At 51.2% G+C, this 144,179-nt stretch overlaps 2 protein-coding genes across 3 annotated transcripts in view; one reads left to right on the top strand and one right to left on the bottom strand.

Annotated features, from left to right (window-relative positions):
- Positions 1 to 51,511, bottom strand: part of bet1l (Bet1 golgi vesicular membrane trafficking protein-like) — a 68,176-nt gene extending 16,665 nt beyond the window's left edge. For both annotated transcript variants that reach the window (XM_072466111.1, XM_072466112.1), the window contains exon 1: positions 51,407 to 51,511. In XM_072466111.1, coding sequence (XP_072322212.1) covers positions 51,407 to 51,458 — 52 coding nt within the window. In that variant the 5' untranslated portion in view covers positions 51,459 to 51,511. The remainder of the gene's footprint in view (positions 1 to 51,406) is intronic.
- Positions 51,512 to 78,333: 26,822 nt separating this feature from the next.
- ric8a (RIC8 guanine nucleotide exchange factor A) lies at positions 78,334 to 143,928 on the top strand. Its single transcript, XM_072466110.1, has 10 exons — positions 78,334 to 78,485; positions 88,801 to 88,848; positions 105,286 to 105,891; positions 120,089 to 120,183; positions 130,190 to 130,340; positions 134,371 to 134,466; positions 135,075 to 135,219; positions 136,529 to 136,673; positions 140,470 to 140,589; positions 142,196 to 143,928. Exons 1-10 carry the CDS (start codon positions 78,402 to 78,404, stop codon positions 142,314 to 142,316), a joined length of 1,611 nt encoding a protein of 536 aa, XP_072322211.1. The 5' UTR covers positions 78,334 to 78,401; the 3' UTR covers positions 142,317 to 143,928.
- The last annotated feature ends 251 nt before the right edge of the window (positions 143,929 to 144,179 follow it).

The following is a 144,179-nucleotide window of genomic DNA, read 5'->3' as shown; positions in this document are numbered from 1 at the left end:
CTACCCAAAGTTTTTATTCCCAATTCTGAAGTGATGCAGATGGGATTTGCAGTCCAGCCTCAAACAACAAGAAGTGGAGACATGTGCATGAAATGTGCAGAGACTTTAATGGGCTTGTTAGATAGGACAGGGAATCAGAAAGTGCTAAACTGCATGATGGAAAATGGAGGCTGGAACCAAATGATGGATCTCCAAAAATGTCACATGGGGGTTGTCCAGTTGGCCAAAGCAATGGGCAGTTCCGCTGGTGCCAGTCTGACTGGGATTGTAGATGAGCTCACAGAACTCGTTCCCACCCTACAAGAATGTCAGAAAATCACAGTGGCTGCATTCTTTGGAGAGCTTTTAAGATCACCACTGGTTTCACAGCTGGAACTCACAGATGTCCTGATGAGCAATTTGCTTCAATGCCTGATCAATTCTTCTCCTGTCCTTCAGTTATTGTGCATCAGGGGACTGGACAACGTCACAACTGGAGCTCCTCACTGCATCGAAAAATATTCTCGCCAAGTGCTCGGTTCGCTCATTTGTATGATGGGATCCAAGGAGCACGACAATGAGATATTAATGTTTGAGGTACTCTCCTGCCTTGGTAAACACTTGAATCTGTTGAAAGCGAGTACTATCAAACCCTTTCTCATCAAAATCCTCACTGGGATACAACCATTCTTTGAATTTACCTGTGATAAAGTAAGAGCTGAGGCATTTATTGTATTTGGAAGCTTAGCCAAGTGTGGAACCAGAGATCCCAAATCATACATGTGCCGACAAACCCATTCCAACCTAGTTCGATTGTTACTACAGCTGGATGGAAATAGTGAGGATGTTTCTAAGTCTTGCAACCTGGCACTGCATTTGGTTGTCCCCCTCATTATCTCACCCAAGGCTGCTTCACTACTTACAAAATATTTAGGGGAGCCCACATTGAACTATATGGAGTTCCTGAGGGCTATTTCACAGCAACTTATCAAAGACTTTCCTGACAGGATCCATCCTTACATTATGGACTGTCTGTCCTTCTTCAACAGCCCAGAGGATCAGCTCAGAGCAAATGCAGTCACCCTGTCAGGTTTATTTTTCCAACGTCCAGAGAAACATTTGAAATCTGTCCAGAGATTCACCTGATGGATGAAATTCTGCAACTGATATTAGACTGAAGCCAACAAAAGGTCCTGATCCTCAGCCTCCACTTCAACCCCAGCCCCTATCCTCAGCCCCCCTCTTCAACGCGGTCCCCGATCCTCAGCCTCCACTTCAACACGGTCCCCGAACCTCAGCCTCCACTTCAACACGATCCCCGATCCTCAGCCTCCAATTCAACACGATCCCCGATCCTCAGCCTCCACTTCAACACAAGCCCCTATCATCAGCCCCCTCTTCAACACGGTCCCCGATCCTCAGCCTCCACTTCAACACAAGCCCCTATCCTCAGCCCCCTCCTTCAACACGGTCCCCGATCCTCAGCCTCCACTTCAACACAAGCCCCTATCCTCAGCCCCCTCCTTCAACACGGTCCCCGATCCTCAGCCTCCACTTCAACACGGTCCCCGAACCTCAGCTTCCTCTTTAACATGGTCCCCGATCCTCAGCTTCCTCTTCAACATGGTCCCTGATCCTCAGCTTTCTCTTCAACACAAGCCCCTATCCTCAACCCCCTCTTCAACACGGGTTCCGATCCTCAGCTTCCTCTTCAATACAGGCCCCAATCCTCAGCCTTCTCTTCAACAACAGCCCTTATCCTCAGCTTCTTCTTCAACACGGACTCCGATCCTCAGCCTCCTCTTCAACACCGGCCTCTATCCCCAGTCTACTGTTCAACACCGGCCCCGATCCTCAGCCTCCTCTTCAACACCGGCCTCTATCCCCAGTCTACTGTTCAACACCGGCCCCGATCCTCAGCCTCCTCTTCAACACCGGCCTCTATCCCCAGTCTACTGTTCAACACCGGCCCTGATCCTCAGCCTCCTCTTCAACACCGGCTTCTATCCTCAGCCTCCTCTTCAACACCAGCCTCTATCCTCAGCCTCCTCTTCAATACCAGCTTCTATCCTCAGCCTCCTCTTCAACACTGGCCTCTATCCTCAGCATCCTCTTCAACTCTGGCCTCTGATCCTCAGACTCCTCTTCAACAATGGCCCCTATCCTCAGCCTCCTCTTCAATACGGGCTCCTATCCTCAGCCCACTCTTCAACATGGGGCCTTTATTTTCAGCCTGGACTTCAATATGGGTCCCAATCCTCAGCTTCCTCTTCAACACCGCCCCTATCCTCAGCCACCTCTTCAATATGGGCCCCTATCTTCAGCACCCTCTTCAACACCTGCCCCTATCCTCAGCTTCCTCTTCAATACGGGCCCCTATCTTCAGCATCCTCTTCAACACCGGCCCCTATAGTCAGCCTTCTCTTCAACACAGGCCACTATCCTCAGCCTCCTCTTCAACACCGGCCCCTATCCTCAGCTTCCTCTTCATACGGGCCCCTATCCTCAGCTTCCTCTTCATACAGGCCCCTATCTTCAGCATGCTCTTCAACACCAGCCCCTGTCCTCAGCATCCTCTTCAATACTGGCCCGTCCTCAGCCTCCTCTTTAAAAAAAATATTTTATCAAGGCAGATATAATTTTAACAAGTTTCAAGAGGAAAAATAACAAAGTAAATAACACCCACCCAACCAACAATCAAACCCAGCCACCATGGCTTACATACACAATTCCCCAATCCCCCATACCTACTGTTTTCCACATCAACCAACCCCACATGCCTCCCTCTTTCCTTTTACACCCCTCCTCCCGCTCTTCTGGCAGCTTAATTTTCCCCAAAGAAGTCGATAAACGACTGCCACTTCAACACTGATCCCCTCAGGATGAATTTGATCTTCTCAAGCCTGAGAAACCCAGCTATGTCACTGACCCATACCCCCGATTTTGGGGGTTCAGAGTCCCTACACGCCAATAAGATCTGTCTCTGGGCTACCAGGGAAGCAAAGGCCAAAACATCAGTCTCTCTCGCCCCCTGAACCCCCGGGTTTTCCGACACACCAAAAATCACCACCTCTGGATTTGGAACCACCCGTACCTTCAGTGCCTTTGACATGACATTGGCAAATACCTGCCAAAATCCCCAAAGCCTCGGACATGCCTAAAACGTATGGTCATGATTTGCAGGCCCACCCGCAAACATCTGTCCTCCAACCCTTCAAAGAACCTGCTCATTCGGGCCACAGTCACATGTGCCCTGTGGATGACCTTAAATTATATCAGGCTAAGCCTGGCACACGACGAGGATGTGTTGACACTACTCAGGGCATCCTCCCACAACCCCGCCTTTAGGCTTCCTCTTCAATTGGGCCTCTATCCTCAGCCTCTTCTTCAATACGGGCCCCTATCCTCAGCCTCCTCTTCAATATCAGCCCCTATTCTCAGTCTCCTCTTCAATATGGGCCCATAGCCTCAGTCTCCTCTTCAACACCGGCCCCTATCCCCAGCCTCTTCAATACCGGCCCCTATCATCAGCCTTCTCTTCAATACCGGCCCATATCCTCAGCCTTTTCTTCAATACAGGCCCATATCCTCAGCCTCCTCTTCAACAACGGCCCCTATCCTCAGCTTCCTCTTCAGCACTGTCCCATATCCTTAATCTCCTCTTCAATACGGGCCCCGATCCTCAGCCCCCTCTTTAATATGGGCCCTTATCTCCAGCCCCCTCTTCATACTGGCCCATATCCTCCGGCTCCCCTTCAATGCAGGCCCCTATCCTCAGCCCCCTCTTTAATACGGGCCCCTATCCTCCACACATGCTTCAACACGGGCCCCTAATAGCACAGTGGGCTAAGACAGCTGGCTTGTAATACAGAACAAGACCAGCAGCATGGGTTCAATTCCCGGTCCAGCCTCCGAACAGATGCCGGAATGTGGCAACTAGGGGCTTTTCACAGTAACTTCATTGATGCCTACTTGTGACAATAAGTTATTATCCTCAGTCTCCTCTTCAACACCGGCCCCTATCCTGAGCCTCCTCTTCAACATGGGCCCCTATCCTTAGCTCCCTCTTCAACACGGGCCCCGATTCTCAGTCTCCTCTTCAATACCGGCCCCTATCCTGAGCCTCCTCTTCAACACGGGCCCATATCCTCAGCCTCCTCTTCAATACCGGCCCATATCCTGAGCCTCCTCTTCAACATGGGCCCATATCCTCAGCCTCCTCTTCAACACGGGCCCCGATCCTCAGTCTCCTCTTCAATACCGACCCCTATCCTGAGCCTCCTCTTCAACATGGGATCCTATCCTCAGCCTCCTCTTCAATACCGGCCCCTATCCTCAGCCTCCTCTTCAACGCGGGCCCCGATCCTGAACCCCCCTCTTCAAGCCTCTTCCTCAATTGACTGCATGAAAGGGTAGTTGGGGAAAATCCCTCAACTGATTTACAGGTGTCTGGACTTGCTTCTCAAGTACAGTAACATGCAGGGCTACACACCAAAATGTTGGAATGTGGGATAGGCTGGATGGCTCGTTTTTGACCATTGCAGGCACAATGGGTCATGTGGCCTCTTTTTGTGCCATAAACATCCTATGATTCCAAGATCTTCGGCCTCTTCTTCAACATAGGCCCCAATCTTCAACCCAGATCCCAACCTTCTCTTCAAAACAGGTCCCAATGCTCAGGTCCCATTCAATACAGGCCCCAACCCTCAGCCTTCCCTTCAATACAAGCCCCATTAAACTTGTTTTTGCCTGCTAATTGTTTCAGAATGATGTTTTGTCATTTTCCTGATTGTAAATCAATAGCAATCCTGTTGCAATCTTCAATCAGTACTGGCTGTGATCATGGTGAAATCTCCCTGTGTGCACCTACAATTGTGACATTTCTTGCCCCTCAGTCTATGGAACTCCTTGCTGTATCATGATGCTACAGATGCGTCCTTGAAGGAGGCAAGAGCACCAGCATCAAGGCCAAGATCATCCGAAACCAACTCCGCTGGACTGGCCAAGTGCTTAGGATGTCCTGACATCTTCGCCCAGCTCAAGGAAGGCTCCCGAACAAGAGGAGGACAAAGGAAGCGCTTCATAGACATCCTGAAGGCTTACCTCAAGAAATGCAACACAGACTTAAGTTTTGTTCAGAAGAATAAGAAATGTTACAACACCAGGTTAAAGTCCAACAGGTTTGTTTCAAACACAAGCTTATATATATATATATATATATATATATATATAGACAAAGTCAAAGATGCAAGACAATGCTTTGAATGCGAGCATTTGCAGGAAATTAAGTCTTTACAAATCCAGAGATAGGGGTAACCCCAGGTTAAAGAGGTGTGAATTGTCTTAAGCCAGGACAGTTGGTAGGATTTCACAAGCCCAAGCCAGATGGTGGGGGGTGAATGTAATGCGACATGAATCCAAGGTCCCGGTTGAGGCCGCACTCATGTGTGCGGAACTTGGCTATAAGTTTCTGCTCAGCGATTTTGCGTTGTCGCGCGTCCTGAAGGCTGCCTTGGAAAACGCTTACCTGGAGATCAGAGGCTGAATGCCCTAGACTGCTGAAGTGATCCCCGACTGGAAGGGAACATTCCTGCCTGGCGATTGTCGCACGATGTCCGTTCATCCATTGTCGCAGCGTCTGCATGGTCTCACCAATGTACCACGCTTGGGTACATCCTTTCCTGCAGCGCATGAGGTAGACAACGTTGGCCGAGTCTCAACACCGACAACTGCCAATCTCCAGACGCAATTCTGCAACTCATCCGCTTCATTCTGGATCACAACGTCTTCACCTGCGACAACACGGGCCCTTGGGGCAGCACGGTAGCATTGTGGATAGCACAATTGCTTCACAGCTCCAGGGTCCCAGGTTCGATTCCGGCTTGGGTCACTGTCTGTGCGGAGTCTGCACATCCTCCCAGTGTGTGCGTGGGTTTCCTCCGGGTGCTCCGGTTTCCTCCCACAGTCCAAAGATGTGCAGGTTAGGTGGATTGGCCATGATAAATTGCCCTTAGTGTTTGGTGGGGTTACTGGGTTATGGGGATAGGGTGGAGGTGTTGACCTTGGATAGGGTGCTCTTTCCAAGAGCCGGTGTAGACTCGATGGGCCGAATGGCCTCCTTCTGCACTGTAAATACTATGATAATCTATGAAACAAGTTCTTCATCCAGACGCACGGAACAGCCATGGGGACCAAATTCACACCTCAATATGCCAACATCTTTATGCACAAGTTTGAACTAGACCTCCTCACCGCACAGGACCTTCAACCGACATTATACACCAGATACATCGATTACATTTTTTTCCTTTGGACCCATGGCAAGAATCACTGAAACGACTAAACAATGACATCAATAAGTTCTATCCCACCATCAGACTCATGGACTGCTCTCCAAAATCGGTTGCATTCTTGGACACACTCATCTCCATCAAGGATGGTCACCCTAGCACTTCACCTTACCGCAAGCCCATGGATAACCTCACGATGCTCCACTTCTCCAGCTTCCACCCAAAACACATGAAAGAAGCCATCCCCTATGGACAAGCCCTCCATACACACAGGATCTGCTCAGACGAGAAGGAGCGTAACAGACATCTACAGACGCTGAAAGATGCCCTCGTACGAACGGTATATTTCGCTCGACTCATCGATCGACAGTTCCAACGTGCCACAGCAAAAAAACGAACCAACCTCCTCAGAAGACAAACACGGGACACAACCGACAGAGTACCCTCCGTCGTCCAGTATTTCCCCGGAGCGGAGAAACTACGACATCTTCTTCGCAGCCTTCAACACGTCATCGATGAAGATGATCATCTTGCCAAGGTCATCCCCACACCCCCACTACTTGCCTTCAAACAACCACGCAACCTCAAACAAACCATTGTTTGCAGCAAACTACCCAGCCTTCAGAACAGCGATCACAACACCAGACAACCCTGCCATGGAAATCTCTGTAAGACGTGCCAGATCATCGACATGGGTACCACCATTACACGCGAGAACACCACCCACCAGGTACGCGGTACATACTCGTGCGACTTGACCAACGTTGTCTACCTCATACGCTGCAGGAAAGGATGTCCCGAAGCGTGGTACATTGGCGAGACCATGCAGACGCCGCGACAACGGATGAACGGACATCGCGCGACAATCGCCAGGCAGGAATGTTCCCTTCCAGTCGGGGAACACTTCAGCAGTCAAGCGCATTCAGCCTCTGATCTCCGGGTAAGCATTCTCCAAGGCGGCCTTCAGGACGCGCGACAACGCAAAATCGCCGAGCAGAAACTTATAACCAAGTTCCGCACACATGAGCACGGCCTCAACCGGGACCTTGGATTCATGTCGCATTACATTCATCCCCCACCATCTAGCCTGGGCTTGTGAAATCCTACCAACTGTCCTGGCTTGAGACAATTCACACCTCTTTAACCTGGGGTTACCCCTATCTCTGGATCTGTAAAGACTTAATTACCTGCAAATGCTCACAATTAAAGCATGGTCTTGCATCTTTGACTTTGTCTATACATATGTTTCTGGAACATACCTCTTCATTCACTTGAGGAAGGAGCAGTGCTCCAAAAGCTTGTGTTTGAAACAAACCTGTTGGGACTTTAACCTGGTGTTGTAACATTTCTCACTGTGCTTACCCCAGTCCAACACCGGCATCTCCATATCTTGTTCAGAAGAGACCGACTTGGAGGGATCTCCTGATTGAAGGAACACAATTCTTCTGGACACCCAACAGCAAGAGGAGACCCAGAAAAAGAGCCCGAAAAGGAATAACAGTATTCTCGAGTCTAAGGGCCGATTCCGCCTCCTGGAAAAACCTGCCAAGTGCACGGTCAAAGATGCAGCTCTAGAATTGGCCTCGCAAGGACCCACAGAACCCATGACCAGTAACACAGGTGGATAATCATGTTTTTTAGCGAGTGATTGCCTAAGAAAAAATCCAGTGACTGGGCAAGGCCTGGCCCTATCTGGTGACTAGAACAACAACATTCTTCGAAATGGTAAGACAGAGGCCAGCTTTCCTGATCAATCTCTGTTCTAGTGAGGCATTTGTGCACACAGAGATGCACCATTAATGTGACCAGGTTGCACCATTAATGTGACAGGTTGCGTGTTTCACTGCAAGGAATTTGCAGATCATTTATGAGTCAAAGAATCATGAAGCACCAGTCAGGACCACAGACTGGGAGATAAGTCAAAGACTAGGAGAAGGCCGTTCTGTTCTGTATTCAATTAGATCACGGTTAATTTGTGCCTCAACTACATTTGCCCATTTTACTCCATAACCCTTAATACCCTCTGCAATAAAAATATAAAGTTTAAAGCCATCAAAATTTCAACTGACCCAATTACAAGTATAGCAAATTCTGAAAGGTGAGAAATAAATTGACTACAGCAAGCTGAGTTGACCTGTTAATGAGCGAACCTGTAAAATTTGGCACATATTTAAGGAGCAATTATTTGGTCCAATTCGAAACCAGTACATGCCTCTCAAAGGTAGAAGCTTAACTCATGTAGTTAGGCAACCATGGTATACACACAACGTAAAAGACAGTATTAAAGATAAAGAAAAGACTTCCAAAAGTAGAAATGCACGATCACTAGAAAAGACAATGGAGGGATACAAAGAAAATAATGAGGGGCAAGGAAGGACAAGCTTGCAAGTGATATCAAGGCTAACAGGACAAGTTTTTATAATTATAGCATCTTCCATTCATATAGCACCTTTACATTAGTAAAACATTCCAAGTCACTTCACAGGAGCATTACCAAACAAAGTTTGATATCCAGCCAAATAACCAAAGGATTAGTCAAAGAGGTAGGTTTTAATGATCATTTTAAAGAAGGGGAGAGACAAGGTTGGGTTTAGGGCAGAGGGGTTTGAGGTAATTCCAGAGCCTAGGACCTAGAAAGCAGAAGGCATAGCCTCCAAAGTGGAGCAATTAAAATCGGGAGCACTGGGCGAAATTAGAGATAGGGAGAGGGCAAGGCCATGGAGGGGTTTGAAAGCAAATCGAGGCGTTGCCAGATCAAGAGACAATGCAGGTCAATGAGCACGGGTATGATCTTTGTACAGGACTCGGTCTGAGTTAGGCCACAGGCAGCAGAGTGTTGGTTAAATTCAGTGTTATGGAGGGTGGAGGCTGGGCAAGAGTGTGGTCGAATAGTCAAGTCTGGAGATAACCAAAGAATGGCTGAGAAAGTTAATAGACAATATGGACTTGTTAAATGAGTGCTTTGTATCTGTTTTAACAGAGGAAGAGGAAGCATAAAAATAAGTCAAGAGGTGGACCCTAGTGATTCAGCCAAGTAAAAAGAGTAACAAATAAAGTACTGTAATGGTACTTTAGATAAATCTGCTGGAAGTGACATTTCCACTTTACTGTATTAAAAGAAACAGGTGGGTATATCATTCCATTATTTAAGTGAGGGAGGAAGCCATACACAGTGGGGCTCCTGAACCACACCATACAAGGTTTAACATAGAGTTGGCCACCAAGGCGCAAACATTCATCTCACATCTTTCAGGAATGAAGAGAGGCTGGTTAGGCTGAGGTTGTTCTCCTTAGAATAAAGAAAGCTGATTGAGGTGTACAAAATTATGAAGGACATTGGTAGGGTAGATGGGAAGAAACATTTCCGCTTAGTTGAGGGGTCAATGACCAGGGGATATAGATTTAAGGTAATGGGCAGGAGATTTAGAGGGGATCTGAGGAAAATCTTTTCCACCCAGGATGATGGGAATCTGGAACTTACTGCCTGCAAGGGTGGTAGAGGCTGGAACGCTCATAACATTTAAGAAGCATTTAGATTAGCACTTGAAATGCCATAGCATACAAGGCGACACACCAAATTCTGGAAAATGAAATTAAAATAGATAGATGCTTGAAGGCCGGTGTAAACACAATGGGCCAAAGGGCCCCTCCCTCTCTGTGCTGTAAAACTCTATGACTATGACAAGAGAAAGGCTGCCAAAAAAAGAGGGAGAAACCAGGAAATGACAGTCCTGTGGCTGCTAGAATCTGGAGTAAATGAGCATTTAAACAATGACAAACGATCAGTGTGTCAGCATGAATTTATATCAGGCTGGTCACGTCTGATTAATTACGTTGATGTTTTTCCACTAACGTGGTGGATAACGGTGTTGTCTATAGGGACTTCCAGAAGGAATGTGATGAACGACAAAGGGTCATTAACAATAATCTCATTATTGGTTGCTTTTTTGAGAGTGCGAATTGGCAGAACTTGACAAATGACTTCTCAGACCTATACGGAAGCCTCAATTTTTCACTTTCAATAGATTGGATGAAGGGAGAGTTATACATCTAGGTTTATACATGATACTAATTTAGGAGGAACATTAAGTTGTGTAGGTGAGAAGGAAGTTACAATTGGACAGAAGATAAAATTAATTGAGTCGTAAAAATTATGGTAGATTGTGGGAAAGAGTGTGATCCTCCACTTGAGGTCTGAGGAAGACATGGGAATATTTTCCGAATGACAATAGACTAGGAGCTGTGGAACAGCAAAGTGATTTGGGCTTCCAGGTACACAAATCACTAAATGTTCATGCACTGATACAAAGGTAATTAAAATGATTGGTGGTATTTATTTATTTCAAGGGGGTTGAAATATCAACTGGCAGAAGTGGTGCTTTAGTTGTACAGAGACCTCATCTGGAGTACTGTATGCAGTTTGAGAGAACCACATCTCAGGAAAGATAAAAGCAGAAAATACGGGTAACACAGAGGTCTGTGTTCATATAATCCTCGCTCTCTTCACTGGTATCTGTACAAAACGGGGTTGTGTCAAACAGACAGAGTTCAATTAGCATAGTTGCTTCACAGCTCCAGGGTCCCAGGTTCGATCCCTGGCTTGGGTCACTGTCTGTGCGGAGTCTGCACATTCTCCTTGTGTGCTCCGGTTTCCCCCCACAGTCCAAAGATGTGTAGGTTAGGTGGATTGGCCATGCTAAATTGCCCTTAGTGTCCAAAAAGGTTAGGTGGGGTTACTGGGAAATGGTAGAGGTGTGGGTTTAAGTAGGGTGCTCTTTCCAACGGCCGGTGCAGACTCGATGGGCCAAATGGCCTCCTGCTGCACTGTAAATTCTATGATTCAATGATAAGAGTGGAGTTCAGCTGCAAGATGGACCGAGATCGTTCAAACAGATTCCATGTTCAAGGTGAAATGGAACAACTGTTCACCCAACTATTCTTTGTCAGAGAGACTAATTATACTGAATTTGCTACTGCGTGATTAACAGAAGAATGTTGGAGACAAAGTGAGCGACAATAAGCAAGTGATTGACCAACAATGGAATGTTTTCTCTGAGCTGGAGAGGGCAGAATCACAGTGATCTAGTCAGTTTTTTCACCTTTGCCAGGAGTAATTATTTTGAGTGACATTAATTGAGGGATAAACATTGTCCAGAACACCAGGTGAACTTTATTGTTTTCCTTTGAAATAGTGCAATGGGATCTTTTACATCCAAGGTGAGTGCAGTGTGGGAGCTGAGATAATGAGGTTTAATTCGCTGTACTATTATAACTTGGGTCTGACATTTATTACAGTTGTTGGAGACAGGCAGGCAAGAAGCTAGTGCCCTCTGCGGGAGATCACGAATATTGCTCTGGTTCATGATTCCTAATTATCAGAGATTGTTTTCTCTCATTCATTAATAGAGAAATCCCAACAATCAAGAATGATAGGTCCGAGAGACAGAGTAACCAACTCCTCCTCCGATTTCTTATGCTCTCATTCCTCTCTGAAGTGTATTTCTGCTGCTGTGCTGACTGTCCTATATTTACAATTTTACTCCCCAGTCTTACTCCATTCTCAGTCATTCCATGATGGCTTTTCCTGCACTAATCCATCCTGAATAATCCACGCAGCCTTGCTTTCACTCAGTCTACCAGTTCTTTCTAAATAGGCACAACAGGCAGTTTCATGGTTTTTGTCTGTCTCCCTGACCTGGACTTTGACAGGCATGCTGCTAGATAAGCCTGTTAGCCAGCGTCCTGGGAAATGAGGAAAGGTCTGTTGCGAAATTGGCAGCCTGAGTGCTCGCACTGCCACAAGCTGCCTTGCAGGAATGGAATAGAGCATGGAGTGCCGCTGCCTGACACACACGATACTGTGCACCAGGGAAAGAAACAAATAAGAGTAATCTTCCATCAGATCACAACTAAATGAGACACCGCCAATGCTCTTGGGCACCATCTGCAGCACTCCCATCATTCATACCAGGATATTGAGTTTAATTATCACTGTCTCCTCGCTAAATTATGCAAGCAGGACAATGGAGAGAATTACCTTGTGTGCAATTACATTTACTCCATGGTCACGGAGCAACATAAACTACTCTCTGTGCAATAATTGTGGGTGTTCCAAATTGATCTGTGAAGACTGTAAAGCAAAGACTATAGTTGCATGACAAATGCACTAACAGATCAACTCCACCTCATCTGTTACAACCTACGTATAGATAATAAAAAACACAAATCCCAGAACAATGATGACAACGCTACAGTCACTACCAACTCGCAATTAAAATGCATCAGTTGCTTTTGGGGAATATATAAATAATGAGGTGGTGTAATATGATGCGATCGCACAGTGTCCTCGCAACTCTGGAAGTTTGGTGCAGTCAAGAAATTTGACAAGTTTAAAGTCTCCACATTCTACTTGGGGCAGTCGTGGTGCTAAATTCTGTATACCCACAGCACAAATCAATACAAAGCTGCAAATGCTTACTGAAGCCAGGAGAACACTTGTTGCCGACAAAGGTATTTCATTCTCCAACACCATCATCTTTTTAGCTCCAGATCAATTCTACGTTAGAAGGTAACTAGTGGTGTAAAATCTCCACGGCAGTAACCAAAGTCACCAAATTTAAGAATCAGTGATGATAAAAGCTTTTATTTAAATGTAGAGTGTAGTTAGAATATGGAACTTTCTGCCACAAATTTGCTAAAGAAAGATCTATAAATTGTCAAAGGAAATTAGATTGCCATTTGGAAGAGGACCATTAATGTGTACTAGTTTACCCAAAAAGGCTGCAGGCAGCAATCAGGATTTAAGAAGCTATATCTGTTTGTTTTCTATGCATCTTCAGCAAATTATTGCTCAGGTTGTTGAGTTAATTTGCATGGTTAGCTGGTAACTTTGAATGCTGATCAAAGGATTAATGCTCCAGATCTCTCCATAAGCTCTTAAGTGAACTTTTAATCAGCCCTGTTTAGGGCCAATAGGCCTACTTCCCTGCTCTTCCCTACATTCTTGCAATTATTTTCCTTCAAGAATTTGTCAATTCCCCTTTGAAAATTATTTTAAATCTACTTTTATTGTTCCTTCAGGCAGAGTATTCCAGATAGTGGCAACCTGCTGTATGAAAGAAATTCCTACCTTTTCCCTGGTTCTTCTGGCTTCCACACCCGCAATGTCTCACTATGTCCCAACTCCTAGGACTCAAATACTGAGTGGATGCCCATGCCAATTTTACAGGTACCCACCCACCTGTGAACATAGTGGACTCACAGCCACACCTCTGCCTCTCTGTCAGTGAGCAACTCACAGATAAGTATGGCCGAAGGCTTCTCATACGCTTCTCTCCCATTCCTTTCATAGGTTATTCATTTGGAAATTGCTCTCTGAATGCACTATACAAAGTGCATAAGTGATCATGTGCACCTGCTTCACGCCAACACGCTCACTGCAGGCTGTGCAAGTGGTGCCTGGCAGGATCTCGGTGGAAGCCCAGGAATGTCACCACACATCCCCTACAATGTGAAATCAGAGCCTGGAGGGAATGGGAAACAAGATAGATGTGGAACTACTGGGATCCTTTGTTGAAAAACATGAGAACTAACAAAGGTTTGCAGCAATGCATCTTTCAGTGGAGGCAGAATTGAAGCAAGCAGGCAAATCCATTCTATGTGCGCTAAATACAATGGTGCTGTACTTTCAAAACAATGGCCACTCTTTTTTCTATCCTAAAAATGAGATGTCAACCTGGTGAAGCTACAAGACAGGACTACTTGTGTGCCAAACAGCATAAGCAGCAAGTAATAGAGCTAACATAGGTACCAACGACATAGGTAGGAAAAGGGATAGGGATGTAAGGCAGGAATTCAGGGAGCTAGGGTGGAAACTTAGATCTAGGACAGAGTTATTATCTCTGGGTTGTTACCCATGCCACGTGCTAGCGAGACGAGGAATAGGGAGAGAGAGGAGTTGAACACGTGGTTACAGGGATGATGCAGGAGGGAGGGTGTCAGATTTTTGGATAATTGGGGCTCATTCTGGGGTTGGTGGGACCTCTACAAACGGGACGGTCTACACCTGGACCAGAGGGGTACCAATATCCTGGGGGGGAAATTTGCTAATGCTCTTCGGGAGGGTTTAAACTAGTTCAGCAGGGGCTTGGGAACCTGAACTGTAGCTCCAGTATACAGGAGGTTGAGAGTAGTGAGGTCATGAGTAAGGTTTCAAAGTTGCAGGAGTGTACCGGCAGGCAGGAGGTGGTTTAAAGTGTGTCTTCTTCAATGCCAGGAGTATCCGGAATAAGGTGGGTGAACTTGCGGCATGGGTTGGTACATGGGACTTCGATGTTGTGGCCATTTCGGAGACATGGATAGAGCAGGGACAGGAATGGTTGTTGCAGGTGCCAGGGTTTAGATATTTCAGTCAGCTCAGGGAAGGTGGTAAAAGAGGGGGAGGGGTGGCATTGTTAGTCAAGGACAGTATTACGGTGGCAGAAAGGACGTTTGATGAAGACTCGTCTACTGAGGTAGTATGGGCTGAGGTTAAAAACAGGAAAGGAGAGGTCACCATGTTAGGGGTTTTCTATAGGCCTCCGAAAAGTTCCAGAGATGTAGAGGAAAGGATTGCAAAGATGCTTCTGGATAGGAACGAAAGCAACAGGGTTGTTATGGGGGAGTTTAACTTTCCAAATATTGACTGGAAACGCTATAATTCGAGTACTTTAGATGGGTCCGTTTTTGTCCAATGTGTGCAGGAGGGTTTCCTGACACAGTATGCAGATAGGCCAACGAGAGGCGAGACCATTTTGGATTTGGTACTGGGTAATGAATCAGGACAGGTGTTAGATTTGGAGGTAGGTGAGCACTTTGGTGATAGTGACCTTCTCAAACGCTTTACTGAAATCCATATACACCACACCAACTGCTTTACCCTCATCCACCTGTTTGGTCACCTTCTCAAAGAACTCAATAAGGTTTGTGAGGCACGACCTACCCTTCACAAAACCGTGTTGACTATCTCTAATCAAATTATTCCTTTCCAGATGATTATACATCCCATCTCTTATAAACCTTTCCAAGATTTTGCCCACAACCGAAGTAAGGCTCACTGGTCTATAGTTACCGGGGTTGTCTCTACTTCCCTTCTTGAACAAGGGGACAACATTTGCTATCCTCCAGTCTTCTGGCACTATTCCTGTAGACAAAGATGACTTAAAGATCAAACCCCTAACATGGTGACCTCTCCTTTCCTGTTTTTAACCTCAGCCCATACTACCTCAGTAGACGAGTCTTCATCAAACGTCCTTTCTGCCACCGTAATACTGTCCTTGACTAACAATGCCACCCCTCCCCCTCTTTTACCACCTTCCCTGAGCTGACTGAAATATCTAAACCCTGGCACCTGCAACAACCATACTGCAGAAAATACGGAGGCATGGGATTCAGGGTGATTTAGCAGTTTGGATCAGAAGTTGGCTAGCTGGAAGAAGACAAAGGGTGGTGGTTGATGGGAAATGTTCAGACTGGAGTCCAGTTACTATTGGTGTACCACAAGGATCTGTTTTTAAAAAATATATATTTTATTCAAGATTTTTTGGCCAAACATAACAGTACACAGTTTTTATTTTTAATAACAATAAAACAATATAAATAACAGTGGCCAGTTTTAAACAAATAAATAAATAATATATAAACAAAAACTAAATGGCAACTCCCTTATCAAAAATAGTTACTCTCCAAAAGTACAATCTAACAGTCCAATATACATTACCTAAAACAAATGCCTATAAATATACAATGACATCCCAGAGAGCCCACCCGGGTCCTCCCCACCTCCCCCCCCCCCCCCCCCCACCACCCCCCTCCCCCACCACCCCCCTCCCCCCTGGGTTGCTGCTGTTGCCTTCTTTCTTTTCCATTCCCTCTATCGTTCTGTGAGGTAGTCGACGAACGGTTGCCACCGCCTGGTGAACCCCGGAGCCGAACCCCTTAATACGAACTTGATCCGTTCTAGCTTTATAAACCCTGCCATGTCATTTATCCAGGTCTCCACGCCCGGGGGTTTGGCTTCCTTCCACATAAGCAATATCCTGCGCCGGGCTACCAGGGACGCAAAGGCCAAAACATCAGCCTCTCTCGCCTCCTGTACTCCCGGCTCTTCTGCGACCCCGAATATAGCCAACCCCCAGCTTGGCTCGACCCGGACCCCCACCACCTTCGAAAGCACCTTCGCCACCCCCACCCAGAACCCCTGTAAGCGCCGGACATGACCAGAACACGTGGGTGTGATTCGCTGGGCTTCTCGAGCATCTCCCACACCTATCCTCTACCCCGAAAAATTTACTGAGCCGTGCTCCAGTCATATGCGCCCTGTGTAAAACCTTAAATTTTATCAAGCTAAGCCTGGCACACGAGGACGACGAGTTTACCCTACGTAGGGCATCAGCCCATAGCCCCTCTTCGATCTCTTCCCCCAACTCTTCCTCCCATTTCCCTTTCAGCTCATCTATCATGATCTCCCCCTCGTCCCTCATTTCCCTATATATATCCGACACCCTACCATCCCCCACCCGTCTCTGAGATCACTCTATCTTGCACCTCCTGCGTCGGAAGCTGCGGTAATTTCCTCACCTGTTGCCTCGCAAACACCCTCAGTTGCATATACCTAAACGCATTCCCTTGGGGCAACCCATACTTTTCCGACAGCGCTCCCATACTTGCAAACGTCCCATCCAGGAACAGATCTCTCAGTTGTACTACCCCAGCTCTTTGCCATACTCCAAATCCCCCATCCATTCTCCCCGGAACAAACCTATGGTTATTTCTTATCGGGGACCGCACCGAGGCTCCCGTCCTTCCCCTATGCCATCTCCACTGCCCCCAAATTTTTTAGTGTTGCCACCACCACTGGGCTTGTGGTGTATTTCTTCGGTGAGAACGGCAACGGTGCCGTCACCATTGCTTGTAGGCTGGTCCCCTTGCAGGACGCCCTCTCCAATCTCTTCCACGCCGCTCCCTCCCCTTCTCCCATCCACATACACACCATTGAGATATTGGCGGCCCAGTAATAATTGTTTAGGCTCGGTAGTGCCAGCCCCCCCCTATCTCTACTACACTGCAAGAACCCCCTCCTCACTCTCGGGGTCTTCCCGGCCCACACAAAACTCATAATACTTTTCTCAATTCTCTTAAAAAAAGCCTTCGTGACCATCACCGGGAGGCACTGAAACACAAAGAGGAATCTCGGGAGAACCACCATTTTAACCGCCTGCACCCTCCCTGCCAGGGATACCATATCCCATCTCTTGAAATCCTCCTCCATCTGTTCCACCAATCGTGTTAAATTAAGCCGGTGTAAGGTTCCCCAATTCTTGGCTATCTGAATCCCTAAGTACCGGAAGTCTCTTGTTACCTTCCTCAGCGGTAAATCCTCTATTTCCCTGCTCTGCTCCCCCGGATGCACCACAAACAACTCACTTTTCCCCATGTTCAATTTGTACCCCGAAAAATCCCCAAACTCCCCAAGTATCCGCATTATCTCTGGCATCCCCTCCACCGGGTCCGCAACATACAACAACAAATCATCCGCATACAAAGATACCCGGTGTTCTTCTCCTCCCCGAAACACTCCCCTCCACTTCCTGGAACCCCTCCGTGCTATGGCCAGGGGCTCAATCGCCAATGCAAACAATAACGGAGACAGGGGACACCCCTGCCTCGTCCCTCTGTGAAGCCGGAAATAATCAGACCTCCGTCCATTCGTGACCACACTCGCCCTCGGGGCCCTATACAGCAACTGTACCCATCCGATATACCCATCTCCAAAGCCAAATCTCCTCAGCACCTCCCACAGATAATCCCACTCCACTCTGTCGAATGCTTTCTCGGCATCCATCGCCACCACTATCTCCGCTTCCCCCTCTGGCGGGGGCATCATCATTACCCCTAGCAACCTCCGTATGTTCGTGTTCAGCTGTCTCCCCTTCACAAACCCGGTTTGGTCCTCATGGACCACCCCCGGGACACAGTCCTCTATCCTCGTCGCTATCACCTTGGCCAGAATCTTAGCATCCACGTTTAAAAGGGAAATGGGCCTATAGGACCCGCACTGCAGCGGGTCTTTTTCCTTCTTTAAGAGGAGCGATATCATTGCCTCGGACATAGTCGGAGGCAGCTGCCCCCTTTCCCTAGCCTCATTAAAGGTTCTCGTCAAAAGCGGGGCCAGCAAGTCCATATACTTCCTATAAAATTCCACCGGGAATCCGTCTGGTCCCGGGGCCTTCCCCGCCTGCATGGTCCCAATCCCTTTCACTACCTCCTCCATCTCAATCTGTGCTCCCAGTCCCGCCCTCTCCTGTTCCTCCACCTTCAATGATAATCTATGATTAATCTAGGACAAAGGTTCGGCACAACATCGTGGGCCGAAGGGCCTGTTCTGTGCTGTATTTTCTATGTTCTATGTTCTATGTTCTTAGGGAATTCCAGCTGATCCAGAAAGCACATCATTCTCTCCTTCCCTTCCGGGGGCTGAGCTTTATATAAACTTTCGTAGAATGCCTTGAACACCCCATTCACTCTCTCCGCTCCCCGCTCCATCTCTCCCTCCTCATCTCTCACCCCCCCTATCTCCCTCGCTGCTCCCCTCTTCCTCAGTTGGTGGGCCAGCAACCGGCTCGCCTTCTCTCCATATTCGTACTGTACACCCTGTGCCCTCCTCCATTGTGCCTCTGCATTACCCGTAGTCAACAAGTCAAATTCTACATGTAGCCTTTGTCTTTCCCTGGACAGTCCCTCCTCCGGTGCCTCCGCATATTGTCTGTCCACCCTCAAAAGTTCTTTCAGCAACCGCTCCCTTTCCCTACCCTCCTGCTTTCCTTTATGTGCCCTGATAGATATCAGCTCCCCTCTAACCACTGCCTTCAACGCCTCCCAGACCACTCCCACCTGAACCTCCCCATTGTCATTAAGCTCCAAGTACCTTTCAATACACCCCCTCACCCTTAAACATACCCCTCATCCGCCAATAATCCCATGTCCATTCTCCAGGTTGGGTGCTGTCCTTTTTCCTCTCCTATCTCCAGGTCCACCCAATGTGGAGCGTGGTCCGAGATAGCTATGGCCGTGTATTCCGTCCCTGTCACCTTCGGGATCAATGCCCTTCCCAAAACAAAAAAGTCTATCCGTGAATATACTTTATGAACATAAAGGAGAAAAATGAGAACTTACTCCTAGGCCTGCTAAATCTTCAGGGGTCTACTCCTCCCATCTGCTCCATGAAGTCCTTGAGCACCCTAGCTGCAACCGGCCTCCTCCCAGTTCTGGACCTCGATCTGTCCAGCCCTGGGTCCAGCACCGTATTGAAGTCTCCCCCATTACCAACTTTCCCGCCTCTAGGTCCGGGATACGTCCCAACATACGCCTCATAAAATTTGCATCATCCCAGTTCGGGGCATATACGTTCACTAGAACCACCACCTCCCCTTGCAATCTACCACTCACCATCACGTATCTACCCCCACTATCTGCCACTATGGTCTTTGCCTCAAACAGTACCCGTTTCCCCACTAATATAGCCACCCCCCTGTTCTTTGCATCTAACCCCGAATGAAACACCTGCCCCACCCATCATTTGCGTAGTCTGACCTGGTCTATCAGTTTCAAATGCGTCTCCTGCAGCATAACCACATCTGCCTTTAATTTCTTCAGGTGTGCGAGTGCCCGTGCCCTTTTAATCGGCCCGTTCAGCCCTCTCACATTCCACGTGATCAGCCGGGTTGGGGGGCTCTTTACCCCCCCCCGCTTGTCGACTAGCCATCCCCTTTTTTAATCCAGCTCCTCACCCGGTTCCCACGTACCCGTATGTCCCCCCGACGGCACCCTCCCGCCTCGACCACCCCACCCCGTACCAGTTCTCCCTTCTCCCCAGCAGCAGCAACCCAGTTAACCACCCCCCCGCCCCCGCTAGATCCCTTTCTAGCGTAGTTGCACCCCCCATGTTACTCCCAGAAGTCAGCGAACTCTGGCTGACCTCGGCTTCCCCCGTGACCTCGGCCTCCACTGTGCGAAGCCCCCTCCTTCCTGCTTCCCTGTTCCCGCCATGATTACCATAGCGCAGGAACAAAGCCCGCGTTTCCCACTTGGCCCCGCCCCTAATGACCGGCGCCCAGTTCCTCATCCTCCCTCCCCCCCCTCCCCCACAACATGGGGAAGAGAGAGAAGTTACAGGGTCGCAAGATTAACAAATTGAAAAATCATCCCCTCCCCCTTTTTCCCCCCCTTCACCCCACGTAATCACCCCACCACTTTGTCCCAAACGCTCTTTTTCTTGCCCGCCTATTCCAGCTTCTCGTCCACAATAAATGTCCACGCCTCTTCTGCTGTCTCAAAGTAGTGGTGCTTCCCTTGGTGTGTGACCCACAATCTTGCCGGCTGCAACATTCCGAATTTGACCTTCCTTTTGTGAAGCACCGCCTTAGCCCGATTAAAACTTGCCCTCCTTCTCGCCACCTCCGCACTCCAATCTTGATATACGCGGATCACCGCGTTCTCCCACCTACTGCTCCGAGTTTTCTTCGCCCATCTGAGGACCATCTCTCTGTCCTTGTATCGGAGAAATCTCACCACTATTGCTCGAGGAATTTCTCCAGCCCTCGGTCTTCGTGCCATAACTCGATAAGCTCCCTCCACCTCCAACGGGCCCGTCGGGGCCTCCGATCCCATTAACGAGTTAAGCATCGTGCTCACATATGCCCCGACGTCCGCCCCTTCTGCGCCTTCGGGAAGACCAAGAATCCTTAAATTCTTCCTCCTCGCATTATTCTCCAGCACCTCCAGCCTTTCCACACACCTTTTGTGTTGTGCCTCGTGCATCTCTGTCTTCAACACCAGGCCCTGTATTTCGTCTTCATTTTCAGCGGCCTTTGCCTTCACGACCCGAAGCTCCTGCTCCTGGGTCTTTTGTTCCTCCTTTAGCCCTTCAATCGCCTGTAATATCGGGGCCAGCAGCTCCTTCTTCATCTCCTTTTTTAGTTCTTCCACACAGCGCCGCAGAAACTCTTGTTGGTCTGGGCCCCATACCAAACGGTCACCTTCCGCGCCATCTTGCTTTGTGCTTGCCTTCCTTGCCGCTGCTCTAGAGGATCCTCCGCAATCCGGCCGCTTTCCTCTCCTTTTTCCATCCGTATCCAGGGGGGATTCCCTTCTGGTTTACCACACAGTGTTTTTAGCAGTTAAAATTGCCGTTGGGGCTCCTATTAAGAGCCCAAAGGTCCGTTCCACCGGGAGCTGCCGAAACGTGCGACTTAGCTGGTCATCGCCGCACCCGGAAATCCCCACAAGGATCTGTTTTGGGGCCACTGCCGTTTGTCATTTTTATAAATAACCTGGAGGAGGGGGTAGAAGGATGGGTGAGTAAATTTGCAGATGACACTAAAGTTGGTGGAGTTGTGGACAGTGCGGAAGGATGTTACAAGTTACAGAGGGACATAGATAAGCTGCAGCACTGGGCTGAGAGGTGGCAAATGGAGTTTGATGCAGAAAAGTGTGAGGTGATTCATTTTGGAAGGAATAACAGGGAGAGTATTGGGCTAATGGTAAGATTCTTGGCAGTGTGGATGAGCAGAGAGATCTCGGTGTCCATGTACATAGATCCCTGAAAGTTGCCACCCAGGTTGAGAGAGTTGTTAAGAAGGCGTATGGTGTGTTAGCTTTTATTGGTAGAGGGATTGAGTTTCGGAGCCATGAGGTCATGTTGTAGCTGTACAAAACTCTGGTGCAGCCGCATTTGGAGTATTGCGTGCAGTTCTGGTCGCCACATTATAGGAAGGATGTGGAAGCTTTGGAAAGGGTGCAGAGGAGATTTACCAGAACGTTGCCTGGTATGGAGGGAAGATCTTATCAGGAAAGGCTGAGGGACTTGAGGCTGTTTTCATTAGAGAGAAGAAGATTAAGAGGTGACTTAATTGAGGCATACAAGATGATCAGAGGATTGGATAGGGTGGACAGTGAGAGCCTTTTTCCTTGGATGGTGATGTCTAGCACGAGGGGACATAGCTTTAAATTGAGGGGAGATAGATATAAGACAGATGTCAGAGGTAGGTTCTTTACTCAGAGAGTAGTAAGGGCGTGGAATGCCCTGCCTGCAACAGTAGTGGACTCACCAACACTAAGGGCATTCAAATGGTCATTGGACAGACATATGGACGATAAGGGAATAGTGTAGATGGGCTTTAGAGTGGTTTCACAGGTCGGCGCAACATCGAGGGCCGAAGGGCCTGTAACGTGCTGTAATGTTCTATGTTCTATTCCACAACAAACGCATCAGATCGAAGTCCTGCCACATCCAGCCGTGAATGGTGATGGACAATTGGAGGAGAAGGCTCTACAAATGTCTCCATCCTCAATGATGGAGAAGCCCAGCACATTTGTGCAAAAGACAAGGCTGAGGCATTCGCAACAATCTTCAGCCAGAAGTGCCAAGTGATTGATTCAGCTCAGTCTTTTTCAGAGGTCCCCAGCATCACAGATGTCAGTCTTCAGCCAATACGATTCACTCCATGTGATATCAAGAAACGGCTCAAGGCACTGGATACTGCAAAGGCTATGGGCCTTGGCGATATCTGGCAATAGTACTGAAGACTTGCGCTCCAGTGCTTGCAGCACCCCTAGCCAAGCTGTTCCAGTACAGCTACAACACTGGCATCTACCCGGCAATGTGGATAGGAGAGTGGCATGAAAGCCAGAGTCAGATTAGCCATGATTTTATTGAATGGCAGAGCAGGCTCGAGGGACCGAATGGCTTATTCTGCTCCTAATTCGTATGTTTATATCTTCCTTGTACAAGTCTCTGAACATCAATATTCACCTTCAGTATGAAAATAGAAAAGCAGATTTTTTTTTAAAAAGCAAATAACTTCACATTACCTGACATTTATACCCCTTCCACCACCATTTTCCCATTCACTTAACTCTTTGTGGTCTCCGAACAACTTGCATTGTCACCTAGCTTTGTACTGTATTGTCAGCAAACTTAAATACATTATTCTTGGTCTCTTTGTCTGCTCTGCCTGAAGGCAGGTCCTTGGCTCATTATCTGCCGATGCTTCATCCTGAGTTTCCTTGGCAGTTTTTGTCAGTGGCAGTTGACCATACATAGCTTTCTGCTCTTAGGGACAGGGCAAAGAAGGTGGTTCTGGGTCTACCTCAGCCAGAACGGGAATCAAACCCACGCTGTTGCCATTTTTTAGAACCATGTAACCAACTCTCATGTAATTAATATAGATTATAAATAGTTGAGGCCCCAGCACTGATCCTTACGGCACTCCATTAACCTGCCAACTTGAAAATGCCCCGTTTCTCTCAACTCTTTGCTTCCCACCTGTGATTCAATCACATATCCATGCTAATACATTATACCAAACTCCATGAGCCCTTATCTTGCATATTAACCTTTTCTATGGCACATTATAAAGATCTATTGGAAATCCAAGTACACTACATTTACTGATTTCCCTTTGTGGAACCTACTAGTTACATCCTCAGAAAACTCTAAATGTGTGAAATACAATTTCCCTTTGTAAAACCATGTTGACTTTGTCTGATCTTACTATGATTTTCTCAATGTATTGTTAAGACTTCCTTAATAATAGATTCCAGCATTTTCCCAATGACCGATGTCAAGTTAACTGGTCTGTAGTTCTCGGTTTTCTCTTTCTTGAACAGTGGTTACATTAGTTAACTTCTGATCTACTAAAATTCTAAAATTGAGGGAATTTTGGAAAATCATAAACAATATATCTCCTATGTCTGCAATTATTTCTTTTGGAACCCTAGAATGGAGATCACCGGGTCCTGAGGGTTTGTTGGATTTTAGCCCCTAACCTTTTTCTAGTTCTTTTTCTCTGTGAATATTTTTTTTTTTTTTTTTTAAGCATTTTTTTAAATGTTTTATTGAAAATATTTTCCCAAACAACAATTTTTCCCCTCTTACAAAGCAAACGCAACAATAATACAGAAATTTTTAACAATACACAAGTAACAAAACCCCTTTATCTTTGACCTAAACTAACCCCCCCCCCCCCCCCCTCCCCCTACCCCCCCCCCCCCCTTCCCCCTGGGTTGCTGCTGCTGGTCATCTGTCTTCCCTCTAAGTAGTTCCCCTAGGTAGTCGAGAAATGGCTGCCACCGCCTGGTGAACCCTTGAGCCGATCCTCTCAGGGCAAACTTTATCTGCTCCAGTTTAATGAACCCCGCCATATCATTTACCCAGGCCTCCAGTCCGGGGGGTTTCGCCTCCTTCCACATGAGTAGGATCCTGCGCCGGGCTACTAGGGACGCAAAGGCCACAACGTCGGCCTCTTTCGCTCCTGCACTCCCGGCTCTTCCGCAACTCCAAATAGAGCTAACCCCCAGCCTGGTTTGACCCGGGCCTTCACCACCCGCGAAATCACTCCCGTCACTCCCTTCCAATACCCTTCCAGTGCCGGGCACGCCCAAAACATATGTGCGTGGTTTGCCGGGCTCCCGCCACACCTCCCACATTTGTCCTCCACTCCAAAGAACCTGCTCAATCTTGCTCCCGTTATGTGTGCTCTATGTAGCACCTTAAATTGAATCAGGCTAAGCCTGGCGCATGAGGAAGAGGAATTTACCCTGCTTAGGGCATCAGCCCACATACCCTCCTCTATCTCCTCCCCTAATTCTTCTTCCCACTTTCTTTATAGTTCGCCCACCGACTCATCCCCCTCTTCCCTCATCTCTCGGTAAATCTCTGACACCTTGCCCTCTCCAACCCACACCCCTGAAAGCACCCTGTCCTGTATCCCCTGTGTCGGAGCAACGGAAATTCCCTCACCTGTTGTCTAGTAAATGCCCTCACCTGCATATATCTCAAGAAATTTCCCCGGGGCAACTTATACTTTTCCTTCAATGCTCCCAAGCTCGCAAAAGTCCCATCTATAAATAAATCTCCCACCCTCCTAATTCCCAACTGGTACCAGCTCTGAAATCCTCCATCCATTCTTCCTGGGGCGAACCTATGTTTGTTCCTGATTGGGGACCCTACCAGGGCTCCCCGCACCCCTCTCTGTCGCCTCCACTGTCCCCAGATATTCAATGTTGCCGCCACCACCGGGTTCGTGGTGAACTTTTTAGGTGAGATCGGTAGCGGCGCCGTCACCAGCGCCTCTAAACTCGTCCCTTTACAGGACTTTCTCTCCAGTCTTTCCCACGCCGCTCCCTCACCCTCCATCATCCATTTACCTATCATTGCCACATTGGCGGCCCAATAGTAATCGCCCAAGTTCGGTAGTGCCAATCCTCCTCTGTCCCTACTACGCTGAAGGAACCCCCTCCTTACTCTCGGAACTTTCCCTGCCCACACGAAGCTCATGATGCTCCTGTCTATTTTATTAAAAAAGGTCTTGGTGATTAGTGTAGGGAGACATTGAAATACAAATAAGAACCTCGGGAGGACCATCATCTTAATTGCTTGCACCCTGCCCGCCAGCGATAGAGGCTGCATGTCCCACCTCTTGAAGTCCTCCTCCATTTGTTCTACCAACCGTGTCAGATTAAGTCTGTGCAAGGTTCCCCAGCTCCAGCGATCTGAATCCCCAGGTATCGGAAGTTTCTTTCCACTTTCCTTAGAGGCAAGCCTTCTATCTATCTACTCTGGTCCCCTGGATGTATCACAAATAATTCACTCTTCCCCATGTTTAGCCTATACCCCGAGAAATCCCCGAACCCCCTCAAAATTCGCATAACCTCTTATCATCCCCCCGCTGGGTCCGACACGTATAACAATAGGTCATCCGCATATAACGAGACTCGGTGTTCTTCTCCCCCTCTAATCACCCCTCTCCATTTCCTGGAGTCTCTCAACGCCATGGCCAGAGGTTCAATTGCCAACGCGAACAACGGAGACAGCGGGCATCCCTGTCTTGTTCCCCTATATAGTCGGAAATACTCCGATCTATGTCGACCTGTAACTACGCTTGCCGTTGGAGCCCCATAAAGAAGTCTAACCCAGCTAATAAACCCGTTCCCAAACCCAAACCTCCTTAACACTTCCCAAAAATACTCCCACTCCACCCTATCAAATGCCTTCTCTGCGTCCATTGCCGCCACTATCTCTGCCTCCCCCTCCACTGGGGGCATCATTATCACTCTCTGTGAATATTAATTACCTTTGGTTTCCTCACTCTTAATACCCCCGAGGTTACTTTCAATTTCTGCTTGCAAATTTTGCCTTCTACCATGAACACAGACACTCAATATTTGTTCAATGTCTGCCATTTCCTCATGACCGATCATAATAAGTTCTCCTGTCTCTGAGGGACCAATGTTTATTTTGACAACTCTTCTTTTTACTGTACTTGTAAAAGCCTCTACAATCTGTTTCATATTCATGACTAGTTTACTCTCATATATATTTCCCCTTATCAACATTTTGGTGACCCTTTACTGGTTTCAAAAATATTCCCAAATCCTTAGACTTACGATGATTCTTTTTTCTTCAATTTAGAGCACCCAATTCATTTTTTCCAATTAAGGGGCAATTTACCGTGGCCAATTGACCTACCCTGCATATCTTTGGGTTGTGGGGGTGAAACCCATGCAGACACGGGAGAATGTGCAAACTCCACATGGACAGTGACCCAGAGCCAGGATCGAACCTGGGACCTCGGCGCCGTGAGGCAGCAATGCTAACCACTGTGCCACTGAGCTTCCCCGACTCACGATGATTCTTTTCAACATAATAAGCTTTTAATATTGATTTGTTACTATTCTTAACCCCCTTCGCAAGCCAAAGATGGATATTTCTTGGCTGAGTTTTTTTTCAATTAAAAACTTTGGTGAAGACTTTTAATTGTTTCTTTTAATATTTCAGTTTATTTACCACCAAAATGTTTCAGTCTACTGGCCTAATCTACCAAAGCCAGCTCTCCACCCCCCCCCCCCCCCCCCCACCCCAATACCTCTGTAATAGCTCTTAGATTGTTTTGTGAATGGTGTATGCCACTTTTACACACTATGGAATTCAATTGTTTAATGATCACTATTTCCCAGAAGATCTTTTACTACGAGTTTACTAATTAACGCTGCCTCATTGCACAATACGAGATGTAAAATAGCTTTATCCCGAGTTGGACCAATGTCATATTGCCTCAGGACACTGTCAGAAATGCATTCTACAAACTCTGCTTGCTCAGTCTATATGAAAATTCAAGTCCTCCACAATTATTACATTGCTTTTGTTACAAGCTCCAATAACTTATCATTTAATTCTGCCCAATAGCATAACCGGAGGGGCCATCGCGAGGGAGCACCATGCCGTCGTGAGGGAGCACTGTGCCATTGGAAGAGCTGTCATGAGGGAGCGCCGTATCAGAGCTGTCTTTCACATGAGACATTAAACCAAGATCCTTTATGATGGGTAAACGATCCCACAGCACTAGATGACGATGACTAAAGGGAGTTGTCATATGATCTGACACCACAGAATCCATACAATGCAGAAGGAGGCCATTTGGCCCATCGAGTCTGCATTGATCCTCCGAAAGACCATCCTCCCAAAGCCCAATCCTCTGCCCTATCCCCAGAACTCACCTAACCTTTGAACACTAAGGGGCAATTTAGCATGACCAATTCACCTAACCTGCACATTTTTGGGATGAGGGAGGAAACCGGAGCACTCGGAGGAAACCCACGTGGACACAGGGAGAATGTGCAAACTCCACACAGTCACCCAAGGTTTGAATGGAACCCGGGTACCTGGCGCAGTAGTGTGCCACCATGCCGCCCACTACTTATCCCTCAACAAACGTCACAAACAAATTATCTGGTCATTATTGCATTATTGTTTGCAAATTGTCTGCCATGTTTTCTACCTTTCAAAAGTGACTACATTTCAAAAGTACTTTCCTGGTTTGAAAGTGCGATGCAACCTCATAAACATGCTTTACTCAGAATGATGTTGAAACAAACTTTGTACAAACAGTAGCAATTAGTGTCTGAAAGAGCCGGAACTCTGCCAGGCTAGGCTGCCACGTTGACACAAGCACCACAATCAAGCCACACAGGTAAACAGATCTACTCATTACACCTTAACCGTGTGCTCTGTGTCCAAAATCAATTCCTATTAAAAGCAAGGTTATTCTGCTCAGAAAAATAGAAGCAATTAATTCAAATTAAATAAAACAAACCAAGGTCATATTAAGTGGTGTATTTCAAATTAGTTTGGATGCTGAGTGCAAAGTAAATTATATAAATTGCTGAGGCAAGCATTGCAGGACTACTTTCTTTGTCTCCCAAAAATGTTTTCTGTCCCCCCAGTTTCTGCCTCTGAGCTCGCTCCAGCTGAACCTCCTCCTCCTCCTCCCCCCCCCCCCCCCCCCCCCCACCCACCCCCCCACCCCCCCGGCAGCTTGACTCTGTTGTGTTATGTACTCTGGGATAACACAGGCTGCAACTCGATGCAGATTTGACCAAAAGATACTCCAGACTTTGAAGAAAGTTCAATGTGATTTATTGAACCATTAGCACAGTTCTCTATGAGTTCGACTCTCCTGCTAATCTTGTTATAGTAACTCAGTCTAACTAACCAGTCTGCTCCAAGCCACGTGATGGTTGTGATGCTTCTGATCTGCCCCGTCCTGCTCTCTAAGTGTCGCCTGTGGAATGAGACAGAGTGCGTGTGCCCTGTCCTTATATCTGGATTGTGTAATGCCCCCTTGTGGTAGTGTCACGTCTGGGTATCTTGACTGCCCATTGGTCGTGTCCTATTCTATGTGTTCATTAGCTGTATGTCTGCATGTCATGACGTCTCTGGTTCTCCCTCTAATGTTTACTTAGTCGTAGTGTATTTACATTAACCCCTTGTGTATATACAGTGATGCATATCACCACATCCCCCCTTTTTTCGTTACATATTTTCTGTAGTGTTAAAGAAAAATTGAACAAAAACAGGCAAGTGATGACATGTACAAGTTATGATGACTGTGATGATGATACAAGATCAAAGAATAGTTATGACATTGAGGATTATACAATACCAAATAATAGTTATGATGATATTGAGGATTTTACAATACCAAATAATAGTTATGAGTCCAAAGTTCATGAATTTACACGGTCGAGTGGCTTTCTTGTGCTGTTATGGAAGTGTCGATGTTGGTGTCATCATTCCCTTGTGAACGCCGTCAGTGTCCTGGTGTTTACGTAACCAAGAGGTCATCAGGAGGTGTTGAAATGGTCAAATCACTTCATTGTCTGAGGTTGACTCTTTTTTTTTTATGCTTGTGGTAGCAATTCTTGATGACATCTTTCCTGAAAGTTGGTTTGCTTGTCCGTAGTGTAGCAAACGTGAATTGATAAGACGTGTTGACGTGCCATGGTATGTTTGCACTCTTGCCATTGCTCTGAGCTGAGCAGTAACATTGGCCTTCATGGGCAGAGTTGTACCATGTCGTACCAGTTGTTGTTCTATTGTTGTTGTCATTGACGTGCTTGTTGTTGTGCTTGTTGCTTCTGGTGCGCTTCTTGTTGTTGTCTTTGTTGTTGTGTTTGTTGCGCTCAATGACCACACCGAGTGGAGAATTTGAGTCCTTCACAAAGTTACTTGTGTCAGTGTTCTTTTTGGCACCTGCTGTTTCATTGAGCGTGCCGTCTCGGATTCCTCAGCGCTCCCCTTCTGGAGTCATATCCGGTTCACTTGAATCATCTTTGGCTTGTCGATGCTCCCCGTCTGGAGTCATTTCAGGTTCTTGTGGAGAGGCTTGAGTTGATGAGGCTTGAATTAACATGGTGTAACGGGAGTCACTAGTATCCTCACTTTGATTGTCGAGTGCCTCTGTACATACTAGCTGAGATCTGTCAGTCTCGCTGAGATGTCGCACATCTTGTATGGGAATTGTGAAGCCTTTGTCACTTGTCGCACACACAGTGGTGGGTAGACCTTCAGTGGCTTCTTGTCGGTTAGATGAGCTGGGTAGACTGTCAGAGTCTTCTTCTGGTGGCTCAAATAATCTGGGTAGACTGTCATAGTCTTTTTGTTGTGCACGTGAGCATGGTAGACTGTCATAGTCATCTTGCTGTGCACTTGAGCGTGACAGACTTGCATCGTCTGCTGCTAGTTGCTCAGGTAAGGTTGCTCGACCTTCATGGTCTTGTTCATGCAAGGACTGCGCTCAGGAGTCTTGCGTTGCTTCCATCGTGGAGTCTGTCAACGAGCTCGCTGTGGAGGCTTGTACCGCTCTCTGTCTCTTGGCGTCAGGCCGCAGCAGAATCCTGTACTCATGGGTCGGGTTGTCGTCTATGCTGGGCTGAGGATCCTCAAATCCGAAGAACTCGTCCATGACTGTGTTGGATGCTTCAATGTACAACGCATCTCGTTGCAGTTCGGATTTGGTACTGAGGTCGCCATGTCCAATGATGAAATCATCATCTGAGTTGTAGTCTTCAATGACTAAATAATCTCTTAGGGAGGTGCCAACTGCTGCTCCAGGGTTCAGCGGAGGTTACTTTCTGCTACTGGTTGAAGTTCAGGCATTGTGCTGTCGTTCCAGGTGAAAGAATTGTGTTTTCTGGCTTTAAAATATTTTCCCACTATTTTCGGACATTTCCCCTTTAAGTGGGCGTGGTCCGGGGCCTCTGATGTCATGACGCTTGTGACGTAGAGCGTAGGAATGGATTGCGCATACGCAGGTCGCTTTTCCTTCACTGTGCGCTTTTCGCAACTGCGCATGCGCTGCTTCTCGGGCATGCGCAAAACACTTTTGCCGGTTCGCGTCTTCTCGGGAACTGCGCATGTGCGGCTCCTTGCACAAGATGGCTGCCAATCAAAATTGCCGTTTGCTTCTGTTGCAAGCCTACCTTTGCCTCGTGGTGAGTATAGGCGCCAGTTTTACCGATTTCTGTTGTGTTCACCTCGCAGTAGTTTTCAAACTTGTCCAGGACTGTCTGGAAGTCTCGCTTGTCCTGCCCTTTGGAGTACTTGAAGGAGTTGAAGATTTCTGTTGCAATTTCACCCGCAATGGTGAGTAGAAGATCTATCTTCTCAGCATCGACCACGCCATCTAGGTCGGATGCTACCATGTAAATCTCAAATCTCTGCTTGAATGCTTGCCAGTTGGCACTGAGATTGCCGTGGTACCTGAGCTGCTGAGGAACTGGAATCTCGATCATCTTGCCTGGGTGCTGTTGCTGGCAGTCACGGATCTTGCCGAGTTGAACTATATAGATTCAACAGGCACTACTGGTACCATGTTGTGTTATATACTCTGGGATAACACAGGCTGCAACTCGATGCAGCTTTGACTAAAGGATACTCCAGACTTTGAAGTAAGTCCAATGTGATTTATTGAACCATTAGCACAGTTCTCTATGAGTTTGACTCTCCTGCTAATCTTGCCATAGTAACTCAGTTAACTAACCAGTCTGCTCTAAGCCACGTGGTGGGTGTGATGCTTTCTGATCTGCCCCTGTTCTACTCTCTAAGTGTCGCCTGTGGAAAGAGACAGAGCATGTGCGCCCTGTCCTTATATATGGGTTGTGTAATGCCCCCTTGTGGTAGTGTCACCTCTGGGTGTCTTGACTGCCCATTGGTCGTGTCCTATTCTATGTGTTCATTAGCTGTATGTCTGCATGTCATGACGTCTCTGGTGCTCCCTCTAGTGTTTACTTCGTCGTAGTGTATTTTCATTAACCCCTTGTGTATTTACAGTGACGCATATCACCAGACTCCATTTTTTGTAGTACCCTTCTCAATGCGAGGCTCTCACCATTCTCTTTCCTTCCTCCTTTTCTGCCCTCACTCATTTTTTCTCCATCTATATTTTCTCCCCTCTGCTCATGAATAACTCTTTCCTTTTCATGTTTCTTTGCTATTCCATCCATCGCATTCGCATCTTTCGTTGCCCATTTCGGGGAAACCAGGGGCTGGTTCAGCACACTGGGCTAAATCGCTGGCTTTTAAAGCAGACCAAGGCAGGCCAGCAGCATGGTTCAATTCCCATACTAGCCTCCCTGAACAGGCGCTGGAATGTGGCGACTAGGGGCTTTTCACAGTAACTTCATTTGAAGCCTACTTGTGACAATAAGCGATTTTCTTCTTCTCTTTATCAATTTACTCTGTCCCATCTGTACCTGCTCTTTCCCTCATGTGTCATTCATTGAACCTACCTGCACACCACCACCACCACCTGCACCCCCCCCATGTATATTATGTTGATTATATGTTTAACCTGTATTGATATAGTGAACCTTGGTGGAAAGCTTTTGGAAATGATAATCCAGAACAACCAAATGCTTGAACAAATGTGCAAGAATTAAGGAAAATCGCCAGTTCTGTCATGAGAAGGTTGATGAGGGTGATGTGGTGCATATGGACTTCCAAAGGCATTTAATAAAGTGTCACACGTGTTTGCCAGCATGGATACAAAGTCAATGACACAAACTTTTAAGTATTGCGAACTATGAGGAAGATAATGATAGACGTCAAGAGGACTTAGGCAGGCTGGTAGAACGGGCAGACATGAGGCAAAAGAAATTTAATGCAGAGAAACGTAAAGTGATACATTTTTGTAATAAGAACCAGGAAAGGCAAAATAATGTGTTGAATTCAAAGGTAGATGCAGGAGCACAAGGATCAGGGAGTATAATTGCACAAATCATTGAAGGTGGCAGGGCAGGTTGAGAAAGGTATATGACATCCTAAGCTTTATAAATACTGGCATAGAGCAGAAAGGCAAGGACATGATGGTGATTCTCTTTACAGAACGTTGAACTGAGATTTGATAAGAGGAGTTCAAAATCATGAGTTTAGGCAGAATAGACAGGGAGAAGCTTCCGGTTGGTGGGAGAGTTGAGAACAAGAGGACATCGAGGACATCACAGCTCCAGGGACCAGGGTTCAATTCCGGTTTGGGTGACTGTTTGTGTGGAGTTTGCACTTCCTCCCAGTGTCTGCGTGGTTTCCTCCGGGTGCTCTGGTTTCCTCCCACAGTCCAAAGATGTGCAGGTTAGGTGGATTGGCCATGATAGATTGCCCCTTAGTGTTCAAAAGGTTAGGTGGGGATACTGATTTATGGGGATAGGGTGGAGGTGCGGGTTTAAGTAGGGTGCTCGTTCCAAGGGCCGGAACAAACCAGACGGGCAGAATGGCCTCCTTCTGCTCTGTAAATTCTATGATTAAGTAATTGGCAAAATAAGCAACAGTGGCGCATGAGAAGCCACTTTTTTTTTAATGCAGTGAGTGGTTAGGAATAGGAATGCACTACCTGAGAGTGTGTTCAATGGAGATTCAACTTGTGTGGCTTTCAAAAAGGAATAAGTTAATTATCTGAAGAGAACAGGTTTGCACAGCTATGGGAGAATGGCAGGAGCGTGGAACCAGCTTAGTAGAGGGACGACGTAGACCCAATGGGATAAATGGCCTCCTCTATGCTGTAACCATTCTATGATTTGATTAATGTTGATGTTATATATATATGTATATATATATATATATATATGGTTTTAATACAGCATATAATCTTTCAGCACAGGAGGATGCTATTCAGTCCATCGTGACTCTGCCAGTTCTTTGAAAGTGCTATCCAATTAGTCCCCTCCGCTGCTCTTTCCCCATGGACCTGAAAATCTCGGGCAGGCGCGACCAGAAAATCCCACCCACCGTTTCCTCATCCCATATACCGTTTCCTCAACCCACATATGTTTCTTTTTGGTAGTTATCTTAAATCGGTGTCCTCTGGTTACAAACCCAATTTCTCCTTATTTACCACATCAAACGTTTAAGTATTTTGAACATCTCTATTAAATTAACCTTCTCTGCTCCGGGAAGAACAATCCCAACTTCTCCAGTCTCTTCACGTGACTGAAGTCCCTCATACTAATAACTCATTCTAATAAACCTGCTAATTAATATGTGGCTAAACAGCCAACACAGGAAAGAGGGGTTCTTTTTCATTGTCACTGACAATGGACAGGAAGGAGCTGTACTGATGGAACGGGCATCTGAGACGGGATGGAACCAGAGTCCTGGCGGAAAGGGAAAATCGAGAAAAGGTAAAGGCTTTAAACTAGACAAACAGGGCAGCGATCTACAAGAAATGTAATCAGCCTTAATGTAAGCATACTAGCATAGGACTGCATAGGAAAGAATAAAGTAATGACGGTATTGATGGCGACGAAATGAGTTTATAGAATGTGAGTCTAAAAAGATGGGTGCGGGGGTCACAGTGATGCAGTGGTTAGCACTGCTGCCTCACAGCGCAGAGGACCCGGGTTCGATCCCAGCCCTGGGTCACTGTCCATGTGGTTTGCACATTCTCCCAGTGTCTGCATGGATCTCACCCTCACAACCCAAAGATGTGGAGGGTAGGTGGATTGGCCGCACTAAATTGCTCCTTAATTGAAAAAAAGAGAATTGGACACATTAAATTTAAAATAAAAAAAATAAAAAGATGGATAAACTAAGTGAGTTAAAATGTCTAGACAACAAAGCACGCAGTGGTTCCGGTGGCGGCTATGAAGGAGTAAGTTGCACATTTGGTGGCTCCCGCTCTGGTCGGACTTTTGGATCGTTTCCCCCGATTTGCTACCGGACTTGAATTGTAAAACTGATGACAGAGACAATTGTGTACTGAATTCCCACATCGGTGCATGGACAGAAGGACTAGAAGTGCTCAAAGACAGAAACAGAAAGACAGAGAAGGCTTGGGCTGAAGCTGCAGCAGGAGACAGCATGGCGGAGGAACGGACCTTTGGTTTGTCGACCCAACGGAGCAGCTGATGCAAGTTATTCAGGAAGGCTTTGCTAAGCAGAAATGGGACTGCTTGGACCCAATAAAAGAGTCAATTGAGCGGCTGGAGCTTAGATTGGATGCCCAAGATTGGGCGACCCAGAAAGTAGAGAAGGCGCTGGCTGAGCAGGAGGAACATCAAACTGCGGTGGAGTTGGAGGTGCGGATGCTGAGAGACCAGCAGAAAAGGCTCCTGGAGAAGGTGGAAGACCTAGAGAATAGGTCCTGCCGGCAGAACTTGAGAATCATTGGGCTCACGGAGAGGTCCGAAGGAGCGGACGCTGGGGCATACATAGCGGGTATGTTTCAGAAGCTGCTGCGAGAGGGGACATTCTCCCGACCCTTGGAGGTGGACAGGGCTCACAGAGCGCTCGCGAAGAAGCCGCGAATGGGAGATCCCGATCTCCCCCCCCCCCCCCCCCCCCCCCCCCCGAGGGCAATGGTGGTGAGATGCCACAGGTACTTGGATAAGGAGCGCATTTTACAGTGGGCCAAGCAGACACGGAGCTGTAAGTGGGACAACAGTACCCTGCAGGTTTACCAAGACATAAGTGGCCAGGGGAAGAGCAGGCTTCAAACAGATTAGGTCGATCCTTTGTCAGAAAAAGATGAAGTTCGGACCGATGTATCCGGCCCGTCTCTGGGTCACGCACGAGGAACAGCACTTTTATTTCGAGTCGCCTGAGGATGCGCTGGACTTAGCGAAAAGGAAAGGACTGGTGGTGGACTGAGAACTTTTGAACTTTGCTGCAACATTCTTGTTTGTTTTTGTCTGGTCTTTTAAAAAAAAGTTTCTCGTTTTGTGGAAGCTGTTTGTAATGCCTCTTGCATTGATTTGGGACCAGCGGTAGAGCTGAGTGAGTGAAGGTTTTCATTTGCACGGTTGGGGGATGGAGGTGTGCTTGTTTAGATCTTGGGTGTTTTTCTGTCGGGCAATTGTGTGGGGATTGTTTGATGTTGGAGTATGTTTGTATGAGCGGGGGGGGGGGGGAACGATAGGTGGGAGACTATCCGGCGTCAGGGATGGGGGCCACGAAGCTAGCTGGGCGGGCTAGCTCACAGAAGCGCAGTGGGGGGAGGTGCATATGTTTGGTTTATTAAAGGGGTTGGGTTACAGAGTGTTGTTACTAGGGGGAGTAAATGTTCTGCTGACGAGGGAGGGACTTGGGCTGAGGGACAGAGAGGTGGTTGGGGGCGGAGGCTGCCTGGGGGCGGACCGGTGGTGGCGCGGAGCATGGGCTGGAGGCGGGCCAAAAAAAAGGGGATGGCTGGTCAGCGAAGGGGGGTGGGGGGCAATGAGCCCCCCCCCAACTAGGCTGATCACCTGGAATGTTCGAGGGTTAAATGGGCCGGTCAAGAGGCACGTGTGTTCGCGCATCTTAGGGGACTGAAGGCGGACGTGGTAATGTTGCAGGAGACGCACTTTAGCGTAACTGACCAGATTAGATTGAGGAAAGGCTGGGTCAGTCAGGTCTTTCACTCGGGACTACACTCAAAGACCAGAGGGGTCGCGATCCTGATCAACAAGCAGGTGGTGTTTGAAGCGGGTAGAATAGTCTCAGATGTGGGAGGTTGGTACATTATGGTCAGTGGGAAACTGGAGGGGGTGCAGGTGGTATTAGTAAACGTGTATGCGCCAAACTGGGATGATGTGAAGTTTATAAAGAGGATGCTGGGGAAGATACTGGACCTGGACTCGCATAGGTTGGTCATGGGAGGGGATTTCAACACAGTTATTGACCCTGGCTTGGACCGGTCAAGCTCAAAAATGGGCAGGGTGCCAGCAAAGGAACTAAAAGGGTTCATGGAGCAGATGTATGGAGGGGTGGGGTGGGGGGGTGGGGGGGGGGGGGGGTGGATCCATGGAGATTTGGGCGGCCGAGGGTGAAGGAGTTCTCCTTCTACTTACACGTGCATAAAGTGTATTCTCTATTTCTCGGATTGATTTCTCTATTTTGAGCAAGGCCTTACTGGCAGGGGTGGTGGACACAGGGTACTCGCCGATTATAATCTCAGACCATGCTCCGCACTGGGTTGACCTGTGTAGCCACTTAAATTGGTCAACTCCCGATTTAAAATGGCGAACAGCAAAGGCTGATGGGAAAGTCAGCCAACACAGACAGAAACCAGCAGATGCAGGTTTGCTGTGTATTTAGCTATGCAAAAGCCCAGGCAGCATCGATACCAGCGAAGATCAGCGTAACAATGCAGCAGCCATCTACATACTGATGAGCAATCCCCGGGAACAATAGCAACATTTGGGACACTCAAAACTCCCCTGCGCCAGCAGGAGCCAACACAAAAGAGGTTAATGGACACATCAAGACCGCCCATCGATCAGGGAACCGATCCAATATTGCAGAAATCGAACCAAGCAATTGGAACAAAGTCCAATCACCTAGAACCAGGTACAGGGTCCGCCCCGAAAGGCGGGAAGCCCCTGGGGACTATAAGAGTTAAGCCCCAAGTTCAACTCGCTCTCTTCTTCCTGCCCGGGTCACCCATCAACGCGAACCAACCTTGTCCGTGACCGGTGCAGTGACCACCGAAATAAATAAGTCTTAATTCAACGCTCACGACGAGATAGGCGCTCCTAGCTACCAATCCGTACCAACTTCGAACCCCGCAGACTCAGAACCCGAACAAAAGGTCATTTGTTCCCCTGACCTGGTGGGCCAGTCCGAAGTTAAGTATAGGCCTGTTAGTTGTAGAAGTAGCTTAGACGTAGAATTTGTGCATGAGTAGCGATTACTGTGTATAAAAATGTGCTTTGATTTGAATCTTAATAATCGGTGAATTGAGTTGTTAATCATCACTTGGACTTGAACCTCGTGGCGGTATCATAAAGATACCTGGTGACTCGAGAGCAAAGGTAATAAAACAGAGCAATTGAACCAACCGGAAAGTTAGCAACATTATTTGGCGACTCCGCTGGGACCAGATTTAGAAGTGGCATAACCACTCCGGCAGAACCCAGAATTTGAATTAGAGATCCAATTGGGAACAGAAAACCACAAGCGTTCAAGCAGTTCTGATCAATCCTCATAATTCGGAAGTGTGTGTATGCATGCGTAACTAACAGGGCGATAAGGTAAAACTGATAGATTTTTTGTTGCGACAAAACCGTCAGGAGTTTGTATTTCGGAAAGTAGCGAAAGCCGTACCCATATTTACAGCACCGCCTTAATACCCCTGTCCCAAATTTGAAGAGCAGCATTCGGATAGGAAAGATGGCAATGCAACGCCTCATGAACCCCGAAGAATTTGCGGTCGCAGCGACCAGCAGCAGTCGAGTGGGACAATGTCCCATTTGGGAGGAAGAAATCAGGAAATATCTCAAAAGGAAGGGATGGCCCCTTTGGAGTGAATTCTGTGACAACGAGGAATCAGGTCCCGGGAGTATAGGACATACTTGGTGGGAGACCCTGAGCGTGATCCACAAAAAGAGCTTAGGGAAAGCTCGCAAGCCGATGGCAATCGTGTCCTACTTGGCACAGTTGCGAGGCACAGAGGAGGTCGTCAGGACGCTCCGGAAAGAGGTAGGAGGCATACATCGAATGAGTAAGGTCGATGTAAGTGAGGTAGAAAGAGAGAACTTAGAGTCCAGGAGGAAGTTGGCAGCAAAAGACGGAGAGGTGGAGGATGCCAAAAGGGCACACCAGTCTTGTCTGGCGCACTTAAGCAGCTTCCAGTCCCAATATGAAAAGGCCTATCAGGACACACAACGTGCAGTCCTGGTACCTGATGAAACCGAAAAGCAGGTAGAGACATTGCAGAGGCAGTGTAGTGACCTGAAGGCAGCGCTAAGAGCATTCCATGCAGCCACCACGGAGCAAAGACAAAGCTCACTAGACCACGCAAAGTGCCGGAAGCAGATTGCAGAGTTGCAATCGCTGCTTTCAGTCCAAAAAGGATTCCAGGAAACCTTTGGAGCAAAGTTAGATGAGGAAGACGGCCCTGATTGGGAAGAATTAAATGAAACAGCGCAGAGATATGTTCAGGGAACATGTGCGCAGGGAAAGCCACAGAAGGGGAAAGCGCACCAACCCCCCACAGAGCAGATAGTTCAGGATCCAATGAACCCAGTAACCACCCACCGCACAGGCATATCGGACGACGCGGAATTTCTATACACAACCCCCTTAACAGTGACCCAATTACGGGATGCGTGCGAGAAAATCACACCGTTCCTCCCCACCTCAGACCCCCACCATTTCTTTGCCAGAGTAAAGCAGCAGGCTACCATGTACGGCCTAGATGAGCGAGAGCATGTAAAGCTCATAGTTTTAAGTTTAGACCCTTCAGTCGTAGCAGCCCTTCCCGACCCACAGAATGTAGGAGGAGGCACCCTTGCAGAAATGCATACCGCGATCCTGGATGCGATCGGGTATAACCGGGGTGACCCCGGAGATGGCCTCAACAAATGCAGGTAAAAGACCGAGCACCCCACAGCGTTCGCTGGACGCCTGTGGATCCACTTTGCAGCAGTCTTTGGAGACTTAGACCGCACCCATTTGTCCCCAGACAACATGGCCAAATGGACCCGCACCCTTATCTCCCATGCCACAGAAACAGGACAGAAAGCGTGCGCCAATTATGATCCCTCAGAGGCGCCTCATAACGAAAAGTGGGTAGTAAAAAGATTGTCCCGCGCCTGGGAGCAGTCTGTACAAAGCAAACCCTCAGTTAAAAATCCCGAGGAAAAGCAGGCTGACGCAGATATACAGGCAGTTACAACACACCAGAACCCCGCATGGGTGAATGAAGGAAAGAACAGCCCCCCACCCAAGTCACAGGAGTGTTACAACTGTGGACAGTTGGGACACTTGCAAGAGAGTGCAATGCCCCTAGAAAGCCACAGAGAGCCCAGCAGACGGGCACTCTGAGTAAGAAGAAGACAGAGCCCATTCATAGTGTTAGCACCCGTTCAGATCAGACGGACTTGACCGGAACGGACTGACGGTGTACGGGCTTCCGCCAGTTGGGTCTGCGACACCGTTTGGGATAGGTCCGGACGACCGGTAGTTGCAGCGAAAATTCGGGGACAGCCCATCGAATTTCTATGGGACACAGGAGGGTCCCGCACCACAATAAAGTCCTCCACCCTGTTTCAAAAAGACACGTGGCCCACTACAGCTACCATCACCTTCAGTGGCTTTACAGGCCACTCACAGCAGGGACACATCACAGCCCCTGTACCCATTCAAATCGGCAACATCACCACCAAGCACCCAGTGGTTTTAGTCGATCTGCCCCACACGGCAGAACACATTCTGGGAATAGACTTCATGAATTCCCACAATCTTTCATTTGATCCAGTCAACCAGTGTGTCTGGAAAATGGCTAAAACCGCAAGAGTCCCCGCAACGCTCAATATAGGAGAATATGCGAACAAAATTAGCGCAGTAGGCGGATTTTGGTTCAACCCGACCACGCTTGGCATGGACAAGCAGGTTGGGGAAGTTCTGCAAAAGAACAGGACAGCATTCGCGACCCACAAACATGACTGTGGCCGGATGACTGGTTCCGTACAGATCACAGGACCTGACCCTAGACCCCAAAAACAGTATGGATTTCCTCAAGAGGCAGAGGGAGAAATCTCAAAGGTAATAGAAAGCTTATTAGAGCAGGGCGTACTTAGATCAGTAGCCTCCACTAATAATGCCCCGATTTGGCCAGTGAGAAAGCCCGATGGATCATGGCGACTGACCATCTATTACCGGGAACTCAACAAAATCACCCCCGCAGCAGCCCCCATAGTAGCCACAAGTCCCGAGACCATGCTCAAGCAGGGACTCAATTCCCGATTCTTTACGGTTTTGGATATCAGTAATGGATTCTGGTCCATTCCATTGGCAAAGGCGTGCCAGTACAAATTTGCCTTCACTTTTTAAAATCAGCAGTACACGTGGACATGCCTGCCACAAGGATTCCACAACTCCCCCTCCATTTTCCACCGACAGCTGGCAAATGGTTTAGCCAAATTCTCTCGCCCCGAATGTCTCGTCCAGTACGTAGACGACCTACTACTGCAGACAGACACCAAGGAAGAACACATCGAGCTTCTGTCCGAACTCCTGGAACTCTTACACTCAATTGGTTGTAAAGTTATCCCCAAAAAGACCCAGATTTTGGAAGACAAGGTGATATATCTGGGAAAAATTATCACGCACGGTAAACGTGAGATCGAGCATGAAAGGATTGACTCAATTGCTAAATTGCCCCTTCCCCAGAACGTTTCAGCCCTCCGGTCGTTTTTAGGACTGGTTGGCTACTGCCGAAACCACATTGACGGGTTCGCCAGCAAGGCAGCACCCCTCTCAGACCTCCTAAAGAAAGGAGCCCCCTGGGAATGGCTTCCGCAGCATACGGATGCTGTGGACTCTTTAAAACAGGCACTCATAGCAGCCCCCGCACTACAAGTTCCAGACCCGCTTTCCCCTTGCGCCATAGAGGTAGTGACCAGAGACCGCACCCTTTCGGCCATGCTCCCCCAGGAACAGCACGAACAGTTAAGGTCCGTAGCTTACGCCTCCAGAATTTTAGATGCTGTGGAGCAGGGATTTTCAGCCTGTGAGAGGCACCTGCTCGCAGTATTTTGGGCAGTTCAGTATTTTTCGTTCATTACCGGACTGAACCCCATCGCAATCCTCACAGAGCACACCCCCACCCAACTTTTACTGGACGGACGGCTCAAGGACGGTACACTCAGTCAAATAAGAGCAGCTAGGTGGACCCTTCTTTTGCAGGGACGGGACATCACTGTTAAAAGGACAAAGACCCACACTTTTTTAGCCGACAACCTACAGTATCCCGGAACACCCCATGAATGTGAAATTATATCTCCACACAACACAGGTCCCTTTATTGCTAAAACACCCCCCAGAAAGATAGGTAGTTCAACCCAGAGCCCCCAGCACACAGACACGTGCGAGCCCATAAAGATATATGTGGATGGATCTTCCACAGTATTGGATGGGAAGCGCATAACAGGTTGCGGTATTTATGTCGAGGACGCGCAGGGACGCGCCCTAGAAGAAATAGCAATAAAACTTCCAGGACACTTAGGCGCGCAGGCAGCAGAGCTTGCGGCCATCGCATATATCGTGGAACACCCAGATTCCTTCCCCAGCCCAGCAGACATACACTCGGACAGCCTCAATGTTTGCAACAGCCTTACAGAATTCCTGCCCCTGTGGAAAGCAAGAGGATTTGTTTCCGCAGACGGAAAACCGCTCCCCTCAGCCCCATTGCTCCGTCACATTTTAGAGAGAGCACAGAACAGGACTTTTGGGATAGTCAAAGTTCAAAGTCACCATCGTTCCTCCCCCCCTGGAAATGCAAAAGCCGACGCATTGGCTGAAGCAGGTTCCAGGCACGGATACTTTTGGACACCCCCCGAAAGCGCACCAGTGAGTGCAGTTCAGGTCTCACGGACTAAGATCGAGGATCTAGTGCAGGCCCAGAAGCAAGACAGCAATCTCAGGGAGATTTTAAGAGGAAACTATCCAGCACCCGACGAGAGGTTAAACAATACACTGACCACACATGAGGGTGTGGTGTTAAAAGACACCCTTTATGTGGTTCCTGAACAGGACAGGAATCAACTGATTTGTTTGTTCCATGACGGTCATGGACATCAGGGAATCGATCCCACTACAGCCCACCTCAGGCAGCTTTGTTGGTGGCCGAATTAAAAGGACGATGTAAATCACTACATCGAGAATTGTCTTATCTGTGCCCAGAATAATCCGGACAGATATGCCAAGAAGGCTCAACTTAGTCACACCCGACCCGTTAATGGCCCCTGGACTAACCTCCAGTTTGATTTAATAGGACCATTGCCCCCTTGCAGGAATGGTTACAAACATGTACTCGTGGTGATAGACACGTTTACAACATGGGTGGAAGCATTCCCATCCAGGACAAACACTGCAAAGACCACAGCCAAAATTTTGACCCACCACATCTTTACAAGATGGGGACTCCCCCGCAGCATTGACTCCGATCAAGGTTCCCATTTTACGGAACGTGTCATGAAGAACGTCCTCACGATATTTGGCATTACCCAAAAATTCCACATTGCATACCACTCACAGTCAAGTGGTATCGTGGAGCGCATGAATCGGACCCTAAAATCCACCCTCAGAAAAATGGTCCAGCAAAACACCACTTCGGAATCAGTCTTCCCTTTTGCGCTTATGTTTTTGCGCAATACAGTTTCAACTTCTACAGGTTACACCCCACACACTCTCATGACCGGACGCCCCATGAAAGGCACAGAATTTTTATTAGGTTTAGACTTGACCAGCCCCGAAGTGACGGCCCTCACACATGAGAACGCAGTCAAACAATTAGTGGATAATGTTAAAACGGCTCAGCTAGCAGCCGCAGTGAAATTGGGCACAAGAAAGAAACAGAGCAAGGTTTGTTTCGATCAGACAGTGCATGCGACTGAGTTCAGTGTAGGACAGCAAGTCATGCTCTCCGTATACAATCCCAGCACATTCCTGTCACCAAAGTACTCGGGTCCGTACTCCATTGCGGACAAAGTAAGCCCTTCCGTCTACAAGATAAAGTATCCCAATGGAAAGACTGCATGGTTCCATATCAACCAGCTGAAGGCATATGGAACACAGTCTAACCACGCACACCACGTCATGCTCGACGCAGCACACCACACCCCGCCCATAGCCAACGTAACCCTACCATCCCCAATGCGTCCAGCCCAGCCACAGACTCAACCTCGACTCCACCCCCGAAATATACACTCCGCCCCGGAACGCCCACAGACTGCAGCAGCAGAGAAAGCAACTGTGACTCGGACGATAGCCACAGCACGCCTCCCTACTATCCCCATGCAACAGGACCCACACCCAGCGCATCTGACCACGATTCAAGTGATCCCTTCATGATCACTTTCCTAAACAAACCCCACTACCAACCACCGACCCACAATGACGACCCCGATTCCATCCCCATACAACTGGACACCACCTATTGGCACAGAGATAATTCGTACAGACGCGTCCGGAATGAAGAGAGCGATCCGAAATCATACCAAGCAGCCCTGATACATTCAAGAGTTTGGCATACGGGAGAAGATGACGACCTTGGGTCTGACTCCCAAAACGCGAACCCCTTTGCGACCCTGTTCGCAACCGATAACGGAGGTGTCCAGATGATGTTTTAAAGGAACCGCTTGGAAGAAAACGGTGTCCTTTCTGATGGAACCTGCAGCATGTTTTATGTTGTTTCTAGTGTTTTGTTAAATGTTGTATGTCAGACTGGGAAAAAAAATTTCCACGGCCCCACGCCTTTTCGGCAGAAACCTCTGAGGACTTGCCCACAGAGACTTGCTACTGTCCCAGACGTCAGTTCAGAGGAACTCGTCTGTCGGCAGACACCCGTTCATAACTGCCCTTCTGGTTCGAAGGTAGAAGCAATACAACAACCCCCCACGATGACTACATTTCTTGCCCGTTCTTGTCGGTTGCTCAGGTAGTGGAGAAAACGGCTTGGGACCCGCCCTGCCTGGGAACCCCCCTCTGGTCAGCTACGCTCGGGTAGGGGAAACACGGCATTGGTCGCCGTCCTACCCGGGGATTCCATCCAACTCTTATCCGTTGCGGCCCATACGCACCTCATTTTGGAAAGTTTTAGTCTAAAAAGTTGTGTTTTGTTTCAGGTGACCCTTAGGTTGCCAACCATATGCTATTTACATCCTGAAACATTTGGATGGTAAACCGCACAGTCTGCGAGATGGCTCGTACTGGTTCATTATTTGTAAGTGTGTCTTGTCCTGAAATTTGGTTTTTGAAAAAAAAATGAGGGAGTCACACAGAGTGACCAATTATAAAGGGAGTAATTGGCACTAAAGGACAGACAGGCTATCGTACGTGATGTTAAACCAAGATAGTAACACACACGATGCTTGATCACACAGAACTCCAGAAGCTCCAGGACCATAGAAGAGAAGTGAAAGAAGAACCATGAGGACATCCTCCGGATTGTTCATCGTAATAATGGCATTTGGTTGCGCGCGAACGCGAACCCCATGACCTCAACCCCCCCCCCCAGCCGTTAATGATTCACTTCCCCACAGTACCCAGAGCCCAGTCACCAGCGACACCACACCATCTTGGTGTGCCAGGTTTATAACCTGGTACTCCCTGTCCTACTTGATAGAATCCCTATTGGTATTGGCGATACTCTGCTGCATCGTGCAGACTATGCGTCTGAGAAAATGGAGAAGGAGAGCCTACCACGCTCGCACCCTGGTATATAGGATCAGATCCCCTATTTTCGGATACGACCAGAGCCCCGACCCCCGCGATCTGTAATAAAGAGCATTCGTTTGCGTTTTTGTTGTAAATAAAGAAATGTTCATGAGCAATTGTACGATCCTGAGCTTGACTGCCAAGCCAGGAAACGTGTATAAACTGCTATGATTTTGTTTGTATGGTTGAGGAAGTTAGAGTGATGAAATGTTTAAGTGAGTGTAGTGTATTAAGGATAGTTAGAGGTTCCCACTTTCTTGTTTTGTAATGCATGTCCCTGTTTGACATAGCGCCCCTTAGAAATTGTCAGTTAAAATTTTTTTGCATAGTTATGGTCAGTGTAGAGGCCATGAAAGAAGTGCTCACCGGGTCAGGGAATGAAAACAACACAGTTATGTGATCCATCACGCTTCGCGTTAGGATCACAAGGAGGGCGTGTAGCCACCTAAATTGGCCAACTCCCGATTTAAAATGGCAAACGGCAAAGGCTGATGGGAAAGTCAGCCAACACAGACAGAAACCAGCAGGTGCAGGTTTGCTGTGTATTTAACTCTGCAAAAGCCCAGACAGCATCGATACCAGCGACCATCAGCATAACAATGCAGCAGCCATCTACATACTGATGAGCAATCCCCGGGAACAAAAGCAACATTTGGGACACTCAAAACTAAGCCAGACTCCCCGGTGCCAGCAGGAGCCAACACAAAAGAGGTTAACGGACACCTCAAGACCACCCATCGATCAGGGAACTGCTCCAGTATTGGAGAAATCGAACCAAGCGATTGGAAGGAAGTCCAATCACCTAGAACCAGGTACAGGGTCCCCCCCAAAAGGCGGGAAACCCCTGGGGACCATAAGAGTTAAGCCCCAAGTTCAACTCGCTCTCTTCTTCCTGCCCAGGAACCCAGCAACACGAACCAACCTTGACCGTGACCGTTGCAGTGACCACCGAAAGAAGTCTTAATTCAACGCTCGCTACGAGACAGGCGCTCCTAGCTACCAATCCGTACCAACTTCAAATCCCGCAGACTCAGAATCCGAACGAAAGGCCATTTGTTCCCCTGACCTGGTGGGCCAGTCCGAAGTTAAGTATAGGCCTGTTAGTTGTAGAAGTAGCTTAGACGTAGAATTTGTGCATGTGTCGCGATTACTGTGTATAATAAATGTGCTTTGAATCTTACTAATCGGTGTATTGCGTTATTGATCATTACTCGGACTTGAACCACGTGGCGGTATCATAAACCTTCCCGCTCCTACCGCTAAGGGGGATTCAGGACAGGGTAGTTTCCAAAGGGTGGGTAGGAGAAGGGAGCGTCTCTGACATTTACAAGGAACTTATGGGGTCAGAGGAGACGGAGACCGAGGAGCTGAAGCGCAAGTAGGAGGAGGAGCTGGGAGGAGAGATAGAGGATGGTCTACGGGCGGATGCGTTGAGTAGAGTCAACACGTCCACAACATGTGCCAGGCTCAGCCTGATACAATTCAAGGTCGTTCGTCGGGCTCACAAGATAGTGGCCCGGATGAGCAGATTCTTTGGGGTGGAAGACAGGTGTGCAAAATGTGCGGGAAGACCAGCGAACCTGTCCACATGTTCCGGACATGTCCGAAGCTTAGGGATTTTGGCAGGGGTTTGCAGATGTCATGTCCACGTTGTTAAAAACAAGGGTGGCACGGAGTCCAGAGGTGGCGATTTTCAAGGTGTCAGAAGACCCGGGAATCCAGGAGGAGAAAGAGGCAGACGTTCTAGCCTTTGCTTCCCTGATATCCCGGAGTCGGATACTATTAGCTTGGAGGGACTCAAAGCCCCCGAAGTCGGAGACCTGGCTATCGGACATGGCTAGCTTTCTCTGTCTGGAGAAAATCAAGTTCGCCTTGAGAGGGTCACTGTTAGGGTTCACCCGAAGGTGGCAACCGTTTGTCTTCGCGGAAAATTAATCGTCAGCAGGGGGGGGGTGGGGGGGGGGGGTTAGTTTAGCTTAGAGTAGGGAGTTAATAAAGGTGGGACCTGTCAGGAAGGGAGACAGTTTTTGCACTATGTTTATAGTTTCATGTACATTGTTTATTTTGTTGTTATTACAATACCAAAAATACCTCAATAAAATGTTTATTTTAAAAAAAGCAAAGCACGCAGTGACCATAATAAAACAGCAAGACAAAAATAGAAACCATATGGACAGAGATAACATGTAAAGGATCAATCACACTAATAGCTGTAGTGTACAGACCAGCTAATAGAAGGGAGGCTTTGGAAGAAATATGCAGACAAATTAGGGAATAGAGTTATAAACACAATGATAATCATGAGGGAATTTCAACTATCCTGATGTTATGTGGACTGAAGAGATAGGTGAAGGGGATGAGGGAATGGCGTTCTTACTGTCATGTGACAGTACCTTTAAGAAATCGGTGTATATAAATATCTGTAGTGAGTGTACCTTTAAGAAATGGGTGTTTACTACTGCAGTGATGTCAGAGAGTGGGTGGACCTGGGCTGTCCGTCAGCTTTTTAACTTTCGTTTTTGAGCAGGCTGCAGGGTGTGTTTTAGTTTTGTTTTCAGTGTTGGAGCTGAAGCCAGACCAAGCAGGGGTACTGCTGTTCTCTCTGCCATCAAAATACAATCTCTTGATCATTTGGTGAATTCAGAATTATAAATGTTCCCAGTAGTGAATGTGAACCTAATGTGCTTCTGGTGAAAGGTGTTTTAAGTCTTATGGATGTAAAAAAGGAAAGCTTAAAGATTTACTTAGTGCTGTATTCTTTGGGGGTTGTATTTGAATAAATGGTTGCTAAGATGTTCACTGTATGTTTTAAAAAGGGTAACTTGAGTTCATAGAATAAACATTGTTTTGCTTTAAAAAATACTTTTCCATTTCATAGAATTTACAGTGCAGAAGGAGGCCTTTCGGCCCATCGCGTCTGCAGCGTCTCTTGGAAAGAGCACCCTACCCAAGCCCACACCACCCTATCCCCATAACCCAGTAACCCCACTCAACCAACACGAAGGGCAATTTAGCATGGCCAATCCACCTAACCTGCACATCTTTGGACTGTGGGAGGAAACCGGAGCACCCGGAGGAAACCCACGCACACACGGGCAGAACGTGCAGACTCCGCACAGACAGTGACCCAGCCGGGAATCGAACCTGGGACCCTGGAGCTGTGAAGCAATTGCGCTAACCGCTATGCTACCGTGCTGTACCACACCTAGAGTGGGCTGTGTGCTCCCCATACCACAATCTATTAAAAGTTGTGGGTCAGTTGAACTCCATGATACACTTTGGGGTTCTCTAAACCCTGGCCCATAACATTACAATGTGTATGTGACTTCTTTCTGAACCGAAATGTAAAAAAAGATTTGCTGTTGGACCCAGTAATTCAGAGTGGGAGGACTTGTGGTGCAGTGGGTAGTATCCCTGCCTCTGAGCCAGAAGAATCGGGTTCAAGTTCCATTTTAAAATTTGATTGCACGGTGGTACTGCTGCCTCGCAGCGCTTGGGACCTGGGTTCAATTCCAGACTGTGTGGAGTTTGCACAGTCTCCCTGTGCCTGCATGGGTTTCCTCTGGGTGCTCTGGTTTCCTCCCACTGTCCAAAGATGTGCAGCTTAGGTGGGGTTACGGGAAAAGGGCAGAGAAATGGGCCTACATGGGGTACTCTTTCAGAGGGTCGGTGCAGACGAGATGGGCCAAATAGCCTCCTTCTGTACTGTAAGGATTCTATGCGTTTGTGATGCTCAATCTGTTTGGCAGCATTAACTTGCAAGTCTTTCCAATATGTTTATGGCAAGCATTAAGACAAGAGTCCTCGAGTCAGCCACAACCTGCAGAAGGCAACAGCAAACCACTACTTCAGTTTACCAAGTGTAACCATGGACCAACACATGGACATCTAAGTGGTAGAGGAATAAAAGTACCTGGAATGCACCAATCACTAAATGTTGTGCCACAAGTGAGCAAGGTCATAAAAAAGTAAACCCGGCACAGGGTTTTATTTCTAGAGGGTTAGGATTTAAAAGGAGGGAAGTTACAGCATATTAAATCTGGATTGAACTTTGGTTAGATCACATGCAGAACTACACAGTTTTAGTTGCCATACTAACATCTTCCCTACTGAGTAGTGTAGCACGGTAGCACAGTGGTTAGCACTGTGGCTTTACAGCACCAGGGTCCCAGGTTCAATTCCGGGCTGGGTCACTGTCTGTGCGGAGTCTGCAAGTTCTCCCCGTGTCTGCATGGGTTTCCTCCAGTGTGCTCCGGTTTCCTCCCACTAGTCTCGAAAGACGTGCCGTTAGGTAATTTGGACATTCTGAATTCTCCCTCTGTGTATCCTGTTATGTACGAAGTCTTACAACACCAGGTTAAAGTCCAACAGGTTTGTTTCGATGTCACTAGCTTTCGGAGCGCTGCTCCTTCCTCAGGTGAATGAAGAGGTCTGTTCCAGAAACACATATATAGACAAATTCAAAGATGCCAAACAATGCTTGGAATGCGAGCATTAGCAGGTGATTAAATCCTGTTATGGGCCAGGGTTTAGAGAACCCCAAAGTGTATCATGGAGTTCACCTGAACCACAACTTTTACTAGATTGTGGTATGGGGAGGACACGGCCCATTCTACACGTGGTACAGCAGAAATGGAAAAGTATTTTTTAAAGCAAAACAATGTTTATTCTATGAACTCAAGTTAACCTTTTTAAAACATAGTGAACATCTTAGCAACCGTTAATTGAAATACAACCCCTAAAGAATACAACACTAGATAATTCTTACTTTCCTTTTGACATCCATAAGAATTAAAACAAAATCTTTCAACAGAAGCACATCAGGTTAAAGTCACTACTAAGAACATTTATAATTCTGAATTCCCCAAATGATCAAGAGACAGTCTTTTGATGGCAGAGAGAACAGCAGTACAGCTGCTTGATCTGGCTTCAGCTCCAACACTGAAAACGAAACCAAAAAGACAGACACACCCAAGCTTTTCTCAAAATGAAACTAAAAAACAGAGCCAGAGCTGAGCTCCACCCACTCTGACATCACTGCAGTAACATGAGCAGCCAAACATTTCTTAAAGCGACAACTTTAAGAGAACCTGAACAGGCACCGGAATGTGGCAACTAGGGGCTTTTCACAGTAACTTCATTGCAACGTAAGCCTACTGGTGACAATAAAAATTATTACTACACTCTGTACACTCACCTGATGCCTATGTATTTATATTGTGTATTTATGCATGTCCTATGTTTTTTCATGTATGGAACAATCTGTCTGGACTGTATGCAGAACAATACTTTTAACTGTACCTCAGTACACGTGACAATAAATCAAATTCAAATTATAGAAGGGCTATACTGGCAAGGCACTGGAAAAAGTGCAGAGAAGATTCACAAGGATAATTATGAAGAAGAGAATTAACAAACCAAGTCTCTTTTTGCTTGAGAAAAGGCCTGAGGGGTGACCTAATAGAGGCTTTAAAAATTATAGAAGGTTTTATAAGAGAGGATACAAAGAAAATGAATCCTCTTATGGAGAGAAGCCTAATTAGAGACCATCAATATACAATACTCACCAAGAAAACCAATAGGGAATTCAGAAGAAATTTGTTTCCTCAAGGAGTGATGAGAATGTGGAACTCTTTACCACAGGAAATAGTTGAAAGAAATAATATAGGAGAAACCAGGGAAACATATGAGGAAGAGGGAAATAGATGGTAAGATTTATTTAAAAGAGTCTCCAGTGGAGCATAAACATTGACGTGGGCTGACTATGTAATCAATATTCCAGCTGGGGCAGAGACAGTGATTTTTAAGGTTAATTTAAATAATTTAATACTCCTTGTCTATATTTATACAGTGGTGAAAGGGTTTAAAATACTTTCTCATCCTGTTCGGTTGTTTTATTCAGTATTCGGGACTCTCTCTTATCATCCAGCCCAGCGCTTGGACAATAAACACCAACCAGCCTTCATCATCGGATTAGTCAGTCCTCGGGTCCTCTCCCCGGAGCTGGGTACCTTCCCCCTCTCCCCCAGGGTTGGGTACTTTCCCCTCTCCCCGAGTCTCCCTCTCTCACCTCGGTTTCTCTCCGCCATGTCCGCGCCCGCTGGATCCTGGGAAGGCCGCATACTGGGAAGGCGTGGCTTCCAGTCAATCAAACAATGGCGACGTGGCTTCCTGTCAATCAAAACCATGGAGGCGTGGTTTCCTGCCAATCAAACAATGGAGGAGAGGCTTCCTGCAATTAAACCGTGGACGGGGGGGGGGGGGGCTTGCTGTCAATCAAACCATGGAGGAGAGGCTTCCTGCCAATCAAACTATGGAGGAGGGGCTTCCTGCCAATCAAACCATGGAGGAGGGGCTTCCTGTCAATAAAACCATGGAGGAGGGGCAGCCTGTCAATCAAACCATGGAGGAGGGGCTTCTTGCCAATCGAACCGTGGAGGAGGGGCTTCCTGCCAATCAAGCCATGGAGGAGGGGCTTCCTGCTAATCAAACCATGAAGGAGGGGCACCCTGCCAATCAAACCATGGAGGCGGGGCTACCTGCCAATCAAACCATGGAGGAGGGGCTTCCTGCCAATCAAACCATGGAGGAGGGGCTTCCTTTCAATCAAACCATGGAGGAGGGTCTTCCTGTCAATCAAACTGTAGAGGAGGGGCTTCCTGCCATTCAACTGTGGAGCAGGAGCATCCTGGTTCAGGGAAAGGGAGGTGGTCAGGGAAAGGGGGTGGTCAGGGAAAGGGGTCAGGGAAAGGAGGGTGGTCAGAGAAAGGGGGGTAATCAGGGAAAGGGGGTGGTCAGGGAAAGGGGTGTCAGGGAAAGAGGTGTCAGGGAAAGGGGGGTGGTTAGGGAAAGGGGTGTCAGGCAAAAGGAGCAGGTGTCAGGGAAAGGGGGGTGGTTAGGGAAAGGGGGGTGGTTAGGGAAAGGGGTGTCAGGGAAAGGGGGCGGGTGTTAGGGAAAGGGGGCAGGTGTTAGGGAAAGAGGGCGGGTGTCAGGGAAAGAGGGCGGGTGTCAGGGAAAGGGGGCGGGTGTCAGGGAAAGGGGGCGGGAGTCAGTGAAAGGGGGCGGGAGTCAGTGAAAGGGGGCGGGGGTCAGGTATGGGGGCGGGTGTCAGGGAAAGAGAGCGGGTATCAGGTACGGGGGAGGGTGTCAGGGAAAGGGGGCGGGTGTCAGGGAAAGGGGGCGGGTGTCAGGGAAAGGGGGCGGGTGTCAGGGAAAGGGGGCGGGTGTCAGGGAACGAGGGCGGGTGTCAGGGAAAGGGGGCGGGTGTCAGTGAAAGGGGGCGGGTGTCAGGGAAAGGGGGCGGGTGACAGGGAAAGGGGGCGGGTGTCAGGGAAAGGGGGCGGGTGTCAAGGAAAGAGGTCGGGTGTCGGAAAGGGGGCGGGTGGCAGGGAAAGAGGGCGGGTGTCAGGGAAAGGGGGCGGGGTCAGGGAAAGGGGGCGGGTGTCAGGGAAAGGGGGCGGGTGTCAGGGAAAGAGGGCGGGTGTCAGGGAAAGGGGGCGGGTGTCAGGGAAAGGGGGCGGGTGTCAGGTAGGGGGTGGGGTCAGTGAAAGGGGGCGGGTGTCAGGGGAAGGGGGTGGGTGTCAGGGAAAGGGGGTGGGTGTCTGGGAAAGGGGGCGGGTGTCAGGTACGGGGGCGGGGTCAGTGAAAGGGTGCGGGTGTCAGGGAAAGGGGGCGGGTGTCAGGTACGGTAGCGTGTGTCAGGGAAAGGGGGCGGATGTCAGGGAAAGAGGGCGGGTGTCAGGGAAAGAGGGTAGGTGACAGGGAAAGGGGGTGGGTGTCAGGGAAAGGGGGTGGAGGTCAGGTATGCAGGCAGGGTCAGTGAAAGGGGGCGTGTGTCAGGGAAAGGGGGCGGGTGTCAGGGAAAGGGGGCGGGTGACAGGTACGGTGGTGTGTGTCAGGGAAAGGGGGCGTATGTCAGGGAAAGAGGGCGGGTGTCAGGGAAAGGGGGCGGGTGTCAGGGAAAGATGGTGGGTGTCAGGGAAAGGGGGCGGGTGTCAGGGAAAAGGGCGGGTGTCAGGGAAAGAGGGCAGGTGTCAGGGAAAGGGGGCGGGTGTCAGGGAAAGAGGGCGGGTGTCAGGGAAAGGGGGCGGGTGTCAGGGAAAGGGGGCGGGTGTCAGGTACGGTGGCGTGTGTCAGGGAAAGGGGGCGGATGTCAGGGAAAGAGGGCGGGTGTCAGGGAAAGGGGCTGGTGTCAGGGAAAGATGGTGGGTGTCAGGGAAAGGGGGCGGGTGTCAGGTACGGTGGCGGGTGTCAGGGAAAGGGGGCGGATGTCAGGGAGAGAGGGCGGGTGTCAGGGAAAGAGGGCGGGTGTCAGGGAAAGGGGCGGGTGTCAGGGAAAGATGGTGGTGTCAGGGAAAGGGGGCGTGTGTCAGGTACGGTGGCAGGTGTCAGGGAAAGGGGGCGGGTGTCAGGGAGAGAGGGCGGGTGTCAGGGAAAGAGGGCGGGTGTCAGGGAAAGGGGGCGGAGGTCAGGGAAGGGGGCGGGGTCAGGGTAAGGGGCGTGTCAGGGAAGGGGGGCTCAGGGAAAGGGGAGAGTCAGGGTCGGGGGGTCGGGGAAAGGGAGGTCAGGGAAAGAGGGGTCAGGGATAGGGGGGTCAAGGAAAGGAGGTTCAGGGAAAGGAGGGGTCAGGGAAATAATAATATTAATCTTTATTAGTGTCACAAGTAGGCCTACATTAACACTGCAATGAAGTTATTATGAAAAGCCCCTAGTCGCCACATTCCAGCGCCTGTTTGGGTACACACAAAGAGAATTCAGAATGCCCAATTCCTTTTTTTTCCGAAAATATTTTATTAAGGCATTTATAATTTTAACAATTTTAAACATCAAATTTCAACACAAACAAAAGCACAATAATGTACCCAACAAACACCCTCGGGCACAAACCCCAGCCAACATGGCTTACACAAACAGTGCCACCTTCCCCAACCACATCCCATGCCTCACCTTCGCCCCCTCCCCCCCCCCCCCCCCCCCACCCCTCATGACAGCTTAATTGTTCTCAGAGCAGGTGATGAACGGCTGCCACCTCCGAGCAAACCCCTGCAATCAACCCCTCAAGGCAAATTTAATTTTTTTGAGTCTGAGAAACCCCGCCGTGTCGCTAACCCACATCCCCAACTTCGGGGGCTCCGAGTCCCTCCACCCTAGTAAGATCCGTCTCTGGGCCACCAGGGAGGCAAAGGCCAGGACGTTGGCCTCTCTCACCCCCTGGGCTCCCAGGTCTTCGGACACCGAAGATCGCCACCTCTGGATTCAGAACCACCCTCACTTGTAAGAACTCTGACATGGCATCAGAAAACCCCTGCCGGGACTTCCGGGTGCGGCGATGACCAGCTGAGTCGCATGTTTCGGCAGCTCCCTGTGAAACGGACTTTTGGGCTCTTGATAGGAGCCCCAACGGCAATTTTGACGGCTAAAAACACTGTGCGGTAAACCAGAAGGGAATCCCCCCTGGATACGGATGAAAAAAGGAGGAGAAAGTTGCCGGATTGCAGTGGATCCTTTAGAACAGCGGCAAGGAAGGCAAGCAAAAACCAAGATGGCGTTGGAAGGTGGCAGTTTAACATGGGGCCCTGAACAACAAGAGTTCTTGAAATGCTGTGTGGAAGAGCTCAAAAAGGAAATGAAGAAAGAGCTGTTGGCCCCGATACTACAGGCGATCGAAGGGCTAAAGGAGGAACAAAACACCCAGGAGCGGGAGCTTCGGGTCGTGAAGGCAAAGGCAGCCGAGAATGAGGACGACATACAGGGCCTGGTGGTGAAGACGGAGATGCATGAGGCACATCAGAAACGATGTGTGGAAAGGTTGGAGGCACTGGAGAACAACGCAAGGAGGAACAACTTGAGGATTCTTGGTCTTCCTGAAGGTGCGGAGGGAGCGGACGTCGGGGCATATGTGAGCACGATGCTGCACTCGTTAATGGGAGCGGAGGCCCTGGCGGGTCCGTTGGAGGTGGAGGGAGCATACCGAGTGATGGCGCGAGGACCGAGAGCACAAGAAATTCCCAGAGCCATAGTGGTGAGATTCCTCCGTTTTAAGGATAGAGAAATGGTCCTTAGATGGGCAAAGAAAACTCGGAGCAGTAAATGGGAGAACGCGGTGATCCGCGTTTATCAAGACTGGAGTGCGGAGGTGGCGAGAAGGAGGACGAGCTTTAATCGGGCCAAGGCGGTGCTTCATAAAAAGAAGATAAAATTTGGAATGCTGCAACCGGCAAGACTGTGGGTCACATATCGAGGGAGGCACCACTACTTTGAGACGGCGGATGAAGCGTGGACTTTTATTGTGGAAGAAAAACTGGAATGAGCGGGTTATTAAAAAGAACGTTTGAACAAAGTGGTGGGGCGAATGTGGGGGGCGAAGAGGGGGGTTAAAAAGGGGGGAAAGAGGAGTTTTATGTACTAATCCTGCGATGTGGTTGCTTTTCTCTCTTCCACAGGTGGTGATGGGGGGAGATGGGGAGGTGGAGGAGATGGGGCGTTGGCCATTGGGGGTGGGGCCAAGGGAGAAGCGCGGGCTTGGTTCCCGCGCTATGATAATCATGGCGGGAATAGAGAAGCAGGAAGGAGGGGGCGTCGCACGGTGCGAGCCGAGGTCACGGGGGGAAGCCGAGGTCGGCCAGAGTTTGCTGACTTCTGGGAGCAACATGGGGGGAGTAATTACGCTAGCGGGGGATCTAGCGGGGGGGGGGTGGGAGGGGGGAATTACTGGGTTGCTGCTGCTGGGGAGAGGGGGGAGCTGGTATGGGAGTGGATGGGCGGGGGGGGGCACCGCCTGGGGGAGATACAGCTGCGTGGGAACCGGGTGAGGAGCTGGAAAAAGGGGATGGCTAATCGACAAGGGGGGGTTAGGAAGCCCCCCAACCCGGCTGATCACGTGGAACGTGGGAGGGCTGAATGGGCCGATAAAGAGGGCACGGGTACTCGCACACCTTAAGAAACTTAAAGCGGATGTGGTTATGTTACAGGAAACGCACCTGAAACTGATAGACCAGGTTAGGCTACGCAAAGGATGGGTGGGGCAGGTGTTCCATTCGGGGCTAGATGCGAAAAACAGGGGGGTGGCTATATTAGTGGGGAAGCGGGTAATGTTCGAGGCAAAAACTATAGTGGCGGATAACGGGGGCAGATACGTGATGGTGAGTGGCAAACTACAGGGGGAGACGGTGGTTTTGGTAAACGTATATGCCCCAAACTGGGATGATGCCAATTTTATGAGGCGGATGCTAGGACGCATTCCGGACCTAGAGATGGGAAAGCTGATAATGGGGGGAGATTTTAATACGGTGTTGGAACCAGGGCTGGATAGGTCGAAGTCCAGGACTGGAAGGAGGCCGGCAGCAGCCAAGGAACTTAAAGATTTTATGGAGCAGATGAGAGGTGTAGACCCGTGGAGATTTAGCAGACCTAGGAGTAAGGAGTTCTCGTTTTTCTCCTATGTCCATAAAGTCTACTCATGAATAGACTTTTTTGTGCTGGGAAGGGCGTTGATCCCGAAGGTGAGGGGAACGGAGTATACGGCTATAGCCATTTCGGATCACGCTCCACACTGGGTGGACTTGGAGATAGGGGAGGAAACAGGAGGGCGCCCACCCTGGAGAATGGACATGGGACTAATGGCAGATGAGGGGGTGTGTCTAAGGGTGAGGGGGTGCATTGAAAAGTACTTGGAACTCAATGATAATGGGGAGGTCCAGGTGGGAGTGGTCTGGGAGGCGCTGAAGGCGGTGGTTAGAGGGGAGCTGATATCAATAAGGGCACATAAAGGGAAGCAGGAGAGTAAGGAACGGGAGCGGTTGCTGCAAGAACTTTTGAGGGTGGACAGACAATATGCGGAAGCACCGGAGGAGGGACTGTACAGGGAAAGGCAAAGGCTACATGTAGAATTTGACTTGCTGACTACGGGCACTGCAGAGGCACAATGGAGGAAGGCACAGGGTGTACAGTACGAATATGGGGAGAAGTCGAGCAGGTTGCTGGCACACCAATTGAGGAAAAGGGGTGCAGCGAGGGAAATAGGGGGAGTGAGGGATGAGGAAGGAGAGATGGAGTGGGGAGCGGAGAGAGTGAATGGAGTGTTCAAGACATTTTATAAAAAATTATATGAAGCTCAACCCCCGGATGGGATGGAGAGAATGATGGGCTTTTTGGATCGGCTGGAATTTCCCAAGGTGGAAGAGCAGGAAAGGGTGGGACTGGGAGCACAGATTGAGGTAGAAGAAGTGGTGAAAGGAATTAGGAGCATGCAGGCGGGAAAGGCCCCGGGACCGGATGGATTCCCAGTCGAATTCTATAGAAAATATGTGGACTTGCTCGCCCCGGTATTGACGAGGACCTTTAATGAGGCAAAGGAAAGGGGACAACTGCCCCCGACTATGTCTGAAGCAACGATATCGCTTCTCTTAAAGAAGGAAAAGGACCCGCTACAATGCGGGTCCTATAGACCTATTTCCCTCCTAAATGTAGATGCCAAGATCCTGGCCAAGGTAATGGCAATGAGAATAGAGGAATGTGTCCCGGGGGTGGTCCACGAGGACCAAACTGGGTTTGTGAAGGGGAGACAGCTGAACACGAATATACGGAGGCTGTTAGGGGTAATGATGATGCCCCCACCAGAGGGGGAAACGGAGATAGTAGTGGCGATGGATGCCGAGAAAGCATTTGATAGAGTGGAGTGGGATTATTTGTGGGAGGTGTTGAGGAGATTTGGTTTTGGAGAGGGGTATGTTAGATGGGTGCAGCTGTTGTATAGGGCCCCGATGGCGAGCGTGGTCACGAATGGACGGGGATCTGCATATTTTCGGCTCCATAGAGGGACAAGGCAGGGATGCCCTCTGTCCCCATTATTGTTTGCACTGGCGATTGAGCCCCTGGCGATAGCGTTGAGGGGTTCCAAGAAGTGGAGGGGAGTACTTAGAGGAGGAGAAGAACACCGGGTATCTTTGTATGCGGACGATTTGTTACTATATGTGGCAGACCCGGCGGAGGGGATGCCAGAAATAATGCGGATACTTGGGGAGTTTGGGGATTTTTCAGGGTATAAATTGAACACGGGGAAAAGTGAGTTGTTTGTGGTGCATCCAGGGGAGCAGAGTAGAGAAATAGAGGACCTACCGTTGAGGAAGGTAACAAGGGACTTTCGTTACCTGGGGATCCAGATAGCCAAGAATTGGGGCACATTGCATAGGTTAAATTTAACGCGGTTGGTGGAACAAATGGAGGAGGATTTCAAGAGATGGGATATGGTATCCCTGTCACTGGCAGGGAGGGTGCAGGCGGTTAAGATGGTGGTCCTCCCGAGATTCCTCTTTGTGTTTCAGTGCCTCCCGGTGGTGATCACGAAGGCTTTTTTAAAAAGGATTGAAAAGAGCATCATGGGTTTTGTGTGGGCCGGGAAGACCCCGAGAGTGAGGAAGGGATTCTTACAGCGTAGCAGGGATAGGGAAGGGGCTGGCACTACCGAGCCTAAGTGAGTATTATTGGGCCGCTAATATTTCAATGGTGAGTAAGTGGATGGGAGAGGAGGAGGGAGCGGCGTGGAAGAGATTAGAGAGGGCGTCCTGTAGGGGGACTAGCCTACAGGCTATGGTGACAGCCCCATTGCCGTTCTCACCGAGGAACTACACCACAAGCCCGGTGGTGGTGGCTACACTGAAGATTTGGGGACAGTGGAGACGGCATAGGGGAAAGACTGGAGCCTTGGGGGGGTCCCCGATAAGAAACAACCATAGGTTTGCCCCGGGGGGAATGGATGGGGGATATGGAATGTGGCAAAGAGCAGGAATAACGCAACTGAAAGATCTGTTTGTGGATGGGAAGTTCGCGAGTCTGGGAGCGCTGACCGAGAAATATGGGTTGCCCCAAGGGAATGCATTCAGGTATATGCAACTGAGGGCTTTTGCGAGGCAACAGGTGAGGGAATTCCCGCAGCTCCCGACACAAGAGGTGCAGGACAGAGTGATCTCAAAGACATGGGTGGGGGATGGTAAGGTGTCAGATATATATAGGGAAATGAGGGACGAGGGGGAGACTATGGTAGATGAACTAAAAGGGAAATGGGAAGAAGAGCTGGGGGAGGAGATCGAGGAGGGGCTGTGGGCAGATGCCCTAAGCAGGGTAAACTCGTCGTCCTCGTGTGCCAGGCTAAGCCTGATTCAGTTTAAGGTATTACACAGGGTGCATATGACTGGAGCACGGCTCAGTAAATTTTTTGGGGTGGAGGATAGGTGTGCGAGGTGCTCGAGAAGCCCAGCGAATCATACCCATATGTTTTGGTCATGCCCGGCACTAAGGGGTTTTGGATGGGGGTGACAAAGGTGCTTTCAAAATAGTGGGGGTCCGGGTCGAACCAAGTTGGGGGTTGGCTATATTTGGGGTTGCACAAGAGCCGGGAGTGCAGGAGGCGAGAGAGGCCGATGTTTTGGCCTTTGCGTCCCTAGTAGCCCGGCGCAGGATATTGCTAATGTGGAAAGAAGCCAAGCCCCCGGGGGTGGAGACCTGGATAAATGACATGGCAGGGTTTATAAAGCTAGAGCGGATTAAGTTCGTTCTAAGGGGGTCGGCTCAAGGGTTCACCAGGCGGTGGCAACCGTTCGTCGAATACCTCGCAGAAAGATAGATGGAATGGAAAAAAGAAGGCAGCAGCAGCAGCCCAGGATGGGGGGTGGGGGGGAGGGGGGGGGGGGGGGAGGGGGGAGGAGGAACCAGAAGGACTCTCAGGGTTGTTAATATATACTGTATAATATGTATAGGTCGTTGCTACAGATAATTATATATTGGACTGTTAAATTATATTTTTGGAGAGTGTAACTTGTGATAAGGCAGTTGCCAATTAGGGTTAGTTTTCATTTTTGTTATTTATTATTTATTCATTTTCTGTTTATAAAATAGGTCATTGTTATTTGTGTTGTTATAATATTGTGTAAAGGATGCACAATGTACTGTGTTGGTTGACCAAAAATTTTCAATAAAATATTTTATAAAAAAAAAGAAAACCCCTGCCGGAATCCCCTCAGCCTCGTACACAGCCAAAACATATGGACATGGTTTTCAGAACCCCCACCCCCCGCACAGGCCCACACCTGTCCTCCACCTCCTCAAAGAACCTGCTCATTCTGGCCACAGTCATGTGTGCCCTATGGACTACCTTAAACTGTATCAGGCTGAACCTGGCGCACAAGGAGGACACATTAACTCTCTTCAGGGCCTCCTTCCATAACCCGGCCTCCCAACTCCCCACCCAGCTCTTCTTCCCACTTTCTCTTCGCCTCCCCTATCGGGGCTCCCTCCCACTCTATCAGCTCTCCTACTCCTGTTCTCGACACCACCTTATCCTGTCGCCCCTGGGGCGGCAGGGACGGGAAGGTCAAAACCTGCCTCCGCACAAAATCCCTCACCTGTAGATAGTGGGACCCATTCCCCACCTGGCAACTTAAACTCCTCCTCCAGCTCCTCATGCCTCGGGATACCCTCATTAATAAAGAGATCCCCAAATCTCTCGATCCCTGCCCGCAGCCACCCTCGAAACCCCCAGACCAGCCCCCCCCCCCAGAGCGAACCGGTGATTATCACATATCGGCGCCCATACCGATGCCCCCTCTAATCCCATATGCTGCCTCCAAAGTCCTCATACCCTCAGGCCTGCCACTGCTACCGGGCTTGTGGAGTACCGAGCCGGCGAGAAAGGCAGAGGTACCATCAACAATGCCCCCAAACTTGTGTCCTTACATGAGGCCGCTCCATCCATTCCCATACCAACCCCTCCCCCACTCCCCACTTCCTGACCATCGCAGTATTTGCCGCCCAATAATAGTTGATGAAATTCGGGAGCGCCAACCTCCCCCTCCCCCCACACCCCTGTTCCAGCAGACCCTTTTTCACCCACAGGGTTTTACCCGCCCAAACAAATCCCGAGATCTCTGCATTCACCTTTTTGAAGAATGCCTTGGGAATAAAAATCAGGAGGCTCTGGAAAACAGAGAAAAACCTCGCGAGGACCGTCATTTTAACTGTCTGTACCCGCTCCGGCAAGGACAATGGGAGTGCGTCCCACCTCCAAAAAGCCCCCCTCATCTGTTCTACCAGCCGCCCCAAATTCAGTTTCTGCAGCTGCTCCCACTCCCACTCTACCTGGATATCCAAATATCAAAAGCTCCCTCCCACCACCTTGAACGGCATCTCACCCAGTCTCCTCACCTGCCCCCTCACCTGGATCGCGAGGACCTCACTCTTATCCATATTCAATTTGTATCCTGAAAACTGGCTGAATTCCTCTTATACCCCCATAATCCCTCCAATTCCCCCCAGAGGGTCCGATATGTAAAGCAGCAGATCGTCTGTGTAGAGCGAGACCCTGTGTTCTACCCTTTTCCCCCCCCCCGTACTATCCCCTGCCAGACCCTCAACGCTCTCAATGCCAACGGCTCTATAGCCAAGGCAAACAACAGTGGGGAAAGTTGACATTCCTGTCTCATCCCCCGGTGTAACCAGAAGTAGTCCGACCTCACCCGATTCGTCTGCACACTCGCCACCGGTGCACTATAGCAACTGGACACAATCCACAAAGCCCGGCCCAAACCCAAACTGCCCCAGGACCTCCCATAAGTATTCCCACTCTACCTGATCAAAGACCTTCTCTGCAATCCATGGCCACCATCACCTCCACCTCTCCCCCCTCTGGAGGCATCATGATTACATTAAGCAACCTCCTAATGTTGGTCGCCAGGTGCCCCCCCTTAACGAACCCCGTCTGGTCCTCCCGAATTACCCCTGGGATGCAATCCTCAATCCTGGTTGCTAGGATCTATGCCAACAATTTGGCATCCACATTTAACAGGGAAATCGGCCGACTTCCGGGTGTGACTATGCAGAGCTAAGTCGCATGTTCGGCAGCTCCCGCTGGGAACTGACTTTTGGGCTCTTTACAGGGCCCCCAATGGAATCTTTTCGGCATTTCCCAGTGTGGGAAGAAGACTGCAACATTCCCCCGACAGTGTCCCCCAGGAATGGTACGTCTCTTCGTTACCAGACCCGGCAGAAACAGTAAAAGATTTGGCTGGAGCTGCAGGATAAACAAAAGCTTCTTCCAGCATGCAGGCGGGGGAAGGGCAAGCTTAAAGGTTTCAAGCTGGCTTGAGGGCCTTTATTAAAGGTGAATTCTAGCAGCAGAGGGAACAACTGTGAAAAGATCTCACCAAGGCCATTGAAGAAGCGGGGACGAAGCTTCCGGTGGCGGCCATGAAGGAGTAGGTCGCGCATTCGGCAGTTCCGTCTGGAACGGAACCTCAGACCTTTTTCAGGAGTTTCCACAGACTTTCTGGGGCAGATTGGTGAAGTGAACACTGCCAAAAGGATTCCCTCTCAAGACTTCCGATTGCGGCTATGCGGAGCTAAGTCGCACATTCGGCGGCTCCCGCAAAAACGGACTTTTGGGCTCTTTTCAGGGGCCCCAGCGGCACTTTATCGACATTTCCTGGTGTGGGAAGGAGTTAATAACAGCTCCCCGTCAGTATATGGCTTTAACTAGGAGCGGGTGACAAAAAAGGTGATGGTGGACCCGAAGAAGGGAGGAAGAAGGACAAAATGGCGGCGGGCGGAGACCAGGCAGCGCGGAGGCAGTGGGCGGAGGAGCAACAGGAGGGTATCCAGCGTTGCCTCAGAGAGATTAAAACGGACCTGCTAGAGCCGATGAAGTCTTCTATTGATAAGCTGCTGGAGACACAGGCGGCCCAGGGGTGGCGATCCGAGAGGCTCGACAAAAGATCCCTGACAATGAGGACGAGATCTTAGTCCTGGCGGTAAGGTGGAGGCGCACGAGGCACACCACAAGAAATGACGGTCGAGGCGGAAGAATCTGCGGATTCTGGGCCTCCCGGAGGGGCCGGACGTGGGGCCTATGTGGTCACCATGTTGAACTCGCTGATGGGAGCGGGGTCCTTCCAGGGGCCCCTGGAGCTGGAAGGGGCCCATAGAGTGTTGGCGAGGAGGCCCAAGGCTAACGAGCCTCCGCGGGCGGTGCTGGTGCGGTTCATCGGTTCGTCGATCGGGAGTGTGTGCTCAGGTGGGCCAAGAAGGAGAGCAGCAGGTGGGAGAACGCAGAGGTTCCATATACCAGGACTGGAGTGTGTGTGTGGCGAAGAGGAGGGCCAGATACAATCGAATGAAGGTGGTGCTGCACAGGAAGGGGGTGAAGTTTGGCATGTTGCAGCCGGCGCGACTGTGGGTTACCTACAAGGACCGGCACCATTATTTTGAGTCTCCGGAGGAGGCGTGGGCCTTTGTTCAGGCCGAGAAGCTGGACACAGACTGAGGGTCGGGATGGGCGATTGGGGTCTGCGGTGGATATGTTATGCCTATTTTTGTTCGGGGGGGGCCTTTGCATTGTTTTGGGTTTCTTTTTCTCTGTGTTTTTCTCTTTTGGGATGGGGAGGGTGGATGGGGCGGGTTGGGCACTGTTTTGGTTGGTTGCGGGGCCTGGTAGGTGGAGAGCGCAGGCTTTTTTCCCGCGCCGAAGACTGGGGGGGGGGGGCGGGGTCGGGGAGGCGAGGATTGTTTCCCACGCTTAGCACGGAGGGGGGAGGGGGAGAGCCTGTGAATAGGGAGCGGGACAGGAGGGTGTGCCACACAATGGGAGGAGTCGAAGGGGAGGCGGGAGTGGCCGGGGTCAGCAGGAGTCAGCTGACTTGCGGAAGTGCAATGGGGGGAGTAAACCAGCTAGGATGGGTCCTAGCCGGTGGGGTGGGGGGTGGGGTGGGATCGAGTTGCTGCTGCTAAGGTCAAGGAGGAGCTGGAGTGAGTGGGGGGGATCGAGACGGGGGTATGCCGCTGTGGGGAACGGGCCGGGTGTGGGGTGCGGGCACGTGGCTGGCCGAGGAGGGATCATGGCTAGTCAGCGGGGGAGGGCGGCGGGTAGCCCCCTGATCCGGCTGATAACCTGGAATGTAAGGGGACAGAATGGGCCGGTTAAGCGGACCCGCGTGTTCGCGCACCTGAAGGGGCTCAAGGCGGATGTGGTTATGCTCCAGGAGACACACCTGAAGGTGGCAGACCAGGTAAGACTGAGGAAAGGGTGGGTAGGTCAGGTGTTTCACTGGGGGCTAGATGCCAAAAATCGAGGGGTGGCGATCTTGGTGGGAAAGAAGGTGTCATTCGAGGTGTCGAGTATTGTGGCAGATAATGGCGGTAGGTGGTAGGTACATAATGGTAAGTGGTAAGTTGCAGGGAGAGAGGGTGGTACTGGTCAATGTGTATGCTCCGAACTGGGGCGATGCGGGTTTTATGTGGCGTATGTTGGGTCGGATCCCAGACTTGGAAGTGGGGGGCCTGATAATGGGGTGAGACTTTAACACGGTGTTGGATCCGGCATTGGATCGCTCCAGGTCTAGGACGGGTAGGAAGCCGGGGGGCGGCTAGAGTGCTGAGGGGATTTATGGACCAAATGGGAGGGGTGGACCCTTGGAGATTTGCAAGGCCGGGGGCTAGGGAATTTTCATTCTTCTCACATGTCCATAAGGCTTATTCTCGAATCGACTTTTTCATTTTGAGTAGGGCGCTGATAGCGAGAGTAGAGGATACCGAGTATTCGGCAATAGCCATTTATGTTAACATAAACAAATGACAAATAGGAATCACACCCTGAGAACTTTGTATAGAATTCCACCGGGTACCCGTCTGGTCCCTGGGGCATTTCCCGATTGCATCGCCTCCAACTCCTCTAATACTTCTACAATCCAATTGGGGCCAGCAAGCCCTCCACTAACTCCTCATCTACCTTCGGGAACTCCAACCCTCCCAGAAACCTCCTCATCCCCTCTTCGTTGGCTGGGGATTCCGACTTATGCAATTTACCGTAGAACTCCCAAAACATCCCATTCACCCACACCGGGTCCAAGACCATGCTCCCTCCCGTGTCCTTCACTTTCCTAATTTCTCTCACTGCCTCCTGCTTCCTCAACTGGTGCGCTAACATCCAGCTTGCCTTCTCCCATACTCATATACCGCCCCTCTCACCATTCACAGCTGCCCTACCGCCTTACCGTGGTTACCAACCCAAATTCCATTTGCAGACTCTGGCGTTCCTTTAGCAGCCCTTCCTCCATTGTCTCTGCATATCTTCGGTCCACCTGCAGGATCTCCCTAACAAGCCTTTCTATCTTCACCCGCTCTGCCTTTTCCCTGTGTGCCCCCCCCCCCCACCTCCGCCAACCAACCATAGCCCCTCTTGGGCCGGCCTCCGGCCCATGCCCCGCACCTCCCAGGCCCGCCCTCAGGTGCCCACCTTCATCGATCCTCCTCCCCTTACATTTTAAAAGCCCTACCCCTGTCAGCAGTACCTTCCCCCCACCCCCCCCGAGAGCCCCCAGCAACAACCCTGCTCCCATCTCCCACTGACCTTCCACTCACCCCCCATTGCGCTTCTGTGAACTAGCCCACCCATGACGCCTAGCATCCGACCCCCGCTGATTGCCCCCCCCCCCCCCCGCTCGAACATTAGTGCAAACAAACCAAAAACAACCCCTCCCCAACCCAAACTAAGAGACCAACCCCCCATCCCCTGACAAGGAACAAAAAACAAACCTGAAACCCAGAAAGAAATGGCCCCGAACATAAGTTTACAGCAACATCATAATAACATCTCCACAAAAAGTTCAAAGTCCACCTTCTCCTGCCGGTCCATTGTCTCTGACAAATTCTACCGCCTCCTCCGCCGTTCCAAAGTACAATTCCCGGCCTTCGTAGGTCACTCACAGACGAGTCGGGTACAATAGTCCGAACTTCACCCCTTCTTGCAGAGGGCTGCCTTGACCTTGTTGAAACTCGCCCTCTTCTTGGCCAACTCTGCATCCAGGTCCTGATACACTCGAATTTCACTGCCCACACAGGGGCAGCCTCGGGTCTGAGGTCTGCCTGGCTCCTTGTCCAGGAACCGGTGAAGCCGCACCACCATTGCCCTCAGCGGCTCGCTCTCCTGGGTTTCCTCATTAGCGCCCTGTGCGCTCGATCCACATCCAAACGCACCCGCTCCGAGCAGTTTCTCCAGCATCCTCCCCACTTATGCACCAGCATCGGCTCCTTCACTCCCCTCTGACAGGCCCACTATCCTTATATTCTGCCTGTGTGACTGATTCTCTAGGTCCTCGACCTTCTTCTGGAGCCGCGCTTCTGCTGATCGCGCATCAGCCCCATCCCCGGTGTCATTGAGGCAAATTGCTCTTCGTATTCCCCCACCACCTCCTCCATCTTCTGGATCGCCTGACCCTTGGCCACCAGCCTCATCCCAACCCGGTCAACCCGCCCGGGTCAGGTTCTACAGACTCTCCTAATGCTGGGTGAACTTCTCGTTCAAGAAGCTCACCAGCTGCTCCGTCGACCACTGAGCCGGCAATGTCGCTCCCTGCCTCTCGGCCATCTCCACGTGCGACTCAGGCACCGCACCAGCTCCAAACAACTGATTCCCTCTTTTTCGACCGCTTCTGGCCCTCAGCTCCATATACCAGACGGTAAATACTTTCCTCTCACTCTCCTTTACCTATATTCCGCCTCATATCCACTTGTTAGCTGGGGAACAGGTCCGAAAAAAACGCCACGAGTGGGAGCCACCAAATGTGCAACCACTCTCTCCATGGTCACCTCCAGAAGTCAGAATGGCCAATTCACCAAACAATCACATCTTTCAGGACTTGTGGGAGGAAACCAAAGCACCCGGAGGAAACCCACGTAGACACAGGAGAATGTGCAGACTCCGCACAGACAGTGAACCAAGACGGGAATCGAACCCAGGTCCCTGGTGCTGTGAAGCAACAGTGCTAACCACTGTGCTACCGGGCCACCCCAGGGGGATCAGCTAAAGGGGAGGTCAGGAAAATGGGGGGGAAAGGGGAGATCAGGGAAAGGGGGAAAAGGGGAGATCAGGGAAAGGGGGAAAAGGAGAGGTCAGGGGTGTGGTAATACCAGGTATTGTGGTACCTGAGAGGTGAATGACCATTGGTTAGACCCAGGAGTCTACCATTGGCTGATGTACATAGCTCCGCCCTGAGAGGCGGAGTATAAGAACCAATGCCGTCCCAGCAGCCTTCACTTTCTGTATCGAAGCTGCTGGGGAAGAGTTCTAGCAGATTAAAGCCTATTAGTTATGCCTCACCTTGTCTCGAGAGTAATTTTTTTTTTTTAATATATTTTATTGAAAATTTTTGGCCAACCATCACAGTACATTGTGTATCCTTTACACAGTAATATCACAATATAAATAACAATGGCCAGTTTTATAAACAAGAAATAAATAATATACAACCAAAAACAAAAACAAAACTAAATGGCAACTGCCTTGTCCCAGATAAATATTCTCCAAAAATATGTTTTAACCGTCCAATATACAATTATCTATAACAACAACCTATACATATTATACTTATATATTAACATCCCTGAGAATCCCTCTGGTTCCTCCCCCCCACCCCCCCCCTCCCCACCCTCCTCCCCCCACCCCCCCCCCCCCCCCCCTGGGTTGCTGCTGCTGTCTTCTTCTTTTCCATTCCCTCTATCTTTCTGTGAGGTATTCGACGAACGGTTGCCACCGCCTGGTGAACCCTTGAGCCGATCCCCTTAGGACGAACTTAATCCGTTCCAGCTTTATAAACCCTGCCATGTCATTTATCCAGGTCTCCACACCCGGGGGCTTGGCTTCCTTCCACATCAACAGTATCCTGCGCCGGGCTACTAGGGACGCAAAGGCCAAAACATCAGCCTCTTTCGCCTCCTGCACTCCCGGCTCTTCTGCAACCCCGAATATAGCCAACCCCCAGCTTGGTTCGACCTGGACCCCCACCACCCTCGAAAGCACCTTTGTCACCCCCCACCCAAAACCCCTGTAGTGCCGGACATGACCAGAACATGTGGGTGTGATTCGCTGGGCTTCTCGAGCATCTCACACACCTATCCTCTACTCCAAAAAATTTACTGAGCCGTGCTCCAGTCATATGCGCCCTGTGTAACACCTTAAATTGTATCAGGCTTAGCCTGGCACACGAGGACGATGAGTTTACCCTACTTAGGGCATCAGCCCACAGCCCCTCCTCAATCTCCTTCCCCAGCTCTTCTTCCCATTTCCCTTTCAGCTCATCTACCATAATCTCCCCCTCGTCCCTCATTTCCCTATATATGTCTGATACCTTACCGTCCCCCACCCATGTCTTTGAGATCACTCTGTCCTGCACCTCCTGCGTCGGGAGCTGCGGGAATTCCCTCACCTGTTGCTTCATAAAAGCCCTCAGTTGCATATACCGAAATGCATTCCCTTGGGGCAGGCCATATTTTTCGGTCAGCGCTCCCAGACTTGCAAACGTCCCATCTACAAACAGATCTCTCAATTGTGTTATTCCTGCTCTTTGCCATGTTCCAAATCCCCCATCCATTCTCCCCGGAGCAAACCTATGATTATTTCTTATCGGGAACACACCGAGGCTCCCGTCTTTCCCCTATGCCGTCTCCATTGCCCCCAAATTTTCAGAGTAGCCACCACCACCGGGCTTGTGGTGTATTTCTTCGGTGAGAACGGCAACGGCGCCGTCACCATGGCTTGTAGGCAAGTCCCCCTACAGGACGCCTTCTCCAATCTCTTCCACGCAGCTCCCTCCTCTTCTCCCATCCACTTACATACCATTGAGATGTTGGCGGCCCAGTAGTACTCACTCAGGCTCGGTAGCGCCAGCCCCCCCCTATCCCTACTACGCTGCAAAAATCCCTTCCTCACTCTCGGGGTCTTCCCGGCCCACACAAAACTCATGATACTCTTCTCAATCCTTTTGAAAAAAGCCTTCGTGATCACCACCGGGAGGCACTGAAACACAAAGAGGAATCTCGGGAGGACCACCATTTTAACCGCTTGTACCCTCCCTGCCAGTGACAGGGATACCATGTCCCATCTCTTGAAGTCCTCCTCCATCTGTTCCACCAACCGCGTTAAGTTTAACCTATGCAATGAACCCCAATTCTTGGCTATCTGGATCCCCAAGTAGCGAAAGTCCCTTGTTACCTTCCTCAGCGGTAAGTCCTCTATTTCTCTGCTCTGCTCCCTGGATGCACCACAAACAGCTCACTTTTCCCCATGTTCAGCTTATATCCTGAAAATTCTCCAAACTCCCCAAGTATCCGCATTATCTCTGGCATCCCCTCCGCCGGGTCCGCCACATACACCAATAAATCGTCCGCGTAAAGAGATACCCGGTGTTCCTCTCCTCCCCTGAGTACTCCCCTCCACTTCCTGGAACCCCTCAATGCTATTGCCAGGGGCTCAATCGCCAGTGCAAACAATAATGGGGACAGAGGACATCCCTGCCTCGTCCCTCTATGGAGCCGAAAATACACAGACCCCCGTCCATTCGTGACCACGCTCGCCATCGGGGCCCTATACAGCAGCTGTACCCATCTAATATACTCATCTCCAAAGCCAAATCTCCTCAACACCTCCCACAAATAATCCCACTCCACTCTATCAAATGCTTTCTCGGCACCCATCGCCACCACTATCTCCGCTTCCCCCTCTGGTGGGGGCATCATCATTACCCCTAGCAGCCTCCGTATATTCGTATTCAGCTGTCTCCCCTTCACAAACCCAGTTTGGTCCTCATGGACTACCCCCGGGACACTATCCTCATTGCCATTACCTTGGCCAGAATCTTGGCGTCTACATTTAGGAGGGAAATAGGTCTATAGGACCCGCATTGCAGCGGGTCTTTTTCCTTCTTTAGGAGAAGAGATATCGTTGCCTCCGACATAGTCGGGGGCAGCTGTCCCCTTTCCTTCGCCTCATTAAAGGTTCTCATCAGTATCAGGGCAAGCAAGTCCACATATTTCCTATAAAATTCGACTGGAAATCCATCCGGTCCCGGAGCCTTCCCCGCCTGCATACTCCTAATTCCTTTCACTACTTCCTCTATCTCGATCTGTGCTCCCAGTCCCACCCTCTCCTGCTCCTCCACCTTAGGAAATTCCAGCCGGTCCAGGAAGCACATCATTCTCTCCTTCCCATCCGGGGGCCGAGCTTCGTATAATCTTTTATAGAATGCCTTGAACACTCCATTCACTCTCTCCGCTCCCCGCTCTATCTCTCCTTCCTCATCCCTCACTCCCCCTATTTCCCTCGCTGCTCCCCTTTTCCTCAATTGATGGGCCAGCAACCTGCTCGCCTTCTCCCCATACTCATACTGTACACCCTGTGCCTTCCTCTACTGTGCTTCTGCAGTACCCGTTGTCAGCAAGTCAAATTCTACGTGTAACCTTTGCCTTTCCCTGTACAGTCCCTCCTCCGGTGCCTCCGCATATTGCCTGTCCACCCTCAGAAGTTCTTGCAGCAACCGCTCCCGTTCCCTACTCTTCTGCTTTCAGCGCCTCCCAGACCACTCCCACCTGGACCTCCCCATTATCATTGAGTTCCAAGTATTTTTCAATGCACCCCCTCACCCTTAGACACAACCCTTCATCTGCCATTAGTCCCATGTCCATTCTCCAGGGTGGACGCCCTTCTGTTTCCTCCCCTATCTCCAAGTCTACCCAATGTGGAGCGTGATCCGAAATGGCTATAGCCGTATACTCCGTCCCCCTCACCTTCGGGATCAACGCCCATCCCAAGACAAAAAAGTCTATTCGCGAATAAACTTTGTGGACATGGGAGAAAAACGAAAACTCCTTACTCCTAGGTCTGCTAAATCTCCACGGGTCTACTCCTCCCATCTGCTCCATAAAATCTTTAAGCACCTTGGCTACAGCCGGCCTCCTTCCAGTCCTGTATCTCGACCTGTCCAGCCCTGGCTCCAGCACCGTATTAAAATCTCCCCCCATTACCAACTTTCCCACCTCTAGGTCCGGGATGCGTCCTAGCATGCGCCTCATAAAATTGGCATCATCCCAGTTCGGGGCATATACGTTTAGCAAGACCACCGCCTCCCCCTGTAATTTGCCACTCACCATCACGTATCTGCCCCCGCTATCCGCCACTATGGTCTTTGCCTCAAACATAACCCGCTTCCCCACTAGTATTGCCACCCCCCTGTTTTTCGCATCTAGCCCCGAATGATATACCTGCCCCACCCAGCCTTTACGTAGTCTAACCTGGTCTATAAGTTTCAAGTGCGTCTCTTGTAACATAACCACGTCTGCCTTAAGTTTCTTAAGGTGTGCGAGTACTCGTGCCCTCTTTATTGGCCCGTTCAGCCCTCTCACATTCCACGTGATCAACCGGGTTGGGGGGCTTTTTACCCCCCCTTGTCGATTAGCCATCCCCTTTTTCCAGCTCCTCACCCGGTTCCCACGCAGCTGTGTCCCCCCCAGGCGGCGCCCCCCCGCCCACCCCACCCCATTCCGGCTCCCCCCTCTCCCCAGCAGCAGCAACCCAGTAACTCCCCCCTCCCACCCCGCCCCCCCGCTAGATCCCCCACTAGCGTAGTTACACCCCCCATGTTGCTCCCAGAAGTCAGCAAACTCTGGCCGACCTCGGCTTCCCCCCGTGACCTCGGCTCGCACCGTGCAACGCCCCCTCCTTCCTGCTTCCCTATTCCCGCCATGATTATCATAGCGCGGGAACAAAGCCCGCGCTTCCCTTTTGGCCCCGCCCCCCCATGGCCAACGGCCCATCTCCTCCACCTCCCTTCCTCCCTCCACCACCACCTGTGGAAGAGAGAAAAGTTACCGCATCGCAGGATTAATAACATAAGACTCATCTTTCCCCCCTTTTTCCCCCTCTTCGCCCCCCATACTCGCCCCACCACTTTGTTTCAAACGTTCTTTTTTAGTAACCCGCTTATTCCAGTTTTTCTTCCACAATAAAAGTCCACGCCTCATCCGCCGTCTAAAAGTAGTGATGCCTCCCTTGATATGTGACCCACAGTCTTGCCGGTTGTAGCATTCCAAATTTTATCTTCTTTTTGTGAAGCACCGCCTTGGCCTGATTAAAGCTCGCCCTCCTTCTCGCCACCTCCGCACTCCAGTCTTGATATACGCGGATCACCGCGTTCTCCCACCTACTGCTCCGAGTTTTCTTTGCCCATCTAAGGACCATCTCTTTGTCCTTAAAACGGAGGAATCTCACCACTATGGCTCTATGAATTTCTCCTGCTCTCGGTCCTCGCGCCATCACTCGGTATGCTCCCTCCACCTCCAGCGGACCCGCCGGGGCCTCCGCTCCCATTAACGAGTGCAGCATCGTGCTCACATATGCCCCGACGTCTGCTCCTTCTACAAAGAATCCTTAAATTATCCCTCCTCGCGTTATTCTCCAGCACCTCCAATCTTTCCACACATCGTTTATGGTGTGCCTCGTGCATCTCCGTCTTCACCACCAGGCCCTGTATATCGTCCTCGTTCTCGGCAGCCTTTGCCTTCACGACCCGAAGCTCCCGCTCCTGGGTCTTTTGCTCATCCTTTAGCCCTTCGATCGCCTGTAATATCGGGGCCAACAGCTCCTTCTTCATCTCCTTTTTAAGCTCTCCCACGCAACATTTCAAAAACTCGTGTTGTTCAGGGCCCCATATTAAACTGCCACCTTCCGACGCCATCTTGGTTTTTGCTTGCCTTCCTTGCCGCTGCTCTAAAGGATCCACCGCAATCCGGCCACTTTCCTCTCCTTTTTCCATCCGTATCCAGGGGGGATTCCCTTCTGGTTTACCGCACAGTGCTTTTAGCCGTTAAAATTGCCGTTGGGGCTCTTATTAAGAGCCCAAAAGTCTGTTCCACCGGGAGCTGCCGAAACGTGCGACTCAGCTGGTCATCGCCGCACCCGGAAGCCCGTCTCGAGAGTAATTGATTGCGCATCAATTTAATCTGCTACAACTTCAGTTGAAAGGATGGATCTCCGTATCAAACCGGAGTGCCTTCAGTTCAGCCCCCACGCGGACAACTCTGCTGCTATCTTCAAACATTGGCTGGCATGCTTTAAGGTCTACCTCGACACGGCCACCGGCACCCCCACGGAAGGACAAAAGATGCACCTTCTACGCTCACGGGTCAGCCCTGGGATCTACCCTCTTTTCGAGGAGGCGGAGAATTATGCTGCCGCGATCGAGCTGCGAGAAGGACATTATATCCGCCCTGTGAACCAGGTCTACACTCGTCACCTGCTGGCGACTAGGAGGCAAAGCCCCGAGGAAACGTTGGAAGACTTCTACCGGGCGCTGCTGGTGCTGGGCCGAAACTGTGGCTGCCCGCCAATTTCGGGGAACGAGCACACAAAACTTTTGATCAGGGATGCTTTCGTGGCAGGTATGACCTCCCCCGATATCCGCCGAAGGCTCCTAGAAATGGACACTCTGGGACTTACTGAGGCACGGGCCCTGGCGGGGTCCATGGACATTGCCTATAAAAACGCGCTGTCCTTTGCTCCCGAGCGCGTGGCGGCCCCCTGGGCTGCGTGGCACCCCGCAGCGGCAGCCCCTCAGACCTTCCCCCTGACCCCGCAAGCCTGCGCAGCGAGATGGCCTGCTAGCGCCGCCGTACAACGCTATTTCTTCTGCGGGCAGGCGAATCATCCCCGCCCGCGCTGCCTGGCCCACACCGCCACCTGCAAAGGGTGCGGCAAGAAGGGCCACTCTGTGGGGGTCTGCCAGGCCCGCGCCGTGGCCGCGGTCTCCAGCGACTATCGGCAACCCCCTTTTCAGGCCCCGACCGCCCAGCGCTCACCACCACCCCCCTATCCTCAGGCCACGTGTGACCACGCGGGCGTGGCCATTTTGCCCCCCGGACACCACGCTGGACGGCTGGGCGCCGCCATTTTGTCCCTCGCCGGCGCCATCTTCCTCATCCCGGGACTCCATGTGCGACCCATGGGTGACGCCATCTTGGATGGGGCCCCAGGCTCCCAGCACAGCCGACTACACGCTGCTCGACCAGAACTCTCCATTACTGCAACTGGCCTCGGTGACTCTGGACCAGAGTCGGCCCCGGACGCTTGCGAAAGCTACAACGACGATCTCCATCAACGGCCACGTGACGTCGTGCCTGATCGACTCTGGGAGCACGGAAAGCTTTGTTCACCCTGACACGGTAAGGCGCTGTTCTCTTGTCACCCATCCCGTAAATCAAAGGATCTCCCTGGCCTCCGGGTCATACGCGGTGGAGATAAAGGGGTTCTGCCTAGCGAACCTCACTGTCCAAGGCAGGGAATTCCACAATTTCCGCCTGTACGTCCTGCCGCACCTCTGCGCAGCCACTCTCCTTGGGCTGGATTTCCAGTGCCACCTGCAAAGCCTGACCTTTCAATTCGGCGGCCCTATACCCCCCCTTACTGTCTGCGGCCTCGCGACCCTTAAGGTCGACCCGCCTTCCCTGTTTGCGAACCTCACCCCGGATTGCAAACCCGTTGCCACCAGGAGCAGACGGTACAGTGCCCAGGACCGGACCTTTATCAGGTCGGAGGTCCAGAGGCCGCTGAGGGAAGGGGTCATCGAAACGAGCAACAGTCCCTGGAGAGCTAAAGTAGTGGTGGTAAAGACCGGGGAGAAACATAGGATGGTCATTGACTACAGCCAGACCATCAACAGGTTTACGCAACTGGATGCGTACCCTCTCCCCCGTATAGCCGACCTGGTAAACAGGATTGCGCAATACAAGGTTTTCTCCACGGTGGATCTCAAGTCTGCCTACCACCAGCTACCCCTCCGTACTGGTGGCCGCCAGTACACTGCCTTTGAAGCAGACGGGCGGCTCTATCACTTTTTAAGGGTTCCCTTCGGTGTCACGAACGGGGTCTTGGTTTTCCAATGAGAGATGGGCCGAATGGTGGACCGGTACAGCTTACACGCAACGTTCCCGGATCTGGATAACGTCACCATCTGCGGCCATGACCAGCAGAACCACAACACCAACCTCCGCAAATTTCTCCAGACCGCGAAAATCCTTAATCTGACATACAATAAGGAGAAATGCATGTTTAGCACCGACCGTCTTGCCATTCTAGGCTACGTAGTGCAAAGTGGAGTCATAGGACCCGACCCTGAGCGCATGCGCCCCCTCATGGAGTTCCCCCTCCCTCACTGCCCCAAGGCCCTGAAGCGCTGCCTCGGGTTCTTCAGCTATTATGCCCAGTGGGTCCCCAATTACGCAGACAAGGCTCGACCCCTGATCCAGTCCACAACCTTCCCCCTGTCGACAGAGGCACGCCAGGCCTTCAGCCGCATCAAAGCAGACATTGCAAAAGCCACGATGCGCGCCATCGACGAGTCCCTCCCCTTCCAGGTCGAGAGCGATGTGTCCGACGTAGCTCTGGCGGCCACCCTCAATCAGGCGGGCAGGCCTGTGGCTTTCTTCTCCCGTACTCTCCATGCTTCCGAAATTCGCCACTCCTCGGTCGAAAAGGAGGCCCAGGCCATAGTAGAAGCTGTGCGACACTGGAGGCATTACCTGGCCGGCAGGAGGTTCATTCTCCTCACGGACCAACGGTCGGTTGCCTTCATGTTCGATAATGCACAGCGGGGCAAGATTAAGAACAAGATCCTGCGGTGGAGGATAGAACACTCTACCTACAATTACGAGATCTTGTACCTTGTACCGGGGCCGTGGGATTCTGGGCGGGGTTCGGGGTTGGGGGAAGCTGAACGAGCCTCCTGATGCCCTGTCCTGCGGCGCTTGTGCCACCGCACAAGTGGACCGCCTCCGATCCCTCCACGAGGATCTCTGCCACCCGGGGGTCACTCGTTTCTTTCATTTTATCAAGACCCGCAACCTGCCCTACTCCATCGAGGAGGTCAGGACCGTCACCAGGGACTGCCAAATCTGCGCGGACTGCAAACCGCACTTCTACTGGCCAGAGAGGGCGCACCTGATAAAGTCTTCCCGCCCCTTTGAACGCCTCAGCATGGATTTCAAAGGCCCCCTCCCCTCCACCGACCGCAACACGTACTTCCTTTACATGATTGACGAGTACTCCCGGTTCCCATTCACCATCCCCTGCTCAGACATGACCACAAACACCGTCATCAAGGCCCTCCAGGCTATCTTTACACTGTTCGGTTTCCCCGCATACATTCACAGTGATAGGGGGTCCTCCTTTATGAGTGACGAACTGCGTCAATTTCTGCTCTGCAAAGGCATCACCTTGAGCAGGACGACAAGTTACAACCCCCGGGGAAACGGGTAGGTAGAGAGGGAGAACGGAACGGTCTGGAAGACCGTCCTGCTGGCACTACGGTCCAGGAATCTCCCAGTCTCCCGCTGGCAGGAAGTCCTCCCGGTGGCCCTCTCCTCCATCCGGTCACTGCTCTGTACTACCACAAATCAGACACCTCATGAACATCTCCTTGTTTTCCCCAGGAAGTCCTCCTCCGGGACCTCGCTCCCAACCTGGCTAGCGACACCCAGACCCATCCTGCTTCGGAAACATGTGAGGGCGCACAAGTGGGACCCGTTGGTCGAGAGGGTCCACCTGCTGCACGCCAACCCCCAGTACGCCTATGTAGCGTTCCCTGACGGCCGCCAAGACACGGTCTCCCTTCAGGACCTGGCGCCCGTGGGAGCCCCACGCGCACCCGCACCATTGCCCCCACCCCCACCCCCACCCCCACCCTCCCCACAGCACCTAACTGGAGGGTCAGTACTCCCGCCGCCCCTGCCTAGGGCCGAACAAACACCGACGCCCCCTACAGGCGCTTTTCCCCCTTGCCCACTTTTCGCCCCAACAGCGCCGCCTAGGGCTACCTGGGAGGACGACACCACGTTCCCGGAGTCGCAACCACCGGGACCCCCATCAGAATCACTGCCAAAGCCCAGGCGCTCCAGAAAGACGACCAGGCCACCCGATCGACTGATTGCTGCACCATAAACACTTTGTTATTATCCTCGACATCACGGCACCTCCATACCTGGTCATACCATGCGAAAGGCGACTATTAACGCTGGCCAACACCCCGCCGGGCTCTTTTTTAACAGGGGATGAATGTGGTAATACCAGGTATTGCGGTACCTAAGAGGTGGATGACCATTGGTTAGACCCAGGAGTCTACCATTGGCTGATGTACATAGCTCTGCCCTGAGAGGCGGAGTATAAGAACCGATGCCGTCCCAGCAGCCTTCACTTTCTGTATCGAAGCTGCTGGGGAAGAGTTCTAGCAGATTAAAGCCTATTAGTTATGCCTCACCTTGTCTCGAGAGCAATTGATTGCGCATCAAGGGGAAAAGGGAAGGTCAGGGAAAAGGGCGAAAGGGGAAGTCAAGGAAAAGGGGGGTCAGGGGCAAGGGGGCAAGAGGGTCTGGGAAAGGGGGTCAGGGAAAGGGGGAATGGGTTCAGGGAAAGAGGGGGCAAGGAGGGTCAGGGAAAAGGTCAAGGGGGATCAGGGAAGGGAGTGGCAAAGGGGTCAGGGAGAGTGGGAGCAAGGGGGTTAGGGAAAGGAGGGCAAGAGATGTCAGGGAAAGGGGGCAAGGGGGGTCAGGGAAAGGGGGAAACAGGGGTTAAGGAAAGAGGGTAAGGGGGGTCAGGGAAAAGGGTGTCAGGGCGTATTCTCAGACTTCTGTATCTCCTGCCATCTGGAAGAGTGAGTAAGCCGGGTGGGAGGAATCTTTGATCATGCTGCCCGCTTTCCGCAGGCAGTTGGTAAGAGTCAATGTGGACATGCCGAATTTCCTCAGTTTCCTGAGGAAGTATAGGCGCTGTTGTGCTTTCTTGGTGGTAGCGTCGACGTGGGTGGACCAGGACAGATTTTTGGAGATATGCACCCCTAGGAATTTGAAACTGCTAACCATCTCCACCTCGGCCCCGTTGATGCTGATAGGGGTGTGTACAGTACTTTGCAGGGCGGGGCTGTGGGGTGGGGCTGTGGAGGGTGGGGGCGGGGCCGCAGGGGTTGGGCGCGTTGGCTGGGGTGGGGGCGGGGGCGGGGCCCTGGGCGGGGCCGCGGGGTTCTGGGCGGGGTTCGGGGGCGGGGCCGCGGGGTTCGGGGGCGGGGCCGCGGGGTTCTGGGCGGGGCCGCGGGATTCTGGGCGGGGTTCGGGGGCGGGGCCGCGGGGTTCTGGGCGGGGTTCGGGGGCGGGGCCGCTTGCTGGCTCCGCTCGGCGCGCTAGGCTCTGCCGCTCTGGACCGGGCGGGGATGGAGCTGAGCCGGGTTATCGAGCGGCTGCAGAGCGAGGACCAGGACTCGGTTCTCGCCGCGTTGCAGCTTCACAACGCGGAGGTGAGTGTCAACTGAGCGCCGGGGAGAGGGTCCGGGATCGCCCGGGCGGGTACACGGACCTCTCTGCAGGATGACACCGGGGCCGACTGCAGGGACAGACCGGCGGGAGGAATTGTCGCCTTGAACCCAGGTCCGGCCTTGCCTCCCTCCCCAGGATTTATCACTAAACATAAACCTGCCAATACTGACAGCCCCGCCCGTCAACACCAAGCCCCACCCCGCCTGGGTCACGCCCCCCCCCCCCCCCCCCCAATTGACAGGGTCTGGGTGGGCTGCTCCAAGTGGGCTTGGGTCCCGGTTCCAGGGTGGCCTGGAGGAGATGTTGGTAGCCTGGGGTGTGTGTTGGGTGGGGGGGGTCTGCCCCAGCTGGGTGTTGGGTGGGGGGGTCTGCCCCAGCTGGGTGTTGGGTGGGGGGGTCTGCCCCAGCTGGGTGTTGGGTGGGGGGGTCTGCCCCAGCTGGGTGTTGGGTGGGGGGGTCTGCCCCAGCTGGGTGTTGGGTGGGGGGGTCTGCCCCAGCTGGGTGTTGGGTGGGGGGGTCTGCCCCAGCTGGGTGTTGGGTGGGGGGGTCTGCCCCAGCTGGGTGTTGGGTGGGGGGGTCTGCCCCAGCTGGGTGTTGGGTGGGGGGGTCTGCCCCAGCTGGGTGTTGGGTGGGGGGGTCTGCCCCAGCTGGGTGTTGGGTGGGGGGGTCTGCCCCAGCTGGGTGTTGGGTGGGGGGGTCTGCCCCAGCTGGGTGTTGGGTGGGGGGGTCTGCCCCAGCTGGGTGTTGGGTGGGGGGGTCTGCCCCAGCTGGGTGTTGGGTGGGGGGGTCTGCCCCAGCTGGGTGTTGGGTGGGGGGGTCTGCCCCAGCTGGGTGTTGGGTGGGGGGGTCTGCCCCAGCTGGGTGTTGGGTGGTCTGCCCCGGCTGGGTGTTGGGTGGTCTGCCCCGGCTGGGTGTTGGGGGGTCTGACCCGGCTGGGTGTTGGGGGGTCTGACCCGGCTGGGTGTTGGGGGGTCTGACCCGGCTGGGTGTTGGGGGGTCTGACCCGGCTGGGTGTTGGGGGGTCTGACCCGGCTGGGTGTTGGGGGGTCTGACCCGGCTGGGTGTTGGGGGGTCTGACCCGGCTGGGTGTTGGGGGGGTCTGACCCGGCTGGGTGTTGGGGGGTCTGACCCGGCTGGGTGTTGGGGGGTCTGACCCGGCTGGGTGTTGGGGGGTCTGACCCGGCTGGGTGTTGGGGGGTCTGCCCCGGCTGGGTGTTGGGGGGTCTGCCCCGGCTGGGTGTTGGGGGGTCTGCCCCGGCTGGGTGTTGGGGGGTCTGCCCCGGCTGGGTGTTGGGGGGTCTGACCCGGCTGGGTGTTGAGGGGTCTGTCCGGGCTGGGTGTTGGGTGGTCTGTCCCGGCTGGGTGTTGGGGGGTCTGCCCCGGCTGGGTGTTGGGTGGTCTGTCCCGGCTGGGTGTTTTGGGTGTCTGACCCGGCTGGGTGTTTTGGGGGTCTGACCCGGCTGGGTGTTTTGGGGGTCTGACCCGGCTGGGTGTTTTGGGGGTCTGACCCGGCTGGGTGTTTTGGGGGTCTGACCCGGCTGGGTGTTGGGGGTCTGACCCAGCTGGGTGTTGGGGGTCTGACCCGGCTGGGTGTTTTGGGGGTCTGACCCGGCTGGGTGTTGGGGGTCTGACCCAGCTGGGTGTTGGGGGTCTGACCCGGCTGGGTGTTGGGGGTCTGACCCAGCTGGGTGTTGGGGGTCTGACCCGGCTGGGTGTTTGGGGGGGGGCTTTGTCCCGGCTGGGTGTTGGGGTGGTCTGCCCGCCCCGGCTGGGTGTTGGGGTGGTTTGCCCGCCCCGGCTGGGTGTTTTGGGGGGTCTGACCCGGCTGGGTGTTGGAGAGGGTCTGCACCAGCTGGGTGTTGGGGGGAGGGTCTGACCGGGCTGGGTGTTGGGGAGGGTCTGCCCCAGCTGGGTGTTGGGGGGAGGGTCTGACCCAGGATCGATGTTGGGATGGTCTGACCCGGCTGGGTGTTGGGGAGGTTCTGATCGGGCTGGGTGTTGGGGAGGGTCTGATCGGGCTGGGTGTTGGGGAGGGTCTGATCCAGGATCGATGTTGGGATGGTCTGACCCGGCTGGGTGTTGGGGGTGTCTGACCCGGCTGGGTGTTGGGGGTGTCTGACCCGGCTGGGTGTTGGGGAGGTTCTGATCGGGCTGGGTGTTGGGGAGGTTCTGATCGGGCTGGGTGTTGGGGAGGGTCTGATCCAGGATCGATGTTGGGGTGGTCTGACCCGGCTGAGTGTTGGGGGTGTCTGACCCGGCTGGGTGTTGGGGAGGTTCTGATCGGGCTGGGTGTTGGGGAGGGTCTGATCCAGGATCGATGTTGGGGTGGTCTGACCCGGCTGGGTGTTGGGGGTGTCTGACCCGGCTGGGTGTTGTGGGGTCGAGGGGAGAGGGAAGGGGTGACACAGCTGGGTATATGTATTGTCATTTTTGGTATTTGACACTGACATCAAAAGCTTTACCATTCTGCCTCCTGATGGATCAAGGCTGGATGTGGAGGCTGCTTTCACAGTGTCTTGAGTGACTGATGTGGCAGCTTCCTATGGATTACAGCTGTCCTGTCAAAGGCTCGGCCAGGCGGGCGATATCTAGGAATTTGGTGCTCTGAGAGTGGTGCCTGGCGCTCTGGGGTCCCAGCATGTGATGGAGGGGAGCTGCTGTCTGTGGTGCCAGCTTCGTTCAGGGTGGAGCCCCTGGGAATATGTGGGTGATTCTGGGGGGTGGATCACTGATCACTGTAGCCTATTTGCGCACACGCTGAAGCTTCACTCTCATCTTCGGATTTGTATTGGAAGTGACGGTGAGTGGAATATTTGGGCAGAGTTGCCCCAATGGGATTGAATTAATTTTAGCTGTTTCTGTGATCTCACATTTGTTTTCCTCCAAACTTCCAGCTGCTCGCACAGTTATTCATTGTATGAACTTCAGTCGATAGCAACATTTCACACTCCATTAAATTTCCAACCCAAAACAGAACTACAATTACAAAATCAATAGAAAAATGCATTTCTCTCCCTGTTGTAATGTGGATGGAGGGAGGAGGGTAGAGAGGTTTGGGTGAAGATTGGGACAGTGTGGGTAAAGGGGTGGGGGAAGAGGTTGGCATGGAGATTCTGAGGTAGTTTAGTGGAGGGAGGTACTGTGGTTGGTGTACAGGGGCAGTAGTGGGGGGCTGTGGAATTTCTGGTCCAGCATTAGTCCTTTTCATATACCTGGTTTAACTGTTGACAGGCTCTGCTCTGCCCAGTGCCTCGTTCCATGGCCTGGCAATAAATATAGTTCTGCAGAGTTTTCCGCAGGTGAGGGACAGCGGACCATCTCAGCACTGCTTGTTGATATGTGGTGGAGGACAGATGTGGCTACGATGAATGAAATCTAACATGGAAATACCCTCCTGGGCAGACCCACAGCCCCCCCCCCCCATCTACTGATTAAAAATTCTAATTTTCAAACCCTTCCATAGCCTCATACTTCCCGAGCTCTGTGATACCCTCTAGACTCACAACCCTCCCAGATCTTTGCGGTCCTCTAATTCTGGCTTTTTGCACATCCCTGATTTTAATTGCTGCACTATTGACGGCTGTGCCTTCAGCTGCCACAACTGAGACTTTGGAATTCCTTCTCTCAATGTCTCTACCATTCTCTCTTCCCTTCTGGAATGACCCTGATGATGGGCTGAATGGCCGCCTCCTCTGCAGTCATTAATCCTCTTTTAAGACCTTCCTTAAGTCCACCATTCCAACAGGTGTTTGGTCATCGGTCCTAATCTCTCCCCCTACTGCTTGGTGTCAATTTTTAGTTGATAATACTTCTGTGAAGCACCTCGGGACATTTTACTAAATTCAAGTTGCCATGGAAATGTTTTTGCTCAGTACTGGGGACTGGACTTTCTTCAGGTGCTTGGCTTTCAGTTGTTTTCCGGGGATCTGAAATTGAGAGCTGAATCTGCAGATCTGTTTCGGACACCAGTGCTGTCATTCTCAGTTATGGTCAGGTGTTTTTTTATTCAAATCATTTTTTCAGGATGTGGGTTTCACTGGCTCGGCCAGCATTTGTTGCCCATCCCTAATTCCCCTTGAGGTGCAGGTAAAGCTACATGGCACCAGGTGAGTGAGCACAGGAATGTATTTTTCTAGTTTTCCACAATCTTTAATCCAGGCAGAATGAAAATAGAGACGCACAGCATTTACAGACACGATAACAAATCCAAAACTTTTTTTTTAAATTTAAGAGTACCCAATTCATTTTTTCAAATTAAGGGGGCAATTTAGCGTGGCCAATCCACCTGGCTTGCACATTTTTGGGTTGTGGGGGCGAAACCCACGCAAACACGGGGAGAATGTGCAAGCTCCTCACGGACAGTGACCAAGAGCCGGGATCGAACCTGGGACCTCGGCGCCGTGAGGCCGCTGTGCTAACCCACTGCGACATCGTGCTGTCCTTACAAATCCAAAACTGATCATTGGAGCATGCAATGAGGCTTGTGCAGCCCTGTGAACCATCATGGAATCCTTATATCCATTAAAGGCTTCAAATGCAAGTTGTGTTTTTATTCATTAATGTTTTAATTTAGAGTACCCAATTCATTTTTTCCAATTAAGGGGCAATTTAGCATGGCCAATCCACCTAACCTGCAGATATTTTAGGTTGTGGGGGCGAAACCCACGCAGACACGGGGAGAATGTGCAAACTCCACACGGCCAGTGACCCAGAGCCGGGATTTATTCATTAATGTGGGCATTGCTGACAAGGCTGGCATTTATTGTCCAACCTTAGTTGCCCCGATAAGATGGCAGTGAGCTCGCCTTTTTGAACCACTGGTTCCTTGCTCAGCCACTTCAGAGATCAGTGAGGAGTAGCCCCCCATTTGTGGTGGGCCTGTGCTCTCATAGAGGCCCAGACTGGGTAAGAATGGCAAGTTTCCTTCCCTAAGGGGCATTAGTGAATCAGATGGGTTTTTATGATAAACCGACAGCTTCATCGTTACTTGGGCCAGCTTATTTTGGGGTGAAGAGGGTTGTGGTTGACGTTTGAAATTTCTTCCAAATTTACCACTTTAGTTTTGAATTTTATTTATAACCCAAAAGGAAAAAATTGCGGATGGGTTTTGAGACAGGGGAGGGGGCAGGAATGGCAAATTACTGCAGACGCTGGAGATCTGAAATAAAAACAAAGTGCTGGAAACGCTCAGCAAGTCTGGCAGCATCTGTGGAGGAAGTAAACAGGGCTAACATTTCAAATTCTTATGACTCCGAGAGCTAAAGGGAGGGAAACGTGATGGAGTTTATACAAAAGCAAATAAATGTTGGAAATCGGAACCAAAAACAGAAAATGCTGGAAAATCGCAGCAGGTCTGACAGCATCTGTGGAGAGAGAACAGAGTTAACGTTTCGAGCCTGGATGACTCTTGTCGACAGAGCTGCTGCTGCTGTTGTTGTGATGGACCTTCTACTGTTTAAGGGGGGTGGAGAAAAAGTCAGAGAAAAGGTGGGGAGCTCGGGAGAGATCTGACAAAGACGTCATGGAACACAAACAAAGGGAGTGTGAACAAAAACAACGGAGTGGAGATCAGGAGCGATTAAATGTTGAAAGGTTACATACTGCGAAAAGCAAAGAGAGTGGCAATGGGTAACGGGTGGCGCAATGGCACAGTGGCTAGCACTACTTCCTCACAGCGCCAGGGACCCAGGTTTAATTCCGGCCTCCGGTCACTGTCTGTGTGAGTTTGCACGTTCTCCCCGTGTGTGCGTGGGTTTCCTCCGGATGCTCTGGTTTCCTCCCACAGTCCAAAGATGTGCAGATTAGGTGGATTGGTCATGCCTTAGTGCCCAAAAGATTAGGTGGGGTCATTGGGTTACGGGGATAGGGTGGAGGCATGGACTTAAATAGGGTGCTCTTTCTAAGGATGATGCAGACCCGATAGGCCAAATGGCCTCCATCTGCACTGTAAATTCTCTGTATAGAAAAACAAAAAATTTGTGAATGGCTGGCATTCTTTCTTTCTTAGTTCTGATGATGGGTCATCTTGACATGAAATATTGACTCTGTCTCCACAGATGCTGCCTGACCTCCTGAACTTTCCCACCATTTTTTGTTTTTATTTCTAACCCGGCTGTTAGTAAATTGGGAAATGTTCTGCCGTGTTCCAGCTCCAAATATTACCCAGTCCTCCAGCAGGGAAATTCTTTCATTGTATCTATGAGGATACAATTCAGAGGGTTGTGGATCTTTGGAATTCTCTATCACACAGAGCTATGGACGCTCAGTCATTGAGTATATTCAATCAAAAGCGGGTCTGTGGGCAGAGGTCCTGGGCAGGGTTAATTCCTCCTCCTCATGTGCCAGGCTCAGTCTAATTCAATTTAAGGTGGTCCACCGGGCACACATGACGGCAGCGAGAATGAGCAAGTTTTTTGGGGTAGAAGACAGTTGTCTGAGGTGCAAGAGCAGCCCTGCAAACCATGTCCACATGTTTTGGGCATGACCGGAGCTTAGAGAATTCTGGCAAGGGTTTGCGAGGGCAATGTCCAAGGTGCTTGACACACAGGTGGTGCCGAGTCCAGCGATAGCGATCTTTGGAGTGTCAGAAGACCCGGGAGTTCAGGGGGCGAAAGAGGCCGACGTCTTGGCCTTTGCCTCCCTCATAGCCCGGAGACGGATTTTATTAATGTGGAGGGACTCGAAGCCCCCGAGTGTAGAGACTTGGGTTAACGACTTGGCTGGGTTTCTCAGCCTCGAGAAAATAAAGTTTGCCTTAAGAGGGTCTACGCTAGGGTTCTATCGGAGGTGGCAGCCGTTCGTCGACTTTCTCGGGGAAAATTAAAATAGCAGCAGCAATCCGTCGGGGGGAGTGGGGAGTGCTTCATTGGGATGGTGTGGGAAGACTGAGTTGCGTGGGGTAATGTCTATTTAATTGTTATTGTATATTCTCTTTTTGCACTATGTCAATGTTCACTTTTGTTTGTTTTGTTATTATTGTTACTACTGTTTTATTATGAAAAATTCTGCAAAACCTTAATAAAAATACTTTTTAAAAAAAAAAAAGTATATTCAATCAACATATTTTTGCTACTCAGGCAATCGAGGGAAGTTGGGGCAGTGCGGAAAAGTGTAGCTGAGGTATAAGATTGGCCTTGATTTTCTAAAAGTTCATTTATGGGATGAGTGCGTCGCTGGCTGGGCCAGCATGTATTGCCCATCCCTAGTTGCCCTTCAGAACGTGGTGCTGAACTGCCTTCTTGACCCTTGCAGTCCCTGAGGTGTAGGTACACCCACAGTGCTGTTAGGGCAGGAGTTCCTTTGGGCGACATGGTGGCGCAGTGGTTAGCACTACTGCCTAAGGACACCGAGGACCCGGTTTAGATTCCACCAGCGGGTCACTGTCCGTGTGGAGTTTGCACATTCTCCCTGTGTCTGCGTGGGTCTCACCCCACAGCTGAAGAAATGTGCAGGGTAGGTGGATTGGCCACACTAAAATGCCCCTTAATTGGAAAAATAAAAAGAATTGTGCTCTCTAAATTTATGTTTTAAAAAAAAAAAAGGGAGTTCCAGGATTTTGACCCAGCAGCAGTGAAGGAATGGCAATGTATTTCCAAGTCAGAGTGGTGAGTGACTTGGAGGGGAACCTCCAGCTGGTGGGGTCCTTCTAGATGGTAGTGGTAATGGGTTTGGAAGGTGCTGTATAAGGAACCTTGGCGAGTTACTGTAGTGCATCTTGTAGATGATACACACGGCTGCCACTGTTCGTCGGTGGCGGAGGGATTGAATATTTCTGGAAGGGGGAGCAATCAAGTGGACTGCTTTGTCCTGGATGGTGTCAAGCTTCTTGAGTGTTGTTGGAGTGGCACTCATCCAGGCAAGTGGAGAGTAGTCCTTTGCACTCCTGACTTGTGCCTTGTCGATGATGGACAAGCTTTGAGGGTGGTCAGAAGGTGAATTACTTACCGTAGGATTCCTAGTCTTTGATGTGCTCTGGAGCCACAGTATTAATATGGCTAGTCTAGTTCAGTTCTGATCAATGGTAACTCCCAGGATTTTGATTGTGGGGGATTCAGCGATGGTAATGCCATTGAATGTTAATGGTGATGATTAGATCCTCTCTTGCAGGAGATTGTCATTGCCTGGCTCTTGCGTGGCGCAAATGTAACTTGCCACTTGCCAGCCAAAGCCTGGATATTGTCCAGGTCTTGCTGTATTTGGACATAGACTGCTTCATTATCTGAGGAGTCACGGATGCTGCAGAACACTGTGCAGTTATCTGCAAACATGCCAACTTCTGACCTTATGTTGAAAGGAAGGTCATTGATGAAGCAGCTGAAGACGGTTGGGCTTAGGACACTAACCTGAGGAATTCCCACAGTGATGTCCTGAAGCGGAGATGATTGACCTCCAACTACCACAACCGTCTATCTTCCTTTGTACCAGATACCAGCCAGCGGAGAGTTTTCACCCTGACTCCCATTGACTCCAGTTTTGCTAGGGCTTCTTGATGTCAAGGGCATTCACTCTCACCTCACCTCTGGCGTTCAGCTCCTTTGTCCATGTTTGAACCAAGGCTGTAGAGGTCAGGAGCTGAGTGATCCTGGCGGAACCCAAATTGAGCATCAGTGAGTAGACCACTGTTGAGTAAATGCCGCTTGATAGCACTTTTATCACTTTGCTGATGATGAAGAGTAATAGTTGGCCGGGCTGGATTTGTCCTGTTTCCTGTGTACAGGACACACCGTGGCAAATTTCCACATGCCAGTGTAGTAGCTGTATTGGAACAGTTTGGCTGGAGGTGAACAAGTTCTGGAGCACAAGTGTTCAGTACTATTGCCGGAATATTGCCACGGCCTCATAGCCTTTGCAGTATCCAGTGTGTTCAGCCGTTTCTTGATACCACATGGAGTGAATCGTATTGGCTGAAGACTGACATCTGTGATGCTGGGGACCTCTGGAGGAGACCGAGATGGATCATCCACTCGGCACTTCTGGCTGAAGATTGTTCAGAATGCTTCATTTTGCACAGATGTGCTGGGTTCCTCCATCATTGAGGATGGGGATGTTTGTGGAGCCTCCTCCTCCAGTGAGTTGTTTAATAGTCCACCACCATTCTTGGCTGGATGTGGCAGGACTGCAGAGCTTAGATCTGATGCGATTGTGTGAATTTGGGGCGGCAGGTAGCACAGTGTTAGCACTGCTGTCTCACAGTGCCACGGACCCGGGTTTAATTCCGACCTGGAGCTTGCGTTTTCTCCTCGTGTCTGCGTGAGTTTTCCCCGGGTGCTCCGGTTTCCTCCCACAGTCCAAAGATGTGCGAGGTAGGTGGATTGGTCATGCTAAATTGCCCCTTAGGGTGAGGTTGCAGGAATAGAGCAGGGAATTGGGCTTAAGGAGGGTGGTCTTTCGAAGGGTTGGTGCAGACTCGATGGGCATAATGGCCTCCTGCGCTGTAGGATTCTATGAATCGCTTAGCTCTGTCTATTACTTGCTGCTTATGCTGTTTGGCACACAAGCAATCATGTGTTGTAGCTTCACCAGGTTGACACCTCGGTTTTAGTATTGCCTTGTGTTGCTCCTGGCATGCTCTCCTGCTCTCCCCATTGAACCAGGGTCGATCCCCTGGCTTGGTGGTAATGGTAGAGTGGGGGATATGCCAGGCCATGAGGTTGCAGATTGTGGCTGAATACAATTCTGCTGCTGCTGGTCCACAGCGCCTCAGGGATGCCCAGTCTTGAGTTGCTAGATCTGTTCAAAGTTTTTCCCATTTAGCATGGTGGAGTGCAACACAACGGCTGAACAGGCTTGAGGGGCCGAATGGTTTCCTCCTAATTCCCCCCCTTATGTTCTTATTTGCCCCCTCCCCCAACCCCTACAGGATGTTGAAGGTAGTGATGCGATGGTATGGTTTGAATGTCAAAGTGGGGTGAGACCCTCTCTTGTTAGAGGTGATCATTGCCTGGTGTGAATGTTACTTCGCACCCATCATCCCAAGCCTGACCGCCATCCAGATTAAGTTTCTTCCTCACAATCTATGGGGAAAGAGCCCTGTTACTTCACTTGCATTGACCTTTATTCTGAACTGAATCATTTCATAACAGTAATTAAACTGCCCGATAAAAATCATCAATACCAAGTGAAAATGAACAAGATACTGAATGGTTTGTGAATCAGGCCAACTTGAGCTGCAATCTTCTCAGCACTATAAGCTGCACATTGATTTCCGTTCAACATTTATTCAGATTTTTGCAGAAATAATCACAAGGAATTGGTTCTGCTTCATTGCAATTTCTGTTCCCCATCTTTCTCTTTCAGAATTCTCAACGTTTCCTGTTTGACGTGGAGGATCGAGAGTTAAGACAGGTAAGGTGTTGAAAGGAGCGATGGCATTGGGTGGTGGGATGGGTGGGAGGGCAAAGGGGCAGGACAGGCAGGCGCACGGGGGGGATGCAGAGAGACGGGGGTAGGAAGGGACAGAGGGATAAGGGTACAAAGAGATGGGGACAGGGTCACGAGGCGGCAGAGGACTGAGGAAGACATGGTGGATGGGGAGTTTTGTTCAATTAGATTGTCAGGATTACTGCATCAGTTCAGAAAAAAATATCTTCAGTAATTGCGAGGCCCATGTGGAGTTATTTCAAAGATGATGAACAGCTTTTATTGAAGTTCATAATCCACAGGATCCCAAAGCAAATTAAAGATAAACACAGACAGCTTCACCCTCCAGGGTTCACCATGGGTGCTTCATTAATATTTCAATATCCTTTACTGCAAAACTCTGGTTCGGGGAGTTTGTTCTCAATAGATGCAACAAGGATATGTTTAATATCTAGTCATTTTCACATTTTGTCCTAAGTTTCCCCATCAGCAGAGACACAATAAATCTCCACTTCTGCCCCTTTGAACAGTCAATTTTTTTTTTTTTGCAGTGGCCTTTTGACCCTTTCAGGAAATAGTGAGATTAATCTGAAGATGTTTCATTTTTCCCAGCCTGATAACTGTTAGAGTGTTGGTGACATGATCAGGGAAAGTGGTTTGAAGCAGGGCATGTGAAGGGACAACATCACTGGCTCGAGGAGGTTTGTCAATCGTCAGTTCAACCGAGCTTGTCAATTCAACTAACACACAGTTAGTCAGGAATCCTTGTAGAATACAGCCCCAGTTACTTTTACAGCATCCTGGGCATCAGCATTTTACTTTCACCTGGTTGCACTGAGGCAGTTGCAGCATGATGACTTACACTCCAAAACATGTTCACCCAGCCAGGATCATCCTCCAAATAGAATTAATCAAACCAACACCAGAAAAGATTGGGTGTGGGGAGAGACTTCTCGATATTTCCTGTTTAAAATATTAAAAGAGAAATAAGAGAGAAGAGAATAAAAAGCAGACAAGTAATTTTGATACTGGCTGTGACTGGTGACAGCTTCCCTGCACAACCTCAGCACTTCTCAACTGTCACCCCTTATCCTCAGCACCAGCTACCCGCTACATAACCCCCCACCCCCATCGAGCCACCCGCTCCCCACCCCCATCGAGCCACCCGCACCCCACCCCCATCGGGCCACCCACTCCCCACCCCCATCGAGCCACCCGCACCCCACCCCCATCCAGCCGCCCGCTCCCCACCCCCATCCAGCCGCCCGCTCCCCACCCCCATCCAGCCGCCCGCTCCCCACCCCCATCCAGCCGCCCGCTCCCCACCCCCATCCAGCCGCCCGCTCCCCACCCCCATCCAGCCGCCCGCTCCCCACCCCCATCCAGCCGCCCGCTCCCCACCCCCATCCAGCCGCCCGCTCCCCACCCCCATCCAGCCGCCCGCTCCCCACCCCCATCCAGCCGCCCGCTCCCCACCCCCATCCAGCCGCCCGCTCCCCACCCCCATCCAGCCGCCCGCTCCCCACCCCCATCCAGCCGCCCGCTCCCCACCCCCATCCAGCCGCCCGCTCCCCACCCCCATCCAGCCGCCCGCTCCCCACCCCCATCCAGCCGCCCGCTCCCCACCCCCATCCAGCCGCCCGCTCCCCACCCCCATCCAGCCGCCCGCTCCCCACCCCCATCCAGCCGCCCGCTCCCCACCCCCATCCAGCCGCCCGCTCCCCACCCCCATCCAGCCGCCCGCTCCCCACCCCCATCCAGCCGCCCGCTCCCCACCCCCATCCAGCCGCCCGCTCCCCACCCCCATCCAGCCGCCCGCTCCCCACCCCCATCCAGCCGCCCGCTCCCCACCCCCATCCAGCCGCCCGCTCCCCACCCCCATCCAGCCGCCCGCTCCCCACCCCCATCCAGCCGCCCGCTCCCCACCCCCATCCAGCCGCCCGCTCCCCACCCCCATCCAGCCGCCCGCTCCCCACCCCCATCCAGCCGCCCGCTCCCCACCCCCATCCAGCCGCCCGCTCCCCACCCCCATCCAGCCGCCCGCTCCCCACCCCCATCCAGCCGCCCGCTCCCCACCCCCATCCAGCCGCCCGCTCCCCACCCCCATCCAGCCGCCCGCTCCCCACCCCCATCCAGCCGCCCGCTCCCCACCCCCATCCAGCCGCCCGCTCCCCACCCCCATCCAGCCGCCCGCTCCCCACCCCCATCCAGCCGCCCGCTCCCCACCCCCATCCAGCCGCCCGCTCCCCACCCCCATCCAGCCGCCCGCTCCCCACCCCCATCCAGCCGCCCGCTCCCCACCCCCATCCAGCCGCCCGCTCCCCACCCCCATCCAGCCGCCCGCTCCCCACCCCCATCCAGCCGCCCGCTCCCCACCCCCATCCAGCCGCCCGCTCCCCACCCCCATCCAGCCGCCCGCTCCCCACCCCCATCCAGCCGCCCGCTCCCCACCCCCATCCAGCCGCCCGCTCCCCACCCCCATCCAGCCGCCCGCTCCCCACCCCCATCCAGCCGCCCGCTCCCCACCCCCATCCAGCCGCCCGCTCCCCACCCCCATCCAGCCGCCCGCTCCCCACCCCCATCCAGCCGCCCGCTCCCCACCCCCATCCAGCCGCCCGCTCCCCACCCCCATCCAGCCGCCCGCTCCCCACCCCCATCCAGCCGCCCGCTCCCCACCCCCATCCAGCCGCCCGCTCCCCACCCCCATCCAGCCGCCCGCTCCCCACCCCCATCCAGCCGCCCGCTCCCCACCCCCATCCAGCCGCCCGCTCCCCACCCCCATCCAGCCGCCCGCTCCCCACCCCCATCCAGCCGCCCGCTCCCCACCCCCATCCAGCCGCCCGCTCCCCACCCCCATCCAGCCGCCCGCTCCCCACCCCCATCCAGCCGCCCGCTCCCCACCCCCATCCAGCCGCCCGCTCCCCACCCCCATCCAGCCGCCCGCTCCCCACCCCCATCGAGACCGCCCCCCTCACCGACCCCTCCAATCCCTCAACCCAACCGTCCACACTCTCTTCCCAACCCCTCAACTCCGTCGACCCACTCTCAAATCCATTGACTGACTCTCTTCCCCATTCTCCTAATCCCACATTATCCAGTATGCACGGCATGGTAAGCAGTCAAGGGGGGCATAAATATAAAGCTAATGTGTGGAAACAGTGTTTCAGTGCAGTGCCTGAACAGTCAATCTATGGAACAAGAACAGGCTTCCTAGGGAGATGGTGGAAGCATTTAAAATTGATTCATACAATGGCTGATTAGAGAGGTTCCTTTGAGAAACGACATCATAGTATATGAGATGCAACGTACGGCAAGTGTAGCAAGCTTGGGAGGAACCAGTGACTTTGGACCAATGGTTTCTAAAGCAGTCTGGCAGTGGGTGATTTCCTCACCCCTTGTCTCTGCCTGTTGTTGACTCATTGATAGCAATTATCCACTGTGATTAGTCAACAACTCCATTATCTTTGATTCATGTAGAAAATGTCAGTTGTCAAAAGTCTTCTACTGGCAAGTAAATTGTTATTTGGGTTACGAGATGGTTGAGACAAAGGCGGCGTTTTGAGAGACAAGGCAAGACTAGAATACTAAATGAGTTCTTCGTATCAGTGTTTACCAAGCAAGAACATGCTGACAAAATATTGGTAGGTGTGGAGCTGGTAAAGGTGATGGACGGTGTGAAACTGTGGCATGTACTGGAAAGGCTGGTTGTGCTTTCCGTGAGTATGCCGCCTGGTCTGGATGGCTTACATCCCACATTGCTAGGGGAGTTGGGAGTAAAGATGGTGGAAGGGCTTGCCGTAATCCTCTTATCTTCCTTACAAATGGGAGAGATGCCAGAGGATTGGTGAGTGGCAAATGTGACGCTGTTAGTCATACAATAGGGTATAGGCTAGCAGAATGGGCAGACCAGTACAGTGAGTGTGATGTGATGTATTGCACAGTTCTAAAGAATGTGCAGGGACAGCGGAACCCGCAGCTTCATCTTCATGGATCTTTGAAGCTGGCAGGTTATATTTAGAGGGTTGTTAGCAAAGTGCTGCATAGATCAAGGTCTTTAGTGCACAGGTATTTTGTGCTTCATTAATAGGGTTATAGATCAAGTTATTGAATGCAAATGCAGAGACGTTATACTGAACCTCAAGGTTGGGCTACGTTTAGAGTATTGTGTCCAGTTCTGGTCACTACAATATAGGACGGTTGTGAAGGTAAAAAGGAGATTTATCTGAATGGTTCCAGGGGTGGAGAATTTTAGCTACAGGGTTAGGTTGGATAATCTGGGATTTTTCACCTTGAAACAAAGAGGACAGAGGGGAGATTTGATAGAGATGCACAAGGTTATGACAGGTTTAGATGAGATAAACAAAGAGAAGCTGTTCCCATTAGTTAATGGGACAAGATATAGAGGGTACATATTCAAGGCTTTGGGCTAGAGATGCAGAGGGGAGGTGTGCAATAACTTTTTTATGCAATAAGCTTTTTCCAGAAACTCGCTGCCTACAAGGGTGGTGGATGCAGAGGTGTGGATTTCAAAAGGAAATTGGATGAGCATTTGAGGGAGGTAAACCGAGCGGCTCTGGGATAGAGTAGGGAAATGGCTGGACTGTGCCTACAGAATGCTGGCATTGACTCATTGGGCCGACAGACATCCTGCTGTGCTGCATTGATTCTTTGATGGCCAGGATAGCAGAACACAAACTAGATAAACATTAGTCTTTCATTCATTCAGTAATTGCTCAGTTCTGTCCATTCTAACCTTTCTCATGCTTTTTGACATTGCTCTCGTTATTCCGGCCCTATTCTCTACCTCCCCTCGTCACCCAGTCTGTAAAAGACACCACCGTCTCCTAGCTTGAACTCAAACCTAAAGGTTGCAGATCTGCTCACTTCCTTTTCAATTCCCGGCCTCCTTCCATCTCAGGGCTTTAAAACCCAAACTCAGCAAAAGCTGATCACAGTTCCCTGATTTATCTGCTCAGCTCCCTGATCCTTCTCTACCTGGCTTTCAAATCTAAGCTTCTCTGTGAAATAAAGTCTCCTTACAGGATTGAGTAGCTCTTGGAGAATGCGGCAGCTCCCTGATCCATGAACAAGTGCGCCACGCCGGGTGATTTATTCCAAGGTCAGATACACTGACAATGGGCAGCACCTTCGAGGAATGTGCCGTGTTCCCCTTCAAAGATGCAAACAAATGAGTTTTACAATAAAATTCACACTGGCCCGTCCCCCAGCAAATCACAAACAGCGGAACTGATCTCATCCGAAAGGGCTTCCGCTTAACGGGCAACAGAGGCAGAAAAATGTATGATAGCGATCCAGTAGTGAGTGTAGTTTGTCACTGATTCTACAGTGAGTGGGGTTTACTCCTGATCTCCAGCCTGGTTCAAGTGAATCCACTAACTGTGTTAGCCGAACCCCCAAGCTCTACCCTGAGAGCCTTTCATCAACCCTGGAACCTTCCTCTGGTTGTGTGTTTGGAAATGTCATTCCCCCCTTTGTGAAGTCCCAATCCACCGAGGAATGGAAGCTGGGAAACATTGTTTACCTGCTGGATTACATTTAAGGATCAGACCTTGCCTCTTTTGAGTCCTTTGGGAGAATTACTGTGCCCAACGAAAGAACCCTCAGCAGGGCTTCCTCTTTCAGCCTCCAGGCCTGTTCCTCTGGTATCTGGAACTAGCTCAGGGCTAATCTCATTTAAACCCGGGGTTCAGTCTTTGACTCCGTCTACATGCACACAGTAACATTGTCGAGACGGCTTGATCTGTTAATGATTGCCTTTCAATCGCAGCGGAGCAGCAAAATATCATTCACTCTTAATAGGTTCAGAGAAATAAGCTCATGTGGAGTGAATCAGGATTGGAAAATCTGATGTTGAACAGATGGATATTTGCCTTTCTCTGGCACGTCACAAATAGATAAAACCTGCTCTTCGACATTAATCTCTACCTTGTGATTTATAGTCAGGCATTTCAAATGTATTATAGACAATCTCTGCTGCTGGTAAAATTTACAACAGAGTTAATAACCAATTACATTTTGAAAGGAATTTACATAGATATAAAATAAATTACATTTATATCACGTCTTTCACGACCTCAGGAGGAGATAATGTTCTTTAAAACCAATGAAGCATTTTTTTTAAAAAAGTGTCATCGCTGTTGTAGTATTGGAAACACAGCAGCAAATTTACACACAGCGCTCCCACAAACAGCAATGTGATAATGACCAGATAATGCGCTTTCTGTGATATTGGTAGAGATATATCTGTTGACTGAGACCCTGGGGAGAACTCCCTGCTGCTCTTCAAAACGTGCATTTGGAGCTTCTTTGTCCAGCTAAGAAGGCAGACTGGGCCTCCGTTTATTGTCTCACCTGGAAGTCATCCCATCTGACAGCTCAGTACTGCCCACTCAGTGCAGGGCTCCCACAGCACTGCCCTCTCGACAGTGCAGGGCTCCCTTAGTACTGCCCCTAGATAGTGCAGGGCTCCCTCAGCACTGCCCTCTCGACAGTGCAGGGCTCCCTTAGTACTGCCCCTAGATAGTGCAGGTCTCCCTCAGCACTGCCCTCTCAGCAGTGCAGGGCTCCCTCAGTACTGCCCTCTCGACCGTGTAGGGCTCCCTTAGTACTACCCCCTAGACAAAGCAGGGCTCCCTCAGTACTGCCCTCTCGACCGTGTAGGGCTCCCTTAGTACTGCCCCCTAGACAGTGCAGGGCTCGCTCAGCATTGCCCTCTCAGCAGTGCAGGGCTCCCTCAGCATTGCCCTCTCGACAGTGCAGGGCTCTCTCAGCACTGCCCTCTCGACAGTACAGGGCTCCCTCAGCACTGCCCTCTCGACAGTGCAGGGCTCCCTCAGCACTGCCCTCTCGACAGTGCAGGGCTCCCTCAGCACTGCCCTCTCGACAGTGCAGGGCTCCCTCAGCACTGCCCTCTCGACAGTGCAGGGCTCCCTCAGCACTGCCCTCTCGACAGTGCAGGGCTCCCTCAGCACTGCCCTTTCGACAGTGCAGAGCTGCCTCAGCACTGCCCTTTCGACAGTGCAGAGCTCCCTCAGCATTGCTCACTCGACAGTGCAGGGCTCCCTCAGCACTGCCCCCTCGACAGTGCAGGGCTCCCTCAGCACTGCCCTCTCAAAAGTGCAGGGCTCCCTCAGCACTGCCCTATCGCCAGTGCAGGGCTCCCTCAGCACTGCCTTTTCGACAGTGCAGGTCTCCCTCAGCACTGCCCTCTCGACAGTGCAGGGCTCCCTCAGCACTGCCCTCTCGACAGTGCAGGGCTCCCTCAGCACTGCCCTCTCGACAGTACGGGGCTCCCTCAGCACTGCCCTCTCGACAGTGCAGGACTCCCTCAGCACTGCCTTTTCGACAGTGCAGAGCTCCCTCAACATTGCTCTCTCGACAGTGCAGGGCTCCCTCAGCATTGCTCTCTCGACAGTGCAGGGCTCCCTCAGCACTTCGACAGGGCAGAGCTCCCTCAGCCTTGCTCTCTCGACAGTGTAGGGCTCCCTTAGTACTGCCCCCTAGACAATGCAGGGCTCCCTCAGCACTGCCCTCTTGACAGTGCAGGGCTCTCTCAGCACTGCCCTCTCGACAGTGCAGGGCTCCCTCAGCACTGCCCTCTCGACAGTGCAGGGCTCCCTCAGCCCTGCCCTCGACAGTGCAGGGCTCCCTCAGCACTGCCCTGTCGACAGTGCAGTGCTCCCTCAGCACTGCCTTTTCGACAGTGCAGGGCTCCCTCAGCACTGCCCTCTCGACAGTGCAGGGCTCCCTCAGTACTGCCCCTAGATAGTGCAGGGCTCCCTCAGCACTGCCCTCTCAGCAGTGCAGGGCTCCCTCAGTACTGCCCTCTCGACCGTGTAGGGCTCCCTTAGTAATGCCCCCTAGACAAAGCAGGGCTCCCTCAGTACTGCCCTCTCGACCGTGTAGGGCTCCCTTAGTACTGCCCCCTAGACAGTGCAGGGCTCGCTCAGCATTGCCCTCTCAGCAGTGCAGGGCTCCCTCAGCACTGCCCTTTCGACAGTGCAGGGCTCCCTCAGCACTGCCCTCGACAGTGCAGGGCTCCCTCAGCACTGCCCTCTCGACAGTGCAGGGCTCCCTCAGCACTGCCCTCTCGACAGTACAGGACTCCCTCAGCACTGCCTTTTCGACAGTGCAGAGCTCCCTCAGCATTGCTCTCTCGACAGTGCAGGGCTCCCTCAGCATTGCTCTCTCGACAGTGCAGGGCTCCCTCAGCACTTCGACAGTGCAGAGCTCCCTCAGCCTTGCTCTCTCGACAGTGCAGGGCTCCCTCAGCACTGCCCTCTCGACAGTGCAGGGCTCCCTCAGCACTGCCCCTCCGATAGTAACGAACCCCCACTACCCAATGTACACCTCCCCCAATTAAACCCATGCCGTACTAACATCTGCTCCCTAGCAGAAGAACAACTGACATGAATCGAAAAGGTTGGGATAATCTCTGGATGTGAGTGATTGAAGATTGGAGAAGCTGGAACTGGGTTACCTGGAGGTGTGATCAAACTGTGCTCCATACCTTCAGTAGCATCTTTCCAAGTGTTGAGTTTAATTTAGTGGCTGACCGGCTGGGCAATGTCACCCTGGGTGCTGAATATCCTCCAGATTCGCTCTAATCAAATTTAGGAACCCCAAAATTGCCACAGGCTCTCAGTTAAACTTTACAGCTCAGAGTTTCTTCACCCGTGTGTGCCCCCCCACTCACCCACCATGGTCACCCTTCACCAACCCCTCCCCTCGCTTCCTGGTGTCATAGACAGCTTTGTGGCATTTACATAGAACACACAGAGCAGAAGAAGACCATTCGGCCCATCGAGTCTGCACCAACCCACTTAAGCCCTCACTTCCACCCTATCCCTGTAACCCAATAACCCCCCTTAACCTTTTTTTCGTCACTAAGGGCAATTTATCATGGCCAATCTGCCGAACCTGCACGTCTTTGGACTGTGGGAGGAAACCGGAGCACCCGGAGGAAACCCACGCAGAGACGGGGAGAACGTGCAAACTCCGCACAGACAGTGACCCAGCGGGGAATTGAACCTGGGACCCTGGCACTGTGAAGCCACGTGTCCCATCACCATATTTCCTGTATCCCTCCACACGTTCCACCATCCTGAATTAGATTATTGTCCATGATCATGATGAATAATGTAGCAGGGTCGAATGGCCTACTCGTGCTCCTATTTTCTATGTAATAAGAGGAAGCTATTCAGCCTCTTGAGCCTGTTTCACCGGTCAAGGCTGGTCTGTATCCTTTCCCCCATTCTCTTCTGTATTCTTTGATAAGCTTGCTCAAAAGGAACAAAAAATCTTACCGAACTGGAAAGCTTTAACTGAATCCCAGAGTCTAGAACATTCTGGGGATATGGTTCCAGGTTCCCACACATCCATTGCGTCAAAGAGTGCCTCCTCACATCACCCCTAAACTGCTTGGCCCTAATTTTAAAATTTAATTCCCACTCTCCAGATATCCCCAACAACCCCCGTGATCATTTTAATCAGCTCACTCATTATTGCAAGAATTAATGAGGAGTCTCCATCTTTTCTGAGGTAAATTCCGTACAACCGCCGTACTGAGCTACAGAATGGAATGGGAGAAATAAGCAGCTTTGTGTTCAGATTTTGCCCCATTGTGTGTCTGCTTTGACAACAGCAACAGGTTTTGTTTATATCTGTTGGCAGGTCCGTGGAGAGATGGAGTTGTTTATTGTGAATCTATTTCTGGCTGCATACTCAGGAGTTTCCACCCATTTCTAACCTGTTTTTGTGATGTCAGGTAGCGTGGCAGCTGGACTGGATATAACCTGTTTGGTGGGAGAGGGGCTGTCAGGTACAACGGTAATAATTAGCGTATTAATCCTGATGCACTCTCAATTACCACAAAGGCGAGAGTAGTGGAATAACCGAGGCTTTATTGAACAAAGATGTTGTGCCTCCTGTAGCTGGAACCAGAATGACTGCAACACCGGCGAGCGCAAACATTTATACGCCGCCTACTGGGCGGAGCCAGCAGGCAGGAGTTTACCCATGTACCCAGTGTCATAATATATAAGTGGTGACTACCACATTCACACTCTGTTTAAAAAAAAAAAAAAGAAGTCCGGCGGGGTGGTGGAAAACATGACAAGTTAAGTCTGTCGGGGGCCTTGGCCTCCTTTGCGATCGCCTCAGCCCTGGTGGTGATGTAGGCGCCGACTTGGTCCGGGAGCGTGTTGTCCTTGTCTTCGTCACCCCTGAGTGGAACCAGTGGGAGGACGGATCCTACTGGGGCGGGGGCTGCGGTGAGGTTCGCTGGAGGGAGGGTGAGTGGCGCAGGGGTGAATGAGGCAACGGGGCGGGGGGTGTCAGGTCGGGAGTCGTGGGTGGGGATCCAGCGGGTGCCAGGTCCCAGAGGGAGACTGTGTCCTGGCGCCCGTCGGGGTGTGCCACGTAGGCGCACTGCGGGTTCGTATGTAGGAGGTGGACTTTTTCGACCTGTGGGTCCGCACATGCTTCCGAAGGAGGTCGGGTCCAGGAACTGTCAACCATGTTGGGAGCGAGACCCCGGAGGTGGACTTCCTGGGGAAGGCAAACACACGTTCGTGAGGGGTCTAGTTAGTCACTGTGTAGAGGAGCAATCGGATGGAGTGGAGCGCGTCAGGGAGGACCTCCTGCCAGCGTGAGACCGGGAGGTTTTTAGACCGCAGGGCCAGCAGGACGGCCTTCCAGACCGTCCCATTCTCCCTCTCCGCCTGCCTGTTTCCCCGGGGGTTGTAGCTGGTCGCCCTGCTTGAGGCAATGCCCTTGCTGAGCAGGAACTGATGCAGCTCATCACTCATAAAAGAGAATCCCCGATCGCTGTGGATGTAGGTGGGGAAACCAAACAGAGTGAAGATGCTGTGGAGGGCTTTAATTACCATGGCAGAAGTCATATCGGGGCATGGGATGGCGAAAGGGAACCGGCAATACTCATCAATCACGTTCAGAAAGTAGGTGTTGCGGTCGGTGGAGGGGAGGGCCCCTTTGAAATCCACGCTTGAGGCGCTCAAAGGGGCGGGTGGCTTTCACCAGGTGCGCTCGATCTGGCCGGTAGGAGTGCGGCTTGCACTTCGCACAGACCTGGCAGTCTCTGGTGACAGTCCTGACCTCCTCAATGGAGAAGGGAAGGTTACAGGCCTTGATGAAATGGAAGAACCGGGTGACCCCCGGGTGGCAGAGGCCTTAGTGGAGAGCCCGGAGTCTGTCCACTTGTGCGCTGGCGCATGTACCGCGGGATAGGGCATCAGGGGGCTCGTTGAGCTTCCCCGGTGTTGCTAACGTTTGCCTTAGTTTAATTGCTCCGTTTTATCACCTTTGCTCTTGAGTCGCCAGGTATCTTTCTGATACCGCCACGAGGTTCAAGTCCGAGTAATGATCAATAATCCAATACACCGCTTAGTAAGATTTAAATCAAAGCACATTTATTATACACAGTAATCGCTACTCAGTACAAATTCTACGTCTAAGCTACTTCTACAGCTAACAGGCCAATACTTAACTTGGAACTGGCCCACCAGGTCAGGGAAACAAATGGCCTTTCGTTCGGGTTCTGAGTCTGCGGGATTCGAAGTTGGTACAGATTGGTAGCTAGAAGCGCCTATCTCGTAGCGAGCGTTGAAGTAAGACTTAGTGGATATCGGCGGCGGCTGAACCGGTCACTGTCAAGGGTTGGTTCGCGTTGCTGAGTGACCCGGTCAAGAAGAACGATTTGAACTTGGGCTTAATTCTTATAGTCCCCAGGGGCTTCCCGCCTTTCGGGGCGGACCCTGTACCTGGTTCCAAGCGATTGGACTTTGTCCCAATCACTTGGTTCGATTTTCTCCAATGCTGGAGCGGTTCCCTGATCGATGGGCGGTCCTGAGGTGGTCGTTCACCTCCCTTTGTGTAGGCTCCTGCTGGCGCCGAAGAGTCTGGCTTTGCTTTGTGTGTCTAAATGTTGCTCATTGTTCCCGGGGATTGCTCATTAATATGCAGATGGCTGGTGTTTTGTTATGCTGATGGTTGCTGGTATCGATCTTGTCTGGCCTTTCCAGAGGTAAATACACACTCAACCTGCAGCTGCTCGTTTGTGTCCTGTTGGCTGACTTTCCCATCAGCCTTTGCCATTTGCCATTTTAAATCGGGAGTTAGCCATTTTAACTGGCTACACCGGGCGATACAAGATCTCACAATTATAAGTGGAGAGCTCGATCCTCCACCTCAAGATCTTGTCATTTTTGATCTTGCCCCGCTGTGTTATTGAACATAAAGGCGACCGACCGTTGTTCAGTGAAGTGAATGAATCTCCTGCCCGCCTGGTAATGCCTCCAATATCGCACAGCTTCCACTATGGCTTGGGCATCCTTTCCGACAGAGGAGTGCAGAATTTCGGAGGCATGGATGGTGCGGGAAAAGAAGGCCACGGGCCTGCCCGCCTGGTTGAGGGTGGCGGCCAGAGCTACGTCCGATGCATCGCTCTCCACCTGGAAGGGGAGGGACTCGTCGACTGCGTGCATCATGGCCGTGGCGATGTCCGCCTTGATACGGTTGAAGGCCTGGCGGGCCTCATCCGTCGGGGGAAAAACTGGACTGAATGAGTGGGTGGGCCTTGTCTGCATAATTAGGGACCCACTGGGCATAGTAGGAGAAAAACCCCAGGCATTGTTTTAGGGCCTTGGGCAGTATGGGAGTGGGAGTTCCATGAGGGGGAGCATGCGGTCGGGGTCGGGCCCTAGGACTCCATTTTCCACAACATAGCCAAGGATGGCTAAGCGGTTGGTGCGGAACACGTACTTCTCCTTATTGTGCGTGAGATTAAGGAGTTTGGCGGTGTGGAGGAATTTTTGGAGGTTCACGTCGTGGACCTGCTGATTGTGACCGCAGATGGTGATGTTATCTAGGTACGGGAAGGTGGCCCACAGTCCGTACCGGTCAACCTTTCGGTCCATCTCTCGCTGGAAGACCGAGACCCCATTCGTGACGCCAAAGGGAACCCTAAGGAAGTGATAGAGGCGGCCATCTGCTTCGAACGCAGTGTATTGGCGGTCCTCCGTGCGGATGGGAAGCTGGTGGTAGGCGGACTTCAGGTCCACTGTGTAAAAGACTCGATACTGCGCAATCTGATTGACCATGTCAGATATGTGTGGGAGGGGGTACGCGTTGAGCTGCGTGTACCGATTGATGGTCTGACTGTAGTCAATGACCACCCTGTGCTTCTCCCCAGTCTTTACAACTACCACTTGAGCACTCCAGGGGCTGTTGCTGGCCTCAATAACCCCTTCCCGCAGAAGCCGTTGGACCTCCAACCTGATGAAGGTCCTGTCCTGGGCACTGTACCGTCTGCTCCTGGTGGCGACGGGTTTGCAATCCGGGGTGAGGTTTGCAAACAAGGAAAGTGGATGGACCTTCAGGGCCGTGAGGCCGCATACGGTGAGGGGGGTAGGGGTCCGTCGAATTTTAAGGTTAGGCTTTGGAGATGGCACTGAAAGTCCAGGCCGAGTAACAGGGCAGTGCCTTACCGTAGTGGGGTGGATGAAGCTCTCTGTGCTCCTGCAGTCAAAAAGGCAGGTCGTCTCGTGCCCATCGATTTTCACCGTCGAGGTTGCGGGGCCGGGACTGATCCAGGGTGATAGAGGTGAGCTGCGGCAGATGCTGGGAGGTCCTGGGCTGGTCAGCGGTGGTGAAGGTAGCGGCAGGCGATGAACAGCCAGATGAGCAGGGGTCCTGAGATGCCGTCCAAAATGGCGCCGAAGATAGCGGCACCCAAGGGGCGCACATGGCGGGCGACATCAAAGATGGTGGGGCCCATGGGCCGCAGGTGGCTTGCGGTGAAGAAGATGGCGTCGCCCACGGGCCGCACGTGGCTTGCCAATGGGAAAATGGCGGCGCCCGTGGGTCGCACGTGGGTGCTGTAGGAACGCCGGGCCTGAAACAGTGGCGACCGACCAGGCCTGGCAAACAGAAGTGAAGTGTCCTTTCTTCCCACAGCCGTTGCAGGTCGCGCTCCACGCCGGGCAGCGCTGCCTGAGGTGTTTGTTTTGCACTTGGGGCCCCCCAGAGTTGGCTGGCTGTCGCGCGGCGCAGGCTTGCGGTGAGCTGGAGCCAGGAGCTGGTGGGGCCCATGATGCCCACGAGGGTGCCGCGCGGTAGGAGGCGTAGGACTGGATGTTACGGGAGGTCACATCTAACGAATTAGCGAGCTGCCTAGTTCCCGCAAGATCAAGCGTACCCCCTTCCAGTAGCCGCTGGCGGACGTACGCAGACTTCATGCCCGTAACGTAAGCGTCTCGAATTAAAAGTTTGGTGTGCTAGACTGCCGAAACTGCCTGGCAGTCACAGTTCCTACCTAGGATGTGCAAGGCACGCCAGAAATCGTCCAGAGACTCCCCGGGGAGTTGCTGTCTCGTGGCCAGGAGGTGCCTGGCGTATACTTGAATGACTGGTCGAATGTAGTGTCCCTTCAGGAGCTCCATCGCTTCGGAGTAAGTGGGCGCATCCCGGATGAGAGGAAAAATGTCAGGGCTCACCCGTGAATAGAGGACTTGGAGCTTCTGCGAGTCCGAGGGTTCCTCAGCTGCTGTTCTGAGATAGCTTTCGAAGCAGGCCAGCCAGTGGTCAAAGGTGGACGTAGCGTTGGCTGCTTGAGGGCTCAGCTGCAGGCAATCAGGCTTGATGCGGAGATCCATTGTTTAAAAAAAATCTTTGCTCAACAAATTGATGCACTATCAATTACCACAAAGACGAGAGTAGTGGAATAATTGAGGCTTTATTGAGCAAAGATGTTGTGTCTCCTGTAGCTGGAACCAGAATGGCTGCAGCACCGGAGAGCATGCACATTTATACGTCGCCTACTGGGCGGAGCCAGCAGGCAAGGGTTTACCCATGTACCTCTACAAATGGGCAGTGCCGTAATACATGTAATATACTACTAGTGGTGACTACCACAAATCCGCTAACATCTCCCAACATTCGTATAACCACCCTCACTGAGCTACCACTGTCACTGAGCTGGCAACAGGAATACAGGGCGACACTTTTTCAATACGACTCCAGTTAAATTAACTTGTATTATTCGTCAGGCACTGGGATCAGAGGAACAGGATCAAACATAGTTCCTCAGCAAAATCAGCAAGAACTCAGATGTGACAACAACTTTCCTTCGACAGCACCTCCCAAACTCCTAACCTCTATCAGTTAGAATGACACGGCAACAGATGCTTGGGAGCACATAGACTTATATTTGTATATTATGTATATATAGTACGTACAGAGAAGCCATGATCTGATTGAATGCCAGAGCAGGCCCGAGGAGCCAATTGGCTTACTTCTGCTCCTATCTTGTATTTTTATATAACACCACAATTCCCCTCCAAACCTCCCACCGTCCTGACTTGGAAATATATCATTGTCCCTGGGTCAAAATCCTGTAAATCCCTCCCTAGCAGCACAATGGGTGTACCTTCACCACCTGGACTGCAGCGGTTCAAGAAGGCGGCTGACTACAAAGGGGAATAAATGCTGGCCTTGCTGGCAACATTCAAATCCTGTGGATTAATAGAAAAAGGGAATTGGATAAATATTTCTTTGCCGGGCTCTGGGGGATGAAAAGGGGAAAGGGACGAATTAGATAGCTCTTTCAAAAGAGCTGACACAGGCATGATTCCCCCCCCCCCGGGATACAAAATTCTATGATTCTAAGAACGAAGAGATTTGAATTAAATGTTTTTACAGTCAGGGTTTTGAGAGCGGGCGACATGGTAGCACAGTGGCTTCACAGCGCCAGGGTCTCAGGTTCGATTCCGGGCTTGGGTAACTGCCTGTGCGGAGTCTGCACGTTCTCCCCGTGTGCGCGCGTGGGTTTCCTCCCACAAGTCCCGAAAGATGTGCTGTTGGGTAATTTGGACATTCTAAATTCTCCCTCAGTGTACCCGAACAGGTGCCTGAATGTGGCGACTAGGGGCTTTTCACAGTGTTAATGTAAGCCTACTTATGGCAATAAAGATTATTAAAAATAAAACAGGGAATGATTCCTCACAAGGGGATATTGAGGCAGAGACTGAAAGACTGTTGAAATGAGAATTGGATAAGGATCGGAAAACAAACTATATGGATATCGGAAAAGGGAAAAGCACCAGAACAAATGTGACGGACTGATCGGCCTCTTGCTGTATTTTGAGAATCTGAGGTATGACAAACTATCTCTTTAATCTAGATAATGTTCACAGAAGCATGAAAGACGAAGCCACCTGTCCCCCTATTGCATTTCATTACACCACAAAGACCCATTTCATTTTGGGCTGCCTTGTGATGGCCACAGTGGATAAAAGTGTACATAGGTATAAAGATGTGAATGACTTCAGTTGTGATCTGTTTCTTCACGTCATTATTTTCTTTCCATTTGACCTTTGTTCCTAGAAACTTGGCAAGTTGGTGATCAGGTTTCTGGAGCGGGATTTGCAGCCAGCATGCCAGGTGGTCTGTTTGGGAACAGTGCGCATTCTATCCCGGGACAAGAACAACCTGAGGCCATTCACCACCAGGGGAGCCATGGGGACCCTGACCAAACACGCTGGAATTGATTATAGTGAAGAACGGGTGGATGGACTGCCTGACGTTGATGTGATAGTCGAGGCTCTGAAATGCCTCTGCAACGTGGTGTTCAACAGCCCCGCAGCGCAGGCGATCGGTGCGGAGAGCTACATGGTGCTCGGTCTCGCCGAGCGACTCAAACTCTACAATGGGAGGGACCTGACACATGAGGTCAAATTCTTTGACTGCCGTCTACTCTTCCTCCTCACCGCTTTGAGGCTGGACATCCGCAGGCAGCTGGGTCACGAGCTGCGCGGGGTGAGTCTGCTGACTGACGCTCTGGAGAGCACGTTGAGTGTCAGGTGGTCGGACATGTATGAGGTGGCCACTGATGGACCCCCACTGGCCCGTCACCAAACTGACTGTGCAATGGAAATCCTGAAGATCCTCTTCAACATCACTTTTGACTTGAACAAAAGAGAAGTGGATGAGGTGAGTGACTCCCTTTGTTCCTCTCATTCTAATCGTTCCTTCCTGTCAGGTCTGAGAGGCTGTGATAAGGGAGCAAATGAAGAGTTGTTAAGTTAATTAATACTAGCCAACACCGCTTTATAAAGACGAGGAAGGGAAGTGGTGTTCCACAAAGCTCCGTTTTGGGGCCATTGGTCACCATTTACAGGAGCCGTTTGAATTGGGAGTCAGGAATACAATTTCAAAATCTGGGCAATATAGTTAATGCAGAGGATGACTGTAACAGAATATAGGAAGACATCGATAACTGGAGTTACCGAAGCGGAGGAGTTATGTTAAACTTGTGTCGATTCCTGGTTTGACCACACTTGGAATACTGTCCATGGCTCTGGTCTTCATATTATATATAATTATAAGATGTAGAGGAACTGGAGAAGATGCAAAAGAAATACTAGGATGAGGATTCACCTGAGGAAGGAGCAGTGCTCCGAAAGCTAGTGATTTGAAACAAACCTTTTGAACTTTAACCTGGTGTTGTAAGACTTCTTACTGTGCCCACCCCAGTCCAATGCCGGCATCTCCACATCATGGCTACCATCGACACTTTTACAAACTAGACAGGGAGAAGATCTCTACAGTGCAGGAGCAGACCATTCGGCCCATCGAGTGCATCAAAGCTTCCACTTGTGACTATCTTTGATTCTTTCATGGGACGTGGACGTCGCAGACAATGCCAGCCTTTACTGCCCATCCCTAATTGCCCTTGAGGGGGCAGTTAAGAGTCAACCATATTGCTGTGCATCTGGAGTAAGATAAGGGCGGCAGATTTCCTTCCCTAAAGAACATTAGTGAAGCAGATGGGTCAACAATGGTTTCATGGTCATCGTGATACTTTTTATAAAATTCCAGATTTTCATTGAACTCAAATTTCGCCAACTGCAGTGGTAGGACTTGAACCAGGGTCTCCAGAGCATTACTCCAGGTGTCTGGTTTACTAGTCCAGTGACAATACCACTACCCCACCACCTCCCATATTAGACACGCGTACTAGGGCCATAAGATGTTCACAAATAAATCCATTGGGAATTCAGGGGAAGCTTCTTTATCCAGAGAGTGGAGAGACTATGGAACTCACTAACAGGAGGAGTATTTGAAGTGGAGGGAATAGATACATACAAGGGGAAGCTAGACACACAAGGGAGAAATGAATGGAAGGATATGCTGAGAGGGTGAGAAAATGCACATGAACAGCACAAACATCAAAATTAACTTGTTACCTGTTCAATGCTGTCGCATTCGATATAAATTGCCACTGATGAAGCTGATGTTGTCCAGAGCATGGGAAATAATTCTTGCAATTCCTCGAATTTACCTGAACAGGCAGATAGGACCTTAGCTAACTTCTCATCTGAAATACAGCACCTCTGATCGTGCAGCACTCCCTCAGTACTGAGCCTCTGACAGTGCAGCACTCCCTCAGTACTGACCCTCTGATCGTGCAGCACTCCCTCAGTACTGAGCCTCTGACAGTGCAGCACTCCCTCAGTACTGACCCTCTGACAGTGCAGCACTCCCTCAGTACTGAGCCTCTGATCGTGCAGCACTCCCTCAGTACTGACCCTCTGACAGTGCAGCACTCCCTCAGTACTGAGCCTCTGACAGTGCAGCACTCCATCAGTACTGACCCTCTGACAGTGCTGCACTCCCTCAGTACTGAGCCTCTGATCGTACGGCACTCCCTCAGTACTGAGTCTCTGACAGTGCAGCACTCCCTCAGTGCTGACCCTCTGACAGTGCTGCACTCCCTCAGTACTGAGCCTCTGACTGTGCAGCACTCCCTCAGTACTGACCCTTTGACAGTGCAGCGTTCCCTCAGTACTGAGCCTCTGACAGTGCAGCACTCCCTCAGTACTGAGCCTCTGATCGTACGGCACGCCCTCAGTGCTGACCCTCTGACAGTGCTGCACTCCCTCAGTGCTGACCCTCTGACAGTGCTGCACTCCCTCAGTACTGAGCCTCTGACAGTGCAGCACTCCCTCAGTACTGAGCCTCTGATCGTACGGCACTCCCTCAGTGCTGACCCTCTGACAGTGCTGCACTCCCTCAGTACTGAGCCTCTGATCGTGCAGCACTCCCTCAGTACTGAGCCTCTGACAGTGCAGCACTCCCTCAGTACTGAGCCTCTGATCGTGCGGCACTCCCTCAGTGCTGACCCTCTGACAGTGCTGCACTCCCTCAGTACTGACCCTCTGAGAGTGCAGCACTCCATCAGTACTGAGTCTCTGACAGTGCAGCACTCCCTCAGTACTGACCCTCTGACAGTGCAGCACTCCCTCAGTACTGAGCCTCTGATCGTGCAGCACTCCCTCAGTACTGATCTCTGACAGTGCAGCACTCCCTCAGTACTGAGCCTCTGATCGTGCGGCACTCCCTCAGTACTGACCCTCTGACAGTGCAGCACTCCCTCAGTACTGAGCCTCTGACAGTGCAGCACTCCCTCAGTACTGAGCCTCTGACAGTGCAGCACTCCCTCAGTACTGAGCCTCTGATCGTGCAGCACTCCCTCAGTACTGAGCCTCTGACAGTGCAGCACTCCCTCAGTACTGAGCCTCTGATCGTGCAGCACTCCCTCAGTACTGAGCCTCTGATCGTGCAGCACTCCCTCAGTACTGACCCTCTGAGAGTGCAGCACTCCATCAGTACTGAGTCTCTGACAGTGCAGCACTCCCTCAGGACTGAGCCTCTGATCGTGCGACACTCCCTCAGTGCTGACCCTCTGACAGTGCAGCGCTCCCTCAGTACTGACCCTCTGACAGTGCAGCGCTCCCTCCGAATTGACCCTCTGAGAGTGCGGCACTCCCTCAGTACTGAGCCTCTGATCGTGCGGCACTCCCTCAGTACTGACCCTCTGACAGTGCAGCACTCCCTCAGTACTGAGCCTCTGACAGTGCAGCACTCCCTCAGTACTGAGCCTCTGACAGTGCAGCACTCCCTCAGTACTGAGCCTCTGATCGTGCAGCACTCCCTCAGTACTGAGCCTCTGACAGTGCAGCACTCCCTCAGTACTGAGCCTCTGATCGTGCAGCACTCCCTCAGTACTGAGCCTCTGATCGTGCAGCACTCCCTCAGTACTGACCCTCTGAGAGTGCAGCACTCCATCAGTACTGAGTCTCTGACAGTGCAGCACTCCCTCAGGACTGAGCCTCTGATCGTGCGACACTCCCTCAGTGCTGACCCTCTGACAGTGCAGCGCTCCCTCAGTACTGACCCTCTGACAGTGCAGCGCTCCCTCCGAATTGACCCTCTGAGAGTGCGGCACTCCCTCAGTACTGAGCCTCTGAGAGTGCGGCACTCCCTCAGTACTGAGCCTCTGAGAGTGCTGCACTCCCTCAGCACTCCCCCTGTGACCGTGCAGCACTCCCCCTGTGACCGTGCGGCACTCCCCCTGTGACCGTGCAGCACTCCCCCTGTGACCGTGCAGCACTCTCCCTGTGACCGTGCGGCACTCTCCCTGTGACCGTGCGGCACTCTCCCTGTGACCGTGCGGCACTCTCCCTGTGACCGTGCGGCACTCTCCCTGTGACCGTGCGGCACTCCCCCTGTGACCGTGCGGCACTCCCCCTGTGACCGTGCGGCACTCCCCCTGTGACCGTGCGGCACTCCCCCTGTGACCGTGCGGCACTCCCCCTGTGACCGCGCGGCACTCCCCCTGTGACCGCGCGGCACTCTCCCTGTGACCGCGCGGCACTCTCCCTGTGACCGCGCGGCACTCTCCCTGTGACCGCGCGGCACTCTCCCTGTGACCGCGCGGCACTCCCCCTGTGACCGCGCGGCACTCCCCCTGTGACCGCGCGGCACTCCCCCTGTGACCGCGCGGCTGACCGCGCGGCACTCCCCCTGTGACCGCGCGGCACTCCCCCTGTGACCGCGCGGCACTCCCCCTGTGACCGCGCGGCACTCCCCCTGTGACCGCGCGGCACTCCCCCTGTGACCGCGCGGCACTCCCCCTGTGACCGCGCGGCACTCCCCCTGTGACCGCGCGGCACTCCCCCTGTGACCGCGCGGCACTCCCCCTGTGACCGCGCGGCACTCCCCCTGTGACCGCGCGGCACTCCCCCTGTGACCGCGCGGCACTCCCCCTGTGACCGCGCGGCACTCCCCCTGTGACCGCGCGGCACTCCCCCTGTGACCGCGCGGCACTCCCCCTGTGACCGCGCGGCACTCCCCCTGTGACCGCGCGGCACTCCCCCTGTGACCGCGCGGCACTCCCCCTGTGACCGCGCGGCACTCCCCCTGTGACCGCGCGGCACTCCCCCTGTGACCGCGCGGCACTCCCCCTGTGACCGCGCGGCACTCCCCCTGTGACCGCGCGGCACTCCCCCTGTGACCGCGCGGCACTCCCCCTGTGACCGCGCGGCACTCCCCCTGTGACCGCGCGGCACTCCCCCTGTGACCGCGCGGCACTCCCCCTGTGACCGCGCGGCACTCCCCCTGTGACCGCGCGGCACTCCCCCTGTGACCGCGCGGCACTCCCCCTGTGACCGCGCGGCACTCCCCCTGTGACCGCGCGGCACTCCCCCTGTGACCGCGCGGCACTCCCCCTGTGACCGCGCGGCACTCCCCCTGTGACCGCGCGGCACTCCCCCTGTGACCGCGCGGCACTCCCCCTGTGACCGCGCGGCACTCCCCCTGTGACCGCGCGGCACTCCCCCTGTGACCGCGCGGCACTCCCCCTGTGACCGCGCGGCACTCCCCCTGTGACCGCGCGGCACTCCCCCTGTGACCGCGCGGCACTCCCCCTGTGACCGCGCGGCACTCCCCCTGTGACCGCGCGGCACTCCCCCCTGTGACCGCGCGGCACTCCCCCTGTGACCGCGCGGCACTCCCCCTGTGACCGCGCGGCACTCCCCCTGTGACCGCGCGGCACTCCCCCTGTGACCGCGCGGCACTCCCCCTGTGACCGCGCGGCACTCCCCCTGTGACCGCGCGGCACTCCCCCTGTGACCGCGCGGCACTCCCCCTGTGACCGCGCGGCACTCCCCCTGTGACCGCGCGGCACTCCCCCTGTGACCGCGCGGCACTCCCCCTGTGACCGCGCGGCACTCCCCCTGTGACCGCGCGGCACTCCCCCTGTGACCGCGCGGCACTCCCCCTGTGACCGCGCGGCACTCCCCCTGTGACCGCGCGGCACTCCCCCTGTGACCGCGCGGCACTCCCCCTGTGACCGCGCGGCACTCCCCCTGTGACCGCGCGGCACTCCCCCTGTGACCGCGCGGCACTCCCCCTGTGACCGCGCGGCACTCCCCCTGTGACCGCGCGGCACTCCCCCTGTGACCGCGCGGCACTCCCCCTGTGACCGCGCGGCACTCCCCCTGTGACCGCGCGGCACTCCCCCTGTGACCGCGCGGCACTCCCCCTGTGACCGCGCGGCACTCCCCCTGTGACCGCGCGGCACTCCCCCTGTGACCGCGCGGCACTCCCCCTGTGACCGCGCGGCACTCCCCCTGTGACCGCGCGGCACTCCCCCTGTGACCGCGCGGCACTCCCCCTGTGACCGCGCGGCACTCCCCCTGTGACCGCGCGGCACTCCCCCTGTGACCGCGCGGCACTCCCCCTGTGACCGCGCGGCACTCCCCCTGTGACCGCGCGGCACTCCCCCTGTGACCGCGCGGCACTCCCCCTGTGACCGCGCGGCACTCCCCCTGTGACCGCGCGGCACTCCCCCTGTGACCGCGCGGCACTCCCCCTGTGACCGCGCGGCACTCCCCCTGTGACCGCGCGGCACTCCCCCTGTGACCGCGCGGCACTCCCCCTGTGACCGCGCGGCACTCCCCCTGTGACCGCGCGGCACTCCCCCTGTGACCGCGCGGCACTCCCCCTGTGACCGCGCGGCACTCCCCCTGTGACCGCGCGGCACTCCCCCTGTGACCGCGCGGCACTCCCCCTGTGACCGCGCGGCACTCCCCCTGTGACCGCGCGGCACTCCCCCTGTGACCGCGCGGCACTCCCCCTGTGACCGCGCGGCACTCCCCCTGTGACCGCGCGGCACTCCCCCTGTGACCGCGCGGCACTCCCCCTGTGACCGCGCGGCACTCCCCCTGTGACCGCGCGGCACTCCCCCTGTGACCGCGCGGCACTCCCCCTGTGACCGCGCGGCACTCCCCCTGTGACCGCGCGGCACTCCCCCTGTGACCGCGCGGCACTCCCCCTGTGACCGCGCGGCACTCCCCCTGTGACCGCGCGGCACTCCCCCTGTGACCGCGCGGCACTCCCCCTGTGACCGCGCGGCACTCCCCCTGTGACCGCGCGGCACTCCCCCTGTGACCGCGCGGCACTCCCCCTGTGACCGCGCGGCACTCCCCCTGTGACCGCGCGGCACTCCCCCTGTGACCGCGCGGCACTCCCCCTGTGACCGCGCGGCACTCCCCCTGTGACCGCGCGGCACTCCCCCTGTGACCGCGCGGCACTCCCCCTGTGACCGCGCGGCACTCCCCCTGTGACCGCGCGGCACTCCCCCTGTGACCGCGCGGCACTCCCCCTGTGACCGCGCGGCACTCCCCCTGTGACCGCGCGGCACTCCCCCTGTGACCGCGCGGCACTCCCCCTGTGACCGCGCGGCACTCCCCCTGTGACCGCGCGGCACTCCCCCTGTGACCGCGCGGCACTCCCCCTGTGACCGCGCGGCACTCCCCCTGTGACCGCGCGGCACTCCCCCTGTGACCGCGCGGCACTCCCCCTGTGACCGCGCGGCACTCCCCCTGTGACCGCGCGGCACTCCCCCTGTGACCGCGCGGCACTCCCCCTGTGACCGCGCGGCACTCCCCCTGTGACCGCGCGGCACTCCCCCTGTGACCGCGCGGCACTCCCCCTGTGACCGCGCGGCACTCCCCCTGTGACCGCGCGGCACTCCCCCTGTGACCGCGCGGCACTCCCCCTGTGACCGCGCGGCACTCCCCCTGTGACCGCGCGGCACTCCCCCTGTGACCGCGCGGCACTCCCCCTGTGACCGCGCGGCACTCCCCCTGTGACCGCGCGGCACTCCCCCTGTGACCGCGCGGCACTCCCCCTGTGACCGCGCGGCACTCCCCCTGTGACCGCGCGGCACTCCCCCTGTGACCGCGCGGCACTCCCCCTGTGACCGCGCGGCACTCCCCCTGTGACCGCGCGGCACTCCCCCTGTGACCGCGCGGCACTCCCCCTGTGACCGCGCGGCACTCCCCCTGTGACCGCGCGGCACTCCCCCTGTGACCGCGCGGCACTCCCCCTGTGACCGCGCGGCACTCCCCCTGTGACCGCGCGGCACTCCCCCTGTGACCGCGCGGCACTCCCCCTGTGACCGCGCGGCACTCCCCCTGTGACCGCGCGGCACTCCCCCTGTGACCGCGCGGCACTCCCCCTGTGACCGCGCGGCACTCCCCCTGTGACCGCGCGGCACTCCCCCTGTGACCGCGCGGCACTCCCCCTGTGACCGCGCGGCACTCCCCCTGTGACCGCGCGGCACTCCCCCTGTGACCGCGCGGCACTCCCCCTGTGACCGCGCGGCACTCCCCCTGTGACCGCGCGGCACTCCCCCTGTGACCGCGCGGCACTCCCCCTGTGACCGCGCGGCACTCCCCCTGTGACCGCGCGGCACTCCCCCTGTGACCGCGCGGCACTCCCCCTGTGACCGCGCGGCACTCCCCCTGTGACCGCGCGGCACTCCCCCTGTGACCGCGCGGCACTCCCCCTGTGACCGCGCGGCACTCCCCCTGTGACCGCGCGGCACTCCCCCTGTGACCGCGCGGCACTCCCCCTGTGACCGCGCGGCACTCCCCCTGTGACCGCGCGGCACTCCCCCTGTGACCGCGCGGCACTCCCCCTGTGACCGCGCGGCACTCCCCCTGTGACCGCGCGGCACTCCCCCTGTGACCGCGCGGCACTCCCCCTGTGACCGCGCGGCACTCCCCCTGTGACCGCGCGGCACTCCCCCTGTGACCGCGCGGCACTCCCCCTGTGACCGCGCGGCACTCCCCCTGTGACCGCGCGGCACTCCCCCTGTGACCGCGCGGCACTCCCCCTGTGACCGCGCGGCACTCCCCCTGTGACCGCGCGGCACTCCCCCTGTGACCGCGCGGCACTCCCCCTGTGACCGCGCGGCACTCCCCCTGTGACCGCGCGGCACTCCCCCTGTGACCGCGCGGCACTCCCCCTGTGACCGCGCGGCACTCCCCCTGTGACCGCGCGGCACTCCCCCTGTGACCGCGCGGCACTCCCCCTGTGACCGCGCGGCACTCCCCCTGTGACCGCGCGGCACTCCCCCTGTGACCGCGCGGCACTCCCCCTGTGACCGCGCGGCACTCCCCCTGTGACCGCGCGGCACTCCCCCTGTGACCGCGCGGCACTCCCCCTGTGACCGCGCGGCACTCCCCCTGTGACCGCGCGGCACTCCCTCAGCACAGCCTTTGTCACAGTGCGGCACTCCCTCTGTGACAGTGAAGCACTCCCTTAGCACCCCCTCGTGACAGTGCTGCACTCCCTCGGCACAGCGCCTGTGACAGTGCTGCACTCCCTCGGCGCAGCTCTTGTGGCCTGCAGCAGTCCCTTAGCACAGCCCTTGTCACTGTGCTGCACTCCCTCAGCACTGTCCCTCCGACAGTGCTGGACTCCCTTAGCACAGCCCCTGTGACCACGCTGCACTCCCTCAGCACTGCTCCTCCGACAGTGTAACGTTCGCTCAATGCTCCTCCTCAATACTAACCCTCAGTGCAGCGCTCCATCAATACTTACCCTCAGTGCAGCGTTCCCTCCGTACGAACCCTCAGTGCAGCGCTCCCTCAATACTAACCCTCAGTGCAGCACTCCCTCAATACTAACCCTCAGTGCAGCACTCCCTCAATACTAATCCTCAGAGCAGCGCTTACTCAATACTAACCCTCAGTGCAGCGCTCCCTCAATACTAACCCTCAGTGCAGCGCTCCCTCAATACTAACCCTCAGTGCAGCGCTCCCTCAATACTAACCCTCAGTGCAGCGCTCCCTCAATATTAATCCTCAGTGCAGCGCTTCCTCAATACTCACCCTCAGTGCAGCGCTCCCTCAATACTCACCCTCAGTGCAGCGCTTCCTCAATACTCACCCTCAGAGCAGCGCATCCTCCATATGAACCCTCAGTGCAGCGCTTCCTCAATACTAACCCTCAGTGCAGCACTCCCTCCATACGAACCCTCAGTGCAGCGCTCCCTCCATACGAACCCTCAGTGCAGCGCTTCCTAAACACTAACCCTCAGTGCAGCTCTTCCTCAATACTCACCCTCAGTGCAGCGCTCCCTCCATACGAACCCTCAGTGCAGCGCTTCCTCAATACTAACCCTCAGTGCAGCTCTTCCTCAATACTAACCCTCAGTGCAGCGCTCCCTCCATTCGAACCCTCAGTGCAGCGCTCCCTCCACACTAACCCTCAGTGCAGCGCTTCCTAAATACTAACCCTCAGTGCAGCTCTTCCTAAATACTAACCCTCAGTGTAGCACTCCCTCTGTACGAACCCTCAGTGCAGCGCTCCCTCCATACTAACCCTCAGTGCAGCGCTCCCTCCATACGAACCCTCAGTGCAGCGCTTCCTAAACACTAACCCTCAGTGCAGCGCTCCCTCCATACGAACCCTCAGTGCAGCGCTTCCTAAATACTAACCCTCAGTGCAGCTCTTCCTCAATACTAACCCTCAGTGCAGCGCTCCCTCCATTCGAACCCTCAGTGCAGCGCTCCCTCCACACTAACCCTCAGTGCAGCGCTTCCTAAATACTAACCCTCAGTGTAGCACTCCCTCTGTACGAACCCTCAGTGCAGCGCTCCCTCCATACGAACCCTCAGTGCAGCGCTTCCTCAATACGGACCCTCAGTGCAGCACTCCCTCCATACGAACTCTCAGTGCAGCGCTTCTTCAATACTAACCCTCAGTGCAGCACTCCCTCCATACGAACCCTCAGTGCAGCGCTCCCTCCATACGAACCCTCAGTGCAGCACTCCCTCCATACGAACCCTCAGTGCAGCGCTTCCTAAACACTAACCCTCAGTGCAGCGCTCCCTCCATTCGAACCCTCAGTGCAGCGCTCCCTCCATACTAACCCTCAGTGCAGCGCTCCCTCCATACGAACCCTCAGTGCAGCGCTTCCTAAACACTAACCCTCAGTGCAGCGCTCCCTCCATACGAACCCTCAGTGCAGCGCTTCCTAAATACTAACCCTCAGTGCAGCTCTTCCTCAATACTAACCCTCAGTGCAGCGCTCCCTCCATTCGAACCCTCAGTGCAGCGCTCCCTCCACACTAACCCTCAGTGCAGCGCTTCCTAAATACTAACCCTCAGTGCAGCTCTTCCTAAATACTAACCCTCAGTGTAGCACTCCCTCTGTACGAACCCTCAGTGCAGCGCTCCCTCCATACGAACCCTCAGTGCAGCGCTTCCTCAATACGGACCCTCAGTGCAGCACTCCATACGAACTCTCAGTGCAGCGCTTCTTCAATACTAATCCTCAGTGTAGCACTCCCTCTGTACGAACCCTCAGTGCAGTGCTACCTCAATACTAATCCTCAGTGCAGCGCTCCCTCAATACTAACCCTCAGTGCAGCACTCCCTCAATACTAACCCCCAGTGCAGCACTCCCTCAATACTAATCCTCAGTGCAGCACTCCCTCAATACTAACCCTCAGTGCAGCGCCCCCTCAATACTAACCCTCAGTGCAGCGCTCCCTCCATACTAACCCTCAGTGCAGCGCTTCCTCCATACTAACCCTCAGTGCAGCACTCCCTCCATACTAACCCTCTGTGCAGCGCTCCCTCCATACGAACCCTCAGTGCAGCGCTCCCTCCATGCTAACCCTCTGTGCAGCTCTTCCTCAATACTAACCCTCAGTGCAGCGCTCCCTCAATACTAACCCTCAGTGCAGCACTCCCTCCATACTAACCCTCAGTGCAGCGCTCCCTCAATACTAACCCTCAGTGCAGCGCTCCCTCAATACTAACCCTCAGTGCAGCGCTCCCTCAATACTAACCCTCAGTGCAGCGCTCCCTCAATACTAACCCTCAGTGCAGCGCTCCCTCCAGACTAACCCTCTGTGCAGCGCGCCCTCCATACTAACCTTCAGTGCAGCGCTCCCTCCATACTAACCTTCAGTGCAGCGCTCCCTCCATACTAATCCTCAGTGCAGCGCTCCCTCCAGACTAACCCTCAGTGCAGCGCTCACTCCATACGAACTCTCAGTGCAGCGCTTCTTCAATACTAATCCTCAGTGTAGCACTCCCTCTGTACGAACCCTCAGTGCAGTGCTACCTCCATACTAATCCTCAGTGTAGCACTCCCTCTGTACGAACCCTCAGTGCAGCGCTCCCTCCATACTAACCCTCAGTGCAGCGCTCCCTCAATACTAACCCTCAGTGCAGCGCTCCCTCAATACTAACCCACAGTGCAGCGCTCCCTCCAGACTAACCCTCTGTGCAGCGCGCCCTCCATACTAACCTTCAGTGCAGCGCTCCCTCCATACTAACCTTCAGTGCAGCGCTCCCTCCATACTAATCCTCAGTGCAGCGCTCCCTCCATACTAACCCTCAGTGCAGCGCTCCCTCCATACTAATCCTCAGTGCAGCGCTCCCTCCAGACTAACCCTCAGTGCAGCGCTCACTCCATACGAACTCTCAGTGCAGCGCTTCTTCAATACTAATCCTCAGTGTAGCACTCCCTCTGTACGAACCCTCAGTGCAGTGCTACCTCCATACTAATCCTCAGTGTAGCACTCCCTCTGTACGAACCCTCAGTGCAGCGCTCCCTCCATACTAATCCTCAGTGCAGCGCTCCCTCCAGACTAACCCTCAGTGCAGCGCTCACTCCATACGAACTCTCAGTGCAGCGCTTCTTCAATACTAATCCTCAGTGTAGCACTCCCCCTGTACGAACCCTCAGTGCAGTGCTACCTCCATACTAATCCTCAGTGTAGCACTCCCTCTGTACGAACCCTCAGTGCAGCGCTCCCTCCATACTAACCCTCAGTGCAGCGCTCCCTCAATACTAACCCTCAGTGCAGCGCTCCCTCAATACTAACCCTCAGTGCAGCGCTCCCTCCAGACTAACCCTCTGTGCAGCGCGCCCTCCATACTAACCTTCAGTGCAGCGCTCCCTCCATACTAACCTTCAGTGCAGCGCTCCCTCCATACTAATCCTCAGTGCAGCGCTCCCTCCATACTAACCCTCAGTGCAGCGCTCCCTCCATACTAATCCTCAGTGCAGCGCTCCCTCCAGACTAACCCTCAGTGCAGTGCTCACTCCATACGAACTCTCAGTGCAGCGCTTCTTCAATACTAATCCTCAGTGTAGCACTCCCTCTGTACGAACCCTCAGTGCAGTGCTACCTCCATACTAATCCTCAGTGTAGCACTCCCTCTGTACGAACCCTCAGTGCAGCGCTCCCTCCATACTAATCCTCAGTGCAGCGCTCCCTCCAGACTAACCCTCAGTGCAGCGCTCACTCCATACGAACTCTCAGTGCAGCGCTTCTTCAATACTAATCCTCAGTGTAGCACTCCCTCTGTACGAACCCTCAGTGCAGTGCTACCTCCATACTAATCCTCAGTGCAGCGCTCCCTCAATACTAACCCTCAGTGCAGCGCTCCCTCCATACTAACCCTCAGTGCAGCGCTCCCTCCATACTAGCCCTCAGTGCAGCGCTCCCTCCATACTAACCCTCAGTGCAGCGCTCCCTCCATACTAACCCTCAGTGCAGCGCTCCCTCCATACTAACCCTCAGTGCAGCGCTTCCTCCATACTAGCCCTCAGTGCAGCGCTCCCTCCATACTAACCCTCAGTGCAGCGCTCCCTCCATACTAACCCTCAGTGCAGCACTCCCTCCATACTAACCCTCAGTGCAGCGCTCCCTCCATACTAACCCTCAGTGCAGCGCTTCCTCCATGCTAGCCCTCAGTGCAGCGCTCCCTCCATACTAACCCTCAGTGCAGCGCTCCCTCCATACTAACCCTCAGTGCAGCGCTCCCTCCATACTAACCCTCAGTGCAGCGCTCCCTCCATACTAACCCTCAGTGCAGCGCTCCCTCCATACTAACCCTCAGTGCAGCGCTCCCTCCATACTAACCCTCAGTGCAGCGCTCCCTCAATACTAACCCTCAGTGCAGCGCTCCCTCAATACTAACCCTCAGTGCAGCGCTCCCTCCATACTAACCCTCAGTGCAGCGCTCCCTCCATACTAACCCTCAGTGCAGCGCTCCCTCCATACTAACCCTCAGTGCAGCGCTCCCTCCATACTAACCCTCAGTGCAGCGCTCCCTCCATACTAACCCTCAGTGCAGCGCTCCCTCAATACTAACCCTCAGTGCAGCGCTCCCTCAATACTAACCCTCATTGCAGCGCTCCCTCCATACTAACCCTCAGTGCAGCGCTCCCTCAGGACTGCCACTCTGACCGTGCAGGACTCCCTTGATGAATCACTTCAGTTACAGTTCCTACTTGCAATGACCAATCTCACCACAGTGTTCCAAGATAATTATGGATGATGGTATGGTGGCGCAGTGGTTAGCACTGCTGCCTGACGGCGTTGAGGTCCCAGGTATAATCCCGGCCCTGGGTCACTGTCCGTGTGGAGTTTGCACATTCTCCCAGTGTCTGCGTGGGTCTTACCCCCAAAACCCAAAGACGTGCAGGTTTAGTGCAGCACGGTAGCACACGTGGATAGCACTGTGGCTTCACAGCGCCAGGGTCCCAGGTTCGATTCCCCGCTGGGTCACTGTCTGTGCGGAGTCTGCACGTTCTCCCCGTGTCTGCGTGGGTTTCCTCCGGGTGCTCCGGTTTCCTCCCACAGTCCAAAGACGTGCAGGTTAGGTGGATTGGCCATGCTAATTTGCCCTTAGTGTCCAAGAGAAAGGTTAGGAGGGGTTATTGGGTTATGGGGAGAGGGTGGAAGTGAGGGCTTAAGTGGGTCGGTGCAGACTCGATGGGCCGAAATGCCTCCTTCTGTACTCTATGTTCTATGTGCAGCGTAGGAGGATTCAACCCTCCAAATCCAATTGTTCTTACAATGATTCCAAGGTTTCTGCTTTTGATACTCTCTCTGGACATCACTCAATCCGAAGCAGGATTTTTGAGATATGCCAACAGTTGTTGGAGACTACAATATTTGGTGAGGTGGCTGTGTGGATTGCTGATGTTTGGCTGTGGTGTAACCCTTATTCCTTGTAACGGCAGGAAGATGCTGCTCTTTATCGCCATCTTGTGGCCATCCTGCGACATTGCCTCCTGGTCAAAGCAGATGGCGAGGACAGAACGGAGGAACTACACAGGTAGGATCAGCCATGTGGGGGTCACTGTACTCTCATTTCCCCCATCCAGCTCGTGACTTTCTGCCCTGTTTACCCCACTCTGAAACTTCATTGTGTCATGTGAGAGTGACTTTAATAAATGGATGTTTAAGCAATGTACCTTTAAGAAATGCAGTGATGTCAGTGTGTGGGTGGAGCTGGGCTTTAGATCAGCCATTTTACAGTTTAGTTTCAGTTTGGAAAGAGCTTGTGTGTGTCTGTGTTTGCAGTGAGCTGGATCTGCTGTGATCTCTGCCATGAAAGACTATCTCTGGATCATTTGGGTGATTTAAACTCCTAATAGTAAAGCCTTTACATAGATTACATAGAACATACAGTGCAGAAGGAGGCCATTCGGCCCATCGAGTCTGCACCGACCCACATTAATCCCTCACTTCCACCTTATCCCCGCAACCCAATAACCCCTCCCAACCCTTATGGACACTAAGGGCAATTTATCATGGCCAATCCACCTAACCTGCACGTCTTTGGACTGTGGGAGGAAACCGGAGCACCCGGAGGAAACCCACGCGGACACGGGGAGAATGTGCAAACTCCGCACAGACAGTGACCCAGCGGGGAATCGAACCTGGGACCCTGGCGCTGTGAAGCCACAGTGCTAATCACTTGTGCTACTGTGCTGAGTGTGTTTCTGATCCTCCTCTGGAACGTCGCTGCCGACCTGGCTGGCGGCCCCAGGACCCATCCTGCTCCGAAAGCACGTGCGGGCACATAAGGCGGACCCGTTGGTCGAAAGGGTTCACCTCCTCCACGCAAACCCCCAGTACGCCTACGTGGAGTACCCCGACGGCCGACAGGACACGGTCTCCCTGCGGGATCTGGCGCCCGCCGGCACCACGCACACCCCCCCGGCACCATCAACCCAACCGGCGGGGATAAGGTGGAAGTGAGGGATTAATGTGGGTCGGTGCAGACTCGATGGGCCGAATGGCCTCCTTCTGCACTGTATGTTCTATGTAATCTATGTAAAGGCTTTACTATTAGGAGTTTAAATCACCCAAATGATCCAGAGATAGTCTTTCATGGCAGAGATCACAGCAGATCCAGCTCACTGCAAACACAGACACACACAAGCTCTTTCCAAACTGAAACTAAACTGTAAAATGGCTGATCTAAAGCCCAGCTCCACCCACACACTGACATCACTGCATTTCTTAAAGGTACATTGCTTTCTGTTTAAACGTGTTAAGTCTCTCTTGGATGTTGAAAGGAATAACTGAAGGATTATTTAGTGTTGTAATATTTTCGGGGTTATCTTTGAAGTAAGGGGTGTTAAGAGATCCAATGTTTATTTAAAAGGGTTAAATTGAGTTCACGGAATGAACCGTGTTTTGTGTTTTAAAAACCCACGTGTCCATAATTGTAATCCCACACCTAGGGAACAAGTGGTGTGCTCAAAAAAGCAACAATAGCATTAAAGGGAGAGGTTGGTTGAACTCCAAGATACATTTTGGTGTTCTGAAAATGCCTCGCCCATAACAATTGGGGGCTCGAGGGGGGTAAAAGTCTATCTATTGGATTGGCTTTTGTGAACTTAAAGACAGTGAAGGAGTGTTGCTTTTCAGGTGTGGTATTTTAGTTTAGGTGGGGAGTGTGTTGTGGACAGTGGCTCTCTCAGAGGTTCAGAAGTTTTTGGGGGTGGACACGATAACATGTGATACCTATCAGAGAGTAAAAACAGACTGTTGGGTCTGGCAAAAACATTGCAGTTAACATTACCTGACAAAATGCGAAAAGATGAGGTAATTATGACGGTGGTTAAGCATTTAAAGTTGCCTGAGATACCGTTTGACTCATTGGAAATGGCAAAAATTCAGTTGCAAATGAAACAAATGGAACATGAGAAAGAATTAATGCGGCTTGAATACGAAGGCGAGAGAGGGGAAAAAGCAAGAGAAAGAGCGAGAGAGTAAAAAGAAAAGGAGAGAGAACAAAGAAGAAAAGAAACAATAGCCCTAGCAGAACAAAAAGAAAAAGAAAGGGAGATACAGATCAGGGAAAAAGATAGAGAGGGAGTTTGAACTTCAGAAAATGGCCATGAAACATGAAAGTCAGTTAAAATTGGCAGACGTAAAGGGAAACGTACAGTTGGAGGATAGTGATGAGGATAGTGAGAAAGAGTGTCATAGTCGAAGGCCTGGTGGGAATCTATTTAAATATGTGCAAGCATTGCCAAGGTTTGACGAGAAGGAGGTAGAACATAAGAACATAAGAACTAGGAGCAGGAGTAGGCCATCTGGCCCCTCGAGCCTGCTCCACCATTCAATGAGATCATGGCTGATCTTTTGTGGACTCAGCTCCACTTTCATTTCATTTGAGAAGGTAGCTAAACAAATGAAATGGCCACAGGACATGTGGGTATTACTGATTCAAACAAAGCTGGTAGGTAGAGCTAGTCAAGTGTTTGCATCACTACTGGAGGATGTATCTGGAACGTATGAGGAGGTGAAGAAATCCATCTTAAGTGCATATGAGCTAGTGCCTGAACCTTACAGACAAAGGTTTAGAAATTTAAGGAAAGAATTTGGTCAAACATACATGGAGTTTGAAAGGCTCAAACAGAGTAATTTTGATAGGTGGATAAGGGCTTTGAAAATAGACTAAACGTATGAAGCTCTCAGAGAAATTATACTTTTGGAGGAGTTTAAAAATTCAATTCCTGATGTAGTGAGAACTCGTGTGGAAGAACAGAGGGTTAAAACTGCAAGATTAGCAGCAGAAGTGGCAGATGATTATGAATTAGTTCATAAATCAAAGATTGGTTTCCAACATCAGTTTCAGCCGGTGAGGGATAGAAACTGGGGACATGAGAAATACTCAAGTGGTAAAAGTAAAGGTGATCTGATGGGAGACAATAAAGAGAGTGTACCTCAGATTAAAAAAGAAATCCAGGAGGGCGGAAAAGAGATGAAAAGTTTCAAATGTTTTCACTATAATAAACTAGGCCATGTAAAGTCGTAGTGTTGGTGGTTGAAGAAAAGCACTGGAAAGGCCGATGTGGTAAAACAGGATAAGGCAGTAGGGTTTGTTAAAGTGGTAAAGGAAAGCCCAAGGGAAGCGAAGGAGGTGCAAACGATTGTACAGCCTGTTCAAGAAGTAATTGTTAGGAAGGTGCCAGATGTCTTTAAAGAATTTACTTGTGTGGGTAAAGTTAACTCATGTATATCAGGAGGATCAGGTAAAGAAGTCACAATTTTAAGAGATACAGGGGCTAGTCAATCTTTAATGGTAAGAGATGAGGAATTATGTAGTTGCCGGAAAAGGTGGTGATATGTGGAATTCAGAGTGAGAGGAGTAGCGTTCCATTACATAAGGTAAGGTTGGAAAGTCCAGTGAAGAGTGGTGAAGTAGTAGTAGGAGTCATAGATAAACTATCTTGTCCAGGAATACAGTTTATCTTGGGTAATGATATAGCTGGATCGCAGGTGGGAGTGATGCCTACTGTGGTTGATAAGCCAGTGGAAAATCAGACAACTGAAGTGTTGAAGGACGAATATCCTGGGATTTTTCTGGATTGTGCAGTAACAAGGTCGCAAAGTCACAAGTTAAGACGAGGAGAAATGAAAGAGTGAAGATGAAGTTGAAGTGCAATTATCAGAAACGATTTTTGATCAGATGGTTGAAAAAGAACAAGAACAGGTGGAGGATGAGGCGGATATTTTTTGTTCAGGAAAATTGGTGGAGTTACAACAGAAAGATGTAGAAAAACAACGGATATATCAGAAAGCATATACGGAAGAGGAATCTGAGAGTATACCAGAGTGTTATTACCATAAAAGTGATGTCTTGATGAGAAAATGGAGACCTGTACATATGCAGGCGGATGAAAAGTGGGCAGAAGTTCATCAAGTAGCATTGCCGGTAGGGTATAGAAAGGAGGTGTTGCAAGTTGCACATGAGGTACCAGTGGGAGGTCATTTGGGAATAAGGAAAACTCCAGCTAAAATCCAGAAACATTTTTATTGACCTGGACTACATAAAGATGTAGTTAAATTTTGTCAATCATGTCACACATGTCACATGTCAAGTGATAGGGAAACCTCAAGCAGTGATAAAACCAGAGCCCTTAATTCCCATTCCAGCATTTGAGGAACCTTTTACGAGGGTCATAATTGATTGTGTAGGACCGCTTCCTAAAACAAAAAGTGGGAATCAATATCTTTTGATTATAATGGATGTGTCTACTAGGTTTCCAGAGGCCATTCCAGTACGTAATATTACAGTTAAAAGGATTGTAAAGGAGTTACTTAAATTCTTTACAAGATATGGACTACCCACAGAAATTCAATCGCATCAAGGATCAAATGTTACTTCAAAGTTATTCAAAGAAGTTATGGATAGCTTAGGAATAAACCAATTAAAATAACTGCGTACCATCCAGAATCACAGGAAGCGTTAGAAAGGTGGCATCAGACATTAAAGACAATGTTGAGGGCGTATTGTCAAGATTATCCAGAGGATTGAGATAAAGGAATCCCATTCGTATTGTTTGCAATTAGGGATGCACCAATGAGTCTACCAAATTTAGTCCTTTTGAACTAACTTTTGGTCATGAGGTAAGAGGACCACTTAAATTGATTAAGGAAAAATTGGTGGGTGAGAAATCGGAAATTACATTATTGGCTTACGTGTCAAATTTTAGGGAACGATTAAATAGAGCAGGTGAATTGGCTAGACAAAATTTGAAAGTTGCACAAAATGTGATGAAACGGGTAGCGGACAAGAAATCCAAAGTTCGTAGTTTTGCCAGTGGGGATAAAGTTTTAGTGTTGTTACCAGTGATAGATGAGCCTTTAAAAGCTAGGTTTTGTGGACCGTATCAGATTGAAAGGAAATTAAGTGAGGTGAATTATGTGGTAAAAACACCAGATAGAAGGAAGACTCACCGAGTGTGTCATGTGAATATGCTTAAAAGGTACTTTGAAAGGGGAGGAGAGGAAAAGGAGGAGGTTTTAATGATTCTCAGTCAAAGTGACGAACCAAATCCAGATGACTGTGAATTTGACATACCTCAAATTAAATTGGAAAACGAGAATGTTCTTAAAAATTGGGATAAATTGTTGAGTTACCTTCCAGAGGAAAAACAAACTGATCTGAAAGAGTTATTGATATCACATGGGCAAGTTTGTAGAGATAAATTGGGAAGTACTAAAATGGCTATTGTCATGTGAGAGTGCCTTTAAGAAATAAAGCCTTTAACCTGATGTGTTTCTGTTTAAAGGTGTTAAGTCTCTCTTGGATGTTGAAAGGAATAACTAAAGGATTATTTAGTGTTGTAATATTTTCGGGGTTATCTTTGAAGTAAGGGATGTTAAGAGATCCAATGTTTATTTAAAAGGGTTAAATTGAGTTCATGGAATAAACATTGCTTTGTGTTTAAAAACCCACATGTCCATAATTGTAATCCCACACCTGGGGAACAAGCCGAGTGCTCGGAAAAGCAACAATAGCATTAAAGGGGGAGGTTGGTTGAACTCCATGATACATTTTGTGGTTCTGAAAATGCCTCTCCCATAACAGTTGTTGTTTTCAAAGAGGGAATATGAACCAATCCATGGAAACACAAACCAGTTAGGTTGATGTCTATATTCAAAATAGTAAAATATCTTGAATACGATTAAGAAATAGTGCTTGTTTCCAAAAGGCAGATCATGCTGAAACAAACTTGGTGCATTCTCCATGGGAGTAATAAACATGGGGAGCATTAGTGGACTGGATAGTCCCCGGGATGAGGGACTTAAATGAAATGGAGAGCATGAATAATTGAAAAGCTGTTTCAAAGAGCGAGCACAGGCATGATGAATCAAATGGTCTCCTTATCTGCTGGAATTACCATAGCCATAGAATTTATAGTGCAGAAGGAAGCCATTCAGCCCATCGAGTCTGTACTGGCCCTTGGAAAGAGCAGCCTACTTAAGCCCCACGCCTCCACCCTATCCTCCTTTATCCCCATAACACCACCTAACCTTTTTGCCTAAGGGCAATTTAAAATGGCCAATCCACCTGAACGTTTTTGGACTGTGGGAGGAAATCGGAGCGCTCGGAGGAAACACACACACACACACACACACACACACACAGACTCCACACAGACAGTGACCCAAGCCAGGAACTTAACCTGTGACCCTGGAGCTGTGAAGCAACTGTGCTAACCACTTGTTCCAGCTTCTACTGTTGTTTGTGGGAAAGTTCCAAACCTCTACCATCTTTTCCATGAAGAAATGCTTCCTAACATCTCCCTTGAACAGTCTGTCCCTAATTTTTAGACTATGCCACCTAGTTTTAGAGTCTCCAACCAGTGGAAATAGTTTATCTTTATCTACCCTGTCTTTCCCCGTGAATATCTTGAATACTTCGATCAGATCAACCCTGAATCTTCTAAATTCTAGCAAAAACAAGCCTAATTTGTGTAATCACTTTCTGTATCTTAACCCCTGTAGTCCAGGTATCATTTTTGTAAACCTATGTTGGACTATCCCCAAGACCTCCTTCCTAAGGTCTGGTACTCCGAACTGCCCACAGTACCAGGATTTTGTACAGCTGCAGCATAACCCCTGTCTTTATATTCACAATAATAATAGTGATCTTTATTGCCACAAGTAGGCCCACATTAACACTGCACTGAAGTTACTGTGAAAAGCCGCTAGTCGCTACATTCCAGCACCTGTTCGGGTACACGGAGAAAGAATTCTGAATATCCAATTCACTTAGTCTTGTGGGACTTGTGGGAGGAAACCGGAGCGTCCAGAGGAAACCCACGCAGACTGGGAGAACGTGCAGACTCCACACAGACAGTGACCCAAGCCAAGAATTGAACCTGGGATCCTGGAGCTGTGAAGCAACAGTGCTACCCACTGTGCTACCGTGCCGCAGAAGTTTAAGGTGGTGGATGGGTGCTGATCAAGCAGATAGCTTTGCCCTGGATGGTGTCAAGCTTCTTGAATGTTGTTGGAGCTGCATTCATCCAGGGAAGTGGAGAGGATTCCATTACACTCCTGACTTGTGCCTTGTAGATGGTGGACAGGCTTTGTCGAGTCTAGAGGTGAGTTACCCGCTGCAGAATTCAGAGCCTCTGATCTGCTCCTGTAGCCACAGTATTTATATGGCGAGTCCAGTTCAGTGTCTAGTCAATGGTAGCCCCCAGGATGTTGATAGTGAGGATTCAGCGATGGTAACACCATTGAATGTCATAGGGAGATGTTGGATTATCTCAATTGGAGACGGTCATTGCCTGGCATTTGTTTGGCAGGAATGTTACTTCCCACTCGCCAGCCCAAGCCTGAATGTTGCTCAGGTCCTACTGCATATGGACATGGACAGCTTCAGTATCTATGGAGTTGCGAATGGTGCTGAATACTGTGCAATCATCAGTGGACATCACCATTTCTGACTTTATGATGGAGGGAAGGAGACTGCAGCAACATTTTGGGACTGAGATGATTTACTTCCAACTAGCACAACCTTCTTCCTTTGTGCTAGGTATGACTCCAATTAGTGGAGAGTTTTTTACCCTGATTCACATTGACTTCAGTTTTGCTGGGGATCCTTGATGCCAGACTTGATCAAATGCTGCCTTGATGTTAAGGGCAGTCACTCTCACCTCACCTCTCGCATTCAGCTATTTTGTCCATGTTTGCACAAAGGCTGTAATGGGGTCAGGAGCTGAGTGACCCTGGCGGAACCCAAACTGAGCGTCCGTGAGCAGGTTATTGTTGAGTAAATGCCGCCTGATAGCATTGTTAATGACCCTTCCATCACTTTGTTGATGATCGAGAATAGGTTGATGGGGCAGTAATTTGCTGAGTTGGATTTGTTCTGCTATTTGTGTACAGAACATATCTGGACAATTTTCTGCAATGCCAGGTAGCTGCCAGTGTTGTAGCTGTACTGAAACAGCTTGGCTAAGGGGTGAAGCTAATTCTCGAGCACAAGTCTTAAGTACTATTACCAGACTATTGCTCTGTGTATTGCATACTACGTCCACTGTTCAACATGCAAGTAGTCCTGTGTTGCAGCTTCACCAGATTAGGACCTCATTTTTAGGTGTGGCGTTAGGTATATTGCTGTTTCTAGCATGCCCTCCTGCACTCGTCATTGAACCAGGGTTGATCCTCTGGCTTGATGGTAATGGAAGAGTGGGGGTTAGTTAGCTCAGTTGGCTGGACAGCTAGTTCATGATGCGGAGCGACGCCAACAGCACTGGTTCAATTCCTGTACCGGCTGAGGTTATTCATGAAGGCCCCTCCCCCTTCTCAACCTTGCCCCTCGCCTGGATGTGGTGACCCTCAGGTTAAATCGCCACCAGTCAACTCTCTCTCAAAGGGGAGAGCAGCCGACAGTCCTCTGGGACTGTGGCAGCATTTATGTTTACATTTTAATGGTAGAGTGGCGGATTGCTGGGCCATGAGGTTTCAGATTGTGGTTACAATTCTGCTGCTGCTGATGGCCCACAGCGCCCCGTGGATACCCAGTCTTTAGTTGCTTCATCAGTTTGAAATATTTAGCACAGTGGTAGTGCCACACAACACAATGGAGGGTATCCTTAATGTGAAGCGGGGACTTTGTGCTCAGAAGGACTGTGTGATGGTCACTCTTAGTAATGTTGTTGAGGACAGGTGCATCTGTGACATGTGGATTGGTGAGGACAAGGTCAAGTAGGTTTTTTCACTTTATTCTTTCATAGGATGTAGGTATCACTGGAAAGATCAACATTTGTTGCCATCCCCAATTGCCCTTATTCTGAGTGGTTTGCTCGGGTCATTTCAGAGGACAGATTGGGTAAGGGCAGCAGACCTTTGTGCTTAAGGATACTAGTGAATCAGAAGGGTTTTTACAACAATTGACGATATTTGTCATGGTCACCATGACTGGCATTAGCATTATAATTCTGGATTTATTAATGCAGTTAAAATTCCACCAGCTGCCTTGGTGAGATTTGTACCCAGTCCCCACAGCATTATCCTGGTCCTCGGGATTACTAGTCCAGTAACATTACCACTATGTCACCTCTGTCTCTCTTTTTTTCTTCTCTTGTCGGTTCCCTCACCACCTGCCGCAGGCCCATGGACTTTCTTTTTAATATACAGATTTGGAGTACCCAATTCATTTTTTCCAATTAAGGGGCAATTTAGCGTGGCCAATCCACCTACCCTGCACATCTTTGGGTTGTGGGGGTGAAACCCACGCAGACACAGGGAGAATGCAAACTCCACACGGACAGTGACCCAGAGCCAGGATCGAACCTGGGACCTCGGTGCCGTGAGGCAGCAGTGCTAACCACTGCACCACCGTGCCACCCTCCATGGACTTTCTTAAGGCTTGTGTTAAGGTGCCACACAAAAAACTCGTAGTTAGGGTTAGAGTGCGTGGGATCAGGGACACGTAGCAGAATGATTTGAAAGATGCGTACAAAATGGAAAAACTGTGAATACCATTCTTGAAAGCTCCAACTGAGTCCCAGAATACACAACATTCTGGGGAAGGTCCATATTACCATTCTATTTTGTGTGAAGAAGTGCTTACTGACATCACCTCTGAATGACCCAGTTCTAATTTTAAGGTTATGCCCCCTTTGTCTGGGATCCCTCACCAGATGGAAGAGTGGGTGGGCAGTTGTGCATGCACTGGGTATGTGTCAATCTGTGTGCTGGGTGTGTGTGCATGTGAGCTGTGAGTGGGCACATGAGAGCTGGTTGTGCAAGTGCGTGTGAGCTGGTGCATGTGAGAACTAGGTATTCAACGAGCCGGGTGCGCCGTGTGTGAGAGAGATTGGTGGGTGCACTTGTATGTGACAATTTGGTGTGTATGCGTGCGCATGTGTGTGCGTGTTAGAGAGAGCAGCATCCAAACTGGGCGTGTGCATGTGAGAGTGTGTGTGTATGGGCGTGTGAGTTGGGCATGTGGGTGACCGGGCTGAGTTTGCGCTGAGTATGCTGTTCTCCCACTTATTTCCTGTTTGTTTTCACAGTCACACAGTGAACCTGCTGGGGAATCTACCACTCATGTGTTTAGATGTTCTGCTCATCCCCAGAGTTCAGCTGGGCTCCGTCGAGTATCTGGGAATGAACATGGATGCTGTCAATCTCCTCCTGGAGTTCTTGGAAAAGAGGTTGGATCGGGTGAGCCTCGGATTGCCAAGATAATGAAAACTTTATCCCCTTTTGTAGTATGAAAAACAGAACATCTTTTAAAAGTTGCAAAACTGTTGATGTTCAGAGAGAGTTGAGTGTACTCATAGAAGGAGCAAACATTGTTAGCATTCTCTGGTACAGCAAGCAACAAGAAAGGATATAGTTGCATTGGCGGCGGTATAGCAAAAGTTCACTTGATTGGCCCCTGTAACGAGAGGATTGTCCTATGATGAAAGGATAAATAGATTGGTCTCTATTCTCCGAAGTTCTGAATAATGAGAGGTAATCCCATTGAAAGATACAAAATTCTGAAGGAGCTTGACAGGTCAATACCGAGAGCTTGCTTCCCTGCCTGTGAATCTAGACATGGGCACAATCTCAGGAAAAAGCGTCAATTAATGAGGACTGAATTGACAAGAAATTTCTTCACTCAAAAGGGTGTGAAACTTTGGAATTCTCTAACCCAGAGGGTTATAGGTCCTCCACCATTGAATATATTTAATGTGGATATGGACAGATCTTTGGTCTCTACCAAGGTAGAGTTGTCTGCAGCCTGCATCATTGACACCTCAGTAATCAAGGAATATGGTAATTGGCGGGAAAGTGGAGTTGAAGTAGACCATCAGCCATGATTGTATTAAATGGCAGTCAAGTCTTGAGGGGCCGAATGGTCTACAGCTCCTGTTTCTTACGTTGTTATGAAAATCTCGGCGGTTTTCCAGGAATTTTCATTCCCAATCTGTACTGGGAATGAGATCATACAGGGACTAGGAGTCTGGGTTTTGGGAGTGGGATTTAGGGGATTAGAGGTTAGGAATTTCTCCTCTCCGATTCCCTAGAAAGCCGCAGCTTTTTGCTACTCTCACTGGATTTGGGCTGGGATGAGGTCTGGATGACTCCATGGAATCCCCTTGTTTATCCCTGGTCTGGGGAGATGCAGAGCAGAATTTTCTATTCTGGGTGACGAGGTGGACGAACATGAGCAATCAGCCATTTTTCAACTCATTAATTATGTGTCTATGAGGAGCTCGGTGAATCTCCTGGCAGGGGCGGGCAGGAAGTCACCAGCCCTGCAGTTACCTCATGGGGTCGAAGGTCCTGGTGCCATTTTTAAATGGCAGCTGGACACACATTCACTCATTGCAGGCCAGGAGCTCCACACTACTAAAGAATCTTTGCTGATGCAGCTCCTACTGGAGAAGTTGGCAGATGTGAGCAACCACATCACGGGACCATGAGGGCACCTCCGACATTGCTCGTTCGCTCACCTCTAGATAAGCACACCACAGATGAAATACCCATGGTCAGGCAAATGCTCACCATTGCAGTGTTCCATGTTCACCAGCCTTTTATCTTATAGAGGCTCCACAGCCTCTTAAGGCTCAGGCCCTTACTCCTCTCATCTGGATGAGAGCCATTGCCAAGGTAGAGTTGTCTGCAGCCTGCATCATTGACACCTCAGTAGATGTGTGAACAAATTGAAGTGGTACATTGTGAACATGTCCTTTACTGATTTCCCTCCAACTCAAAGCCAGCAGTACAGTGATGAGTCTTTTTCCTGGCCTCCATCTAGACATGACATCCCATCCCACTCATTCCAGGTGAAGGACATCTTGGAGGACCAGAGAAGGATGTTCTCTCATTCATACATGCCTGCCTGCATATGGAGACATTGCTCTTTGACTGGGGTAATGAGTGCCGTGTGCAAGAAGCCTCATGCAGACACTTTTCCACTCGTCTCCACTGCCCACAAAATGGCAAATGGTGCAGAATGAAGGGCAGCTCCACACCTTGCTAGGGTCTGGATGCTAGAGGATCAAACCAGCTGTCATGGCTTCACCATAGAGAGGAGATCACAACTGAGCACTTTTGACATCCAGTTGCCTCATAATTATTAGGGGGTCCATTTAACCAACCACATATGCTGACCCTTAACTCGTCCTGCTCTAAAAGACCCTATTCCCACCTTGAGAGATCTCATTGACTGATGAATTACATAGTGAAGGTGGTCATGGGAAAATGTTGCACATCACCTTTCAAATTGGTTCCACCACTCTACCCTCCCCCTGTCACCCATCATCAACTTTGACCAACCGACATATCAACATTACTCTCAATCTGTCACCCTTGGAAACCTGCTCCGGACTCTATCATCCACCTCCACATGGTACCCATCCTGTACCCACCCTGACTCCGCCCTCTTCCACTATCAGAGCCACCCTTCTTGTCACTCTCCCTGACCCTTCGCCCTGCCTCCCCACCCGCGCACCGCCATCAGTCCTTCACCTACCAGATTCTCACTGTGGACCTGCCACCCTACCAGATCCCAGATCCTACTTTCCTCCCTCTGACAATGACTGCTCACTCCCATCACCAATACTGTGTGTTCTCCTTCAAGGATTTCACCATCAACATCTTTGACCCAGTCTCTCTCTCTCTTCCCCCCCCCCCCCCCCCTTTGGGAGAAAAGAAGTTCTCCTCATCTCTGTCTTAAAAGAGAGTTGCCTCCTTGTTTTAGCCTCCCCAACAAGAGGAAACATCCACCCTAGTCCAGTCCCCTCGGGATCTAATATGATTCAATAAAATCACCTCTCATTCTTCTGAACTCCAATGGGTATCGACGTTTGAAGTTCAAACTAATTTCCTCTGATGGGAAATTGACTTTTTCAGTCACGTCGCCACGTTTTCTAGCCCTCGATCTCACACTCACCACATTGCCACTGCACTGTGTGTGCAGCGGCATCATTCAGTGGCTGCGCTGAGGGTGGAAGGGAGGTTAACATTGTTTGACAGACCTGCTGGAAGGCTCTGCGCTGCGAGGCGCCTCGCTGCTAACTGGTAAAACATTACCGATTATGGTTCTCCCATGTGTCTCTCTGTTTATTACTCATGGGCATCTGTTCCCAAACACCTCAACATGTTTCCAATCTGTCTCCCATTTTGCAAGGTCGGTGTTGGCTGGTAACAATCCGTGAGCCTAGGTCATCACTGCATCAGGGCTGAGATAGGCCAATTTAAAGATGATTCATTGATATGCTTGCCCTGGCTGACCCCAGCCCACCTGGCTGAATTTAATTTCTGCCAATGGGTTTGAGCTGCAGTCGGGTTGTAAATAGATTTAATACTGGATGTCAGCCACCCTGATGGGGAGTCTTTCTCTGTATTTAAGTAATTAGACTGGGGAGCTCCCTGTGGGACATTACTGACATTACTTCACACAAACATACACGTTCCAGGAGCAATGGGAAAACACAAATTGCTGTCAACAGGGTTTAAGAAAGGCAGGCTTGAGCAGGCTGAAGTCTCCTCAAGGCTGAGGGGTGACCTGATAGAGGTCTTTATAGTCACGAAAGAGTTTGAAAGCAAAGCATAGCAAAGATTATGTTTCTACTTGTTTCGACCTGAAGTAGGGGCAAAAATATAAGATATCACTAATTAGTCCAGTAGGGAATTCAGGAGAAACTCCTTTACCTAGAGAATGGTGAGGATGTGGAACTTGCTATCACAGGGAGATGAATAATTAAGATGCATTTAAGGGAAGCTAGATTAACACATAAGAGATGAACACCAGCATGAACCACCTGGGCCGAATGGTCATTTTCTGCACAGTAGACTCTGTAAATTAATGAATTGAGTCGCAATTTCTAAAAGCATTCTGAAACAGCCAGACTCCAGCTAGAATAGCAAAGGTTTAGCTTCTGAGCTGACTGGCTTCCCCTGCCCAACTTCTGCTCAAGGCATTAAAGCATTGAGTGTTACCTTGTGAATCCTAACAAGAGGCAAACACTTCAGGAAGGAAGAGCAGTGAGGTGGAAGGACAGATATTTTATTTAGGAGCTGACACCTATTATCTGCGAAATGTAGTGAGCGTTTGGACAAAAGGAATGTTTCGCCTGAATAGCTGATATTGGGAGTTGGTCAGGCAATCTCTGATTATGGTGAGTCACACGGCGAATGTGAGCATAATGGCTGGGGTTTCAGTCCTTCCTAAATCACCGAGGATTTATCTTCCTTACAGGGTCACAAGCTGAGGGAGACACTGACCCCTGCTCTCAACTTGCTGACGGAGAGTGCCCGGGCACACCGAGAAACCAGGAAATTTCTCCGCATGCGGGTAAGGTTCCTTTGGTCAGTAATCATGACTGGGAGGGGGGCTTGTGACCCAGCTGCGACCTGATCCTGCCATGACTCCACCGTGCTCTCACCGTACTGTGCTGTGCCCTGACCCTGCTGCGTCCCTGCCTTGACCCAACCATACTCTGACCCCGTGTGCCCTGACCTTGCTGCACCCTAACCCTGACTGTGACCTGCACTGTCACTTAGTGATGCTCTACAAACCAAAGCTTCATATGAAGGCTCCATTTATGTCATTCAGTGCAAAGGTTTCTACCGTTGTTGGATTAATGTGTGCCTATATGTGTATGCGTGTGTGAAATGTATTATTGATTAATAGGGGTTATGGGGAGAAGGCAGGAAACTGTGGGAAAGATATTAGCCATGATTGAATGGCGGAGCAGACGCGATGAGCCAAATGGGTTAATTCTGCTCCTATGTCCTATAGGCTAACCCATTGTTGCCTGTGATCGTTGCGTGGCATCTGTGTTGCATGTGTGTGTTTGCTGCTGATTCATGCTGCTTCCTTCTGGCTCTGTTCTGACTGCATAGCCTGTGTGATTTTTGCTCTGAGCATTTACAGCTGGGATTGGCTTTTACCCCCTCCAGGTCCTCCCTCCACTCCGTGATGTTCAAACACGACCTGAGGTGGGGAACTTGCTCCGGAACAAGCTCGTCCGGCTGATGACTCACATCGACACCGATCTTAAACACTGCGCTGCTGAGCTTCTCTTTGTCCTGTGCAAGGAAAGTGGTAAGAGACGCAGTGCCTCTGATTTCCTCATGCACCTGTCTGGGCTGGTATACAAGAATAGAAGGTTAAGCACAATCTAATTGGTGTTTCAGATTAAAGTATTTGATCAGACAGATGTAGATAAACTATTCCCTCTGGTCGGGGAATCCAAACAAAGCATTTCCTCCCGCACGGTAGTGGAAATCTGGAATTCTCTCCCCTCAAAAAGCTGTGGATGGCTGGGGGCTCAATAGAGCTTTCCAGACCGAGATGGATAGATAATTCTTGGGTTAGGGTATTCTAGAATGGTTACAACATCTAGATTCAGCCCATTGTGACTCTGATGGCTTTCTGCGAGAGCTACTCAGCTGGTCCCATTCCCCCGACCTCTCCGACAGCGCTGCAAATCTTTTCCCTTTTGAAAGTCATGACTGAATTTGCCTCCACCACACTCTCAGGCAGTGCATTCCAAACCCTAACCACTCGCCAAGTAAATATGTTTTTCCTCATCCTGCCTTAAGTTCTTTTGGTCATTCACCTTCAATCAGTGTCCTCTGGGTAGGGTTCCTCACTATCTACTCTGCCCAGACCCCTCATAGTTTTGAACGCTGTTATCAAATTTCCTCTTGACCTTTTCTGAGGAGAACAGCCCCAGCTTTGCCAGCCTATCCATGTAACCAAACTCCTCTTATCCCTGGGACCATTGTCATGAATTTTCCTGCCACCTATGTAAATCTTTTCATCCTTACACAAGTGCACCGCCCAGTATTGGACCCAATAGTCTAGTTGAGGCTGAGCCAGTGATTTATGAAGGTTCACCATAACTCCCCTGCTTTTGTACTCTTTATCTTTCTTCATGAACTGCTTTCTCAACCTGCTCTACAACTGTTACAGGACCCTCTGTTCCTGCATCCCTTGTGGATTGTAATCCGTTTTACGTTACTTTCTCTCATTTTTCGGAGACAGGGCTGCTCTTTTATCCCCCTTCGCTCACGCTTAACTCAAATAAATGTTTGAGACTTTTCCCTGTTTGAAGTTAATTAAAAGGCTTCTTGACGGTTTATCAACGAATGCTTTTTGCAATATGACTGGTTGGAAAGGTAGCTAGCCCCAAGGTCAGTCTTTGACCTCTTTTGGGCAAGTGGCTGGGTTGCATGTTCCTGGCTGACCTGCTTCCATGACGACACTCGGGCACGCGGAGCTGGAGTTGGAGCATGGCCAGACCCAGACAATGAACGGTGAGGAGATCCCAGCTCCTTCCCCTGACTCACCTTGTGTCTGAGCGCACTCTCTCTCTAACTGATCCCTACTACTTTATATTCTCATTTAGTGGCGAGATTTGTTAAATACACTGGCTATGGGAATGCAGCTGGCCTGCTTGCTGCCCGAGGACTGATGGGAGGCCGCACGGAAGAGGGACTGTATTCCGAGGATGAAGACACTGACACCGAAGAGTATAAAGAAGCTAAACCCAAGTGAGTCCATGTCCGTGTAATAGCAACAATTTTCATTTATGTGGCACCTGTAATGTAATAAAACATCCCCAAGGGGCTTCACAGGAGTGATAATCAGAAAGAATTTGACACCGAGTCACAGATGAAGATGTTGAGGACAGCTTGGTCAAAGTGGTAGTTTTAAGGAATGTTTTAAAGGATGAGAGCGATAGAGAGGTGTAGGGAGTGAATCCCAGAGCTTAGGATCTCAGCAACTGAAGGCACAGACACCAATGATGGAGCAATTTAAAATCAGGGATGCTTAAGAGGCCAAAATTGGAGGAACGTTGAGATCTCAAAGGAATATGGGTCTGGAGAAGGTAACCCAAGATGGGGAGGGGCAAGACCATGATGGCATTTGAAAACATGACTGAGAATTTTTAGTATCCTGATGGTTTATTCTTTAAACCATGGGTGTGAAGGCTGGAAATAGCTCATTAAATTCACAAGCACAGGCCAGAAACACAAATGGATATTTCACTTAATTTCAGGACACGCGTCCTACTCTCTAATCTGTGGATGTCGAGTGACCTGGGGCAAAATGTTCCATCCGAGGTTTGGACATTTATTCCTACTAGGGGTGGGAACAAACACCAGCCTTGCTGGAGAATGTTATATTGAGTTTCAGTGATTTAGTTAAGTGTGAAACTAAGCTCTTAAATCTAAACAAGTACAGCAAAAGATGCGGATGGTAGACCAGCAATGGAAAATATTAAAAAATGATTAATATTTGATTTTCTATAAATGCAAATTCTTTTTAAGGCACAAAAACCCCACAAAAAATGGTGCGGCTGTGCCTGACAAGAGGAGTTAAAGATGGTATTAGATCAACGGAAGAGGCTTATAATGTTGCTGAACAGAATAGTAAGCCCGAGGATTGGGAGAAATTTAGAATTCAGCAAAGGATGACCAAGAAATTGACAAGAAAAGAGAATATGATAGTAGACTAGCAAGAGACATAGACATGTTCACAATCTGTTTTTATAGCTATGAAAATAGGAAAAGATTAATGAAAGTAAACTTGGCCCATTAGAAACAGATGGGTAAAATTATAATAGGAAGTAAGGAAGTGGCAGAGACATTAAACAAATATTTCTATCTATCTTCATGATAGAAAACTTGATTCAGTACAAGGTGGTGCACAGGGTTCATATGACCCGGGTGAGAATGAGTGAGTTCTTTCAATGGGTGACTGACGAGTGAGAGAAGTGTGGGCGAGGGCCAGAGCATCATGCGCAACTGGTTTGGGGTTGTGAGAAGCTGGAAAGATACTGGGAAGTGGCGTTTGGGACGATATCCAAGATTGTCGGGCTGGAGGTCAGGCCGGACCCAATGGTGGCGATCTTTGGGGTATTGAAAGTGCCGGAGCTGTTGGAGGGGAAGGGGGCCATTGTTGTGGCCTTCGCCTATCTAATTGCCTGGTGAAGGAGCTTGCTGAATTGGAAGTCGATACGCCGCCGGGGGTGGCGGCCTAGCTGGGGGGTTGCCTGTATGACTGTCTCCGGTTGGAAAAGAGTTGAGCGGGTCGGCAGGGGGCTTCGAAACACAGTGGGGATTGTTCATGACAATGTTTGAGGAACTGTTTGTCGATGGGGAGGGGGGAGGATAGGACATAAAAAGGGGAAACGTACAAACTGCGGACTGTGAATTGTGGAGTGTGTTGCTGCATATGTTACTGTTGTTTACACATGTTTGGAATAAAATACATTAAAAGAAAATGATAGAAAACGCAAAAAGCACTAGGAAATAATGGGGAACTGCAGGTCTAGCGGGAATGAGGAACTTAAAATAAATTAGTATAAGTAAAGAAATAGTACTGGAGAACAAAGGGAGGAAAGGATAAACCAGGAAACTACAGGCCAGTCAGTCTAACCTCAGTGGTGGGGAAGCTATTGGAAGCAATTCTGAGAGTCAAAATTAACCTGTATTTGGAGAGGCAGAGATTAATCGAAAACAGGCAGCATGGTTTTGTTGAGATCATGTCTGACCAACTTGACCAGATGTGTAGATGAGGGAAATGCATTTGATGTAGTCTACTTGGACTTCAGCAAAGTTTTTAATAAGGTCTCACATGGGAGACTGATAGCGAAGATAAGAGCCCATGGGATCCAAGGAAATTTGATAAATTGGATCCGAAATTGGGTGAGTTGCAGGAAGCAGAGGGTGATGGTCGAGAGATGTTTTTCTGACTGGAAGCCTGTGTCCAGTGGGGTCCTGCAGGGATCAGTATTGGGGCCCTTGCTGTTTGTAGTTTATATAAATAATTTAGATACGAATGTAGGAGGGTTGATCAGTAAGTTTGTGGATGATACAAACATTGGTGGGGTGGTAAATAGTGAGGAGGATAGCCTTAAATTACAGGAGGATAGAAGCAGGCTGGTCAGATGGGCTCATCAGTGGCAAATGGAATTCAATCCAGGTAAGTGCGATATGATGCACTTGGGCAGGACAAACAAGCCCAGGGAATACATGATAAACGGCAGGATCCTGGGAAGCACAGAGGATCAAGGTGATCTTGCTGTGCATGTACACCGATCCCATAAGGTAGCAGAGCAGGTGGATACAGTGATTAAGAAAGCATACGGTATACTTGCCTTTATTATAGAGTTTAAGAGCAGGGAGGTTATGCTGGAACTCTATAAAGCGTTGGTTAGGCCACAGCTAGAGTATTGTGTGCAGTTCTGAAATCCACGTTCTTGGAGGGATGTGATAGCACTGGAAAGAGGAGAGGAGATTTACCAGGATGTTGCCTGGTCTGGAGAGTTTTAGTTATGAGCGATTGGATAGACTTGGATTGTTTTCTTTGGAGCAGAGGAGACTGAGGGAAACATGATTGAGATGTATAAAATTATGAGGGGCATAGGCAGAGTAGACAGGAACAAACCTTTCCCCTTGGTGGAGGGGTCAGTGACCAGGGGGGCATAGATTAAAGGTAAGGGGCAGGAGGTTTAGAGGGGATGCGAGGGAAAACCTTTTTACCCAGAGGGTGGTGGGAGTTTGGAATTTGCTGCCTGAAAGGGTGGTGGAAGCAGAGACCCTCATAACATTTAAGAAGTAGATCTGCACTTGTGATTCCAGGGCATGTGAGGCTATGGGCTAAATTATGGAAAATGGGATTAGAATGGTTAGGTGGTTTTTAACCGGCACAGATACAATGGGCTGATGGGCCTTTTCTGTGCTGTATGATTCTATGACTCTATGACTCTAAGTCAATGGGAGGAAGGAACGACAAATCCCCTGGACCTGACAACTTGCATTCATAGGGTTTAAAAATGGTAGCTGCAGAGATAGTGGATGATGTGGTTTGATCTTTCAGAAAGCCTTATATTCTAGAACAGTCACCTAGGTTTGAAAGGTAGTAACAACCTTCTATTAAAAAAAGGAGGAAGAGAGAAAATGGGGAACAATAGGCCAGTTGACTAAAATCAGTAGAAAGCAAAATTCTAGAATCTATAATAGGCATATGATAAACGGGCAATTAGAATATCAGCATATGTTGAAATATAGTCAATATTGATTCGTCAAAGGAAAAGTATGTTTGACAAATATGTTAATTTTTTTGAGCTGTAACTAATAGAATAGATATGGGGGAACAAGTGGACTTTTCAAACAGCATTCAATAAGGTGCCACACAAGATGCTATTATTCAAGATTAGGACTCATGGCATTGGAGGTAATACTTTAGCATGGATTGAGAATTATTTAACGGAAAGAAAACAGAGGGTAGGAATAAACGGGTCCCTGAAACCTTTCCCCTCATGAACCGTGTGCATTGCAGCATCAATCCTGTGACAGGTCGAGTGGAGGAGAGAGCGGTGAATCCCTTGGATGTAATGACGGATGAGCAGAAAGAATATGAAGCCATGAAACTCTTTAACATGTTCGACAAGCTGTCCAGGTAAGATTGACGTAGTACAAAGCTCTGTAACCAACTTTTTGATCTGTCTGTGTTAATACTGCTAGCAATTTTACACAATTGAAATTATACCCAGTCTTGGGACTAAAGTGCCCAGAAAGCGCAAAACCTACTGAACCTCAAAACAGCTATAGAGTGGGTTGTGAATAGATTTTGTGTTGAGCTGTCCTGTACTTTCTAAAATACGATCCAGTCTTTTTCAGTATAATAAAACTTTTTAATCCCTTGAAGATAGAAATTAAAAGCCATCAGATTCTTAACATTTCCTATATTTGTGGGTGGCACGGTTGCACAGTGGTTAGCACCACTGCATCACAGCACCAGAGTCCCAGGTTCAATTCCGGCCTCGGGTGACTGTCTGTGCAGAGTCTGCACGTTCTCCCAGTGTCTGCGTGGTGCTCCGGGTGAAGGAGCTTGAAACCGGGTGCTCCGGTTTCCTCCAACAGGCCAAAGATGTGCAGGTTAGGTGGATTGGCCATGCTAAATTGCCCCTTAGTTTCCAAAAGTGTAGATGGGGTTACGGGGATAGGAGTAGTCTTAAGTAGGGTCTCCTTCCAAGGGCGGGTGCAGACTCGATAGGCCAAATGGCCACCTTCTGCACTGTAAATTCTATGATTCTATATTAAGAAATAGCACTCAAAATTGACCTGGGAAATAGGAACGTGATATGTGCCACAAACTATGAATTAAAATTTGCCTTATCTGAATAGAATTCCAATTATCAGCATGTTTCAAATAAACAGACTCTCTGTCACAGAGGAATTTGAACCACTTGAGTTATCACACAGTGAGACTTGAACTGATAATTTCTGGCTGCTTTCACTCTGACTTTTAGCAGTCATTGAATGATTCATTCGAAAGGTTCCTGTCTTCATGCCAGATTTGTGGAGTTGAAACGTGGAAGGGGCAGTGATTAGTTTCCAGCTGTCACTTTGCCTCTTAGATAGAACATAGAACATACAGTGCAGAAGGAGGCCATTCGGCCCATCGAGTCTGCACCGACCCACTTAAGCCCTCACTTCCACCCTATCTCCGTAACCCAATAACCCCTCCTAACCTTTTTGGACACTAAGGGCAATTTATCATGGACAATTCACCTAACCTGCACGTCTTTGGACTGTGGGAGGAAACCGGAGCACCTGGAGGAAACCCACGCAGACACTGGGAGAACGTGCAGACTCCGCACAGACAGTGACCCAGCGGAGAATTGAACCTGGGACCCTGGCGCTGTGAAGCCACAGTGCTATCCACTTGTGCTACCGTGCTGCCCACTTAAGTTTCCTGATGTCAAATTATACTCCCTGAATTGAAGTGACAACATTAGGGAGCCTTGCTCCAGGTGGGGCCCGAGCCCTTCCCAGGGTGGTTTGGGAGAGGGGGGGGTGCCTGTCTGGATTGTTTGGGAGCCAAACCCCGCCAGGGTGGTACGAATAATGCTGGCCTTTGCAATAATCCTCATGTCCAGTGAACAAGAGAAAGAGGACGGCACCAACTGACCAATTGCAGGCTTCCAGAGTTCCTCTTTTTCATATTTTGCTCTGTTTATAGCCACAACTTTGTTATTAATGCTGTTTTCTTTAATGCACAGGGAACAAATAATTCAGCCAATGGGAGTGAGTCCAGATGGGAAACTTGCTCCTCTGGAACAAATGGTGCAGCACATAGTGGAAGTGCAGGACACGTCAGACTCGGACTCTGATTCAGGCTGAAAGAGCCGAGTGCCAGGATGCCTATGGAAGTGACTCACTGCTTGATGAGTTTGTCACTGTTCGTTCCACACTGGTAGATACGTGACAAGTAGTTTAGTGTAGTCTGTTGTCCCAGTAAAGAGTCTGGGGAATCATGGACAGGCCTGAAGTCTAAGATGTCTTGTTGGCAGAGTACTGAGGTGCCTCCAAATATCAAACCTCTCATAAACTGCTGAGGTGACTCCTCCATTGGAGCAACAAAAATGCACTGTATATGGTGAATATTTATAATTGTTTTGTTAAAGGTGCAAGAACAAACATTGTGAGGTCATCTGCGTTGGGCAAAGAGTAATTCCTGCTGGGTCCTCACCATTAGCATCAGAAACCTCTGCTGCCAGTGTAGTGAGGCTGTGGCGGCACACACACCAGAAAACTCCTCTCCCACCCCCTCTGGAGATGGAAATGCAGTTCAGGCGATTATACGTACTGAGTCAGGAAGCATTCTAACTGCTTCATGAAGGCAGAAAGCAGAGCGTTATCACCCAATGTAGCAGACAGCAACACTCTCTGGGAAAAGAGACCCAGACTATTCTTACACAGTTCAAGCTCACATCTCCTGGTCTTCACCAATCTATGAAACTGGAATAATTTATCATCGGGTCCCTATCCAGCCAGTTCCATTATTCTACCAACCACTATCAGGCCTATGGTGCACTGGAATAAGTAGGCAAGACCCTTGAGCCTGTCTCTCTGTCACAGTCGCTCCACCCCTGTGCCGAACTCAAGTTGGTTAATGAACCTGTAACATTTCCCTGAGTAACTTCTCCAGGATCCACATAGATTTGTATAAATGAAGACCTTTTCCTTTTTATATTTGATGTTGGGATACAGGTAGTTGGATATTAAAAGTCAATCTCATTGCTGTGGGTCTGGAATTACATATCAGATCCAGAGAGTGTAAAGATGCAAGGTTCCCTCTCTCTCTTTCCCCCCCCCTTCTTTAATTTCACAACTTGGTAAGAACATAATAGGAGCAGGAGTAGATCACACTGCCCGTCAGGTTTGCTCTGCCTTTCAATACAATCATGGCTGATTTGGGCTTCAACTCTACTTTCCTGTCCCATATCCATGGTTTTCCGAGAAATCAAGAATCTGTCTATGTCAGACAGAACTGTATTCAATGGTGGAACCTCCAAATACTCACAACCCTCTGAGTGAAGAAATTTCTCCTTATCTCAGTCCGAGGCGATTGGCCCCTTATCCAGAGACTGTCCCGTTCTAGGTTTATCGGCCGGGGAAAACAACCTCACCGTGTCTAACCTGTCAAGCCCCTTCGGAATCTCGATTGTTTCAATGAGATCACCTCTCATGCTTCTAAGATCCAGAGAATACAGACCCAATTAACTCAGCCTCCCATCATAGGACAGCCCTCTCAGCCCAGGGACCAATTTAGTGAATCTTCACTGTACCGCATCCAATACAAGTATATCCTTTCTTAAATATGGGGACCAAAATCGTATAGAGTATTGCAAGTGTGGTCTCACCAGAGCTATGTACAATTCTAACAAAACTTGATTATTCTTGTACTCCAGTTCCCTTGCAATAAAGGCCAACATGCCGATGGCATTCCTAATTGCTTGCTGTACCTGCATGCTAACTTTTTGTCTTCCTTGTATGAATATACCCAAGTTTCTCTGAACATCAATATTCACAAGTTTTGTGCCTTTTTTAAAATATTCTGCTTTCTATTCTTATGAGTGAAGTGAATAACCTCCCACCACATTATATTCCATCTGTCACTTTGTTGCCCATTCATTTCATGTCTATATCTCTTTGAAGCCTCATTATGTTCTTACATTCCTATCTAGTTTTGTCTCATCAGCA

Source organism: Scyliorhinus torazame, chromosome 10, assembly GCF_047496885.1.
Source record: "Scyliorhinus torazame isolate Kashiwa2021f chromosome 10, sScyTor2.1, whole genome shotgun sequence".
NCBI classification, from domain to species: Eukaryota; Metazoa; Chordata; class Chondrichthyes; order Carcharhiniformes; family Scyliorhinidae; genus Scyliorhinus; species Scyliorhinus torazame.
The sequence above is the reverse complement of the archived record's forward strand: the minus strand, read 5'-3'. Positions and strand labels throughout refer to the sequence as shown.

Excerpts from the sequence above, each read along its gene's own strand:
- ric8a (XM_072466110.1), top strand. The coding sequence starts at position 78,402 with ATGGAGCTGAGCCGGGTTATCGAGCGGCTGCAGAGCGAGGACCAGGAC. Across the intron at positions 78,486-88,800 it reads TGCAGCTTCACAACGCGGAG|AATTCTCAACGTTTCCTGTT; the intron begins GTGAGTGTCAAC and ends TTTCTCTTTCAG. Across the intron at positions 88,849-105,285 it reads AGGATCGAGAGTTAAGACAG|AAACTTGGCAAGTTGGTGAT; the intron begins GTAAGGTGTTGA and ends CTTTGTTCCTAG.